General features: G+C 40.1%; 1 protein-coding gene and 2 long non-coding RNA genes across 3 annotated transcripts; 1 reads left to right on the top strand and 2 right to left on the bottom strand.

Annotated features, from left to right (window-relative positions):
* Positions 1-57,168: 57,168 nt before the first annotated feature.
* LOC136695674 (butyrophilin subfamily 1 member A1-like) lies at positions 57,169-91,384 on the bottom strand. The gene is made up of 8 exons (XM_066669896.1): positions 91,329-91,384; positions 76,382-76,453; positions 69,708-70,043; positions 69,444-69,485; positions 64,577-64,693; positions 62,975-63,049; positions 61,124-61,206; positions 57,169-57,279 (listed from the first exon to the last, which is right to left on the bottom strand). Exons 2-7 carry the CDS (start codon positions 76,428-76,430, stop codon positions 61,145-61,147), a joined length of 681 nt encoding a protein of 226 aa, XP_066525993.1. The 5' UTR covers positions 76,431-76,453; positions 91,329-91,384; the 3' UTR covers positions 57,169-57,279; positions 61,124-61,144.
* On the top strand, positions 78,234-96,907 carry LOC136695675 (uncharacterized). Its single transcript, XR_010802329.1, has 4 exons — positions 78,234-78,332; positions 92,755-92,923; positions 95,783-95,874; positions 96,041-96,907. It is a non-coding gene; the product is annotated as an uncharacterized lncRNA (long non-coding RNA).
* A 10,461-nt stretch (positions 96,908-107,368) lies between these two features.
* On the bottom strand, positions 107,369-113,810 carry LOC136695627 (uncharacterized). The gene is made up of 7 exons (XR_010802325.1): positions 113,751-113,810; positions 113,480-113,521; positions 111,997-112,122; positions 111,704-111,748; positions 110,152-110,199; positions 108,161-108,211; positions 107,369-107,943 (listed from the first exon to the last, which is right to left on the bottom strand). It is a non-coding gene; the product is annotated as an uncharacterized lncRNA (long non-coding RNA).
* Positions 113,811-144,179: the final 30,369 nt, after the last annotated feature.

A 144,179-nucleotide genomic window follows, 5' to 3' on the forward strand; every position in this document is an offset into this window, starting at 1 on the left:
CTGGCGGCAAAGTGCCCTCTGCTAGCCACGGACGAAGTGTGCTTATCTTAGCTAGCCGACTAACAGTCTTCTAAAAAAATACAACATGAAATAAAGCTTCCAAACATTTGGTGAACCCGTTTACAAACAATCAAAATAACAGAGGTAGCATATATATGCCCACAGTTCAAGTATAAGCTCATTCCATACCTGAAAAAGGGGGTTAAATCAATAAAGATGCTCGGACACAATACTTCACTCTCAACAGCTTCATTGAGAATGAGGCTTCGCGACCGAAGCGCCCCTTCCAGCAGCCGAAGGCATAACCTATCAATCATATCATAAAAAAAGGGGCTCAACAAGTCGCTCACAGATTGAAACATGACATATATTCTCATGAGTTCCACTGAGGCTTTTTTACATCATTTATGAACTTATTCTTTTTCAAATTAATTATTTAATATTTGACCATGGCTATTTTATTGCCGAATGAGCATTGATTATTAATCCAGACAATGATAACAATCAATTTATCACACTAGAAGTGCACATCCGGAGTTTATTATCATCAAGAGATAAACAGCGTAATGCAGTGTTAGCAACTCCGGGTGCCTTAGGGAGAGTTAACACCCTCTCGACTCCGGCGTTAGATCCCTCACAGCGGGCTGGATGTGTGACGTCTCTGCGTCATAGCTGGAAAGCTAAGGCAGATGCTAACGCTGAGGCCAAAGCTAGCCCACCGGGACACCGCGCTCCTCTGATTCGAGTGTCAAACAGGTTTGCCCCGCTCAGCGAAGCACCTGCTGAGAAGCCTGTTAAGAGTGCTCTGGTTATAGGAGACTCTATTGTTCGACATTAGCTACTCCTTTAGGGGCGCCAGCAGTAACAATTAGCTCTTTATCAGGAGCCAGAGTGCCAGACATTAGTGGAAACTTAGACTGTTAGCTAATAGGAGATATTCGAGGATAGTCATTCATGTAGGGGCCAATGATATTTGTTTGCGGCAGTCTGAGGTAACTAAGGGTAATATTAGAGAGATGATTAAACTGGCCCAGATGATGCCAGATGCCATAATCTGCTCTGGTCCCATCCCAATGCGGCACGCCGCTGAAGCTTACAGCAGACTTTCAGCCATAAACTGCTGGATGTCCAAGTGATGTTCCCACAAAAAAAGGCATTTACCTCAATCTTAGACTCTATTGGTATTACTCAAAATGTAACAGGTCATACTCACTACTGCAGTCACACTTTAGACTTAGTTTTGACACTAGGTCTTAACATTGACAAAATTAATATCTTACCGCAATCCTCAGCAATCTCCGACCATTACCTAATTTCATATGAGCTACATCTTAGCCATAATATATGTAAGTCCCCTCACTATTCTACAAAGCGTATAATAAAACCATCTACCGCCCTACAATTTATAGAAAACCTCCTAGAAATACCAATACCAGTTCCCACCCCATCAGGCCAAATGGAGCTAGATGTACTAACTGACTACTTAGAAAATACCTGTCGACCTACTTTAGAAAATGTGGCACCAAGCTCGCACCATGGTACAAAGATAAAACCCATACCTTAAAACAAACTTCATGGAAACAAGAGTGGAAATGGCGCGCATGAGACAGTCTGACACCTGAGAGGCGCCTGCAGAGAGCTGGAGAGCTCTAGAGAGAGCCGGGGCTCTCCCTTAACTGACTACCCTAGCTGAGAAGCATTGCCCACTGGATGCAAGAGGGAGGAGTTCTACATTTTCTTTCTCTCTTGTTCTAGTCATTTCGCACCACTGGGTTTTTAACAAGAATTTAGAAAACTCGCCTTGAATACCTGATTGGTCCTCAGGGATTGAGGATTGGAGCATCTCTTGCTTCTGATTGGCTGTTTCCTGTACCTTGGTAGTGACATCACATAAAATGTATGACCCTTGACAAGACAAAGACTTGAACACTATCCCTGTTGAATGAATATCCCAAAATTCTGAATCATACTTTTGCAATATAAGAGATTAGATGTTAACACAAAGTAATATCATTCAGACAAACCATGTTTTAAATCATTCTTAACAAAATAATACACAGTATGTGGCGACCTTGTTTCCTACATATGTTCATATAAAAAGGTGATTTAATACATATGTAAATTAATTCCACCCATTTCCACCCGATTGTCTAAATGGAATTCATTTCACACATTGGTACACATATGTAACTTCAAACCGTTTTAAACCAATGGGAATTAAGGTTTAATTCTATAGTTTGATAAGTTCTTAATTAAGCAGTTTTACACAGAGCATAAACTGATCCTCAGGAGAGTCTCCAAAAGATTCCTTTCTTTACCCTTGGACCTTGGGTCATAAACAATCCTTGAGTGAGGTTTTACGACTCTCCTCCGGGTGTTATCTGAAATTCCCATCTGGCTTGTGTGGCTTGGTGATGTCTCTGAAGACCAACTGAAAGTCTGAGTATTAAAGCCAAATCCCAAATAGTCAAATTTCTTATTAGAAATTAATAAAACAATCATGTCCACTACAACCATGACAATAACTTTCACTGTTACGCAGATGACAAGCAATTGTATATTTCAGCCAAGCCCGATGACAAACACAGATTAAAGAAAATAGAGGACTGTGTAAAAGACGTGAAAGGCTGGATGTTGCGTAACTTCCTCCTTCTAAACAGCAACAAAACAGAGGTCCTGCTTTTGGGTCCAAAAGTGGCAAGAAATAAATTATCAGATTTAATTTTAAATCTCGCTGACTTTCCAGTTAAACCTGGTTCAGCAGCAAAAAATCTTGGCGTCATAATTGACCCGGATTTATCATTTGATCAATACATAGGCAGTAATCACTAGGACAGCTTTTTTACATCTTCGCAATATCGCTAAGATTAGAAATGCCTTATCCCTTCAGGACGCAGAAACATTAGTACATGTCTTTATTACTTCAAGGCTTGACTACTGTAACGCACTACTGTCAGGATGCACCACCAGCAATTTAAGAAAACTTCATCTAGTTCAAAATGCTGCAGCCAGGGTCCTCACTAGAACTAGAAAATTTGCACATATTAGTCCAGTTCTATCATCACTTCATTTGCTGCCTATTCCGCATCAATTACAAAATCCTGTTACTAACGTATAAAGCCCTACATGGGCTCACTCCTGAATGCCTTCAAGACATTATTTCCTATTATGAACCTCCACGTTTCCTCAGATCACAGAATACTGGGTTTTTAATTGTTCCCAGAATTCAAAAGGCCTCAGCTGGGGGAAGAGCTTTTTCTTATAAAGCCCCCCAACTCTGGAATGATCTTCCAGAAAATGTTCAGGACTCAGACACAATCGCAATCTTCAGATCTAGGTTAAAAACTCATTTGTTTAGTTTATCATTTGGTAGTTAATGCTCCCCCATAGATAAAGGCGGAAGATCCGGGGGTTCCATGGACACAGGGAATTATAGTAAACTGCGACGCTGGTGTCGTCCGCCACTTCACGCGATCACTCAGGTTTGTTGACAGTGGAGTGGAGGGATGCCAGTGTTTCAGGATGGTCCTACATCTGTGTGTCCTTTTGATTCTTTCCTTTTAGTTAAAGCTGTCATAGTCAGATCTGCCGGAGTCATTGGCCACACTCTGTAGATGTTCACATTCTCTGCTTTACATTCTCCCACTCAAACAGATTAAAACTAATTCCATCCCTTGACCTTTTTCCGAGTAAACTAACGCCCACCTGTCCAGCTGGACACTGATGGATGACTGTCAAGCTCCTGCTTCACACTTCAGACCAGCTGCCCATGCTCCAGCCACCACCAAGTGCCTTGGACCTTCCAACCCTACACTGAATTTTTCACAGGCTCCTAACTATTATGACCAGTAGATTGACCAGAGGGGGATAGGTCCCTCCTTGTGAGCCTTGGTTCCTCCCAAGGTTTCTTCCTCAAATCTGAGGGAGTTTTTCCTTGTCACTGTCGCTCTTGGCCTCGCTCACCTGGGGATTTTTACATCTTTACATTCTTTACATTTTTACATTTCATGGCTAAACTTTGTCTTTACCGGAATTCTGTACCGGAAAGCTGCTTTGTGACATCATCAGTTGTAAAAAGCGCTGTACAAATAAATTTGATTTGATTTGATTTCTACTCCTAGAAATACTATCAGATTGAACCTCATCAGGCTCTTCTGCCTTTTTCTTAAGAAAGTTTTAATGTAGCCTAGTAACAACAGCCAGTCCATCCATATGGTAAAAATATATATATGCATTATCTCCACAAACAAATATCCTTGAACTTTCCTATAGTCACATTTACAGGCAAAATCTCATACTGCACCATTAACATTTTACTCTGTTTGTGATGTGGTATATGAGAAGTTACTTTAAACAGATCATCCTTAGCTTTATGTTCTTTAAAATTCATCAAATAATGATCACACTCTGATATTCCCATAAACATTCCAGGTCCATTATGAGTAATGTTGGTACTCATGAGTAATGTCTTCAGTCCTTACAGGTTCCATTGCATCCGGGATTGCTGTTATCACATCTTCATGCTGATCAAGGATATTCACATATGGCAGCTCCCTTAACCAAGAATGATATAGCATAGGTTTAAACAAATGCACTGACAAAGACATTATTCTATCTTTTGCTGATATAATAACCATGATAATGCATAAGACTGACATATAGCATGCAGTGATTGTAGTACTGTTTCTAAAATTGATGACTATATGCCTGGTGTTTGAACCTTTACCACACATGGGCCAGTCAATTTCCTAACTCTTTCTTACCGAATGAGTTATTTGCAGGAACCATATGTTCCTACCTGCCCATGGGTCTGTGATTTTTAACACTGAATAATGAAATCCATATGCCTTCCATTTTTTTCTCTTTTCTGCAATTTACAGTATTGATCAGTCACATCTTCAGGGGCTCATTTAAAATCAATAAACTCATGTTTCACTTCTAAATTATTGTACATAGTTGTCACTGGTTTGCTAGCTTCAAATGTCTCTTTACTCTTTATTATGTCTATTTTTAACATAGGCTTCTGGGTTGTCTTTACTGCCTCCTGAAATTGTAAAGCTATCACATCAGGTGTCTGGGTCATTTTGTCAGGAGCGAGGGGCGAATTGAGGGAGGCGGACGCATTCGCTAAAACACGGGATAATTTAATATAAACAAAACAACGATACTAAAACAGGACACAAACAAACAAGGAGCCAAACAAGCTAAATAAAACAAAGGAAACTGGACAGGGAAAACAGGACAGACGGACGAAAAGCGACACGACGAAAAAGGAGAAGAAACGGGGAAACTCTAGAGACAGACGGACAGACTAAATAACATGACCAACTAAACACAGGATAAAGGGGAAATGTACGACAAACGGATGAGAGACAAGAGGGCTTAAATACTCACACAAACGAGACGCACCTGAGACAGATAACGAGAAGGACGGGTTAACAGATGACACGGACGAGGAGGCGGAGACCAGGACATAAACAAAACAGAGCCATGTGCAAATAAAGCACATGGCGGGGACAACAGACTGACAGGACGAAGGCGTGACAGATGCCCCCCCCAAGAACGCGCAACTCCTGGGCGCGTACTCCTAAACCCCCCAGGAGCTGGCACAGGAGAGGGCACGAAAAACAAGACAACAAACCAACGGGTGACAGAACTCAGGACAGGACGGGAACAGACACAGGAGCTGGGGACACGACAGGACCGAATATACTAGACGGGACATGGGACATGACAGGAGACTGACAAAGGGGAGCCACAAGAGACGAGAACGGACTGGACAGGACAGGAGTGGACACATGGGAATTGACGGGAGACTGGACTGGAGACAAGACAGGGGACTGAACGTGGGACGGATACGGAGACTGGACACGTTTGGGGACAGAAGACTGGACATGGACAGGTGACAGGACAGGGGACTGGAATGGAGACGGGACTGATGACAGGACTGAGTGCTGAGACTGAACGGGAGCAGAGACTGGTGACAAGACACTGGACAGGATAGGAACATTAGACTGGACAGAAGACAGGACAGGTGACATTACACTAGACTGATACGGAGACTGGACATGACCAACTGGGGACTGGACATGAGACAGGACAGAGGGTTGGAACGGGGACTGAACAGGACTAACAGGGGACTTGACAGGAGACGGGACTTGAGACAGGACCGATGGTTGAAACGGTGACTGGAGAGGAGACGAGACTTGAGACTGCACAGGGGGTTGAAACAAGGACTGGACAGGAGACGGGACATAGGGTTGAAATGGGGCCTGGACAGGACTAACAGGAAACTGGACTGGACTAGGTAGGGGAACAGGGACCAAGACGTTTACGGGGACAGACATGAATACAGTAACAGGGACTGGGACAGACACAAAGGCAGACACGGATACAGGGACAAGGACAGAGACGGGAACCAGGACAGGGACAGACAAGGGAACCAAAATAACAGGGGGGTGCCCAGGACTGGCTAATGTCTGTGGGGCAGTCTGAGGAACCAGCCTGGGCACAGTTCTGGGGATCGGCCCTGAAGTCCTACGGGCCGACCTACGGACATGGACAGGAGCGGCGGGTGCCGCCATCGTCACGGGGACAGGAGCGGCGGGAGCCGCCATAGTCACGGGGACAGGAGCGGCGGGAGCCTCCATAGTCACGGGGACAGGAGCGGCGGGTGCCGCCATAGTCACGGGGACAGGAGCGGCGGGTGCCGCCATCACGGACACTGGAGCGGCGGGTGCCGCCATCACCGAGACAGGGGAACCTGCAGCGACGTCGTCCTCGGAGGCAGGGGAACCTGCAGCGACGTCGTCCTCGGAGGCAGGGGAACCTGCAGCGACGTCGTCCTCGGAGGCAGGGGAACCTGCAGCGACGTCGTCCTCGGAGGCAGGGGAACCTGCAGCGACGTCGTCCTCGGAGGCAGGGGAACCTGCAGCGACGTCGTCCTCGGAGGCAGGGGAACCTGCAGCGACGTCGTCCTCGGAGGCAGGGGAACCTGCAGCGACGTCGTCCTCGGAGGCAGGGGAACCTGCAGCGACGTCGTCCACGGAGGCAGGGGAACCTGCAGCGACGTCGTCCACGGAGGCAGGGGAACCTGCGACGTCGTCCACGGAGGCAGGGGAACCTGCGACGTCGTCCAAGGAGGCAGGTGGACCTGCGACGACGTCCAAGGAGGCAGGGGGACCTGCGACGACGTCCAAGGAGGCAGGAGAGGCGCGCGTCGCGCTCACGAAGACAGGAGAGCCGCGCGCCGCGCTCTCGAGGACAGGGGTTTGTGCTGCTCGCCGGGCTCGCGCTGGAGCTGTAAAGGGTTTAGGGGGTTTCACAGGCGCACCCATTAGATCACCTCGAGGTGCGCCCCTGTTAGCCTCAGGCCTCAGAGGTACGGAGGTGAGGCTAACAGCCCCTACCCTTAACGCCCCCCCAAAAATTTCCCCGGACCTGAGGGGGTAATCCTCCAGCGAGGGGGGAACTCCAGCACGGTTCTTCCGCCGACTCTTTCGACTCCCGCTGGCGCAACGACTCGATTCCCGAGTCGACTCCACCGCTATAGGATCCGGAACAGCGCCAGGCAGGAGCTGGAGCCGGCGACTCCATTCCGAGGCCGCTTTCAAAGCCTCCTCCACAGGATCTTTGTGGCCTGTGCGGAATGGAGTCCGGCGAACGGCACAACCTTTGATGTAATAGTCCGTGCTAGCTGCGTCCTGAGGGTCGTACATTCTGTCAGGAGCGAGGGGCGAATTGAGGGAGGCGGACGCATTCGCTAAAACACGGGATAATTTAATATAAACAAAACAACGATACTAAAACAGGACACAAACAAACAAGGAGCCAAACAAGCTAAATAAAACAAAGGAAACTGGACAGGGAAAACAGGACAGACGGACGAAAAGCGACACGACGAAAAAGGAGAAGAAACGGGGAAACTCTAGAGACAGACGGACAGACTAAATAACATGACCAACTAAACACAGGATAAAGGGGAAATGTACGACAAACGGATGAGAGACAAGAGGGCTTAAATACTCACACAAACGAGACGCACCTGAGACAGATAACGAGAAGGACGGGTTAACAGATGACACGGACGAGGAGGCGGAGACCAGGACATAAACAAAACAGAGCCATGTGCAAATAAAGCACATGGCGGGGACAACAGACTGACAGGACGAAGGCGTGACACATTTTTGCAAAGTCACCATTTTTTTTATTGACAAAGGTTGTCCTTATTTCATTCTTACTTATTATATTTTCAGAAGTGATATCAGTAGAATTTGTCATTGGCACTGCAGTGGCATACTTCCTCTTCAAAGTTATAACTAAGTAGTAGCCTGATTTTTTGCATTGTTTTCACTATTTTCAGAGCTGAAGTAATCTGCTTCATTCATGTCTCATTTACCCTTGCAACCTTTAGCAACTGTGAAAACTTCAATAGGACTCAAGTCTTTTATCATTACTATTACTTTACAAGTTATGTACCCTCCTCTCCACACATTTGAAATGGAACAAATTTAAACTCTGGCTCCAAATAAGTGCAGGTATTCCCCTTGGTCTTCCCATGTAACATTACATACAAGAACTGCACAATCATTTCTGACTTTAAGATAATCTACTAAGAGACTACTAAGATACTAAGAGAAATATTCTAAATAATTTATGCAGTTTTAAGTTTAGTAATTAGTATAAGTGTTGGCGACTGTCCAATAAACTTCAGAGTCATCGAGCAGCTGAATAGGGGAAACTAATGCCCGATGCATTCTGTTGTTCAAACAAGTCCAAGCTTCAGTTGACAATGCTTTATTTTGTATCAAATCTTCAAATACTCCAAACAATAAAAGAGTCAATGAATCGGTCCAAGTCGCTGAATTCAGCTTCATTTCACAGACAGTTAGGAGCGGGGGATCACTGGGGAGCAGTTTTAAATGTGCCCTAAATCTAACGATGTTAATGTTCAGCGGAACTTCCCTAATTTCCCTGCTGACTAGGGCTGTCAAATAAATTACGTTAAAATCATCCCATATTTGGACTAAAACCGTGTTGCTTATTATGGACTGGGGACTGATGTGTTTTGTAATTTAGAGATTCAGACGGAGGGAGGGGCAGATACCCCACGGCTCCGCAACAGAATATGTGCTTCTCATTGGTCATCACTTTTATTTAGCCAATCAGCAGCCAGAATTAGCTGTCTATCTTTACTGCGGCAGCCAATGGTGTCATAGTCCCGCCTACAGGGGGTTGTTTTGCTGTGGCACTGAGAGTAGCAGGTCATTCCTGAGACACTGAGGGAAACAACAGTGCTACCTAGTGGTAGGTTGTTCGCCTGCTGGCCTCATTTGTGGATCAGGCTGCATTTGTATCAGGTGAAATGTGAGAGGAAAGTCTCAAAATCCAAAAACAAGGAGGAAATGAACAAATGAACGTCATGGAAAACTCGTGAATGACTTGATCCACAAACGCAAATTCTACAGTTTACAAATAAATTTTAATTTCGAGACTTCGACTTTACAAATATTCATTCAATCATTCATTATCTGTAACCATCCAATTCAGGGTCGCGGTGGGTCCAGAGCCTACCTGGAATCATTGGGCGCAAGGCGGGAATACACCCTGGAGGGGGCGCCAGTCCTTCACAGGGCAACACACACACACATTCACTCACACCTACGGACACTTTTGAGTCGCCAATCCACCTACCAACGTGTGTTTTTGGACCGTGGGAGGAAACCGGAGCACCCAGAGGAAACCCACTCCTCACAGACAGTCACCCGGAGCGGGAATCGAACCCACAACCTCCAGGTCCCTGGAGCTGTGTGACTGCGACACTACCTGAGTGTAGTGTCCTCAAAGTATTCCTTCCACCACTATCCACTGTGCCGCCCTTTTTACAGATATATTCAATGTAAATTTAAACAAATGTATTTATTTTTGCATAAAATTTGATATATCTATGAAAACCAAAAACATGTATTTATGAATGTAACTGTATTTGTACAAACTGCAGTGTGAGACATAGATTGGGATGCATTCATTTGTGAACAGTGAAACATATTTGTGATTTGTGTTTAATTTGTGGCTTAACATTTACGCATTTGTAAAGTATTTTGAGACTAATCTCTGTCCATACTGCAGGGTTTTAGACAGTCAGCAAAAAGTAGGCTTCCCCCATCACTCACTTACTCCCTACCCCTCACCTAGCGAGTGAACAGGTGATATTACAAATCATTACCGCCACTAACACTACGTGACCCAGTTAGTGCACATCATCCCTTAGGTGCACAACCCCCACCCCCCACCCCCCCCCCCCACAAAAACCAACAATAAGGTTATATTAAGGTTATATGTTGTTGTAGTTAAGAAAAAATAATCCTTTAATTAAAGGCATTTCCAAAATACCTGAAAAATGGCATAAGAGAAGACCTGACATAGAGCAACCTTGGCCAGTAGAGGGGACTCTTAACCCAGATGTAATTAAAGTAATGTAGGTGCTTGTTTCTATGTACAAAGCTAGTCAGAAAATAGGGGGAAAAAGGTCAAAAGCGTAAGGAGAATAGATAAGACTCAGGTGATGAGACTTCTGACAAAACTGAGTGACTGAAAAAGCTACTAGTTCAGAAAACAAAAAAAAAAGCACTGAAGAAACAATTAAGAGTTGCAGATACAGAAAAAAATAATTCAGAGATGAAGGCTCACACAAATCAGACAGGAAATATGTATTGCACTCAAAAAAATGTAAGACACCTGAAAATATGTGTCCAGTTATCATCCAGGGACAGTTTGGAGTACCAGCTTTGACAATACAGATATGTCAGATATCCTTGAAAAGTTACCTACCCTGCAAGATGGAGCACATCCTTGGATTTCACAGTTGGAAGAGATTATGGTAGGAAGGCAGCCTGCTATAAGAGATATTAAGATACTTTATCAAATCTCCTGGGAGTTCCAGCCATGGAAGAAATTCTACAATCTGCTGTAAATGATCCAGAGCTGTTTTCTGCAAATAGAGGTTGAATGTGGAGAGCATTAAGAGACAGATTTCTGACAAATGTACATCTTGATAATATTCTGATTGAGCCTTTAGAAGAAGAAAACCCGAGAGCCTATGTGTCAAGAGCCCATCAAGTGTGGAGAAATGTCACAGGAAATGATCCAGATTTAAATCAAATGGAGCAGTCAATTTTGCGAGCCATATTACAGAAAGGGCTGCCCTTACCAGTGAGGCGTAAACTGGCAGAAGTATTGGGTCTTGGATGTATGGCGAAAAGTGTTTATATGGATCATATTTCCCAAGTGGAGCTATATTGGAAAAAAAGTAATATGATCAAAAGACACAGGACCAAGAGACCCTCAGGAAACTGAATCACTTACAACTAGTGGATAACAAGAAGAAGGAGAAGAAACAAGCCCTAGCACTACAGTCAGCCAATAACTCAGCCAATACCAGAACCACAGCCAAGCCAGGCTCAGCCTCAACATAGCTAAAAGCTACAAAGCTACACTCAACATAGAAATGCAGACTAACTTTTCTTCCATTTCAACACACAGTGAGTGAAACACATTTGTCTCTGTAGTGTGAGTAACTAAGAGAGTTTATATTTTTCCCTGAATGCATTTTTGTCCTCTAAATATGGGCTTGTGAATTTCATTTGTCTTTTAAATATGAGCAAATGAACATATTTTGTCTTCTGAGTTCGAGCTTTATTTTCCTGTCCTCTGAGTACGAGAGAAGGATATATCTGTATCTGAGCTAGTGTATCCTGGTGAGTTCCCATCATAGCATTTTTTTGAATATATATTGAATATATATTGAATATTGAAGGCTGTTTAGATCTAACTATTGCTTAAAACCATTCAGGATACTGTGATTAACTTTCTTGTTAATGATAGCTGACATTTAATGTGTGAATTGAAGTTATGTAATAACAAAATTTTGGGAGGAGGACCACGCCCAAACTCCTCCTCTCAGCCCTATATATACCTCGCAAATTTACATCATTTCCGCGTTGTACAAACTCGCTTCATTTTGTTCAGGAGACGGATCTCGATTCGACTGCTTCGCTACATCAGCTCGCTCCTCCGAGCTGGGTCATTCCTGCTGATTCCCATATTCGGAGCGGTGTTCGGCCATTATCAAACCCACCAAGCCTCCTATTTTAAAACTTGGTCCCACCTCCATCCCGTCTCCATCCTTTTCTCATATTCATTTATCCAACGGGGGGTTAAGTTAGTTAAGCTAAGTTAAACTAAGCATTGTACTGGAATGTATAAAGCTAATGACATACTAGTTTTGCTAACCATGTAGGCCATGTGGTCTACATGCCATGACTGCAAGTGAGACAAAGCTCTGGTTTTATATACAAATGTATGTATGTGCAGGCAGTTGTAGCCTTTGTTCATTGTTTGATCATTTGGTATTTTTTGATATAATGAATCATAGATTTTATTTTTTTAGTTTTTTTGTTGAGAGTTTAGATTGCTGAGAAAGTTAGTTGAAATATTTAATGTTGTAATAAGATAATAAAAAGAAATCTAATATGCTGTGGAGCTAAAGTGCATTTGTAAGGTTGGTAATTAACATTCATGTGAATTGAACTCACATTTGTGCAGATTTTTTTTTTTTTTTTTTTTTAAGGACCCTTTCCAACTGGGGAAACAATTCCTGCTCACACCTTCTGGATGGATCTGCTTCTTCAAATTGGCACAGTTATTTCCATGGACACTTATCATCAAGGAGTGGTAGGACTGAGTTCACTCAGTAGGAAAAAAAATAATAATTTGGGACATTGTTTTATCCCTTCCTGGATCAGGGCCTTGTCGTGATGGAAAGGCTTGTGTGGTCTCATGACCTCCAGGGCTATGTCGTCGAACAGGTCTGGAGTGAAGATCCAGACAAACATGATCCAAAAGCATTCCTATGAGTACACCCATTAAAATTCAGTGTACCCTGCCCAGGAAAGGGTTACCGGGACCTACCCCTGGAGCCAGGCCTGGGTTTACACACAAGTCCCCGGCTGGTGCCTGTCAACTTTGACTGTTGTGTGTGCGTACGGACCGAACAGCAGCTCAGAGTATTCGGCCTTCTTGGAGGCAGTGACTGGAGTTCTAGAGGGGATTCCATGCACTGACTCTGTTGTTTTACTGGGGGACTTCAGTGCTCATGTTGGCAATGACTGGGAAACCTGGAGAGGAGTGATTGGGAGGAACGGACTGCCTGATCTAAACCCGAGTGGTGTGATGTTGTTGGACTTCTGTGCTAGCCATGGTTTGTCCATAACGAACACCATGTTCGAACATAAGATTGCTCATAAGTGTACTTGGTACCAGAGCACTCTGGGTCAAAGGTCAATGATCGACTTTGTGGTTGTGTCTTCTGACCTGAGGCCGTATGTTTTGGACACTCGGGTAAAGAGAGGGGCTGAGCTGTCAACCGATCACCATCTGGTCGTGAGTTGGATCCGATGGCGGGGAAAGCTGCCGGACAGACCTGGTAAACCCAAACGTATAGTGAGAGTGTGCTGGGAAAAGCTGGCAGATGACTCTGTCCGGATGGATTTCAACTCTCACCTCCGAGAGAACTTCTCACATGTTCCGGGGAGGTAGGGGGAATGGAATCTGAATGGACACTGTTCCGGACCTCCATCGTGGAAGCGGCTGCATATAGCTGTGGTCAAAAGCTTGTCTGTGCCTGTTATGGCGGCAACCCAAGAACCCGTTGGTGGACACCGGGGGTGAGGGAAGCTGTCAAGCAGAAGAAGGAGGCTTTTCGAGATTGGCTAGCTCGGGAACTTCCGATAGTGCGAATGGGTACCGGCAGGCGAAAAAGGCTGCAGCTGTGGCAGTTGCTGAAGCAAAATCCAGAGCATGGGAGGAGTTTGGAGAGGCCATGGAGAAAGACTTCCGGGCGGCCTCAAAGAGGTTCTGGAAAACACTCCGACAGCTCAGGAGGGGGAGGGGGGACACTGTCCAAGCTGTGCTCAGCAAGGATGGTGAAACTCTGAACTCAACTGAGCGTATTGTTGGGCGTTGGAAGGAGCACTTTGAGGAACTCCTTAACCTGAGAGACATGCCTCCTGTACAGGAGGTAGGGCCAGAAATGTCTGGGGGGTCAGATTCCATTTCCTTGGCTGAAGTCACTGAGGTGGTGAATAAGCTTCGCAGTGGCAAAGCTCCAGGAGTGGATGAGATTCGCCCAGAGTTACTGAAGGCACTCGATACTGTGGGGCTGTCTTGGATGACACGCCTATACAATATAGCATGGACCTCGGGAACAGTGCCTTTGGATTGGCAAACCGGGGTGGTGGTTCCTATTAACAAAAAAGGGGACCGGAGAAAGTGTGCCAATTATCATGGCATTACACTTCTCAGCCTCCCGGGGAAAGTCTATGCCAAGGTGCTGGAAAGGAGAATCCGTCCGATAGTCGAACCTAGGATTTTGGAGGAACAATGCGGATTTTGTCCTGGCTGTGGAACTATGGACCAACTATTTACTTTTGCACAGATGATTGAGGGGGTGTGGGAATTTGCTACTCCACTCTACACATGCTTTGTGGATTTGGAGAAGTCATATGACCGTGTTCCCTGAGAGATTCTGTGGGAGGTGCTCCGGGAGTATGGGGTGCCAGGGTCGCTCCGGCGAGCCATACGGTCCTTGTACTCTCAGAGTTTGAGTTGTGTTTGCATCCTTGGTAGTAACTCAGGCTTGTTCAGTGTGGGCATTGGACTCCGTCAGGGCTGTGCCTTATCTCCACTCCTGTTCCTGATATTCATGGACAGGGTGGCGCGGCGTAGCCTGGGGCAGGAGGGCTTCTGTTGAGGAGCTAAGGAGGTGGGATCTCTGCTTTTTGCGGACGATGTTGTTCTTCTGGCTTCTAAGCACGGAGGCCTCCAGCGTTCACTTGAGCAGTTTGCAGCTGAGTGTGAAGCAGTTGGTATGCGGATCAGCACCTCCAAGTCTGAGGCCATGGTTATCTCCCGGAAACAGATGGCATGCTCCCTTCAGGTAAGGGGTGAGAACCTGCCCCAAGTGAAGGAGTATCTCGGGTTCTTTTTCACGAGTGATGGGAAGAGGGATGGTGAGATTGACCGTAGGATAGGTGCAGCGTCTGCAGTAATGCGGTCACTGTACCGCACCGTTGTGGTGAAAAGAGAGCTGAGCCATAAAGCAAAGCTCTCAATTTACCGGTCAGTCTACGTTCCCACTCTCACCTATGATCATGAGCTCTGGGTAATGACCGAAAGAACAAGATCGCGGCTACAAGCGGCCAAAATGAGCTTTCTCCGACGGGTCGCAGGGTGATGGGTCGCTGGGCTGACCCTGAAATGGAGAAGCGGAAAAGAAAATGATGATGATGATGATGACATTGTTTTATTTGGATCCACTCCTGTTAATGTTTTTGGAGATCTCCCATTTAATTTTTCTGGTGCCAGATTTCATTGTGTGTATGAGGTAAATGCACTGTAAAATTTCTTAATCACAAATTGGTGGGTTATAAATAATTTTTAGTTCAGATTTAGACCATAAAACTTTTAGTGTGAATCTTAATTTTGAAACTGTGAACCCTTTCTCATTCATCTAAAAGAAAGGAAGCGAAATTCATTGTTTTCTAAATACAACCAACAGTTTTTTGTTCTGTCTCATCATTTTCTGGGTTGGTGAGGTACATTCTGTAAATTAACATTTCTCTATTTCAAACCTAGCTTATGCAAAAATTAAGTACCACTGGGTGACATTTAAAGGATTCCCAACCCTAACAGCTTGGCGCTGTAAATATATATATATATATATATATATATATATATATATATATATATATATATATATATATTTTATTATTTTTTTTTTTTCCTTGTTCTTTAGAAAGGGTATCGAGCCAGAAGACTTTAGACCTAAACTTCCTTCACTGACTAGAATCCCCCCTACTAGCACATCCAGGCTTACACTATAGTTGTGGACAGTTTGGACATTTTGTGTGTGAGTGTAACAGACCATAAGGGCCTGATAGTAGCACCTTCAGACCTGTTAGGGTTAATTTTTCAGGAGGCACAAGGGTTAGCCCATGTTGCAAGGGGGGAGGTCAGGAGAAAAATTATAAAGGAGTAAGGATTTTGGGCACATATTTACTTGAACAGATTGATTGTGTCATTGGCAAGTACACAATTTGCCTGAAAAGTAATGTTCAAAGGTGTGTGATGATTCCTCCTGGTTGCATTCCAACTCCAAGGGGTCCTGTTCACGAGTTAGTTGTTGACTTTGTTGACATGATAAAACCAGTTGAAGGTAAAAGATACATGTAAGTTGTTGCGGATTTTCACAATGGCCTGAAGCTTGTCCAACTAATCCGTTGCTAAGTTTTTATGTAGAGAAGTCATAAGTATGTGGGGACTTCCAGATCAGATAATGGGAAAGAGTTTGTCGATAAAACTGTAAAACTGATTTTGCGAAAATTGGGAATTAAACAGCGTCTTGGTACAGTATAACATCTGCAAAGTCAAGGGATTTGTGAAAAAATGAAAGGAGTTCTGAAAATATTAATTATTAAAATCTGCCAACTCACTGGTTTAAATTGCATAGCAGCACTTTCATTAGCATTAATGGTGTGTCACGCAAGTGAACTGCCTGATTGGTAATGGGTGGACAAATGCCAATGCCTTGCTTACATGCAAGTGGAAATGGGTCAAAAAGATTGACCCTGTTCTGGATGTTATTGATGACTCACATTCCTGATGATGCCAGAAATGACACAACAGTTAATGAACAGGGAAAAAAAAATTGGAGACATTGGCATTCAGTATGTCATAGAAACAGCATGACCTATCCCAGGGGACTGCAAAGCATTAAAGGTTACAGAGGGCAGTGATTCCACTGCAGAACAGTTCAGAGACTTGGAAAGATGAAATCCAAGACCTGTTCTGAAAAAAGTTAGACCTAAACGGTACAAGGTCTAAGGAGGATGAGACTTTAAGGAAATCCAGTCTTCCAGTATTGAACATCAAGTCAGGCAGTTAACATTCCCTGTAAATGTGAAAGATGTAACACCGGGGGTAATAATCCTCCTTAGTCGAAAAATGGTTGTGGTTAAAAGATGTTGCTAACAGCACCAGAAATTGATATTGTGCCTCATGAAAAGAGGAAGTATCTTTTCTATAATGACTTAAGGTCTTTTAATAAATTAATTGCATTAGTTGATCTGTTGCCAAGTTTTCCTTTTAAAAAAGACTTTCATGTGTATATATACACAGGAAGCAATTAAATGAACCCTAAATTAGGTCTAGGGACAAACACTTTTTCACACAGGGCCATGTAGGGTTGTTTTTTTTCTCCCTTAAAAATAAAAACCTTCATTTAAAAACTGCATTTTGTGTTTACTTGTGTTGTGTTTGAGAAATGTTTAAATTTGTTTGATGATCTGAAACATTTAAGAGTCACAAACATGCAAAAAAATTAAAAAATCATTAAAATACATATTTTTATGAGTTCGTCCCCGACATGTAATGCATCTTGCATTACAAAGTGTATTTACAGCGTACATCAAAAATATTTATCAGCCCACGTTCTTACATGTACATCCCTGACACTTACTGCATCTTCTCAGCGTTTTAAAAGGGGATTTAACTGGTACTTATAGTGTACCTTCCCATAACAAACAGATCTGTAGTGGAGATGATGGTCTTTTATTAATTTCTAATAAGAAATTTGACTTTTTGGGACTTAATATGCTGAAAGTTATCTTACTATGCCGAAAGACCTCTTTTCACTCTCAGTCACTCTTCTCATCACACCAGCACAGATGGGAATTTGAGATAACACCCACAGAAGAGTCGTAAACCAAACTCCAGGGACCTTTTATGACACAAGGTCAAGGAATGGTCAAGCTCTATGGAATGCAAAGAAACACACAGACTCCACTTTGAGTAAATGTACTCCCACACATCTGTTAAAACTAAATTAAGAATCACACATTCCTTAATTCCTAAATTTACCTGGTGAACAAGGTACATGTGTGTACCACTGTGTGAACTGAATTCCATTTGGACAGTCAAAACGGGTGGAATAAATTTACATATGTTTAAAATCACCTTTTTATGTGAACTTATGTAGGAACCAAGGTCATTTGGTTAAGAATTATATAAAACATGGGTTATCTGAATGATATTACTTTGTATTAACATCTAATCTTTTATATTGCAAAACTATGATTCTTCGGATATTCATTCAACAGGATCCCTCCTTAAATCCTTTGTGTGGTCAAGTATCATAAAGAGATGCAAAACCAAATTTTGTATTAGATGTAGCTAATTAACTCAAAACACATGCAAAGGCCTTTAAATGATCTCTCAGTCTAGTTCTGTCAGCTACACAATCATGGGGAAGATTGCTGACTTGACAGTTGTCCAAAAGACGACCATTGACACCTTACACAAGCAGGGCAAGACACAAATGGTCATTGCTAAAAAGGCTGGCTGTTCACAGAGCTCTGTGTCGAAGCACATTAATAGAGTGTTGAAGGGAAGGAAAGGATGTGGTAGAAAAAAGTGTACAAGCAACAGGGATAACCACACCCTGGAGAGGATTGTGAAACAAAGCCCATTCAAAAATCTGGGGGAGATTCACAAAGACTGGACTGCAGCTGGAGTCAGTGCTTCAAGAACCACCACCACACAGACGTATGCAAGACATGGGTTTCAGCTGTCGCATTACTTGTGTCAAGCCACTCTTGAAAAACAGACATCGTCAGAAGCGTCTCGCTTTCAAAAAGGACTGGACTGCTGCTGAGTGTCTGATGAAAGTAAATTTTGCATTTCTTTTGGAAATCAAGGTCCCAGAGTCTGGAGGAAGAGAATAGAAGCATAGAATCCACGTTGCTTGAGGTCCAATGTAAAGTTTCCACAGTCAGTGATGGTTTGGGGTGCCATGTCATCTGCTGGTGTTGGTCCACTGTGTTTTCTGAGGTCCAAGGTCAAAGCCGCCATCTACCAGGAAGTTTTAGAGCACTTCATGCTTCCTGGTGCTGACCAGCTTTAAGGAGATGCAGATTTAATTTTCCAACAGGACATGGCACCTGCACACAGTGCCAAATCTAGGTTTTCATTAGTTGTCAGTTATAATCATCAAAAAAAAAAAAAAAAAATATATATATATATATATATATATATATATATATATATATATAACACAATAATAAAAAATGCAAAGCTTTATACATTTTTATTCAATAATTATAAAGAAACCACAAGTGTTCTCTGTTTCTTACACTATAATATGTAGTGGACAACTGTTATCCCAGTTTACTCTGTAAATACACAAACAGAACAAGGAGTGAGCTTTATTCTGTGTTGTGTTGTTCAACATATGATTGAAGACACCCACACATGACAGTAATATGGAGCATTTATTTTCCTTGTCTACACAAAGTGCACAAAAGATGGTTAAACAATGTCAACAAGATAATTATATTCAACAAAAAACAAACACACGTGGACAAAATTGTTGGTACCCCTCGGTTAATGAAAGAAAAACCCACAATGGTCACAGAAATACCTTGAATCGGACAAAAGTAATAATAAATAAAACTTCTATGAAAATGAACAAATGAAAATCAGACATTGAATTTGAACCATGGTTCAACAGAATTATTTTAAAAAGTAAACTCATTAAACAGGCCTGGACAAAAATGATGGTACCCCTGAAAATAATGTGACCAAAGGGATATGTTAAATCAAGATGTGTCCACTAATTAGCATCACAGGTGTCTACAATCTTGTAATCAGTAAGTGGGCCTATATATAGGGCTACAGGTAGTCACTGAGCTGTTTGGTGACACAGTGTGTACCACACTCAACATGGACCAGAGAAAGCGAAGGAAAGAGTTGTTTCAGAAGATTAGAAAGAAAATTATAGACAAGCATGTTAAAGGTAAAGGTTATAAGACCATCTCCAAGCAGCTTGATTTTCCTGTGACTACAGTTGCACATATTATTAAAAAATGCCAACCTCCCTGGACATGGCCACAGGAGGAAAATTGATGACAAATCAAAGAGACGGATAATACGAATGGTAACAAAAGAGCTCAGAAAAACTTCTAAAGAGATTAAAGGTGAACTTCAAGCTCAAGGAACATCAGTGTCAGATCACACCATCTGGCGTTTTTGAGCCAATGTTAACTTCATGGGAGACGACCAAGGAGGACACCAAATAATAAAAAAGCCAGACTGGAATTTGCCAAATTACATATTGACAAGCCACAAAGCTTCTGGGAGAATGCCCTGTGGACAGATGAGACAAAAATGGAACTTTTGGCCAAGGCACATCAGCTCTATGTTCACAGACTGAAAAATGAATCATATCAAGAAAAGAACACTGTCCCTACTGTGAAACATGGAGGAGGCTCTGTTATGTTCTGGGGCTGCTTTGCTGCATCTGGCACAGGGTAACTTGAATCTGTGCAGGGTACAATAGAATCTCAAAATTATCAAGGGATTCTAGAGCGAAATGTGCTGCCCAGTGTCAGAAAGCTTGGTCTTAGTCGCAGGTCATGGGTCTTGCAACAGGACAATGACCCAAAACACACAGCTAAAAACACCCAAGGATGGCTAAGAGGAAAACATCGGACTATTTTGAAGTGGCCTTCTATGAGCCCTGACCTAAATCCTATTGAGCATCTTTGGAAGGAGCTCAAACATGCCGTCTGAAAAAGGTACCCTTCAAACCCGAGACAACTGGAGCAGTTTGCTCATGAGGAGTGGGTCAAAAACCTGCTGAGAGGTGCAGAAGTCTCATTGATGGTTGCAGGAATCGTTTAATTTCAGTGATTGCCTCAAAAGTTTGTGCAACAAAATATTAAGTTAGGGGTACCATTATATCTGTCCAGGCCTGTTTCATTTTTTTAAAATAATTCTGTTGAAGCATGTTTCAAAAGCAATGTCTGACTTTCACTGGTTAATTTTCATATCATTTTTATATATTATTACTTTTGTATTTCATTAAAGAAAAGAGGGGTACCAAAAATTGTGTCCACGTGTGTAAAATAATGTTCTACGAACAATCAGTACCTGTAATCCATCCATCCATTATCTGTAACCGCTTATCCAATTTAGGGTCGCGGGGGGTCCAGAGCCTACCTGGAATCATCGGGCGCAAGGCGGGAATACACCCTGGAGGGGACGCCAGTCCTTCACAGGGCAACACAGACACACACACATTCACACCTACGGACACTTTCGAGTCGCCAATCCACCTGCAACGTGTGTTTTTGGACTGTGGGAGGAAACCGGAGCACCTGGAGGAAACCCACGCGGACACGGGGAGAACACACCAACTCCTCACAGACAGGCACCCGGAGCGGGAATCGAACCCACAACCTCCAGGCCCCTGGAGCTGTGTGACTGCGACACTACCTGCTGCGCCACCGTGCCGCCGTACCTGTAATCTCACTTCATAATTTACATTCTACCTTAAATGACGAGTGAGAGTAAACATATTTAAACATATAAAACAACTATTTAATTGTACACAGCATATTCAGTATATACCTAGATTTTGGAAATAATAGGGTTAAGGTGATTTATGTCGACAATTAGAATATATATTACATTTTCAGGCGTAAAATTAAGAAGCCGCGCCATACCTTCTGTCAACACTGTGTTATGAAAATGAGTGGGGAAACGGCCTACTTCAGACACGGAAAGTGAAACTCCACCCCTTTGGACAACTTTCTCTAACAAGCTTTTTATTTATTTATATATTTATTTATTTATTCACTGTGGTGAACTACAAGATATAATTAATGGAAAAATAACAAATCCCGGGAATGTGAATGAAGATTGCCCTCTGAATAAAAACATAACACAATGGCAGTCATGCATATAATGTACGCCATACATTTGGGGAAATGACATAGTAAAATATTGGAAATGACATGTACAATGCCCAATATTTAAGTACCAGAAAGAACCCGTAAGTATTTGATGTTTACCACTTCATATAAAGAATCTGTAAGTTATGTGAAGGTACATTATATACACTATAAGTATGAGGTAAATTTCCCTTAAAAGGCTTTAATGTACACCATAAAAAAGCGAGGAGATGCACTATAAGTGCCAGGGAAGTACACACTAAAATGTGGGCTGGTAAGTGTCTTAGATGTACTAACACATATAATTAAGTTATGGGAAGGTACACTGTACGTACCGGGTAAATACACTTTAAATCACGGGAAAATACACCATTAAACACATGTTAAGACGCGGGCTGTATCATAAAGTGTTACTGAAAATTCTATGCCAACACTGTCTTGAGATGTAAATAAGTTTTATTACACAAAAGAACAGATTCTAACAAGCTTCTGAGTAGCTTATGGAGGGCTTTAGCCAATTCTGATTTTTTTCTCTCTCCCCTCAGTCAAGAGACCTATCTCTAGTGAGTCCTGGACCTTTAGACCAGGGACCCCTAACGTAATCATTACAATCCATAAAGAAGAAACCATGTGGTGTTTTAGATACACTTGTACATGTGGCAAATTTCCATGTACAATACAATACACTGCAAACAAGACACATAACAAAACCGTGTACATTTTACAGTGCCCAAGTAAAGAAGCAATATAATGAAACTTATATGGTCTCCCAGTGGTTCCAGAATTTCAAGTTGCATTTCTCTGAAGAGTGGACTGATCACTACAGAGCCCAGACCCCAAGAACCTGGAGCTCTGTGGCAACAACAATACTTGCAGCACCACTGTGTTGCCTCATCAGATCCATTTGGTACATACATTATTCATATCATCAGGGTCTAAATAAAGAAATCATGTCTCTTCATTCTCTTGATTTTTATTTCCTGCACCATTAAACACATAGACTTTCCAACACAGGGCAACAACACTCAGGACCAGGTCTTCACCACACGGAGAGGAGCTTACAAAGCCCTGCCCCTCCCCCACCTTGGCGCCTCTGATCACCTTTGTTTAACCTCTGGTTAAAGTCACCAAACCAGTTATAAAGCAGATACATGTGTGGCCAGATGGTTCATCAGAGGCACTTCAGGACTGTTTTATTACCACAGACTGGAATGTGTTTAAAGTGGCTGCTACTTACAACAACTCCACAGATATTCAGGAGTACACAGAAACCGCACCTCCTCTCTGCTGAACGACCTGAATGGGTTATTCGCTCAGTTTGAGGCACTAATCCACACTCAAGCACATAAATCCCCCCCCCCCCCCCCCCCCTCCTGGAGACCCGGTGCTCACACTGTCCTCAGACAAGGTGAGGAGAGTATTCAGCAGGATCAACACTCGGAAAGCTCCTGGACCTGACAATATACCTGGTCGTGTGCTGAAGGACTGCATTGCCAAACTTGCAGAGGTGTATTCTGACATCTTCAACACCTCACTGAGTCAGGCTGTGGTCCCGATATGCTTCAAAGCCACCACTATAATCCCTGTCTCAAAGAAGTCATCACCCTCCTGTTTCAACAACTACTGCCCAGTTGCACTTACCTCCATCCTCATGAAGTGCTTTGAGTGGCTATTCATGCAACACATCAGGCCCCCCCCCCAAGGACCCCTACCAGTTTGCATATCGATCAAATCGTTCGACTGATGATGCTGTCTCCACTACTCCTGTACATATGTAGAATTGACAATAAAACTTGACTTGACCATTTGTACACAGCAGGTGCTGTTAATACTCAGAAGATTGAATGAAGAATGAACCAATAGAAACACTCCAAAAGAACTTCGATTAAACAACTGTTTCCTTACCTTGCATTAGAGCATATGGCACTGTTCTTGCAAAGCTGATATGTCAGATATGCACACCATAAGACCAAAAGTTTGTAAACATCACTCACTCAGCTTTTACTCTAGAATAAACCTCATTTGTTTATTCCCACGTGTTCTCCCCGTGTCCGCGTGGGTTTCCTCCGGGTGCTCCGGTTTCCTCCCACAGTCCAAAAAACACACGTTGCAGGTGGATTGGTGACTCGAAAGTGTCCGTAGGTGTGAGTGCGTGAGTGAATGTGTGTGTGTCTGTGTTGCCCTGTGAAGGACTGGCGTCCCCTCCAGGGTGTATTCCCGCCTTGCGCCCAATGATTCCAGGTAGGCTCTGGACCCCCCGCGACCCTTAATTGGATAAGCGGTTACAGATAATGGATGGATGGATGTTTATTCCCACTTTGCTACAGTAAGAACCTTTTGGACATACATATGTTTTAAACACCTCACACCCCTGATCGTCCCCGAGGCTGTGAGGTAATGCCTGAATATATAACATTATCCGTGGTGGACGCTGGGCTCCCTGCATTGAACACTCCTCTTCTTCTGTATTGGATGCTGGCGTACTGCAGCTCATCTTCCTGACAAAACAAACACAAACAGACACCTGTGTTATCACCCACCAGTCTGACACCTTACAATCACAAGCTTATCACCTGCAAACATATGACTGTAGACTGCTTACAGAAAACAGTCCTCACTGAAATGTCAGAGTACATGTTACACGTGCTCTACATCCTTGGTTAAATGATCCATGTTCTGTCCTCCTGAAACTATTTACCAGACTTTACCACAAAGGGAATATCTAAGATTATGGGGAAAAGCAGCTCTAAGCTAAGTTGTAATTCACAGTATGAATTGCCACAGAAACTCATTGGGTGAAATCACAACTCATGACAGATCTGACATCATGTGCACACCATCAGTACAGTTACAGAAAAAAGATGCCTGGATAATGATTTCTTGGCCAGTAACAAAATAAAAATATAATGATGACTACAGGCCTTCTTGGATGTTACAGACACATGAATACAGTCCTGTTATTATATTTAGGTTGTTTCTGGTACCTTTTCATTAGAGTTTCCAATGTTGGCTTTAGTGCAGCTCTTGCCTGAAAGAAAAGGATATTCTCTTCATTAAAAACATTCTCAGCAGAAAATTTTAACTTAAGCACTTAATTCATCTGAAGAACTTTTATCACCTCTGAATTGTTTTGAAAATGACAATGTCTTTTTATACATGAAAATATATTTTGTGTTGTGTGACGTGTTCTATAAAGATGAGTGAACTCATCCACTACAGGGAACACAATATTTAAAAACATAATTTCAAAAATGTATTTATCTTTAACAATTTCTGAATTCGTTTTCCCATTTTGTGAAGTTTATTACAATATGCACATCTTCTCTGTAGATAATGTGTTCACATATATTTACTCTGATATGACAGTTTCCTAATGTGAGCTTTATGAGGAGAGGAAGAGAAGTAAGAGAAATATAGTAAAGTGTGTTTCACAGATTTTTGAAGGAGGTACATTTTAACAGGTTCTCACCTCTAACGCTGCAAAGGAACAGCCCACAACAAACTGTGTTCATCAGGACAGAGACCACACAAACACATGATAGGAGTATGAGAATATTCCCATACAGCACAGGTCTTGCTGAGTCTGAAGAATTTAATGGATATGAAGAATTTGGAGGAAAAAAAGTGTCTGGAAAAATGGTAGGATGTGGAGGATCTGAAGAAAAAAGAAAATATGGAGGTGGCTCAGTGAATTCTGAAAATCATCTTCAATCTTTTGACTTCTGTTACTTAACAGACTACAGTCTTCTTTATGAAGTATTTTCACTAATATACTGTAGTGTAATCCATCATTCAGGGTTTATTTATTTATTTATTTTTACTGAAGTTGTGTTATATTTATTTTTCCTCTAGTCTAGACCAGGAAGGTAAACTTAGTTTTAAAACTGAACTGCTCAAGCTTAAAGCTATAGTCCTTAAGTTTTATAGTCCTTAAGTTTTAAGTCCTTTAAATTTAGAGACCTCTCTGGTGAGAATGTGTAATTACACCAATCATGCGGCCAAGTACTTTTACATCGTGATTCGTGATGTGGTCTGAATTCAGTGCAGACAAATCTTACAAGTGTTTACAATCAGTGCAGTGATGTGTGGAGTATTCACAAGAGAGAGAAAGAGCTCAGTCAAACTGCTCTTCTTTCATAACTGTGAGGTATATTATATTAATCAGTCACAGCAGAACCACAAGGTAACATTATAGTGTACAGTTTAAATTATTTGGCATGTGTCCAACAGCTATAAGAGATGTCCACTCTGTCACTTTATGTATATGGTTGCATGACTCTTGTATATGGATGTATTTGGAGGCATGACTCATGCATGAACAGCCTTTCAGACTGAGAGAAAAGTGATAAGGTTGCTATCTATTTACTGTTTGTTTGTACAAACAGTAGTGATACAATTTGCTGCACAGATGGCAAGTGTATGTTACAGGTCTTTACGTTACAGGTAACACAATCTACTGTAATTATAGTCTGTTCTGTCTGTTTAAGTTAGTCATAAAAATAAAATATCTTAGCTTGTTTAGCATGAAAAAATCCTTTCAGCTTTCAAAAGCCAGCCCTATGTTTATCCCTATTTTAGCGAGGAGACTGTCACATTCTCGTTTGGCCTTTAAGCTCTCTTCAGACCTAACACTGTGTTTCTTTGGCTTCTTTGGCAGAGGAAGACTGCTCAGATAGCTCCATGTTTGCTGCAGGTCTCTGTCTGGTTTGTGTACTTCAGTGTCCTTAGCATCCAAATATCTGTCAGGTCTTCTTTAAAGGCAGAGCATATGATTCCAGTCCGTAAAAGGCGTGTGACGTGGCCAAAAAAGCTCCCGCAAAAACCTACCAGTCCAATCAGTTTTTAGAATGAATATACTAGACTTTGTGCGAATGGTTGTACAATTAATTTGAATATAGTGTTACCACCTATATTATTAATACTACTACTTTCAAATAAAGTAGGAGCTACTACTGGAGCTTTATGTAAATGGAGCTGATTATCCATAATCTGTGAGCAGAGAAGCATGTTGTGTAGATTCACAGGAAGATGTTTAAGTCAGAGTGACCTACATGTTACGTATGTAGTAACATAATGTTAAATACCACGTATTTTCTACTACTTAGAAACTTCACAGAAAACAACACACATATAAAATGATGTTTTCAGGTCAGGTGTTAAGTAATTTTTCAAGATTTATGCTGTGATAATTTTGAAATAAAATTAGTTCATTTATAGAATATATTTAGGCCCCAAACACACAAGGAGGTGCAAAGCCCTATTGTTTCCATGTATTATTATTATTATTATTATTATTATTATTATTATGACACGAATTGAGTGCAAATTCAAATCAATAATTCAAAACATTATTTACAGGTATGGGCTGCACATGCTCTGACATCGTGTACACACAGCCACTGGGAAACTCAGAGACGACACACAGCTCGCCTTAAACACTGGATTATACTCCAGAACATGTGTTTGTGACTGAAAACAGGAATAACACATTAAACGAGTCACAGAAAGTTCTTTGGAAGTTTGCAGCACCTCTTATTTAGTGTTTTCTATAATGGATTGATTAATCACAGATCACTGGACATAGCAGAAAGCACAAGAGCAAACACATCTGAAGCCTTCATAAGAAACTGAACAAATTACACAAACCAAATCGTAAACCACTGCGGGAAACCCTGCCATATTCCTACAGAGTGCATATCACAGATAATTAAACTAATATTACAGACAGTAATTAGATGCTCATTTGACATGGAAATTTGAACCTTATAGCTAAAAATTATTTTCAACATAAATTGCACTGTGTGTGTGCTCAAACCATCATCTTATAATCGACTGTGTGTAGGGAGGCATTTGGGATTCTGCCTTGGCTTTGCTACAGCATGGAAACTTCTCTCACTGATAACTCACTCTTGCAGACAAGGAGAAAGAAAAAGTCAATCATCCATCCATCCATCCATTATGCACCACTTATCCGGGTCCAGGTCGCGGGGGAAGCAGTCGGAGCAAAGAAACCTAGACCTCCCTCTCCCCAGCCACCGCCTCCAGCTCCTCCAGGGGTATACCGAGGCGTTCCCAGGACAGTCGAGACATGTAGTCTCTCCAGCGTGTTCTTGGTCTGCCCCGGGGCCTCCTCCCCGTTGGACATGCCCGGAACACCTCACCAGGAAGGCGTCCAGGAGGCATCCGAACCAGATGCCCGAACCACCTCAACTGGCTCCTCTCGACGTGGAGGAGCAGCGGCTCCACTCCGAGTCTCTCCCGGATGTCAGAGCTCCTAACTCTGTCTCTTAGAGAGAGTCCAGACACCCTGTGGAGAAAACTCATTTCAGCCGCTTGTACCCGCGATTTCGTTCTTTCGGTCACTACCCAAAGCTCGTGACCATAGGTGAGGGTTGGGACATAGATTGAACGGTAAATCGAGAGCTTTGCTTTTCTGCTCAGCTCTCTCTTCACCACAACGGACCAGTACAGAGTCTGCATTACTGCTGACGCTGCACCAATCCGCCTGTCAATCTCACGCTCCATCTTTCCCCGAGGTATTTAAACTCCTCCACTTGAGGCAGGATCTCACTTCCAACCTGGAGAGAGCACTCCACCCTTTTCCGACTGAGTACCATGGACTCGGACTTGGAGGTGCTGATCCTCATCCCTAATGCTTCACACTCGGCTGCAAACTGGTCCAGCAAGAGCTGGAAGTCCTGGCTCGATGAAGCCAACAAGACCACATCATCCGCAAAAAGCAGACATGGAATCCTGAGACCACCAAACCGGAGACCCTCCGCCATTTGGCTACGCCGAGAAATTCTGTCCATAAAAATTATGAACAGAACCGGTGACAACGGGCAGCCCTGACGGAGTCCAACTCCGACTGGAAACCAGTTGGACTTACTGCCAGCCATACGAACCAGACTCCTGCTCTGTTTATACAGGGACTGGATGGCTCGTAGCAAAGAGCCCAGGACCCCATACTCCCTGAGCACCCCCCACAGAATACCCCGAGGGACACGGTCGAATGCCTTCTCCAGATCCACAAAACACATGTAGACTGGTTGAGTAAACTCCCATGCACCCTCCAGGATCCTAGCGAGGGTAAAGAGCTGGTGCTGTGTTCCACGACCGGGGCGGAATCCGCATTGTTCCTCCTGGATCCGAGGTTCAACTATCAGTCAGACTCTCTACTCCAGTACCCCCGCATAGACCTTACCGGGGAGGCTGAGGAGTGTGATCCCCCTATAGTTTGAACACACCCTTCGATCCCCCTTTTTAAAAAGGGGAACCACCACCCCAGTCTGCCAGTCCAGAGACACTGCCCCCGAAGTCCACGCGATGTTGCAAAGACGTGTCAGCCAGGACAGCCCCACACCATCCAGAGCCTTGAGGAACCCGGGGCGAACTTCATCCGCCCCCGGAGCCCTACCGCCAAGGAGTTTCCCTACCACCTCGGCCACCTCAGCCCCAGTGATAGACGAGCCCCCCCCAGGGTCCCCAAACTCTGCTTCCTCAGTGGAAGACGTGCTGGTGGGATTGAGAAGATCCTCGAAGTATTCCATCCACCACCTAATGACATCCCCAGTCGAGGTCAACAGTTCCCCACCCCCACCATATACAGTGTTGGTGGAAAACCGCTTTCCCCTCCTGAGTCGCCTGATGGTTTGCCAGAAACTTCTCGGAGCTGATCGAAAGTCGTTTTCCATGTTCTCACCAAACTCCTCCCACACCCGAGTTTTTGCCTCAGCGACAGCCGAAGCCGCGAGCCGCTTGGCTCCCCAGTACCTGTCGGCTGCCTCCGGAGTCCCCTGAGCCAACCAGGCTTGATAGGACTCTTTCTTCAGCTTGACAGCCCCCCTCACCCGGGGTGTCCACCACCGAGTGCGGGGATTGCCACCCCGACAGGCACCGACAACCTTGCAGCCACAGCTCCGTTCAGCCGCCTCAACAATGGAGGTCCGGAACATGGCCCACTCGGACTCAATGTCACCAGCCTCCCCCGGGATGCAGTCGAAGCTCTGCCGGATGTGGGAGTTGAAGATCTTTCTGACAGGTTCCTCTGCCAAATGTTCCCAGCAAACCCTCAGCACACGTTTGGGCCTGCCAGGTCTGTCCGGCATCCTCCCCCGCCATCTGATCCAACTCACCACAAGGTGGTGATCAGTTGACAGCTCAGCGCCTCTCTTCACTGTGAAAAGTGTCCATAGGTGTGAGTGAATGTGTGTGTGTGTCTGTGTTGCCCTGTGAAGGACTGGCGCCCCCTCCAGGGTGTATCCCTGCCTTGCGCCCAATGATTCCAGGTAGGCTCTGGACCCACCGCGACCCTGAATTGGATAAGCGGTTACAGATAATGAATGAATGAATATTTCCTAGTTTTTTTGGAAGGGGGATGAAAAGAGAGAGAGAGAGAGGTGGGGTAAGAGTGAGAAAGATTTATGAGATTCAATACACATTTCATGAGACTCTGTAAAACAAGTAAAATATGGGAGGAAGTTGTGGCCAAACTTGGTAAAATGATTAATTTGCCGCAACGGAGTTTTCAGGAAAAACTAAAGGTGGTGGAGTTTGCTTTTATATTAAGGTTGGGTTGGTGTTCAGATTTCACAGTTCTGTATAAATACTGCAGTCCAAACTTAAATCACTGTTCATAAACTGTAAGCATTTGTATTTACCTTGGGAACTGGACTAGAACAGAAACACCCAGACTCACTTTTTATAATACTTGGGGACTTCAACAGAACAAAATTAAACCACAAACTCAGAAAATGGCACATTAAATTTTCCTACCAGGTAAAAAAAAATAACATAGTGGACCACCGCTACACGACTCATATCGCTCTCTCTGCAGCTTTGGGGCATTCTGATCACTGCCTGGTCTATCTTATTCCTACCTACAGGCAGAAATTAAAATCTGCAAAGCCTGCTGTCAGAATCATGAAGAAATGGACCAGAGAGGCAAAGCAAGAACTGCAGGGCTCTTTTGACTGCAATGATTGGAGTGTCTTTGAAGCTGTTACTGGAAATCTGGATGAACTGACTGACACTGTGACATCTTACATCTGCTTTCATGAAGATTTGTGTGTGTGCCAACCAAGACCTTACACACATACAGTAACAATAAGCCATGGTTCACTGCTAAGTTAAGGCAGCCTCGACAGGCCAAAGACGATGCCTACAGAAGTGGTGACAGAGACCTGTACAAGCAGGCCAGGAACACACTGACAAAAGAGATCAGACGGGTGAAAAGATGATACACTAAAAAACTGAAAAGCAGGTTTTCAGCCAACTACCCTGCGTCAGTGTGGAAAGGCCTGCAAGACTTCACAATTTATAGGAGACCACCACCTCCTACCAAGGCAAAGACCTGGCAGATGATCTGAACACATACTACTGCAGGTTTGAAAGGGACCAATTCACACCTCTCACCCACCCCAGACAGACAAAAACCAGATGAATCCCCACTTAATCTCTCTCCCTGATAGTCACACTACTACACCAAGAAGTGTACTGTCAGTACCCAAAGAGGAGTTGAGATGGCTCTTCAAAAGACAGGACATCCAAAAGCATCAGGCCCAGACAGTGTCTCCACTTCCTGCCTTAAAGTCTGTGCTGACCAGTCGGCTCCAGTCTTCAAACAGATCTTCAACAACTCCCTAAAACTGTGTGAGATCCTCTCCTGCTAAAAGCAATCGACCATCATTCCAGTCCCCAAGAAACCCTCCATAACATAATTGGCTCACCTGAAGAATGTCACAGGACACCTGCTGGACCTCCTGTAGTTTGCCTACCAAGCAAACAGATGAGAGGATGATGCAGTCACCAAGGGACTACACTACAACCTTGACTGCCCAGGGACCTATGCTGGGATCCTGTTTGTTGACTTCAGCACGGCGTTCATCACCATAAAACCTGAAATATTCTCTACCAAAGTCTCTCAGCTCATTGTATCTCCTGCCATCTGTCAGTAGATCACCAGCTTTCTAACAGGCAGAACACGTCACATCAGATATACAGTCATTCATCACTGGAGCTCGACAAGCTTGTGTTCTGTCCCCACTGCTCTTCTCCCTCTTCACCAATGACTGCACATTGAATGACCTCACTGTTACACTCCTTAAATTACAGATGACACAACAGTCATCAGATTCATACAAGGCGGCGATAAGTCTGTATATCAGAAGGAGGTTGAACAGCTGGTGCACTGGTGCAGACAGAACAATCTGGAGCCGAACACACTCAAGACAGTGGAGATGACAGTGGACTTTAGGAGACACCCCTCACCACTGCTTCCCCTCACTATAACCGACAGCCTCGTAATGACCATGGAAACCTTCAAGGTCCTGCGAACTTCCATCTATCCTGAAATGGGAGCTCAACATCAGTTACATCCTCAAAAAGGCCCAACAGAGGATGTACATTCTGCGCCAACTATTGTCAGCCACAGGAGCTGTTGAAGCAGTTCTACTCTATGATCATTGAACCTGTGCACTTCCATCACAAACTGGTTTGGAGCAGCTAAAAAACAAGACAGGAACTGAAAAAATCATTGGTGCTCCTCTGCCAAACTTTCAGGATGTGTACACTATGTTCACACAGCAGGTAAAAGTGGCCCAAATGTGATTTTATAATATCACCTATATCTGATATTATACCTAGTCTTAACTGATTATGTTCCTAAACTGATCCACATGCGCAAAAGAGCAATGTGTCACATGACACGCTCATCCTGATGTAAACAATCAAAATGGAGTCAGGCATTATAGTTATGTCCTTGATGGTCATGTCCATGAGCCCGTCTGCAAATATTGAGGCAAGGGCGAGGAGGCAAGAGGGCAAACATATTAATGATGGGTCTCTGTGGGGTCATGACAGCTACTTCATTGGATAGAAATATCTGGATGCGAAATCTGAGCCAGGTGGTGGGAACAAGATGTGGATGTAATTTCTTCATAATATCAGATTGTTGAGGGCAACTTTCAACTATATTTATCAGCACCTGTCTGATAGATTGCATAAGCAAAACACTCACATAAGGAGAACCATATCTCTGAAAAGTCGCATAGCAGTTGGAGTGTACTGGCTGGGAACAGGGGTGGATTACTGCATGTTATCTTACTTGTTTGGCATCTGTAAAGCATCCATTTGCTTGACTGTGCATGGTTTTTGCAAGGCTGTACACTATGTTCTCATGCCTGACTACATCAAACAACCCCAAGGTGATGACCTCCAGGATGTCCTATGAGGCTTTCGAACAAGATGGAGATATGCTTTAATATCCTATTATTTCTTTTTTAATTTGCACATTTCTCTTGTGAACAAAAAATTCTTTCCACTTATAAATCCATCCCATCTAGTCAGAATATTAAAAAAATTAATGAAATCCACATTTTATACATTTAAAACTAAAACTCCAATATAGCAATGTACAATATAACTTTTAAAAAATAGGCATTGATTGGCAATGTGATCATAATTATTGGCTTGGACTTCCATATGAACTATTCTGCTCCTTCACAGCTTCACCAACATATATATTGAATGGCCATGATGCCAGGGTTCTTAAGAATTCAGGAATTTATGCAATGGCAGAAAGAGGAGAACTGTTCTCCCAAGTAGGTTTTTTTTTATATCCTTCTAACACATGCAACATTAATCCTCTTGGAGAGTTATAACATTTTGGGACATTACATGAATATACATGTAATAATTATATTCTTTTTACATTTCCCACATTTGAAGTACATGGTATCATCTACTTGGGAGACAGAACATGTCATGACCTTTTTAAAAATTTACATTTTTAGTCAGTTACAATAAGTAGAAAAACCTGGCTGCTCAAAGGTTACATAGACACAGGGTATCTGAGAGATCAGCAGATATACAGGGTGGGCCATTTATATGGATACACCTTAATAAAATGGGAATGGTTGGTGATATTAACTTCCTGTTTGTGGCACATTAGTATATGGGAGGGGGGAAACTTTTCAAGATAGGTGGTGACCATGGCGGCCTTTTTGAAGTCGGCTATTTTTTATCCCAATTTAGTTTTTTCAATGGGAAGAGGGTCATGTGACACATCAAGCTTATTGGGAATTTCACAAGAAAAACTATTTTCTGCTTTGTTTTAATGTAACTTTATTTGAGAAATGCTAGCACAGGCTTCCAGTATCCCTAGATTCAGGTGCTGCACATCTCGGATCTTCACAGCATAGACAATTGCCTTCAGATGACCCCAAAGATAAAAGTCTAAAGGGGTGAGATCGGGAGACCTTGGGGGCCATTCAACTGGCCCACGACGACCAATCCACTTTCCAGGAAACTGTTCATCTAGGAACCTGACCTGACACCCATAATGTGGTGGTGCACCATCTTGCTGGAAAATCTCAGGGAACGTGTCAGCTTCAGGGCATAAAGAGGGAAACACATCATCATTTTTGCAGCAATTTTGCATATCCATTGGCCTTGAGGTTTCCATTGATGAAGAATGGCCCCACTATCTTTGTAACCCATATACCACACCATACCATCAAGATGTGTAGCACCTGAAACTACAGATACTGGAAGCCTGGGCTAGCATTTCTCCTGTAGTGTTGCTATCAGTGTGAGAAGAGGGTTGCATTGACAATCCAACATGATGGGCAGCACTTTGAACACATTTTATAAGTGGTCAGGAACTTGTAAATAACTCATGAAAGAATAAAGTTACGTTAAAACCAAGCACAACATTGTTTGTCTTGTGAAATTCCCAATACGTCTGATGTGTCACATGACCCAAAATTCAATTCCCATTGAAAAAAAAAAGTTGGATCCAAAATGGCAGAATTCAAAATGGCCACCATGGTCACCACCCATCTTGAAAAGTTTCCCCCTTCCCATATACTAATGTGCCACAAACAGGAAGTTAATATCACCAACCATTCCTTGGGATACCTTGGGAAACGTTTGGATGTGGACATCTCTAAAGTCCCCACTATCCTAAGTGCATGCTGTACACTCCAAAACTTGTGTGAAAAACATGGTGAAGCCTATGAGGATCCTGGGCACACTGATTCTCTGTAGTACAGGGAAGCAGAAAGAAGGGAGGGGTACAAGATATTGTGAACCAACTAAGAGTCAGAGATGCACTGGAACTGCTTTTTTTATAGTGAACTTTAAGTGGATTCTTGCTGAGGTAAAACACTCTGAGGAAAAACAATTATAAATTAATTTGAAGTTACTTTCATAATTTCATACAGAAATATTGTGTTAAAGTAATTATCCTTTACTATAATTGTATACTGTATTTTTAAATTACAGATGAAATCAGCCACAATTCTCAAGCACGTTGCCCTATAAAAATGACAAGATTACTACAAGTGACAGCAATGTTTATTGCCTTGTTTTGAAGAACACTGTAAATATTACAACCTAAACACCGTAAAATGTATACAATCAAAATAAAATATCTCATTTAAAGGAATTGTTTGTTCCAGTAGATTTTTTCTAAATAAACAATGTCAATGTGAACAGTTTATGGCATCAGAATTTTGAAAAAAGACACCAGTGTTCTGTACACTGTACACCCGAATATGTCAGCAGAACTAAAAAAAAAATAATGCAATCTGTTGCAGTTCATAAACCCAAATGTCTGAAGTATACATACACAATTACTTTCTTTAAAGTAAGTGTCTACTACTTAATTTAATGCCTAATCCAACTCAAAAAATAAGCATTTCATGTACTCAATACACACTTCTTCACACAGGGCCATGTAGGTTTAGATTTTTGTTCTTCCTTAACAATAAAAACCTTCATTTAAAAACTGCATTTTTTGTTTACTTGTGTTGTCTTTGAATAATATTTATTTATTTACTTTTTGATGATATGAAACATTTAAGAGTGACAAACAATATATATATAGGGCTGGAACAGTGGCAAATCAGGTTGACGGCTAAAATGCAAAGAGCCAATGCTTTGGCCCAGTTCTGCACTGCCAACTCTCATCTGAAGCACAGAGAATAGATTGTTGCTCCTCAAACCATGTCCCACTTAGTGCTCCTACTTAGCAAAACAATAGGCATTAACTACTTCTCTACTTTAAAATAAAACATCCTTACTCTCTTCACACACGCGTGACTCTGTCTAATTCATTCTCAACAACCTCAACCAACACCTCAATGCAACAATTGGCAAGCCAGCCAGGAGACTTTACATCGAGAATAAAGAATCATCTTCTGAAAAACTCCAAAGTCAAGTTTGAGCCGCAAGTTGTGCCAACTTCAACACCTGCTGTGCTGTGTGAGACGAAGGGCCCATTAACAGAAAGATCTGTCCAAACCATGCAGTGGTGAGTTGAATGGTGCTATCCTTGCTGAGGGAAATAATCAATTAATGGTTAATTATTAAAACTTATTTGATGCTAAGTTAACTGCATTTTATGAAGCTAATGAGGTTATTGGAATAATATTGTAGACATGAGAGAGTGTTCCTAAGCTTTATCAACCCTTTGGAGGTTTGAAAAATATTGCTAAAGGGTTATCCCAAGGATTGATTAACAGCTTAGGGGTTGGCATGACTTTGAATTTCATATTAATTCTATATATTATTCTGATTCTGTTATATTTTGTTTTAGCTTACTATGAACTCTTTCAGAGTTGTTTGTCTCTTCTCTGCCTGTGTATCATTGGTTTATAACCTTGATGTTTGGGGGAAGACTGTTTATGGAACAACTGAGGGCGATAACATTTTCTGTAATATGTTTGTCCAGTGACTAGCTCAAAAAGCTCAATTTTTCACACAACAGACTAATAAGAAAAGTATGCATTTTTGACAGTATATGCAACTGCAAAGTTGTGAGACACTGTGCACAGTATACTGTAAACAAAATTGCTTGTCAAAATGCTTACTTTTCGCTAAGATATTTTATATTCCCTGTCAAAAAAGCCCCTAGTGGCTATCTTTACAAAACTTGGTAGATACTTAGGAAGTACTTTCATGGATATACCACAGAAGTTTCATGATGATTGGACCTTGTTAAGATTATCAAATAGCTGCTGATATCTGATTGGCCAAAGACCATATCAAATTTTCCTTCATTTTCTAAGTATAGCCTTGTTAACAGAGGCACCATGCCAGTTTCAGCTTGATCTGTCCTGTGGATGCCTAGATATAAATGTACAGCTATTATAGTACCCCCTATATTAATTTTTATGCCAACATTGACATGCTACGCCAAAATTGTATCCTGAAGTACAATCTCAAATTTTATCCAATTTAAGTAAAATATGAAGGAGTTACAGACTGAGAGGTTCATTTGCATATAGTGGCCATCATGAATCAAAATTTCAACATTTTACGATAATTCCTTAGTTTCAGACTCCTGTGAACACTTTGACACAAATTTCTTATTTGTCAGGACCTAAGGAACAAGGGAAAAAAGATCTCATCTGTACAACTCACTGCATGGAAAATCTTTTAATGAAAGCATTAATGCTGCCTGATATTTTGTGCCTGAGTAGTGGGAGGGTCGACTACCTGTCAAGCTTCAAGGCCTTACAGTTTGATCTGTGATATTAGTTTTAAGGCAGAAAAAGAATAATCGGGAATATTAAGGCTGGCAAACCTCCTGCTCATCTTCCCCCACAAGCAGACATGGCTGGGCATGATGCTCATGTGGCCACTCCCAAGCGTTACTCTGGGGACACAGATAAGTGTAGAGGGTTCCTGCTACAATGCAATCTGGTGTTTGAGCAGCAGCCCTCCTGGTTCCCAACTGAGCATTCCAAAGTGGCATTCATGGTGTCCTTGCTCACAAACCATGCTCTGGCATGGGCTATGGCCTTATGGAAGCAAGACTCCCCTGACTGCCTTACTGCTCAGGCATTCACTAGAGCTCTGCAGCAGACCTTCTACCAGCCTTTGAAGGGATGGGAAGCTGGGCCAAGGCTTTTGGAGCTTACCCAATTTGTGCACTCTGTGACTAAATACACCATTAAGTTCCACACCCTGGCGGCAGAGAGTGCATGGGGCAAGGAAGATTTAACAGCTATTTTTATGCGGGGCTTAAATTGTGGGAGGTGGTACCCTTCTGTAGCCCAACTTTTGTCAAGGGCAGGGTATAAGCCATTCCTCATTGAAAGCCTTTGTGGTCTCAGGGTCTGCAGAAAATTTAATTGATTCCTCAGGCTTGTAGTTTTAATATTGTGGCTGATCCGTGAAAATAATTTTTTGGTACAGGCAATACTGAATGCATTTATTACTGAATTTATTATTGTTTTCTTCTTTTGTGTTTTTTGTGTCAATTGATTAAAAAATAATAGAGTTAATCACAACAACATTCTGTGATTAATCATGATTAGTTGCAAGTTAAAATGCTAGTATTTGTTTGTTTATTTGGAAGGGAGATGAAACAAATAAATGTGTAGAGTGGTATGTATGACAAACTGGTTATAGGAAACTGTCATTTTTACTTTATTATTATAATATTTCAGATATTTGAATTAGAATCTCTTAATAGAGATCTGAGTAATAGTTTCAGAGAGAGAGTTAACATCAAACACAACAAAGCATGGGCACATTTTAAATGAGAAAACTGCAGCTCACAGCACAGACAAAATAACACCTCCTTATTCCAGCTTCAACATCTTTATAAGAGATAAATGTGTGGGTTAAGACAGGCACAAGATAAAAAATGTGCTGGACTTGAGCATGTGTGAGAAAGGGGAAGAGGTAGTTATGAGATTTCATTCAGCATAATAATAATAAAAAAATATATATATTTAATTAATAATAATAAAAAAATAATAAAAATAATAATCTCAGCACTAGCAATACAGTGTTTACATCACACAAAATGTGTGAATTATGGGAGGACGTTGCAGCAAAACTTGGTAAAGTTATTAATTTGTGTTAAAAAAAGACGCTTCAAAGTTTCCAGATTTAATGCATGCATTAACACGTTAATGTTGATTGCACTAATTTATATAGTTGCTATTGATAATAATTGTGATTACTGCATTTTTTATTATACCATTATTATACTAAGAGTTGTGCAAGTGATTGGGGATATTGTTTAATCTTTTATGATCAGATTTAAACTGTATTTATCTGTCTATCTATCTTTCTCACTATCTTCAGAAGTAAAAAAAATCACAGCTTGCCCTGTTACTTTCTGTTGGCTCACACTTACACAATCAGTAAATCTGCGGATTAATATAAACTATGTCCAGATGTTTTAGAGTATTTATTGGGACTCTTTTTTAGTGATGGAACATTTCTGTGACAGTTATGATGGTAGTTTAGATGTTAATGCTGTTATTTGTGTTACTGCTGTTACTGATAACTGAGGATTAATGATGAATCAAAAACACTACTTTGTATGGACTACATGGTGCTTCAGAACACATGTCCATTGCTCAGTAGCCTTATGCTCTAGGGCAGTGGTTCTCAAACTGTGGTCCGTGAAGCAGCAAGAGGTGGTACTAAATGACCTCAAAAAATGACTACTTAATTAAATAATTAATTAATAACTAAAATATGAAACATGTTCATGTGTAAACTAAATAATGTTCCATCATTTGAATAATTAAGCTTTAATAAAATATGTTTGTGTTAAAGAAAGTACAACATGGTTTACTAATAAACAGTAGTTCAGTAAGTGAAGGGCTGGTGCAGCGTTCCCCCGCTTCTTTTTTCCACGGAGGGAACGCGATCTTCCAGCATTTTGCGAAATCCATGTAAAAACAAGCCCAGTTTCAGCTTCTTACTGAACGTATGCAAAGGCAAGAGACATAGGTGAGAAACTGGGACTTTATTACAAAAAGATCAAAATGAACGAGAAAAACAAACCGAGACAAACCCAGGGACAAACTTCTAAGCCCAGGACTAAATCTAGAGGCATAAAATTAGAGAACACTGATGTAAATCAATGTGGCTAATCTTCACATTAGAGTCCTTGTACACTTCTGAACAGTGGCACGCCTGCCCTTCACGTATAATACAAGTGCTGGGAGCCTATGTGACATATGGTCACATATAGTCTATTAAATTGACCTTGCTTCTCATTTTTATTTCTCTCAAAATGCTTATTTGCTCAAAATTGTATGTGATCTCATAAATGTTTAAATGCAATTAGTTATTTGTATTCTCATAATTTTTAGTAATCATTTTAGAATAATTTTCTGTAATGCGTGTAAATTACAAATATTTAAGAGACATTCATAGGAGGTACTTGGAGGGTTTGGTTTGATAATTGGTGGCACTTGGTCTAAAGATGTGAGAACCACTGCTCTAGGGTTTTGATATTGTAGATGAGAACATAGTTGTCTTGATAAGTTACTAACGACATATTATTCCATACGTTACGGAGTATTAAAATAAACAAAAGAACAGAGTCACAGTTTTATGATATAAATCCATGTACAGAATATTAAAAAAACCCTGAATAAAGTGCTGTAACTAACCTCTGAAGCTCAGTCTGATGGCGTTTCCAAACTGCAGCCGTAAATCATGGTCTGGTCCTCCGCAGTGGTACAGCCCCAGATCAGTCTCAGTGACACCGTAAATAACTAAACTGACTAAACCACTGCTCTCATTACCATTAAAGTGACTTTGGTCCACATTAAATCTGAGAGTAAATGGTTTTTTAAGTTTTGTTCTTTCAGCAGACAGCAGCAGCTTCATCTTCATGTCCTCTGAGCTCTGGTGAAACCATGAGATCTGATTCTCCACAGTGATGTTACAGGGCAGAGTGATGTTTTCTCCAGGACGGACATATCTGAGGTCAGCTGAAGTGATCTGAAGGAGACACAGTCTAACACTTCCTGAAAGAATGAGAAAAAATATAGTTATTATTTTTTTAAAGGATAAAATTTAAACAGTTTTTTTATTCTTGGCTACAACTTCATTATCAGCATCATTCTAATATTCATAGCATTCTGTATTTTTATCTTTAATATTTAAAATTCTCCAAATAAGGAGTAAATGTGGATTGTGCTCTTACTTATTTTCTTACAGAAAACTAACTTAACATGTGGGTCTCTGTGGCCCCTGAAGTTTTTCACACTGCTGAAGCTGAATGCCTGTTAAATTATATATAAATAAAGCACATGTTCTAACATCCAGGTTCAGTCTGACAATAGTCAATAAATGTTTGTACAAAGTGCTGTTAGAATTAACACAGAAACAGACCACAGCTGGGGGATGAACATGTGAGGTGTATTTGACGTAGCTCCTCAGATGTTCCAGTATTCAGCAGAAACATTGCTCCAGAAACATACATTTATTTATTTTATTGATTCTTTATGTTCGTGAATCTGTGAATATTCTGTGAACTCACCGAACAGCAGCTGGATGATAAACACACACAGGAGCTTCTCCATTTCTCTCAGAGATTCTACACCGGACTCTCGTTCTCTCTTCAGGTGAAATGTAAAAATGTAGAAATACTAATGTACACCACAGTCCCCTCTAAACCTGCACTAATAAAGAAAGTGTCACTTCTAGATTTAAACATTGTACCCACATCCTGTTCTTTCAGGGGCCAGCAGCAAGCTACAAACAGAGCAACACTGATGAGGGGAGGTGTGTATCTGATGACCCCTGTGAAGGCCTAGTGATGCAGTGGCTGAGTTGCCCAGTGAGTAGGCTTCAGTGGTAGGTGAAGCTGGTTGGTGAACGAATCATAAGCGGCCACAGCAACACCATTGGTTTGGGATTTAAATGGCCAAAGTTTACCAGTGTATAGGGTATATTCTAAGACATTTCACCACTTTTTAATTGTTTTTAAGGATTAGAAATATTTAGTGATGTAAACATGCGGTGTACAAAGGGCCCACATTAACACACAGATAAAAAGCTCTTACATGTCACTTAAGGTCATGTAAGGGAAGATACACAGGCCAGACATCACTGTGGACCACTCTGTGGATCAATGAAGAAACGAGATAATAGTTAGTGTCTCTACCGAGCCAGCGCCAGTTTATTTCTGAACTGCATCAAAACACACAATATATTTTTATATTCACTTTTTATCTTTAGAACAATATGTATTCATTCTGACATGAGTTCCACATTCCACATTAATTCAATTATCACACATCAATATCTGCATTTGTTATTCAGTTCTTCTCAAGCACCTTGACAAACTACAGCTATTTCATGAACTTATACATTCCTTAATTCCCCAAAGTCTCAATCACTATGTAGTATATTAACAGTTTAAGAAACTCATAAACAATAAAATGAACAATAATATACTACTAGAAACATGTAGAGAATTTACTGCTATAACTCTCAGTTTCACTACTGGTAGATGATGTAGCAGCGAAGTGAAGATTGTTGTATTTTGTTCAGAGCATTTTGTTTTTGCTCATTTTCTTTTACAAGTGGAAAAAAACGATTGTGTTGTGTGCAGGACTGCAGTAATAAATCCCATGATGAAAAGATGTTATCTCTAGGGAAGATTTTAAATCTTCTTAAATCATTTTTCTGCTTCATTCTTAGGGTTGTAAAGAGCTACTATACAAAACAATACCATAAACAATCTGGAATATTTTCTGGTTTACTTTAATACTCTGAAACATTGAGTTCTTTCATTAAGATGGCACAATGTTATTTTTTAAGTTGAATGATCGTTTTGGTATTTGTCAAGTAATATACAATTTAACATGACTTAAGGGCGGCACAGTGGCACAGCAGGTAGTGTCGCAATCACACAGCACCAGGGTTCTGGAGATTGTGGATTCGAGTTCGAGTGACTGTCTGTGAGGAGTGGGGTGTGTTCTCCCTGTGTCCGTGTGTGTTTCCTCCGGGTGACTGTCTGTGAGGAGTGTGGTGTGTTCTCCCTGTGTCCGTGTGGGTTTCCTCCGGGTGACTGTCTGTGAGGAGTGTGGTGCGTTCTCCCTGTGTCTGTGTGGGTTTACTCCGGGTGACTGTCTGTGTGGTGTGTTCTCCCAGTGTCTGTGTGTGTTTCCTCTGGGTGACTGTCTGTGAGGAGTGTGGTGTGTTCTCCCTGTGTCTGCGTGGGTTTCCTCCGGGTGACTGTCTGTGAGGAGTGTGGTGTGTTCTCCCTGTATCTGCGTGGGTTTCCTCCGGGTGACTGTCTGTGAGGAGTGTGGTGTGTTCTCCCTGTGTCTGCGTGGGTTTCCTCCGGGTGACTGTCTGTGAGGAGTGTGGTGTGTTCTCCCTGTGTCTGCGTGGGTTTCCTCTGGGTGCTCCAGTTTCCTCCCATGCTCCAAAAACACACGTCTCAAAAGTGTCCGTAGGTATGTGTGTGTGTGTGTGTGTGTGTGTGTGAGAGAGATACCCTGTGAAGGACTGGCGCCCCCTCCAGGGTGTGTTCCTGCCTTGTCTCCAATGATTCCAGGTAGGCTCTGGACCCACCTTGACCCTGAACTGGATAAGGGTTACAGATAAAAAATGAATGACATGACTTAACTAACGTCATCACCACAGCCTAAATTTGTAATATATTTGTAAGATTTGACTTTTGTTTTTTTGGGATTTTTCCAGTCAGGTCTTTTTCTTCTGGACTCTTCATGTGGGCGCCTGCGCAGTCTCTCACGTTTCCCGTATTCATTACAGAAAACGATGAGGATGTGACACGATTGACCACAGGTTTCCCCTTTGAAAACAGTGGGATCACTGGGTCCAGTTTATATACACTGCCAATGATTAAAACACGTAGTAATATTAAATAGAGTTTTTAAGTATCTATTTATCAATGAAAAAACAAGACAAAAGTTAGATGTTACAAACGTCTCCAGTGTATTTCTGAACTGCGCATGCTCAGAGATGAAAGGTATGGTTTCTCCAGCCGGTCCACCTCGAGGCAATAGTGCCACCCTCTGGTTGAATGTGGGAACTGATAGAAATTTTATAGAAAAAACTAAGTAATTCTGAAAATATTATTAAAAAGAAAATATTTTTTTTAATCGTGGGGGGTTGTCTGGTTTGATACTAACTTTTAAGTAAAGTAAATTCCTATTTTAACTTTTTGTTTGAGACAATTTCTTTACCACAGGACACTGTACTGGACGAGTGTTTACAGACAATGAATGAATGAATGAATGAACACTCACTATACACCAATCCCTGCTTTTAGCGTCTGCTCCTGACATCTAGAAATGAACAAGTGCTGTATATTTCTATGGTCTAGCCATGAAAGAAAGTGAACCATCAAGTGTGCCTGTTATCTAGTCATTCAGTCATACAATACGTCTGAATGCCCATAACATTGGTGGAATGGGGGTAAGTCATCATAAGGTTAGGAACACATGGAAACATTACATTTACATCTTTTCTGGTAGTGGTAGATTGGCCACTTTCATAACCATAAAAAGGAGGACATCACACCACAAAAGGAGCCCATGACACTGGAATATCGGAGGAAAAAGCCTTATCCTAAAGACTGCATTTATCAATTTCAATTAAACTTAAAGTATGGTATGGTGTTTGTTAACTGAAATGCTTTCATGAGTGTATACAATATATATAACATTAAGTAACATAAAAACTTATAAATATATATATGAGTTAACAAATCTTTAATATAAATAAGAATTTTTCTCAACAAACCTGTGATAAGACCTTTCCTTGCTGCTTCCAGAAGTTTGTTATTGGCCAGGAATTTGTGGTACAACCAGCTTAACAAGCTTGAGCTGGCAAGGATGATTTATTTAGCATGGCCATAATTTCTGCTCCATTTAATGTTGATTTGCTGCGGTTTTTTTAGGTAGAAAAGATAATAAAGAAGAGCAGATGCAATTTGAGAAAATGAAAATAATGAGAAATTTGGGTTGTTTGCATGCTATGAAAATCAACTCTGGTTTCCAATACACCACCCTGAGACCCTCTTGGTGCTGTGTGCAGTGGGATGTTTACCAAATGAGGTGTGTCTGTCTCAACCGCTGGTCTCTGCTGTGCAGAGTCTGGTTTCAAATTTGCCTTAATTTTTGTAAAATGAAAGGGAATGAAGGAACGGTGTCTATGTTTTCTACAGTGACTGATTTTAAGAGGGAGAATCATTGAGAAATCCACAGATTGCATCTTTAAATTTAAACCAGTTCAAACTTCCATATAAATAATCCAAACTCTCATAAAGCTACAGCTCAGTGTTATTATAATCTATATGCTTAAAAATGAAGGTGTTTTTGACCTAGCCAGTTTTTTTTTTTTTTATAATTTAGAAACCCTGTGTAAGTGGAGGGTCACTATAGAGCAGTATAAAACATACTGAGGTTTCATTTGCATTAATTAAGACCAAAGCTAACTATGCTAACTAAACTATAACTAATGAGTTTAGTCAACCCCGTCTCACACTTACTCGTGATAAAGTCACATATATAGGAGACTGCAATTCGTGACATAGTCACATATTTCCAACATTTTATGCGATAATATCACGATCATAAGTGAATGGGTAATTATCATACAAACACTATGCGACAGTAACACGAAAACTCTTCTTCATTACAGGCGTCATTACTCATAACATAGAAAAAGGCATAATGTGAATTACATAACAAAGGTTCTTATTCCAACAAAGGCATAAAGTATTTTATTATAATATTTCTCCTAGGCAATGCTCGTTATTGGTTTCCTACTTTAGCTTTAACTCTAACGAGAACATTTCTTTCACTTAACGTTATTTTGACTAATTTTCAAAAGGTTAATACTGAAAAGGACATTTCACTAGCCATTATTTGCTTCGATATTTTAGCAAATAATGAATTCTAAAAAATAAAATAAAAATAAGACCGTGGTGGTAATGACACCTTAATGAGGAGGAGTTGTCGTGTTACTGTCGCATGGCACGGATATGACAGTTTCTATGGTAATTACCCATTCACTTATGATCGTGATATTGTCACATAAAACTTCGAAAATATGCGACTATATTACGAGTAGGTGTGAGACCGCGTTGGTTTAGTGTGTCAGTTGTTTCAGAGTAAAGCTTGTTCTGTAATGAAGGGCTTTTATTTCCATGCAGTTCTGAAGTGATGGGGTTTAATAGAGAGTTAATAAAGTATCACACTCATTGAAACTAATAACAAAGCTACTAAAGATCTGAGATCAGAGTTCCTGGTTTATATTTACTGTGTTAACTCTATCTCTTTTCACTCTAATACAAAGATGTACTTATTATATACAGAATTATTATTTAGGAATGAATAACAAAAACAGCTTGTTTTGATTAAATGTGTATTGCCCAAAGTGTTAATTTAAGTTTACTTTAATTATTGTTGTATAATTGTGCTATGAATGTGTAGTGTGGGATGAATGAGGTTTCATTTCTCTCATAAGAAATTAGAGTTTTGTGACATTAATCTCTAGAATCTTTACCTGATCACTCTCAGTGACCTCTCTGGTCCCTCCCTTCCCCCAAAATCAGAAGAGTATGTGTCATAAATACCAGTCTTACAAAGTGGTTAGGAGTCAGTTGCAGGTTTATTTAAGAGACAAAGGGATTAAGGGAATAAACCGAGTCCAAAGCCAAGATTAGAAAAAACAGGAAAAGCTATACATAAACTTACGCTCAGAATTGCAAATCTACAGGGGTTGGACAATGAAACTGAAACACCTGTCATTGTAGTGTGGGAGGTTTCAGCCTGGTATAGTGTGGGAGGTTTCAGCCTGGTGGCCAATCTTCATTAAATGCACATTGCACCAGTAAGAGCAGGGTGTGAAGGTTCAAAAGGTTCAAGGAGCACAGTTTTGCTCAAAATATTGCAATGCACACAACATTATGGGTGACATACCAGAGTTCAAAATTGTTGGTGCACATCTTGCTGGTGTATCTGTGACCAAGACAGCAAGTCTTTGTGATGTATCAAGAGCCACGGTATCCAGGGTACTGTCGGCATACCACCAAGAAGGATGAAACACATCCAACAGGATTAACTGTGGATGCAAGAGGAAGCTGTCTGAAAGGGATGTTCGGGTGCTGACCTGGATTGTGTCCAAAAAACAAAACCACGGCTGCCCAAATCACAGCAGCTCTCAACTCTCTATAGACCTCAACTCTCCTGTTTCCACCAGAGCTGTCCGTCGGGAGCTCCACAGGGTCAATATACACGGCCGGGCTGCTATAGCCAAACTTTTGGTCACTCATGCCAACGCCAAACGTCGGTTTCAGTGGTGCAAGGAGCGCAAATCTTGGGCTGTGGACAATGTGAAACATATATTGTTCTCTGATGAGTCCACCTTTACTGTTTTGTCCACATCCGGGAGAGTTACGGTGTGGAGAAGCCCCAAAGAAGCGTACCACCAGACTGTTGCATGCCCAGAGTGAAGCATGGGGGTGGATCAGTGATGGTTTGGGCTGCCATATCATGGCATTCCCTTGGCCCTATACTTGTGCTAGATGGGTGCATCACTGCCAAGGACTACTGAACCATTCTGGAGGACCGTGTGCATCCAATGGTTCAAACATTGTGTCCTGAAGGCGGTGCCGTGTATCAGGACGACAATGCACCAATACACACAGCGAGACTGGTGAAAGATTGGTTTGATGAACATGAAAGTGAAGTTGAACATCTCCCATGTCCTGCACAGTCACCAGATCTAAATATTATTGAGCCACTTTGGGGTGTTTTGGAGGAAACGTTTTCCTCCACCAGCATCACGTAGTGACCTGGCCACTATCCTGCAAGAAGAATGGCTTCAAATCCCTCTGACCACTGTGCAGGACTTGTATATGTCATTCCTAAGACGAATTGATGCTGTATTGTCCGCAAAAGGAGGCCCTACACCATACTAATAAATTATTGTGGTCTAAAACCAGGTGTTTCAGTTTCATTGTCCAACCCCTGTAGATCGAACAATTCTTCACAACCTGTAGAACAAAACAGTGAGCTTAAATGTTCTACATATGATTTGACTAATCAGAGACAGATGAGGAATCCAAGCTAGAATTCAGGTGAGTGCAACCTCTGGTGGTTTGGAGGAGAAACAGCTTGGGCTGATGTGACAGAATTAAGAAGGGATAAAAAAAAACACTTCATACTTATTTATGGCAAGGCCTGCTCATACAACGGTATTTGAAGAAAACAGTCAACCTTTATCTTCTCTGAGACTGTTTACTCAGAAACACTTAAAATTAAAAGGGTTAAACCTTCCTTAATTCCACTGGTTTATAAAAGCATTCTCTCAAGTTTCACATGGAATGCATGTTGTAAATATATTTCTACTTGGTTATAATTATGTTTTTATAATTAAGTTAAAATTATGTGTTTAAAATGAAATTTTAATCATAAATCACGGGGTGCATTGGTCTCGTGGTCGCTTCAGTTTTCGCCATGTTATATGAATCGGCGTTTTCATTAACATCGGGTATCCGTTCAGCGTGTGGCCATTTGTTTTCATAATGCCGTTTTCTGTATGGTGATAGGTGGACGTGTGGCTAGTGAGGTACCCACTAGCACATGCTCCATTTAAACGATGGTCATGTTTTAAAATATCGCTGTTAAAACTTGCACCCACACTGATGCAGGCGTTTCCCACTTCCACATCCATTATTAGGGACCGGGTTGGAACACGCGCGCTGCTCTTAATGGCCCTTTATTGGAGGTTCTGGGGTGGAAGATGTCTGTTTTAGAACGAGGGGTGTAATTTATCTCTAACATGACGGTGGTATTTACATTGTGCATGTTTTAATTTCTCAGTTCAATAATATGAATAATGTGTTGTATTTGGGTGCTTGGTGTTATTTTAAAGTGATAAAAAGTGATTTTTGTTTCTTTAGGAACTGCATGTTCCTGGCTTACCATACCTTCATGGATGGTATATCCCAGGTAGGGTTAATGAGGGGAAGGTATTTAAGCATGGGGTGTGAGGAGGAAAGTAGAGTTGGAGTGGGCCAGCTTGATGAGAGGCTGCACCCAAGATAGCTCAAGAAATTTGTGTTTTCCTTTGATGTTTTTTTTTTTCTTTTCCTTTTTTCCCTCTTTGTTTTGGTAATCTCACCAAATAAAACAAAAAGATAAACTTACTCTGCAGTGACTGTACCTCTGCCAGTTATTGATACGCGCAACATCTTCACATTTGGTGGCAGTGGTGGGATTTGTGTGCAACCAAAGAGACTGGAGGACAGGAGTGCTAGGAGATACCTCACCCGGCAGGAGATGGCTTACAGGAGATTGGCAAAGGGGGACGAGGATCAACCCTCTGAGCCTGCAGAGGTGCTACCGGAGATGGAGACAGTAGCGGAGGAGCGGATCCCAGAGGAGGGAGCCCTGGCCTCACTCTATCAGCTGCTGGAAAAGACTGTCAAGTCTCAGGAAAGGGAGGCTTTCAAGCAGGAGCAGCGATGGAGGAGTGTGCAGGTCCAGCTGAACCAGCTACGGGATGATCTGGAGGCAGATCGAGGTGAGGGAGCAAGGACAGAACGACAGGCACAGGAAGGGCAACCACCAACAGAGGAGGACAGCGCTACCGGGCCCACCATGCCCCACCATCCAAGTCCAGATACCAGCCGATCGGTGGCCAGTGCAGAACCTCTAGCATGGACCAGGGCGATGGTGCCAAAGCTGGAGGAAGGAGATGACATAGAGCAGTACCTGGCAACATTTGAGAGACTGGCATCAGCGTACCGGTGGCCAAAGGAAGACTGGGCGATCTACTTAGTCCCATATTTGAGTGGGAAAGCACGTGGGGCGTATGTGGCTATGGACATGGGGGAGTCAATGGACTATGCCAAGGTAAAAGATGCCATCCTTCGGAAATATGAAATTAATGAAGAGGTTTACAGGCAGAGGTTTCGGAATCCAGACATACGACCTGGTGAGACCCCCCGTGAGTTATACCAACGCCTGAAAGATTTATTCTGGAAGTGGATTCGACTTGCTGAGAAGACAGTGGAACAGGTGGGAGAGATCCTGATTCTGGAACAGTTCCTTCGTATCCTGGGCCCTGAGGTCAGAGTATGGGTCAAGGAGCATGACCCTCCAACTGGACAGAGGGCCGCACAACTGGTGGAGTTGTTCATGGCGGCGCGTCAAGGCACCAGGAGCTTCCGTTATGAATCAACCCTAAAGATGACGACCAGGGGTAAGTCTGAAGGGTTCAAAGGGGGAAGTGGTCCTGGGATTAGAGAGTTGTGTAAGGCACCGTATATGTTGCCCTCAGTACACTCACACACAAAGTCTAGCCACTCATTTGGAGAAAGAGCAGAGGTGGTGTGTTATGTGTGTGGTCAGAAAGGACATATTAAGCCTGATTGCCCAGTAAGAAAAGCAAAAGCAGCCAGTCGATGTTGTCTTCCAAGACCTGAGGGGGAGGAGTCTGAGTTTATGGGGAGGTTGCAGACAGTGAGTGTGAGAGTCAATGGCAAGACAACCCAAGCCCTGTTAGATACGGGTAGCACCCAAACCCTAGTGCAGCCAGCTTTGGTCGATGGGAGAGATCAGGTAGGAGATAAAAGGCTTAAAGTACTGTGTGTTAATGGGGATGAGCACGAGTACCCTACAGCAGAGGTTTACCTGGAGGTGGGAGGACACATGTTTCTGCTCACAGTGGGGGTGGTCAACAGCTTGAGTCATCCAGTGATATTAGGGCAGGATGTTTTAGTTTTACCAGAGTTGGTACAAACAACCAAGCCCGTCCAGGTGGCATTCACCCGTTCCCAGGCTAAAGTGCAGGAAAAGCAAAAGGGTGAGGGAGATAGTTCTGAGGTCTGGCAGCTATTACCTTTTAGAGGGGTTGAACTGGATAGAGAAGGCCAAGGGAAACAAAGGAAGTCTCGCAGCCAAAGAAAGAGGGAGAAGCTTGTTGGTTCCTTATTAAAAATACAGCAGGTGGAGGGTGCCCCGAGGTCGGGGGTGGCAGTAGAAGAAGTAGGTCCCTCTCAGATAGAGCAGCTGCAGAAACAAGACCCGTCATTACAGGCGGCTTTCGCTAAAGTCGTTCAGGTAGACGGAGTCCCAACCGGGGTGGCAGCGGCACTGTCGGGGGAGTATTATTTAATAAAAAGGGGCCTGCTTTATCACCAACCTGAGGGAGACTGTCAGGAGCAATTGGTTGTACCTAGGGAGATGAGAGAGCAGGTGTTATCATTAAGCCACAGCATCCCTTGGGCAGGTCATTTGGGAAGTGTCAAGACCTGGGAGAGGATCAGTCATAGATTCTTTTGGCCAGGAGCGTACAGTGATGTACAGAGATATTGTAAATCCTGTGGGATATGCCAGCTAACTAGTAAAAGGAAGGGGGGTTTGTTCCCTTTACAACCACTCCCAGTGATTGAAGTACCTTTTACCAGAATAGGGATGGACATTGTGTGTGATTATGCTACCCGCTATCCAGAGGCTTTTCCATTGCGTAAGATCACAGCACAGGCAGTAGCGAGAGCCTTGTTACAGTTGTTTGCAAGGGTAGGAATTCCCCAAGAGATAGTTACAGACCAGGGGACGGCCTTTTTATCAAATACTCTTAGACAGGCTTATCGGTTTCTAGGGATAAAGGGTATAAGGACCACTCCCTACCACCCTCAGACTGATGGCTTAGTGGAGCGGTACAACCAGACTTTGAAGGGTATGCTCCGAAAATTTGTGGCTACCAATGGCAAGGACTGGGATTGCTGGCTGCCATACTTACTGTTCGCCTACCGGGAGGTACCCCAAGCCTCAACAGGATCTTTTCCTTTTGGACAACCTCCAGTCTCCAAACTTCAGATCATCCTTTTAATAGACTGAAATCACTCAGCTGTATTCATACATGATCCTGTGTATGTGTAATTAAAACATTAATATTGCTTCCTAGTTAATCTCTCTCAATCTCTCCAGATTGTATAAGAATATTTTTTGGTCGTAACTGTAAAGGCATGATTCAGAGATGTAACAATTTTGCCCATATAGCCCTAAGGAAGACTTTCTTTGTCTTGTCAATACGTCATAAATTAAATGTGACTTCAGGGAGGTCTTAGTCTGAAAAGACCTCTGAGGGCCTCCTCCCTCAATCCCTCAGGACCAGTCAGACTTCCAAGGCATTAGTCATTATACTTGGTTTAAACAGGTGGTGCTCAAGGATTTTTAGTTCAACGAGTGTAGTGAAGCAGTTTGGTTTGATTCAGTTACTCAGAGAACCCAGAACAGAAGAAAAATATAGAGTTCAATAGAGTACAGTGCAGACAGGTTCAGTCCAGAAAAGAAGAGAACAGAAAGAACTGAGAGGCTCACACAGAAGTTTCCCAGATGAAGTGAGAGGAAAATTATTTCAAATAAGTTTACAACCATTACCTCAAGGCAATAGAAATTCCAGTCAAAGATTTATTTCTATGTTTATATTAGCAAATTAGGAAACTGTAGTTTAGTCCTATGATGCTTGACACCATGCCCTGGGCATGAAAAAAACCTCTGACCTCTTAGCCTGGGAAGTTTGCAGTCCAGGACAGATGTGCCCACGGTCTCCAACGGACACAGATCCAGTGATGTAGATGGCCACAGGCTATTGCAGAATGGTCACCAGAATATGGCTGTTTGAGGAAGGGCTAATGACTGCTGCTGCATTGCAACCAGGCCTATTGCTACAAGACGCTCCTGAAAGCTCTGCCATTTGGGGACTCTGCTCACTGCCCCAACACTACTTCAGGGAGATTGTAAGGTCACATGGTTAATTTCATAACTCAGTGATGAGAAGGTTGGTGCTGAGTGTATTTTTTGGGGATAAACTATAGCTCCAATTTAGAATTGGAGTAGTGGTCATAGAGTAATAGCCATATAATCTCCCTCCTTCCTCATGTATAATAATATGAATTTGTAATCAATATTCAATATTAAATTTTATACAATAATTTGTTCCAGTCACACACTCTGATGTAAGAAGAGTTCTAAAGCATACTTTATTCTGCGATAACAGCAAAACCAATGTATCAGACCGTTAAATGCTGTTACTAACAACTCTCTACGCTGCAGCTGTCGTTATCACATTATCACCCACTAAATTAACTTCAGGGTCTAATGCTGACCCGGTTCACCACCTCCCCTAACCGTTCCTTGATGACGCATGGCCCTTCCCATGACAACTGCAGTTTGGGGAAACGACCCTTCTTGCGTCGTGGGTTGAACAACCACACCTGTGTCCCAGGTGCTAGAGGCTCTCCTTGGCAGCGAGAGTCGTACGCCCAGTTGGGTGGTCAGTGTGTGGTTGAAACGCGCCACCAAGCCATCGCTTTGGGGATGGAGTGGAGTGGTCCTTGTTTTCCAGATATCCAACGACTTGAAGACCTTGGCCATGGCCACCGACTCAAAGTCAGTGTCCACAACAAATTCACAGCCCAGCTTGGAGTACGCCAGGACGGGTGTGTCACAGAGCTGGACACGAAGTGTGGCAAATGCATGCTCAGCTTTCTCTTACCATTGGAACTTCACCCCCTTTTCAATGAGCTGGTGCAATGGTGCACCAATGTCTGCAAATCCCCGCACAAAACACTGGTAATAAGAGGCTAATCCCAAGAAGCTTCAGAGCTCTCCAATATCCTGAGGAATGGGCCACTTCCACATGGTGTCCGTTGTGGCTGGATCTGTTTCTACTCCAGCCCTACTCACAATGTGGCCCAGAAGACTTTAACTGCCATTGGAGGAGGTGACACTTCTTGGGATGCAGCTTGAGGTTAGCTGCTCTGATGGCTTGGAAGATGAGTTCCAGTTTCACCAGTGCACTGTTGAAATCTAGTGTATGGACCAGCACATCATCCAAGAAGATGAGCAATGCTTCTGGGAGGTGCCAACAACCACCCGCTCCATCAGCCACTCTAAGGTAGCAGAAGCATTACAGTGTAAGAAGTGCAACACAGTAAAATTCCGTAACTCCATGCCCAGCATGAAGGCTGTTCTTTTGTCTCTGGTGCGAGAGGCACTTGCCAATATCCACTCTGCAGGTCCAGAGAACTGAACCAGGCAGATCCATAGAGTCAATCCAGGGCATCATTGATTTCATAAGTGTCAAGCTTGGTCACCGCATTGAGTTGCTGGTAATCCACGAAGAACCACCAAATACCAACTCTCTTTTTGCCGAGAACCACTGGTGCTGCCCAGGGTCTACCAGAAGGCTCAATCACACCTGCAGCTGTCATCTCCTTCTCTTTCTGCTCCACTGCCTACCTCTTAGTCCAAGGCAGTCTATAGGGATGGAGCTGGATGGGCGAGGCATTTCCCGTGTTGATGCTGTGCTGAGTCAAGTGAGTTCTGATGCAGTCCTTCTCTGTCAATGCAAAAATGCCAGTGTAATGCTGCCGTAGACCACACAGTCATTCTTTCTGAGTGTTGGCGAGTCCCTCTCTATGCCGTTGCCAAAGCTTGTACACTGCATGAAGCTTTGTGTCATCTTTTGGCTCTCCAGGGCCACTGCCTTCAGCCCCCTGGAGTCATTCCTCAGCCGGAATGGTTGCGACCTGCTCGGCCCTTATGATGGTGCTTTCTCCAGGTGGCAAAGCCCATATTACCCATGAACAACTCTCCACCTCAGCTTCATCACCTGCCACCATGGACACCCTGTCACGGGGGACGTGAAGAGTGGAATTACGGGAGGCGGACACACTCGCTACAACACAAATAGTTTAATATATATCAAACAGACAAACGAACTTGACGAGGGACACGAAATAACATTACTTATAAACATAGGAAACAGGTAGGAGACCGAATGAGGAACGAGAAACGAGTTAGAGAAACGAACACTACAATAACCATGACAACGTCCACACAACACAAACGAACTAGAGGGTAAACACGAATGGGGCATGAAAGGAGCAAGAGAGACTTAAATATACGAACTAATAAGAAAGACCTGACACAGATAAAGACAAAGAGGCGGAACAAAAGGTGGAGCTAGAGTGAAACGAGGGCGGAGATAGGAATAACAACAAACAGACAGAGCCACATGGAAGGAGAAAACAAACAAGAAAGTGCCAAGATGTGACACACCCTGACGTGCCTCCCCTTTAGACTCGGCGTCTATTTCCCCATGTCAAGTATTGCCCTGGTAGCCACCAGGAAGTCAGTGCCCAGTATGCATAGATCTCGGGTAGGCGCCAGCCAGAACTCATGCACCTGCTCCAGTCTTCCCGCTTCCTGCCCACCCCTCACTGGGGCAGGCTTGCTTCCATTTCCTGCTAGCTCAGGAGCTCAACACTGGCTGGCTCAGTGTCTTCCTTTCCTGCACCACCAGCAAATTATCCGTTCGGCGGGGCCTCGTTTTGGCACCACTTGGCATTGCTCCACCAGAGGTTCCATTGAGTAGCACTGTGCCGCTAGCTGCCGTGGTTTCTGAGCAAGGATGAATTCCGCTCTCATTGCCTCAGCAACAGATGCGCATAGGATAGAGCAGCTAACTGAACGTGCCATTTCAACTCATCCGGCGACAAGGCATTCAGAAAATTTTCCAGTGCTAGTTCTTCCTGTACAGCTCCCGGGAACCCTGGAAATGCCTGACAGACCAGCAGAGCTATTTCAATCGCTATCATGTTGATATGTTCACCTTTTAGTCTTTGTCCCTCCTTCAGCGCCCCCCTTGCTGCTGTCATTGCTGGGCTTTGTCCAAAACAGCGTTGTAGAGCCCCAGCAAGTTCAGTGAAATCCCCATGAAGCGCCATTGACGGCTCCACCAGCACTCTAAGAGCTTTCTCTTTAAGCACCACAGAGGTGGGCAGAAGTGTTAGCAGCAGTTCAGGTGTAATGCCTCACAATCATCTGAAACTGCGCCTCATAAGGTTTCAAGCCACTCAGTACCCAAGCGGCCAGCTGTGTTTCCAATCGCTGCTGCACAGCGCGCTTGGTGACGCCTTCGGCTGGTCCCATCATGACATGGGGCGGGTGGCACGCACCTCTCCTCCTCTTCCTGGATTTCCAGTCTTTTTCTTCATGCCCCAATGAGCTCATGGATGCACCGCTCGATTTCTTCCATCTCGGCTGTAATACCAGAATCATCCCACTTCTAACACCTAATGTGGTAGCATAGAAGACACACTGGCTCTGTCATATTGCTGAGGAGAGCTCTTTATTTTCTCTGAAAAGAACAAGTAGATAGCAACCACCAAACTCAAAATTCCACCTTCACAATGCAGGGCTATATACCACAGCGTAGGTGACACGGTAATGGTGAGTTCCCTACGCAAACAAATAAACAAGCAGAAGATAGGATATGATAACACTTTATTAATCCTGAAGGAAATTGTAGTGTCACAGTACTGTACATAGTGCACAAGAGAAGACATACAGAAAGAAATAACAATAGTGCAGTGATATAGAAATGGGTTACAGGGGTTAGAAAAAGGTGTGATATTGTATGCTATGAACCTTAATGAAATAACAGCATGGCTGAGATGGACTATAGCACTCGCCTTCGGTTTGTGCTTGCACTGCATCACAGCTGTGCTGTTATTTCATGATTAATAATGATTCATTATAGCTAATCTACCAGTACACTTCAAATTGTTTTGATTAATTTAAAAAATATGGCCCAATGAAGTATGTCCCAAAGTATGTCCAAAAAGCATCCCCATGAATACAACAATTAAAACAAAGTGGACCCTGCTGGGGAGAGGGTTACCGGGACCTACCCCTGGAGCAAGGCCTGGGGGTAGTGTCCAATGGCGAGCGCCTGGTGGCTGGGCAGCCCACATGACCCAGCTGGGCTTAGCCTGAAAAGGCAATGGGGGAAGATCTTGTGGGTCCACCACCCCAAAGACCCAGAGTACAGGTGGCGGTGCAATACCCATTGGGCACAGAGCAGGGGCGAAGGAGCCCTAGGCATCATGGAGCTTGGCAGCAGAAACTGGCACATGGAACCTAACCTCATTGGGGGGAAGGAGCCGGAGCATGAGGTTGAGAGATACCAGCTAGATATAGTTGGGCTCACCTCTACACACAGTGTGGGCTCTGGAACCAAACTCCTCGATAGGGGTTGGTCTCTCTCCTACTCAGGAGTTGTTTAGGGTGAGAGGAACTGGGCGGGTGTGGGGATACTCACAAGTCCCTGGCTGGCGGCTGCACAGTTGGGGTTTGTCCCAGTAAACGAGAGGGTCACCCCAATGCAGATTAGACTAGCAGAGAGTGACTTTGTGTGTGTGTGTGTGTGTGTGTGTATGCATCGAACAGCAGCTCAGAATATTCTGCCTTCTTGGAGGCAGTGAGTGGAGTTTTAGAGAGGATTCCGTGCACTGACTCTATTGTTTTGCTGGGAGACTTCAATGCTCACACTGGCAATGACTGGGAAACCTGGAGAAGAATGATTGGGAGGAACGGCCTGCCTGATCTGAACCCAAGTGGTGTGATGTTGTTGGACTTCTGTGCTAGTCATGGTTTGTCCATAACGAACACCATGTTCAAACACAAGGTGGCTCATAAGTGTACTTGGTACCAGAGCACCCTGGGCTAAAGGTCAATGATCGACTTTGTGGTCATGTCTTCTGATCTGAAGCCATATATTTTGGACACTCAGGTAAAGAGGGTCTGAGCTGTCAACTCATCACCACCTGGACAAAGAAGGACAAAAGCAAAGAAGTGTTTAGGGTTTCAGTCAGCATGCTATAGCTTATGTTTAATAAAAAAAACCTGGACAAACAATGAGACAAAAAAAAACCCTAAATATTAAAATGAGTAAAATTTAGTAAAAATAACAATCTAACAAGTAACAAAATTAATTAATTAACCATAATCTCAAGAATGACAAAATAGCAGCTTCGGGTGAGTGTTCAGAAAGTATATTTATTTTACATGTTTTAGTGTTTTGGGCTGTTTATATTTTGTATTTTGTTGCTGTCGAGTATAATACAGAATCAACCCAAGCCTGTGTCAATGCCCCGGGTGCAGAGTAAATTAATATATATAAGCATATGCACAGACATGGCCGAAAAATGTGGCATTGATAAGGGTCCACCGAAAGCAGAAGAGACATTGTACATGGGCTTGCAGAAGAACTTTGCCGCTGTTTCCTACTGGAAAAGGCCATGAAGAAAAAGCAACATCCCCCATCTGCAACAGACACACTGCATCAGGAACCACAGCACAGAGTGCTGTGAAGTGTGACAAAAGGAGGGAAGCTAGGTGTGTTCCAACTGTTAGTTTTGACTGTAAACTCTTTGTGATTATTTTTTTTTTTTTTTTTTAAATAAAAATAACTTGGAGAAATAACTTCTTAGACTTGGTACAATATAGCAATACATTTATGAGGTAAACAATTTGAATTCAACATGCTCCAGCTCTGCTTTCTTTCTTTCTTTTTTTTTTTTTTTGTAGTGTTTGGGCACTGTTTGTATTTTAGTCGTCATGAGAGTTTATGTTTAATATTAATATATGACATGTTTAAACGTTTGGGAGCTATTTGTATTTTTTGTATTAAAATACTGGGTAAGCAATAGGACAAAAAATTAATAAATACAATACCAATATTTATTGCAAAAATAAGGACTTTAGACCTTTTGGCCAACGCTTTAGACCAATTCAGCATGGCTTGTCGCTCCCTACCCCCCAACCCCCCCCCCCCCATTTAGTGCTCCTAATTAGCATAAACAATAGGCAGTATCTTCTTCACAGCAGGGGTGTGTGGGATCTGTCCCTTACGAAAAAATCGTGTTTAAGTGTTAAACGGTAGGGAGTTTGGATGAAAAAACTAAATTATGTCACTTGACTAAACTGCAGTTTTGTATGAAGTACAATAAATTTAAAGCATTTAAAAATTATATTATGTTGAAGTGAGAGGGTATTCTCTCTGTGTCTGCGTGGGTTTCCTCCCACAGTCCAAAAATACACGTTGGTAGGTGGACGGGTGACTCAAAACCTGTACCACGTCTTTTCAATCTATGAATCCTGTCACAGACCCCTGCAGTTATTTATAACTCAATCATCCTTCTAGGATCTACAGGAGCTTGAGCTTATTACCACAAGCACCGAAGGTGACTACTGATTAGTTCGGGAGCTTATTTTAACACAGAACTTTCATCTGTTTGTAACTGTCTGAATTGTCATTGACATAAGAGGCGCATTAGCTGAAAAGCTCAAAACATGCTTCAACAGATTAAAATATATATATGTATATATATATATAAAGTTCAGCACTCTTCTCCTCCTGGACCATGCATTATCAGTCCTGAAAAACACACTTCACTTCCAGTTGATTTCAATTCCATGAATTCTCTGTGAATCAGTGATTAGATCATTGTTATTTACAGACACTGTCAATTTTATTAGAAACCCCTTCCTTTTCTCCCCACAGTGTCAGGGTGTATAAAAGGCCCTTGAAATTAGAAAAGCCCTCTCTGCATTGGTCAGCATATATGCCAACGGCAGCCTATCAGGAGCCTCGGCCGCAAGCAGCAGCGCCATTTTGCAACAGTATGCAGGGAATAAAGGCAAGTATGTCTCGCTGCAGCCTGTAGGAAGGCGGAGTTGGACATCCAACTCCTCCCACATCCTACTCCGCCCACATCCAGCCACGCCTTCTAATACTGACGTGTTCAAGAAGCACTGTGTGGCACTTGAACGCAGACATGTTTAGCGACACTGAGTAGCACATTAAATACGAGTTTCAGCGAGTTTTTTCTGTGTGTAATTAAGTAACTCTGTTAATTATTTGGCTAAATCAACCACATACAACACGCGTGCCGCAGCTGAATATTCGTGTATTTATCTACGAACCTACTAGTATATACTGAAATAACGAATTTATAACGTGTTCGTGTATCTAGCAAAAACACTGACAACAACGAGCTTTGTAATTATACTTACAAACTAAATGTTTTTACTCACCGACATAACGTGCGCTGTTACTTTTTACGTTAAAAAATTCTGTTTGAGAGTTTTTTGGGCACGAGCGTGAGCTGTGTTTGAATTTACGAGGGTAGGGAACGATTTCGGACACTACCTTAAAATAGTGTACTATATAGTGACTAGAGCACTATTTGGGACACAGAGAAGACACTGGGCACGGGCGTGGCTTCTGACGTGGTGAGAGGGCGGGGTTGGATGTGGGCGGGGTTGGATGTCCAACTCCGCCTTCCTACAGGCTGCAGCGAGAGGCTTCTCAATAAAGGGGCTGTGTAGACGTTTTTGATTTGGTTCCTAAAAGTTTGAACTTTCAGAAGGATTGCTCTTGCTGGTTCAGTGTGGGTTTATTTTCTTCATTTGAGTCTGTGACACAAAGTAAGCTATTATGTTCATTCTTTGAGAATAGCTTAATTCTAATTGTAGGCTAGGTCTGTAGAAATGTAGCTTCAGAATCGATTTGTATTTCCTTTAATATTCATAGGTTTGGTAATATTTTCTGATATGTTTTACAACATTGAGCTGTTCTATGTTAGTATTGATGGTGCAATATGGTGGAAATGCGCTAAATCTGTGTTCTTTATCGATTTCATTGGTGTATAATTAGTTACTGCTCAGAGACTGTCGCTACTCTTTTTCCGTCCACATGGGAGCGCTAAAATCCCATTGTTTAAGCTGTTTAACCATTCATGTGATGATATAGCTTGTGCTCTGGTATGATATTAATGAGTTTTGCGTGTATTAGCCTTGTTTATCCCACCATTTATGTGTATATATATACACACTTCTACTACTAGTTAATACTGTACCTGTCTGTTGTTCATTTCAGACTCAATTACTTTTCATCATTCTTCTGTACCTGTATCCTCCAAGTCTACTGCTTAATATTCTCTGATTCAACTACAATGTCAAACCAATCCACTTAATACAACAACATCCAGAATATCATCTCATGTCTCCGTGTCTTTGATGTCTTGACCGACACACAGGAGTGTTTGCTGCTAAAATCTTAGTCTCAGCGCATTCAATAATAAAGCTTCACTACACAGGGACTCGCGGAGGGCGGACTGACGGAGGCGGACGCATACGCTAAAACACAAACTTAATTCACAAAAAAGGAATAACGAAACAGAGACTGGGGCAAAAACAAAACGAGGCAAAGTAGAAACAGACAGACGTGAGACTCAATGACGACAGGGAAACAAAACAATGACAGGAAAGGAAGCGAGGCATGGACGAGACAAAATGAGGAACAGACAAACTGACGGGAGCGATACGACTTAAAAATAAAACAACTGGATACGAGACACAACCAAGGTGAAATGTCCGACAAGAGGAAGTGAGGGAAGGGGACTTAAATACAAAACACAGACGAGACGCACCTGAGACAGATAACGAGGGGGCAGGGTAACAAATGAGACACAGACGAGGAGGCGGAACTAGGGCAACAACAAACAGAGTCATGTGCTGAGAGAGACAGAAACAGACATGACAGGACGAGGGCGTGACACACAGACTGACGGCTTTATTAGCAATAGGTTGTTTACAGTCAGTTACCATAATTTCTCCTGCAGTAGATTAAGATGTAGTAGTCAGAAATGACTGCTTTTCTTTTAGTAACTGACCACTGCTGACCCCATCTGAAAAACAACACAGTTCCTGTTAGTTCTGTTTAAAAAGTACAGAAAAGTTTATTTCAAAATTAAATTCAAGAGAGGACATTAATGTAATGGCTTACACCCTATAACAAACTAAAGCACAGCAAACCAAATCTAATAAAGAATCCCCTGCCACACAGAGGAAGGAAAAACTGGACACAAAATCATGTGGAGATGAGGAAAATGCAGGACCCAATGTCATGCCCAGCTTATGGCATAAAACACATGTGGCAAATATAATCACTTTATAAAATGTGCAGGGCACGCAGTAGAGACTGTGCAGGTTGTTGATTCATTATTTGTGGGCACTCAACAAATTAATGATGAAGCAACACTCAGAGGAGGAACAGCAGGTAACTTTAAGATTGATGCTGGTGCTGATGGAAATGTTTTACCTCTAGATTGGGTCAAAATATTTCCTGATAATGTGTACCAGGCACTTACACAAAACCTGGTCAAACACTAGCACAACAAGCAGAGGAGTCCAAGGATGGACACAGTGTGTGTTTGATTCAGGAGCATCACCCAGTTGTTTAAGCATCTCAAGCTCCAACTAAAGGCCTTTTCACACTGGAAACAAATATGATTTTTAACACGATAGAACCTTCAGACCACGTACGACATGTATTTTGTCTCAGTGCTCTGGAATCGGGAAAACGCTAGAAAAGGAAGAATAAATGGATTTATTGAGTAAGAACAATGATGAAATGATCATTTTTCTTTAAACACCGCAAATAAACCCCACACTGAATTCCCCCCAGTCTCTAGAACAACATGGGAGTCCAGTAGTGTTTCTGAAGCTCACTGGGGGAATTTGAGTCTCTACTTCTGAAATCAAAATAGTTTTTCCAACCACTCATTGGTGTCCAGTTTTTTCATTATCTGTCTACCATCAGTGAACAAATCACAAGCACATTCTCAAACTACCCTGTTCTCAAAGCAGACCAACTTTAGAACCTTACCATCTTAAGAGCGTTAAACCAGAGCCATCTCCTCCTACTAAAGAGAGACAGTGTTTCTGTGGGTAATTCTGGAGTGACACACTCTCTCTCCTCCATCAAAATATTCATCCTGATCGAGAGGGACTTGGTGTGAAGGACACCGGTAATATACATGTGTTTGTTTTTAAAACTTGACGTGTGTCCGACGGACTCTGTGAGAAAAGGCCTTAAAGCTGAATGTAACTGTGTGCTGGCTGCTGAGTGTACTGCTTGAAAGTTCCACCAGTGGATATTCCAGTTTAGTACAGCCTTGGAAAGGAGCCCACATGGCTCCAGAGATTGCTGTTGTAGCTACAATGCTAAAACCCTCACACTAAATACACAGAATATCACTATTGACTGTAATAAAGTGTTTGTTTTTATTCTAATATTAGGAAGTTTTAAGCAAAAAAAAAAAACAAAAGCAAAAAACAAACAAGCTCAGATAAATAGCTTCTTAAATCTCATTACCTCAAAGCAAAACTACTTCTCAGTAGGCCTTCCCAGTTTGTGAACATTTGGTATTCAGTAACATTCGTTCTAGTAAATAAATCTAATGTTTACACAGTGTTCATGAATCTGGTGGAAAGAACTAATGTCCATGTCCTCGTAAATTATGCGCAGTTTTCTCAGGGTTTTACAAAGGTTTAATGAGTGAAGTCCAGTGAGTGCAGACACAAGGTCGGTGTTTCCTAATCCAGTGATGGTTCAGTGTATTTATCTTTTTCATGACACACAGCACAGAGTGAGAAACAACCACAGACACTCACCTGGTTCATTAACATTCTCCTGATCACCTGGTTGATTATCATCTGCATTATCTCTCACATCATGTCCTCCACGGCCTGGACCACCATGAAAGAAAAACAAAATATATAACTCACAGAACACCACACCGCAAAACATTGCACACAGAGTTACACTGTTGTTTGCACTTCACAGAACCACACTATAATTCACTCACTAATTCACACACACACACTGTGAATGATGTTTTAAGGCTGAAGAGCTCATGGGTGAAGCCTGAGAAAACCCCTTTTCTTTGGCTCTAGTTAATAATAATAATAATAAATGGAATTTTTAAAGCGCTTTTCAGTAACCCAAAGTTGAGTTTGGATTTAAATAGTGATAGAGATGTTGACTGTTGAATTTCTGGAGGAAGGGAGTTCCAGAGGCGGGGGGCATGTCTGGAGAAGGCTCGATCTCCAAGACTACGCAGCTTAGAAGGGGGAATGGTGAGTAATCCAGCTGAGGAAGATCTGAGAATGCAATTAGGTGTGTATGGTTGAAGAAGGTCCGATAAGTAAGAGGGAGCTTGGTTATTGAGAGCTTTGTAGGTGAGAAGGAGGATTTTGAACTGAATACGATATTTAACAGGAAGCCAGTGGAGGTTGTGGAGAACTGGGGTGATGTGGTGGTGGGACCGGGTGTGGGTGAGGAGACGGGCAGCAGAGTTCTGGACCATTTGGAGTTTATGTAGTAGTGAGGAGGTAATGCCAGAAAGAAGAGAGTTACAATAGTCAAGACGGCTGGAGATGAATGCATGGATGAGGCGTTCAGAGGCAGACTGGGAAATAGAAGGACGGATTTTAGCAATGTTGCGAAGGTGGAAGAATGAGGTTTTTATGACGGAACTAACATGGGAATGAAACGTGAGCGTAGAGTCGAGGGTGACACCAAGATTTCGGACTACAGTGGAGGGGGACAGGGTGACATCATCAATTGAGAGTGTGAGGGAGCCAGTTGTATTGAGGGTAGATTTGGAGCCAATGAGGATTAGGTCAGTTTTATTACTATTAAGCATCAGTGAATTTTGTGTCATCCAGTGCCTGATTTTTGAGAGACAAAGTTCCAATTTGGAGAGTGGTGGGTTGTTGAAAGAATTGGTCCGGAGGTAAATCTGTGTGTCATCAGCGTAACAGTGAAAATCAAGATTGAAATGACGGATAATATGGCCGAGGGGAAGTACATAGACAATAAACAGTAATGGGCCAAGGACAGAGCCTTGTGGGACCCCTTGTGAGATGGATGAAATGGTTGAACTATGTCCAGAAAGTGTGACAAATTGTTTTCGATCTGTTAGGTAAGATCTAAACCAGTCAAGGGCAGAACCAGTGACACCCAGCTCACGCAGTCTTGAGAGGAGGATGGCATGATTTACTGTGTCAAAGGCAGAACTTAAGTCAAGGAGGTAATTGTAGGTAAATATTTCTGCTCTAGTCACATGTTTATTTATTTTTGTTTTCTTACTTTACTTTAAAAGTCAGTCAACAAAACATTTAATTTCTCCAGAAACTGCTGCATGTTTTAGTAGATTTTCAGTGTTTACTGTGTGTCTTTGAGCAGAGTCTGTGGATGTGGTCTGTACTCACCAAACATCTTTTTCATCCTAAAGAGAATAAAGACAGCTGCAACCAGTAAAACCAGTAAAACCAGTAAGATCACTCCTGCAATCAAAATTGCAATCTCTCTTGGACTCAATCTTTTATCTGTAAACAGAGCAGTGGTGAGAATCAGTCCCATCCCAGCACTAAATGTTTCCTGCACTATGAGTCTGTCTACAGGAGCTGACGACTCTTACTGAGTCACTGACTGACTGACCCCTGATCAGTGTTTAAATGAGCTTGAGTGAGAACATCATGGATCTTACAATAACGTCCTAATAAAGGCTCCAATAACTCAGTGTAGAGAAAACGGATCTGAGTGTCTAATTTCTAATAGAAAAAAAATACTTTTTGGGACTTAGAAATCTAGGTCAACTTCAGAGACATCTCCACTCTTGCCAACTCAGACTGGAATCTCAGATAACACAGAGAGAGTGTCATAAACCACACCCCAGGCCCTGTTTATGACCCAAGGTCTCAGAGAGAGGAATTTTTGGAGATGGCAGAGACACTCCAAGGATCAACTTATTCATTCATTCATTGTCTGTAACCCTTATCCAGTTCAGAGTCGCGGTGGGTCCAGAGCCTACCTGGAATCATTGGGCACAAGGCAGGAATACACCCTGGAGGGGGCGCCAGTCCTTCACAGGGCAACACAGGCACACACACACATTCACTCACACCTACGGACACTTTTGAATCGCCAATCTACTTACGAACATGTGTTTTGGGACTGTGGGAGGAAACCGGAGCACCCGGAGGAAACCAACGCAGACACAGGGAGAACACACCACACTCCTCACAGACAGTCACCCGGAGGAAACCCACGCAGACACAGGGAGAACACACCACACTCCTCACAGACAGTCACCCAGAGGAAACCCAGGCAGACACAGAGAGAATACAGCACACTCCTCACAGTCACCCACCCGGAGTGGGAATCGAATCCTCAACCTCCAGGTCCATGGAGCTGTGTGACTGAGACACTCCCTGCTGCACCACCATGACACACGATCAACTTTTGCTCTCTGTAAAACTGCTTAATCAAGAAATTCTCAAACCATGGAATTAAACCTTAATTCCCGTTGGTTTTAAACAGTTTGAAGTTACATATGGAATATGACTGTGTGCAATTAATTACAGTGAGACAATCAAACCAGATGGAATTAATTTACATGTGTTTAAAATTGATTTTTTATGAACTTATGCAGGAACCAAGGTCATCACATAGTGTGTGTTATTTGGCTAAGAATGATGTAAAACATGGTTTTGTCTGAAGGATATTACTTTGTTTTAACATCTAATTCTTTATACTGCAAAAGCATTATTCAGAAATCTTGGATACTCAGTCAACAAGAGTCTTTGTCTTGTCAAGTGTCGTAAATTGTATGTGATGTCACTGCTAAGAAACGTTCTAGTCTAAAAGAACATCCAATCAGAGGCAAGAGATGCTCCAATCCTTGATCCCTGAGGACCAATCAGGCCTTCAAAGTGGGATTCCTAAAAACTCTGTGAAAAACTTGATGCTCTTAAAAGTTCACTTCTTCAAGGCTGCTAGAGGCTTCTCAAGCTCTCATCCGGTCTCTCTGACAGACTCTCTTATGGCTCTCTCTTAAAACAGGCTTAGGCTCTTCCAGCAGGTTCCAGGCAGAACAAACCCAGAACATGGAAAGAAAATGTAGAGAGAGAAGGAAAAGAGGAGGGTTGGAATGAAGGAGAAATTTAGATTCACACAAGGGTGAATCTGCTTCCAGCTCAGCAAAAACAGCCTAGGTTTTATCAGTATTTCTAGTATTAATATTAGAAAACTACAGTTTAAATCCAGCAAAGCCCAATGCCACATCCAGAGGATGAAAGAGACCTCAGACCTCATACCCTCTGTCATGCCCTCGTCCCGTCATGTGTTTTCCCCGCCCTGTGCTCTCTCAGCACATGGCTCTGTTTTAGTGTCCATGTCTCCGCCCATGTCCCGCCTTTGTTCTGCCTCCTTGTCCGTCGTCCTCGTTATCTGTTTCAGGTGTGTCTTGTCTGTGAGATGTATTTAAGTCCCTTTGTCTCGCTTCCTCGTATCGGTCATTTGTTTGAATTCCTAGTCATGTTGCTTCTCGTTCCTATTCCTAGTCATGTTCACGTTCTAATTCCTAGTCAGTTGTTCCTTGTTTTCGTTTCCACGTTTCATGTTGTTGTTTCAAGTCCTTTCATTTATCAGTCATTGTATTGCCTGTTCTAGTCTGCCTCATCTGTTCCTCGCTTCGCGTTTGCCCTCAAGTCTGTTTGTGTTTTTTTTTTGTTATTTTGTTGTAAATAAAGGTCTGTGTTGTAGCGTGTGCGTCCCCCTCCGTCTGTCCAACTTTGCGTTCTTGACACCTTCAATGTGGTGGAACAAGAGCTTCAGCATCAGCGATGAAGGAGAAGGCCACATGCTCCCTCAGAATGATCACATTCTGAGGTGGGATTTCTGAGCAAAGACCCAGGAGAGACCTGCATGGACGTGTCTCTCACAAGGAGGAAGATCAGCGATGAAGGAGAATCCCCAAATGCCTGTCAGAGTGCCACCAGCTCAGACAGAGTGGTTGCCGTGTCCAAGGCTGTGTCTTTCACCAAAAGCCCAATGGAAGAAAAGGTGCAGTTCATCTGTGCTTCTACAAGCCACCTCCTCTCCTCTCCAGGGACACGTAAGGTCACCAGTTAATTTCTTTCATAGCTCAGGATATTGGTGCTGAATGCTTTGCTGGATAAACCATAGCCTTTTTAGGATTTAGGATAATTATCATAGAGTAATTCCCTCATATATTAATCTCCCTGCTCCCTCATGTATCTCTGTAATTCATTTCATTATATGAATGTCTAATCAATATTCATTATTTGATATTATCTTTAATAAACCAGTTGTGTAATAAAACCAATCCTTGGTTATTTCTTTGTGTGTGAACCTTTCCTGTACAGAATTATTACTTTTGGGCCAGATTCAATTTCGGAGCCAAGAACCTACAGCGGGTCAATGACCATAATTCATTAAAAATAATTAATTCTAGCTAATTCTGCTATAATATGTGTAATGTCCACTCAGCATTTATGACCTACAGTCCAAGCTGAGACTGGACAGGTAAAGACACTACATATTACTTAATGGCTCCCAACTGTGGGGCTTAGCAACATGAATTAAATAATTAATTATTAATCAACTAATAATTAATTATCACTGACTCCGCTACAGTGAATCACTCCTGAATTACCCATAGAAACTCTGTCTCTCTTTATTATGAGGGACATAGCTCTGGTTTAAGGCTCTTAATGCGGTAAGGTTCTGGTCTACTTTGAGAACAGGGCAGTTATCATATGATTGTGCTCAGTGTTCACTGATGGTAAACAGATGATGACAAACTGTACACTAATGAGTGGTGGGGAAAACTCTATTTTGATTTCAGACATTGCTTATTGTCTAACAACCTGCAAACATTGAAGATTTCTATTAGACGTACTGAGAGACACTGATGGATGTTGGATAGCAGTGGATACCTGGCTGTTTACACACACATTCAGTGTTTTCTGAAGCTCTGATGTTAGCCTCATGACAACATGGCTTCATTACATCCCTGATATACAGACAACACTCACATTTACATTAGAATTGAATCCATTAATAACACTTCCCTCACTCACATGGAAAACTGCTGAAATGAAATTGAAAACTAGATGAAGCGCTACTTCTTCATATTACACCAGAAATCTTCAAATGACTGTTACAAAATTTAGCTGTAGTTCTGTATCTGTATAAATGGTGTTTATTGTGATTTCTTGCTCTTTCTTTTTAGTTTGGCCTTCACCCCACCGTTGAAAATCTTTAAAGACTGTATATTGAACTTGGGAGTTAGAGCAACATGCGACATAAAAACCTAAAGGACTGAAATAGAATTTAGACTACTTATGGAATGTATTTGGAGTGAAATAATTGCATTGTTCTGTGCTAAATAGTGAAGAAAATATGTGCTGCTTTTTATTTCATTTATTATTGTTATATATAAAAGTCCTGGACAAATGGAATGATTTGTTATTTTTATATAGACCCTGTAGTAGTCTGAATATTGACACAGACATGTTTTAGTTGAGGGGGTCCCCAAGTTTTCAAAAGAGGGCCAAGGGGGAGGGGGGGGGCTCTGGAGGAAAAAGTTTGAATACCTCTGTGTTAAACAGTGAAAAAACCAAACTCATTCTTACAGGATCAAAATCAACCCTCGTCTTAACTCCCTCTCTGTCCTCCCTGTCCCCCCTTTTGATCTGGTACAAATCTGGACGTCCTCCTTCACTCCACACTTTCATTTTGTTCTCACATAAACTCTCTACTAAAAACACCTTTCACCTCCATAACACTCCACAACAAATAATCAACATTATGTCCCTCAGTCTGCTGCAGAAACCCTTATTCATGCTCTCATTTGTAGCCTCCTGGACTCCTGCAGATCATTTCTCATTGGTACCTGCTCCTCTCACTTACACCAGCTCCAGACGGTACAGAACTCTGCTGCTCACCTCCTCAACTGCACACACTCCATCATCATCATCATCATCATCATCATCTTACAGCTGTCCTTCAAAACCTCCACTGGCTCCCTCTACAATAGTCATAACATCACAAATCCTTCTCCTCATTTACAAAGCTCTACAGAACCTTGCCCCTTGACATTTGTCTGACCTCTTTATCCCCTGCAAACCACTCACACTCTCAGACCTTCCTCTGGTGTGTTACTCACTGTCTAAGAGTCCGAGAGTCACAGGGAACCAAACAGAACATTTATCACCACAGCCCTTCAAATTAAACTAGAAATTTAGTAACAGATAAAATGAAATAAATCACCTGATGAGTCACTTGTTTGATTGACATTAGTTTCTGTGGTTTCTGTGGAAATAAAAGCAGAAAGAGGAATAATGAGTCTTAGTTAGAACCTCACAAATAACACTAATAACTCTCTACTGATAAACACACTGTTTAAGTACATATTCATTCACGGTCTCCTTTTTCATGCTCAGATGGATTTTAAGTTTTTTACAATTTCTACAATCAAACTCCATGAAATCAGGAATGAATAACTCTATAAGACCTCAGGCCTGATCTCCTCACCTTCAACTGATAGTTCCACACTCTGGATCAATTGGAGATTGATCACCTGCAAGGAGCATTTATAGACTCCTTCATCCTCAGCTCTAACCTCCTTTAACTCCAGAGAACAGTTCCCCTTCAGCAGTTGATCTTCAGGAACGTCCACACGGCCTTTATACTTCTCGCCCTGATACAGCTCCACTGCACTTCTCTCAAACACTGTGTCAGAAAAGGTGCGCCACTGCACATGAGGACTCTGACTGGGCGACTGTTCTTTGATCACATTTCTACAGTCACAAGGAAGGACTGCTGTTGAACCCACTCTGGCAGTGATGGAGGTTTGTGAGGAGAGAGCCCCTGGGTAACACATTAAATACAAGACATTTAAACCTGCAATGTATAAAACATATTGTCACTGACCAATGAAAAACATGTATCTCCAAAATAGCAACTTTACAGGAGAAGGAAAACCCTTTTTACCTTTCAATGCAAATCAATATAAAAAGCTTTAATTATGTTAATTAATTAGTGTTACTATGGTATCCTATGTTGCTGTTGTTGTGACAACTGCAGGGTACCTGCAGGCATGGGGAAATTGAATTTTAAACTTTTTTAAATATGTTTTAATACCATTTAGAGACAAAATTAAGGCCATTTGCACAACAGAACATGGCAAAAAGCACATGAAACCAATGCTGTGTTTACAGACTTTACTGTAAGTAGGTGATTCCTGTATTTTATAATGTACCAATATTTCAAACAGGGCAATTCTAGGATCAGGGTTTTAGGGGCGCTGAGCCCCAATGACACCAACCTGTTTTTTCCTCAGCAGTTAAATTAAACTCTTGGGTGCAAAAAATGTTTTTGATATATTTATCACTGTCCTCCCACAGTAGCAGCTACATTCTGTTGTAAATAATGTTTCTTACCTGCTTCTTTTGGTATTCCATTCTTGTGTTTTATTGTATAATATTCTATTGATTAACTATTGATGTCACCCCCTTTTGTATTAATTTCCTTATCTCCCTTTCATTGTTGACTTTAGTTACAGAGAACCTTTTGATTGTCTCCCCCCTCATTTGTATTGAAAAGACCCTTTATGGCCCTTAGAAGAGTTTGATGTTTTGGCGGTCCTGTATTTTCCTAAGTCCTTTAATGATAAAACCAACTTCTGGTTTGGGGGGCTATCTGCTTCTCACATGACCACCTGTGGTGAGCAAAGGACCAATGGTGTTGAACCTCAGTATTTAAGGTTCTTACCTAAATCTGGGACCTTAGACATGTTGAGGAAGAGACCCATGAGCACCCAATAAACTTAATTTCATCTCTACTTTGAGTCTCCTCTCTTATTTTCAAGAAACAACTTGTCATTTTGACCTCATGCTTTCATCTGAACTGGGCTATATTCACACACATGTCTGGATATGTCTCATTATCATTATCATTCTATAACAACATAAAAGTGTTCAGTGCAGTAAATGGGGACTGATGGTGATTACTGTAATGTGCTGGTGCTGAATGATAAAGCAAAGAAATCCTCAACTGTGATACTTACTGGAGCCGCCACCACACACACAAAACTCAAAACTGTATCTTGTGCCCTCGGCACTGCTACGAGCGGGGTGAAGAAGAGGGAAAGTGGATCATACTATGTACAAGGCAAGAGGGGACTGCTGTATGTTCACTGTTAATATATTTAACCATATCATATTTATATTTTCAACACTTGCAACTTATCAAAGACAACCCTTACAATAACATTATAACAAATAGAACATTATTTGATTGTATTGCTCCATCATTTGAGGAAGGGGCTGGGACTGATGGTAAAGGGGTGTTCTTTTTTTAACAAAAAGCAAAAAGAACAACTTCTAGCTGCACAGTACATTTCTTTTACACATCATAAATTGCATGTAGTTTTTTATTATTTCCACTATGGCACTTTAGTTCTCTTCTTTTATTGTATCATTTTAAATTGTTTTAATCATTTTTAATCATTTAATCATTTTACTCTTTTTATGTAATTGTTTTATTGGACTTTTATGATTTTTATTCTGGCTTTTAATATAACTGTTTTTTTCTATAAAGCACTTTGTATGAAAGGTGCTCTATAAATAAACTTGCCTTGCCTTGCCTATGAATGATGCTTTGAGGTTGGTTACAGGGCATGTTTAGGGTCTTGGCAGTGCTGCAAAATGTAAAAAATCTTAATGATTGGACTACTTTAAGAAACTCATCTTACTGTTACTGAACATGCAAAATTTAAGCGTGACTGGGTCGGTCAAATGTAATTTTCTTCTTATAGATTTAACAAATGGGGTGTAGCTGTTCTTATGAATAAAAATATTCAGTCATTCTTGATTTTGAAATGTGTGATCCAGATGGTCATTTTATTCTATTTGTTGGACAGTTCTTGGACAGTCTATTACCATAATAAATGTTAATGCTCCCAGTGAAGACTGCCCCCCTTTTATGTCTAATATTGTCTTATTGTTCAATCAACACGGCAATGGTTTTGATCTCTTGTCTGGGTATTTTAATTGCGTTCTTGATTATACATTAGATAGATCATCATCTGCTCCACCAACAAATCTCAATACGTTTCCCAATAAATTTTCCCTCAAAATAGAATTTGATAAGTATTAATCTGTAGTGGACAAAGTTCACAAACCATGTACTTGAGTTAAAGTACAGATGCTCAGGGTAAAATATTACTCCAGTAAAAGTAAAGTCCTCATTGTAGATCTCTTTACCTTCAAATGTACTTAAGTATTAAAATAAAAGTACAGTGACGTATTAATGCTGTAACGTCCTGTTATCATTTTTGTAACAAGACTCATGTTTAACACACTGTAGTTGAAAAGACTCTAGTGTCACTCTTGGTTCCTCAGTCTTTTAACAGAATATCATTAATGAGTCTGACACTGAACACAGCAGAAATGTCCAAAGATTAAATACAGTCAATGAGGTTATATCATCTATTACATAAACCCAAAGTGCTGCCCTCCAAACCAACAGAGGTCGCTGTCTCCTGAGCATTAAGCCCAATTAATGCCTCTGTGTTGAACCTATGCTGTAGGCAGCACTGCCTGATGTGCACCTCTTCAGAAATGTAACTTGTCACGTCTACGCAGACCACAGCGACTGTGACTGGTCTACAGTCGGACAAACATGGTTCCATATTAACTCCTCTACACTACACTCCCTAAATAGTGCACTTTAAAGATTCGTAAAACTATTACCACTACACTGTGCACTACATAAGACTGAAGATGTTTGAAATTCAGCCCTAGTGGTTTGGTGGTGTAACTGCAGAGCGACCAGATACTAACGCAGAAGTATAAACTTACACAATGGCATAGGACACTTGGACATAACATTTGGGTTTTTTCTGCTCCTGGGACTCCCTCTAGAGCAATTATCTTTCACAGCACTGTACTGAAATTGGTAGGGAGGGGAAGGAAAGGGGTGTTTCCTACCCTCCTCCAAAAGGTATATAGTACATTGTCTGCTGTGCCGAGCCACGAGTAGCAAAGACAGAGGCTCTATTCTCCCCATTACAGGTCAGTGAAGCATCACAGTGATTTTGAAGCTGTCATTTTAGTGTATAAATAATACAGAGTGTTTCGTAAAGCTCTCTGTTTTGAATATATAGTTGCAGAGTATAATTTCATTTCAGTTATTTCTGCAATATGGTTTTGTTTTTCGGATTTTTGCCTGATACTTGTTTTTGTCTTTTGGACTTGTTTATCCCTCTGTACTGACTTTTTGGGTTTTGGAATATTTCTTCTGGTTTTGGCCTCCCTTCACGTATTGTGTTAAATAAACCTCCAACTGACTCTCGCTCTCGGTGGGTGATTTGTGACATCTACAGATCCGTAGTGTTTATGAATGAATAGTAGTTACTGATCACATTTCTTTACAAGTCATTACAGAGGCCGAAAAAAAAAGCCTTCAATGCACAGTTCACTGGGGAAGAGGTTTGGGAGGCGAGGCCCCGCTTGCGGCAAGGGCCCAGGATTGGACAGATATCCTGTGGAGTTTTATAAGAAATTTTGGCCTGTGTTATCACCCATTCCAGACTCATGGACAACTGCCTCTGTCTGTTTGCTTTAAAAAAAAAGAACAATCCACTGGAGTGTGCTTCTTACAGATAAATTTAAGGAATGTGGATTTTAAAATTATAATGTATGCTTGCTCATAGACTTGATGGTTTTCTACCACAGAAGATACATCCAGTTCTTTTGACAGGGTCCATTGTGCTGTGTTGGAGAAGGCCAACCTGAGATCAGTTTTGATAATCTCATCAAACCACTTCTTTCTCTTTGGTAACTGAACCCTTAGTCCAGTAAATCAGACGTAATAAACTCCTTTCTGGTGCCTAGAGGAGATCATATTTCTCTTCATGCAGATGATGTCCTTTTACATCTTTCTAATCCAGAAGTTTCTGTTAATGATGTTATTAATTTGATATCTGAATATAGTATGGGTTCTGGTTATAAAATCTATATTACCCCTAAGCTTGATGATTTATTCACTGCCAATTATCCATCACTTTTGGACAAAATTGAACAAGTGTCTAGTCTTCACTCCCAAACTCATTCATCAGCCGTAATATCACAGGAAAACAGTTATATTCTAAAAGACAAATACATTATTTATAACACACTTCTGTCTTGGAAGGATATTAGACGATATCTGAAAATCCCAAACTATATTTCATTGTACTCTTCAATTTCCTTCAACCCTCAGCTAAAGACCATAGGATTACACAACTGGTTTATGTCTGGAATAACAGATTTGTTGAGTATATACAACAAAGGCTTAAGGAGCTTTGAAGATAAGAGCACAGTTTAAAGTCCCAAACTCAAATTTTTATAAATATCGGTACTTGCTCCATTTTGTGGATTTGTGGAAATTAATTCTGCATGGAGTTGACAGATGTGGAGACATTTCTTATCAAACCAGATGGCTTCTGGTGTATAATCTCTTTTATATACTCTACCCTGTCTAATGCCATTAAATCAAGCTACAATTTCCTAAGGTATGTCTGGGATAGGGCCTTTCTATTAAATATGACAATGATGCATGAACAATATAAGAAAATATTTCCTAACATACCTCTACTAAGATTCAAGAGCAGAATGTCACATTTTTCTGCAGGTCTTACCTAACTCCGATACTTCATTGATGTTTAAAAATGCATCTCCACTTTGTCTTAAATGCAATACTGCTGAAGGTACACTCAGGCACATGTTTTGGAAATGTACAAAAATTCTAACATTTTGGAGAGAAGTTCAATCAGACCGTTACAGAAATACTGGATAAAAGCTTTAATATGTCACTATGTTTATATCTTTTGAATTATAGACTTTATCTGGTTTTAAAAGACAAAAAAGTCATATTTGTTAGGGACTTTAACATACCTAGCAAAAAATGCATCTTGCTGTTGTGGATATCTCCAAATGTTCCCTCTCTCCAAACACAACACAAATCTCAGACCTCTTTCCAAGAGAGAAGCTCAACTTTGAAATTCATAACTGACATCAAAATGTTGTGAAATCTGGTCGACGGTCTGGAAGATATTAGGTGATAAATGATCTTTCCTTATATCATGTCTGTTATTCTCTCCTGTGTGTTATTTTGCTCTACTAATATTATTTATTATATTTATTATTGTTCTTATTATTTATCTTGTGCTTGTATCATTCACATTGTATATTAACCACCATCTGTCATTGTTTCTGTATCTGGAAACTGTTAAATGCAATGTGTGAAAATCAGATGAAAAACTAAAATGTTAATTTACTGTCCATGGCATTTTTAGGCCTTATATTTAGATACATATATGTAAGACTTCTTAATGCTTTTTAAGGATCCACAGACACCCCGATCTTAAGTGAAGAGTACAAACAATTTATTGGGGGTGGGGGAATTAATTCTAATACCCCCCCACCAGGAAATGAATGGGCATCCATCCATCCATCCATTATCTGTAACCGCTTATCCAATTTAGGGTCGCGGGGGGTCCAGAGCCTACCTGGAATCATTGGGCGCAAGGCGGGAATACACCCTGGAGGGGACGCCAGTCCTTCACAGGGCAACACAGACACACACACACACACACACATTCACTCACACCTACGGACACTTTTGAGTCACCAATCCACCTGCAACGTGTGTTTTTGCACTGTGGGAGGAAACCGGAGCACCCGGAGGAAACCCACGCGGACACGGGGAGAACACACCAACTCCTCACAGACAGTCACCCGGAGCGGGAATCGAACCCACAACCTCCAGGCCCCTGGAGCTGTGTGACTGCGACACTACCTGCTGCGCCACCGTGCCGCCCATGAATGGGCATATTGTTCAAAATTAAAATCTAAATGGCACTCCAATATGCTCAAAATATATACTCCTTGCTGAGGCTGATGTAAAAACCTGGCATAAGCCAGCCATCCTCCAGCAATGTCCCCACATCCTCCAGAAAACTACAGCAACCACATATTAACACCTTAGTAATTGACCTTCCGGTTCTTACCAACCACTTAACAACTACCAGGCAAATCCTGAACATCCAAATGGAACAAATGGGCACCACACTGCAACACCATAGCAACCACCTGGAACAGCATAGCAACCATCTAGCAACACCCCATGTATAAACCATTACCAAGGGCAGCTAGTTGACTCACCTGCGCAGGTGATGAAGGGCAGGACAAAAACCCAAAAGGAACAGCCCATGTTTAATTCTAGAAGATGTTTCACTGAAAAAGAAAAACAAAATCAATTGAGATACTAAGTCAGTTGAAGAAAACATGTTCACACTTCAGAGTCAAAACTTGAAAAGGGACATCATTTTGCGACGCTAAAGGTCAGTTTTTGCTTCTGTGGACTCTACACCATGAGCAGTGCATAGGTAGTGTGTAGCTGTGTTCCCTACACTGTGGCCTCCTCAGAAATGTAAATATATGTTTAAATGACGCGGTTAAACACATTTGTTGTATTTGCTTCTTTCTCGGCATGACGTAAACTACGCTCTGTCCCTAATACAGCCCTTCTCTCTACATAGTGCAGTTCACATATGAAACTAATACTACTGCACAAACTGTTAAACTGGGCAGTGGTGGTTCTAGATTGGGAACTCATCCCCATTTTGTTTCTGAAAGCTCAGCCTCTGAGACACTTTTTAAACCCAGTGAAGTGCTGCAAATGAACCTCATCCATTTGTGTGTAGCTCTACAAAACTTTTTACTTGTATTTGTTCCCAATTCCAATTATTTGGAGCATGTTACTTACATCATATTCAACATGTGCAAATATTTTTTGATAAAAAATACATTTCTGTTTCAACATTTAAATACTGTCTTTGTTCTATTCATTTATTCATTCATTCTTTGTCTGTAAGCACTTATCCAGTTCAGTTTGTGGTGGGTCCAGACTCCAGAGCTTACCCAGAATCACTGGGAGCAAGGCCTGCACACCCTGGACGGGGGGCAGTGCATTACAGGGCACAACATACACTCACACACACACCCATGGACACATTTGAATATCCAATCCACCTACTGACTTATGTTTGGACTGTGTGAGGAAAGCAGAGCACTCAGAAGAAAACCCACACAGACACAGAGAGAACACACTACACTCTTCACAGACAGACACCCGAAGCAGGGCTCGAACCCACAACCCACAGTAGGACCCTGGAGCTGTGTGTCAACAGCGCTACCTGTCGCATCAAGTTATTAATATGAGGTTTAAAGGATTTACACATCATTAGATCCAGTCTATATTTACATTTAGCTCAGGGTCCCAGATTTTCTGGAATTGGGTTGTACAATCCCCCGCACAATCCCGTGTGTGTGTGTGTGTGTGTGTGTGTGTGTGTGTGTGTTTCATTGTGAGACACCTCTCTGCTCTCCTCCGCTGCAGAGACATACCACACCCAGATTAGTCTCAGGGGGTTTTCATCAAAGTTCTTAATGGTGGTCTCATTCCACTACAGATGCACATTGTTTACGTTGCCATGGTGGCAGCACTGTCAATCACTCTGCTATTGGACACGTCCTTGTAGCTCAGAGCAGACAGAGATAGTAATGAACTCTAAACCCCCAGTCAGCTGGAGATCACAGGTTTTATACCCAGTGATGCCTCACCCATCTGAGACTGGGAGCCCTACAGGAGCACAGATCAGACTCACCATCTCTGAGTGAGTGGGTCAGGCCCTTCCCTCCTTATACTTGGTTACTTGGATTTAACCAGATGAACAATGTATTATTCTCCTAATATAACATATATCCATATTGAACCACAGCTTCGTGAATTAAACACTTTGTGCTCGGTTTTAAACTCAAAGTCATGATGTACATGTGATGTTAGAGCACTATGAGGGGAATGGGGAGTGATGTGAGACATGGACAGCTAAAAGGTCCTCCTGGACGCTAAAGAAAGGAACTGTGGGGCTCCCCTAAACGAGGAGTGAGTTACGTCACTCTTGACATGCGACTAGAAAGCGGAACGCCAAAGTAAAAACACATTTTCAGTCGGACCCTTTTAGGCGGTGGACTGAGTTTCCCTCGTTGATGGAAAGTTCTTCCCTGCTGTGGTCTAAGATTATATAAAGACACAAGCACAGAGAAAATAAAGGTGAGTGCAGTGTTTTGTCAAAGCTGTCTGTCTAAACATGCTACATTAATTCGGATGTGTATAACGTTAGTTTGCCAACGGAAAGATCCCATCAGTCTGGTATTCCGGTAAAGTTGGTTTCATATTCAGAATTCTTTCTTCAATAGCTCTCAAACGGGGTGTGGAATTGAGTTAATATTTGCAGAGTATTGTTTTTGGGAACCGAGACAAGCAGCTACAACTCTGTTCATGTCAGAAATGTTTGCCTTTTGAAAGCCACAAAATATATTGTTTTCTATGGGCTGCCGCCATCTCCGCGAGAGCTAAGGGACCGTCTACAAACTACACTACACAGTGAAAACGAAGGTGACGAACCACGTGTAGCAGATATGAAATTATATTTTTGTTTATTTATTTTATATAAATCTGCATCAGGTAAAATTGTTTATGATTTACGACATTTGGTTCGTATTTTATTTTGTGTGTGTTTTGAAGTGGAAAAAAAATCTGCGCTGTCTCTAAGAAAAAGGTACATGATTCAGACTTGCGCTCTCTCCTTCAGTCTGCAATAAGAGCTGAAGGGAGAGGTGTGTAGAGCGAAGTTGAGTAGTATAAAAAGTATGAAGCATGTGGTAAATATTCATAGAAAGCTAATAACCTTGGTTAGTTTGTTAAAAGTATAATGCACAATTCAGAAGTATCTCTGTGGTTGTAAAAGTGTGTTTTGTCGAGTGTTTTGAGCTCGTTTGCGTGTTATGTGTAGATTCAGCACCGTGTATTCATTGAGACACTGAGAATGTTTCCTGTGTTCTCTCAGGAGTTTCTAGTGCCTTCTCACAGACAACAATGAACTGTTTCCTTTAACAACACGGGTGTGCTATTTTATTGTCTGTTTTTCGTTTTTGTACCGCAAGGGATAGTGTCGGAGACAAAATGTCGCCTCTCCATGTAGTTTTGGTTGTAGAAAATGGCAGATGCCTTCCTGGCATAATTATTCTGTAGTTCTGAAGAGTATTTAATACTTTCTCAGTTTAGCTCATTAACACTTGTGTACTGTTTAGAATTGGTGTTGTGTTTTGATTTTCAATTTAAAGGTCTTAAAATTGAAGATATGTGAATAATACTACTGCCCATTGTCATTATATTCAAAGCTTTATAATTTGGTAATTGGTATTTTAAATACATTATGTATTGTCATTTATTGTTTAATTAAACTTCTCTTGAAAGCAATTCATTATGTTACAATGTATCTTCAGTCTGCAATAAGAGCTGAAAGGAGAGGAGTTTCTAGTGCCTTCCCACAGACAACAATGAACTGTTTTCTTTTACAACACAGAAATAAATGAAGGAGGCGACTGGTCCGGCTCCTGACTGATTTGATATTATACACAACGCAGAGGTGGTTCTGTGGGGCTAGCAGATTGACACCGGTTACACACGCATATGACACAACGTATCGCTTACGTTAGTCAATTTAACCATTACTTACTTAACCATTGCTGGCCCATGGCGATGCGTGTTTTAGAATAAATTTCAGCTGAATTTGAATGTTTAATGAAATTACTTCAGAACGACATGTAGATGTAGTGGGCTGTTTGAATGAAGTAATGAAGGGTAGGCAATAATTTGAGTAGCTTTTTTAAACAGTCCTTTTAAATGTTTTTATTGACCAACTGTCAATATTTGGCAGAATATTTCTGTAATTATATACACACAAATCAACATCGATAGTTTCAGTCCAAAAAAATTACTTTCAATGTAAAAATTAAGTAAATTGTCTGACTTCACTCGAGAGGGATATAACGTGTGCCAGGTGTGTACTTGCAGTAGGTGTATGTGAAAGGTTGGTGTATCCACAGGATACATTTAAAGAAAACCGGAGCAGAGGCTACCTTATTTAATGCATAAGATCAGATGTGTTGCTACTTGTTTTGGACAATGTCCTAGATCCACAATGGCCCTTAACAGACACACTTGCTTTATGCTCACAGTTTGTTATTTTGAAATCCAAAAAAAGACGAGTATGTCAGAGTACTCCTGCAGTCTCAGCCTTGTTTATCACACAGCACACAAAACCAATGGACATCTTTTGCAGGGACAATAATATTAAGGCAATCCAAATGAAACCAGCGCTGATATCTTTCACATTGTATCTAAGAAACAAACACAGCAAATGCTCTAAACAAGGAAGAAAACAAACAGATTAAAGAAAATCTGGACTACATTAAAACAATAGGTGAAGTGTTGCTACTGACAGCCACACAGATACGGAGCTATATTAGGGTCAAAAGTTTTGTTCATTTGTATTCAAAATTAAAATACGTGTAGGATAATCAAGGATCCGAAACTGAAAAAAAAAGATCTGAAAGTGTAAATAAGATCTGTGACTGAAAAAAAGATATGAAACTTAAAAAAAAAAATAAGATTTGAATCTGAAAACATAAAATCTGCAGTTGAAAAAATAAGACTTCAAATATCAAAATATATAGGAAAGTGAAAATATAAAATAAATAATTTATTTAAAAAAATAAATAAAATAAAAATTCTATTTAAATTGGAAAAAAGATCATCCTACACTTTTATACATTTTGGATGCACTGTTGTTTTTTCAAAGTTCAATCTCAAGGTTTGAACTTTCAGTTTCAGATTTGTTTTTCAAATGAATAAACTTTTGACCCTAATGTAGCTCCATACACAGAACATTGCACAAGGGGGACACAATGAGTCGACAGATTCAGATAATACAGAGACTTATGGCAATTCTAGAAATAATAACTAAGCATGACAAAACTGTGAAAAAAAGGTTGACTTGTATTCATAATGTGAAATATATAAGCAAAACAACTCAGAATGAGGTATTGAGTTGTTTGACAGATGTGGTTCGAACAAAAATTGTAGAAGAAGTGATATATATATATATATATGAACAGATATCTTTAGTGCTCGGGTACTATTTCAAAGGAGCTGTCCATAAGAGTTTCCTCCAATTTGAATCTGCTGATCGATTAGATGCAGCAGGGATTACTGACAAAATTATACACATTTTAGAAAGATATGATCTGCAATACAGAGACAACCTAGTAGGCCAACCATACGATGGTGCTTCCGTCATGAGTGGGAAGTACTCGGGTGTCCAGGCATGAATTAAAGAGCAAACAAAGCATGCCTTTTACGTACACTGCACTGCACACTGTCTTAATTTAGTTTTAGTGGACACGGTCAAAACTGTTCCTGAGGTAGAGCAGTTTTGTATGTCTTCACATCTGGGTCACATGTGCATCAAAAATGGCTCAGTGTAAAAAAACGAAGTGTATGGAGGTGTGGCCAGGGAGCTCCAGAGATTAACTGATACTCGTTGGGCATGTCGGTATAAGGCTTTACATGACATTATTGATAGACTGCCTGCCATTAAGCGAGTCCTTCATGAGATAGCCCAAGATCACAGTGGTGACAGATCTGTTGAGTCACGAGGTCTGTTTCCACACAACAATGATTTACAATTCATAGTTTATCTTGTTACATTCTACAAAGTGGTTGGAGAAACAAAACTGTCAAATTTGCTACAGTCTCCATCACTTCCCAAAAGGCTGTTGATTTAGTCGAAGCCTTAGTTCAGACTTTGAATGACTACAGAGATAAATCCTTTTTTGTTAATATGTGGAATGAAGTGCTGAGTACTGCTGAGCAATGTGATACTGCAATACAGCCAACTACAAAACGACAAATAAATCTAAGCTCCCCACTTGCTGGACACTGTGTGCTCACTACTGTAGGTCAGAAAAGATCAGATTCAGAACTAGATAAAGAGAGTTTTCGTACAGCCTTTTTCTACCCTGTTCTAGATCAGATGCTCACTGAGGTTAACAGGCGGTTCTCCAGCAGAAACTGTGACATAATGAATGGCGTCCAAACCCTAATCACCCAAAATGATGCATTTCTCAGAGAGGACGCTTTGTTGTCATTTGCTAAAATCTATGAGTCAAACATTGGAGACTTAAGCCATGAATTACATCAGTTCAGGAGAATTTTACAAAGGAGTGGTTTGCCAAGACCCTCTAGTGTTGTAGAGTTGGCATAATTCATTGAACTTTATAAAGAAGTTTTTTTGAGCTGTTTAAACTGTGCAAAGTAGCTGTTTCAATCCCAGTTCGCACAGCTTCTTGTCAGCAAAGCTTTTCTGCACTAAAGCTGGTAAAAACCTACCCTAGGTCACCTATGGCTGATGAGAGACTGCTCTCCTGGACTCAACACTCAGTACACCCAAATTGTTCAAAGGCCTTAAATTTGGATGAATGTATGGATCTGTGAAAGAAAGTATTAAAAATGTAGAATTCTACATTTTCTCATGTTTCATACGAACATATCAACAAATTCACAGTTCAAGACTGCAACAATGTTATTTATTCATTTCAGTCTTTTCAACATTTTCAAATTCTTAAATCAACTGATTCTAGAATGCATTTCTACTGAAAACTACATAAATAAAATTCTGAATTACATCAGTACGTCGACTTTTTTCCTTTTAATTCCTGCAATGAAGACTGTTATAGGCCCCTCTAACATTGCCACTGGCCCCAGCCTTGCCCCTCTACTTTTAATGATCTGGAACTGCCACTGAATTGTTTCCTCTCGTCATTGTTCTTATGGTTATTTTGTATTTGACATAATTTTAAGTCATTTAGATTAGTTTTAGTTTGTTACTTCATAGTTTACTGTTCCATGCTCTTTCTGATTAAGGATAAATACTTTGTTCATTATATTTTTTTCACTTAAAACTGATTAATGCCTTTTGTGTTTGTGTTGAATTAAACTTTCTTTAGAGCCAGTCACTGCCCTCCATTTCTTACAAGATATTTTTAGTAGTTAAAAATATAATAAGGACAGCTGCAGCGTAAAGAGAGTTTGCAGCACAGCGCAGTGATACAGTGGTTGTAAATAAAAACATGCTGCTATCATGAATTATCAGAACGATTAGAACACTCCTCAACCAATCAGAGTGCGTGACCAGAACTATTATAATATAATATGACTAATATAATACATAATGTGCTGTGAAACATCTTTATTTGATTGCAGGTGAAATTAGTCTTCCACCTTAAATAATGCTGTTGTTAAACTCCTATTAAGGTGGAATGAAAAGTTATAGGAGGCTTTTTTTTTTTTGTTAAAGACAAATTACAGCAATTTGTGTAAAGGTTTAAATAAACCCTGAATTTTTCTGTCAGTAAACACCAGCTTTAATGTTCGTGTTGCTCACAGAGCTTTCACTGAAAACACAACTTCAATGTTGGGCTCTATGTTAACTAATGTACTGTGAGAAATTATATACAGCTGTGTTTAATTGCACAAAATCTGTAAATTAATTTACACAAAGATTACACAGTTCAAACACAAATGCAGTTAAAGGAACATTATGTAGTATGTCTTTATTAAAATGAGTTTCTAAATGATTGAGTAGAATGAGCTGAAACAGACTTGAGGACACAAGTAACTTACTGCACTGTAACTTCCTTCATGTGATGCTGTGTTTGTTAGTGATAAGTTTTGTTGATGAAAGGGTTATAACCAGGTTTTTGACAGTTACTGAGCAGTGAACCAGAGTTGCTGTGTGGATGAAATGGCTAGAATTACACTTTTGGAGTTTGAGTGTTGGAGTTTTTCTGTTGAGTGCTGTGGTTATAACGGCTAGAGTACCTCCAAAGGTCCAGTGAGTACTATGAGAGATTTCTGGGTTTTATCATGTAGTCAACATCATTTTATTCGATTACACACATTCCAGTTCATTTTTCAAAAGTGGCTGGATAGCATCTGTTTTTAGTGACTGTGGTAAAGTGCCTCACAGAGGCAAACTATTTATTATTTGCTACAAAGTTAAAATTTGTCTTAAATGCAGATGGGGGTGTGTCAATGTGATAGTCTCACGTTGCCAGAGTGTCTATGGAGAGTCTGGTACCATTTGCTAGTTACCATGACATATAGAAGGAGGCAGAGAGCCAATCAGAATATTAGTGTAATTAAAGTATCAGACTCTCCATCCAAATGTGGGAGGAGCGTCTGTGACTGAGACTAACATATTGATGACTTATTGATGCCAAACTCTTTTCTCTAGACCATTTTGGACAACTGTACATAACTGTGACATTGAACATTTGTTATTTCTAGGTGGTTTTGGTATGAACATATTTTCATAGCTTGACTGTGTGATGTTTAAAGTCAGTCTAATGTTTTTGATTTTTACTAAAAGCATGAGCCAATTCATAACATTTCTCTGGGTTTGGGGGGAGTTTGTCAGTTCCTGTAAAGTGTGAGTATTGTTGATGTTCCTGTTAATAATTTTGGTCAAGTACATCTATCTAGTGCTGCAAAACTGCAGAGGTCATAATGGATTTGAAGCTTAGCTTCTGTCCATTTCCATTCAGCTCACCTACATTTTTTTTCTCCACTGTGCTTTTACCAACACCCATGATTTTCAGGTTAAACTTATCCAAGAGTTCATCAACTGACTCTACAGTCATTACTCTGAAAGGCAGCTCTCTCATTCGGCAGCGTTTTAACCAACAAATAACCACATTAGTGCATTCAAGACAATCTTCAGAGTCAACGCACATCATAACACAATAAACCACATATAAAACACTGGATTCACACACTCACAAATAAAAATACTGACACAATAAACCCCTATAAAATATTAGTTTCACACAATTAAGCCCTAATAAATACTGCCTGTCTTTATAATTAAATCATACAGATGTACTGAAGATGACAGAGTACTTTCACATACAATTAAATAATCCATTTTAAGATTAATTTCACATTAGGCAAATACTCCACATCCTTCACAAATCAGAATTATTTGCAAATTAATGTGTGAAATATTTGCCAATACACAGAAGTTCTGATGTGATACTGCAATACGTACAGTGACAGCAAACAGACAGTTAAAGTGAACTATTTGCCACTTTGTTTCAAAAATATTAAATTAAATAGATGCAATTCTGATGCAAGTCGCTTAGAAATATAATCGTAACTAGAGCCGCTGGCGGCTATCTGCGGATTCAAGCACTAACTGGCTTAATATGGCAGTCAAGTCAAATCTGACAACTCCTGTACTATGAATTGATCGGGAGAGGATGTATTGACATTTGTGGCTATGACAAAATTGTTAAGACATTGAGCCAAGTAGGTATGTGCAGTGTCAGATTATTTGTAATAGGTGCTTGTGTTTGTGACGTGTGTTCTACAGTGTTACACTGCGCTGTGTGTGTTTTCTCTCTCTCTCTCTCCCTATCTCTGTAAAATTATAGGTTCTGCAATCTGTTCCTGTCCGTGTGTTTGTTCACCCGTCTAGAGTTCATTCCTGATTCCAGTTCGTGTATTTGTTCGTCGTCCTGAGTCCTGTCCACCATCCAGTCCATGTCTTGTCTGTCACCGTTTCGTCTACGTCATCTCGGCGGGAATCATAAATACGTCTGTGTGTATGCCGTTAGTCAGCTTTTTGTGCTCTGTGATTTGTGTTGTGTATATTAAATTCTGTCTGTTTGCCTGGTTTTGACTTTGTTACATTCCTACTTCGACTACGAGTTTGTTTTTGCCCCTTTCTTGAATACTGACGTTAGATCTGTTGTAAAATATTGTAACACTGTGTATATATTTCACCAGAGTAGGGTTGGCTGCCGTTTGTTCTGGGAGTGGGTTTTGTGTGTGTGTTTTGTGTATAGATGGGGAGTACGGCAAGGTATTTTCTTTTGTTTCCTTTTGTTTCACTTAGAGAAGTTAGAGCTGTTTGTGGGTCAGTTAGGAGGGGTGTTTGTTTGTTATTTTTGTCGGCATAAGGCCATCCTGAAGTTCACTGGTGTTTGGGTCATTGTAAATATCACATCTACAATATATATATATATTATATTCATTATCCATTCTGTGGTTCTGTTTGTGTCCTTTTGTTTCACCATTTACATCTCTGTTACAGTTATTCCCTTCTCATACATTAATTCCAACACACACCTCATTCTGTTACGGCTCAACCCTAGACTGGGTAGTAACAACCGTCTCTGAGGTGTGTTTGTTTGTGTGTGATGTCAGAGGGCCTTAGTGTAATGTATGTAATTTGTGAGCAGTGATTTTAAAATCGGACAGACTCCTTCAGAATAGTAATATTGTATATTACTATATACATTATATACTATAAACTTGTATATTACAGGTGCTGATCATAAAATTAGAATATCGTGAAAAAGTTGATTTCAGTAATTCCATTCAAAGAGTTAAACTTGTATATTATACTCATTTATTACACACAGACTGATATGTCTCAAGTGTTTATTTCTTTTAATTTGATGATTATAACTAATCAGGAAATACCTTTTTCTTATGTTTTGTTTTATTCTGATGTACTGAGTGAAGGTAAATGGCCACTTGAAGAGGTATAGGTGACTTTATAATTTTTAATTATGATAAATATTCATATTCATATGTTATGACCATTGACGTGTGCAGGTGAAAAGGATCTTAACCTCCATATAGATCAACAAAACAATATTTAGTTTTGTAGTTCTATCTGGTGGTGAAAGAATTTACTACTGTAGCATAGTGTTGCTAAGCAGTTATAGTCTTTCAGGTTAGAAATGCACATACAGAACTATTTAAGGGAGTACTACTCTATGGATATTTTCCTAACACGGACATCAATCAATAAAATGTTGAACTTTCATCACTGTGGCTTACAGGCCCCTGCCATTAATAGAGACCCAGCATGAATTCTAGAAATCACAAATGCACCTATAATTCAAAAACGCTTTCCCCAAAAATTCCAAAACTGCACATGCTTGATCAGTATGAGGATCAGATGACATGATTAAATTGTGGTGCCACTGCAATCCTAGATTGTGCTATAACACAAAGCCCATTTAATCGGTTATTGTCCAATTGTAGCGCCCCCTTTTGGTGGATTGGAGTCATATTGTATATGCTTCTTCATAATAAGGTCATACAAAGGTTTTTCAAATTTGGTCTTGATTGGGCTTAATTTGTTTGATTACAACTGAAAGAATGTTTAAAGCGCCACACACTTCGATTAATTGATATATTACAAAAGTTTGTCCAAATGTTGAACTTTTTTTTGATAATTATTGACCTACAGACTGCAGATTCTAACAAGGTTAATTGTTTGGGAATAGAGCGAAATTCCACAGACTAGTTAGAAAAGATTCAATTTTAAACAACTGGCGATTGAGAAAACACAATGCATTTTTTTGACAACACTTGCAACTACAAAGTTGAGGCCCTCTGCAGAGTATACAGAGAAGTAAACTGTGTGATGATACGCTTAATTTTCTCTGAGATATATCATATTTTCTTGATATAGCGCCCCCTAGTGGCTATCATTATGAAACTTTTTATGCACTTAGGGAGTGCCACCAAGGACATATCATTCAAATACCATGATGATTGGACCTTGTTAAGGTTGTCAAACAGCTGCTGACATCTGATAGGCCGATGACGATCACAATTTTGCCCGAATCGAATTGTCCTTAATTTTCCACTTATAGCTTTGCCCACAGAAGCAGCATGCCAAACGGCGGTCCGATCTGCCATGCGGATACTGAGATATACAATTGTAGCTTTTACAGCGCCCCTTATATGAATATTGGCTCCTCCTTTGACATGCTACCTCGGAATCATATCTGGAAGTAGAATATGAAATTTGAACACATTTGAGTAAAGTATGAAACTGTTATAAATGTGTATGTAAAACATACAAAGCCAAAGAGGTTCATTTGCATATGGCAGCCATATTGAATCGAAATTTCAACTTTTTTTTGATAAGTATTAACAATCAGACTCCTGCGATCATTTTGACACCAAATTCAAGAGAATTGGACAAAAAACCCTGGACTAGTTCGCAAAAGTAGGTTTTGCAAGTTAGCGCGAAAATAATGTGGGAAAATTGAAATTTTGACTAACCCGTTTTTGATTTGTCAGGACCCAAGGAATCAGGGGGGAAAAGATTTTGTCTCTATGCCTCACGGTGTAGGAGATATGAACCTAAACGTGTTTCACTTCACTATAGCGCCTCCATTAGGCCAATCAGTATAATTTTTGTTGTCCTCAGAGATGCACACAAACTACATCTACCCTCCAAGTGGGGAGTCTGTACGACCTACGGTCTCTTCCGCACAATGACTTTTACAAGAGAAAAAGAATAATAAGAAAAACCGTAACAAAAACAATAGGGTTCTACGCACTGAGTGCTTGAACCCTAGTAATAATAATAATAATAATAATAATAAGAAGAAAAAACCAGACAATCACTATAGGGTCCCCACACTACGCTAGGACCCTACCTTAACAAATACAATAGGGTTCTACGTACTGCGTGTTTGAACCCTAATAAAAACTGATCATAATAACACTAGCCGATGCTAGTGTTAATCAATGGGAAATATTCATGAGTTTATTTACATGTCAGGGACTGGGGGAAAAATCTACAACGCTGAAGTTGGCTTCTTATTCGGATTTTCTGTTCCACCTTAAATGGTGCAGTAATTGCATTCTCTCACCAATAGATGTCAACATACGAACATACCATACCCTGGAAATACTACACGTTTGGCTTATTTTTGTTGACGTTCTCTCTATAGATGAAGCAAGCCCAAAAAGTCAATTACACGTTAGAAACAACTCAAAAACTTAATCCATGACTACCAATAATTGTAAGTAACTTTACTGAAAATTTAAAACCAAAATCCCCTATAATTCACAGACCTGGCAACTTGTACATGGTGTGAAGATGTGCTGTGTAACTCAACTACGTTTTGACTAGTCAGAATAATGAAAATTATCTACCATCACATTCTGCTTACTCAGAATTATTATTTAAGATATCAGAAGTACAAAATGTGAATAGGTTCAAGACATCTGTAATTTATTTGAAGATATTTTAAAAGGAACTTTGCGGGGTAAAAAGCACAGCTTATATTCACAGCTTTATAACTCATGAATGCCCAAAGGCATCTGTTTGCTCCACAGTTAGAAACCGCAGATCCTATTGTTTCTAAAAATAGCGCTCTGATCACGGTGCTGTGAAGCCTCTGGAAGGTGCACCTTCCAAATCTATGTTTAATTCTCCTCTCATAACTGATTCTTCTGCTTAAAGACATTAACGACGGTGTTTACATTCAGTTTCGTTTTGAGTCATATGATGTCACAGCAAGGAGACGGTGGACCACTGTAGTTCCACTGAGGGCAAAGTTGGAGGTCCACTAGTGTTTTACACAGCGTTTTCTGGGCGGACCGCTGCTGATTAAACAGAATTTTAGACAAAAAGCCACATTTTAGCACTTTTCCATTCACAGTCCAGTTTACATTTTTCTCCTTCATTAGGTTCTTTTTGTTATTCTTTATTAATAAGATTAGTAAATAATTTAAACCCAGCACAGTGTCAACATTTTTATCATTTAATCATTTTATATCAGTCTTATACTCATTATTATATCTCTCACAGTTGTTGGTAATATTTGTATTAGTGTGTTTTCCAGAATAAAAGTCTCTGTGAATGTAAAATCTGTTGGAGGAGATTATAAATGAGTTATACCCTGTACAGGACAGTAATCTGAGTGGTCCGATGGTGGACCAGCAGTGGTCTACAGTCAGTGGTGTGCCAGCCTTTTTATACCAGTGGACCGATATATGCTCGCTGTCTTGGTTAAAGCAAAAACATACTCCCATTATTTATTTATAGTGTTTCAAAGTTTTTGTAGGTCTCACATCAAATAATATTGCATTAGATCACCAAATATAAACTAAAAAGATTAAATAATTCTTCATTGTGTGTATTCTAATTTAACAAGTATTCCCAGTAAACAATTAGCCGTTGATTCAACGTTGAAATAACGTAATGACTGCCGTCTAATCGACGTTCTCTTAAGGTTGAAAATGAAAGTTGAAAAGACGTCCAAACACAGACGCTGAAAAGACGACTATTAGACGTATTTTGGACGTCCATTGACGTTATTAATTGGTCCCGAAATACATTACTTGTATAAAACGCGTTTTGGACGTCCATTGACGTTATCGATTGGTCACCACTTAACTAACTTATTAAGATGGATTTTGGATGTCCGTTGACGTTTAAAATATGTCCTTGACGAACAGACTACTTTTAGACCTATTTTGAACGTCCAGGGACGATCCTTGTTTACTGGGTTATTTCATCATATTTTTAAAAGATGATTATAATAATTGTTACTATTATAAGCATCTGAGTAAATATCCAGTGTACCAAAGCAGTTTTTATTTGTTGTGATGTCCATATTGACCCTGAACTAACTTCCTGAAAGTCTGGGCCTGCTGTGACTGTCAGAGCTTCATCAGTCAAACATCCCAGAGCTTAGAATATCAAGAAAAATAGGTCCGTCTGACGTCACTCGTTTATTTAGTCACAGTAATATGCCACGTAATAAATTATCATTAAAAATGCTTACGTTTTTAACTAACCCGTTAGTATACACCCCAGATTAGCAACGTGTGCAGAATCTGAGGTGGGAATATGTTTTGAAGGCTGTACATTGAGAAATATGTAAAAAAAAAACTGCAGGCGCTTGGTAAAATTTTGGTCAAAACATGAGCAAAATTCAACAGCAAACTCGACTTGCCATAATCCATGGTCCGCCATTGCTGTAAATATGGGACGGAGTGAACGGAGTTGACGCAGCTTGTTTTCTATCTATCTCTCTCTCTGTGTACGAACAAATATGTTGTTGAGATACCTCTGAGCAGAATTTTGTTCCCCTCTTCCTCTTCCTCGGAGTCTTTAGAATAGGTCTCTATACTCTCTTCAGTCCCAGGGTCAAAATAATCAGAATTTGTAACAGCGCTTAATGACGTACACAATCATAAGTCGACAAACTATTAACATCATATCACTAACGGCTGGCTACGTTATAAACTACAGCGACTTAAACTAGTAGTCTACAGTAACTTATGTAACAATGATAACAATAAACAACATAAAACTACCTAGATTTGTGTACACCGCCCTTGGTGGAGCTCACAATTCGAGAAGTCTTTCGTTGAAGCCTGAGAAAGCGATAACAGTGGGACACCCACACCCCGATCCGCTCCGCCCCGCCCTGTCCGAGAAGCCTCTCGCTGCAGCCTGTAGGAAGGTGGAGTTGAACATCCAACCCCGTCCACATCCAACCCCGTCCTCTCACCACGTCAGAAGCCACGCCCGTGCCCAGTGACTTTACTGTGTCCCAAATGGTGCTCTAGTCACTGTATAGTACACTATTTTAAGGCTGTGTCCGAAATCGTTCTCTACCCTCGTGAATTCGAACACAGATCACGCTCGCGCCCAAAAAACTCTCAAACAGAATTTTTAACGGAAAAAGTAACAGCGCACGTTATGTCGGTGAGTGTTACGTGCAGGTATAGCACGTATTTTTTTTTCTTTCTTCACTATAGGTGCTGGCTGTACCAATCAGGAGGTGCCGTAATCTGCACTGCACCAATCCGGAGTGACTGCTGTGTATGAGGAGGCGGGTCTTGGAACATAAAAAGGCCAATTGGGAAGGAGCTCGGTGTGGAGGAGCACTATAGTTTGATCGAGACTTTGTATGACGGTTGTGATTAATAGGATCTGTGTTTTCATATGTTTTTTTTTTTCCTGTGATGTTTTCTCGGTGTGCTCCCCACCACTCTCTCTCTCTCTCTCTCTCTCTCTCTCTCTCTGTGTATGTTACAGCCATGTGAAGAGTGGACAGGCAAGCTCTGGGGATATGTGTATATATATATATAATGTTTAGGTTCAGTAGGTAAGGGCTGGGTGCCACCTGTGTGTTTCTGTTAGGTTTAGTTTTGGGCCAGGTAGATTACTTGTTTTGTTATTTTCTTTTCTTTGGCACCATCCAATGTCCACCTTTTGCTGTTAACGTTTTCCACAACTGTGTTTAACAATATAAGCTGTTCACATGTATCCAATGCTATTATATTGTTTTGTCATTTACTTCTATCTATATGTATTTGGATCATACTTCACTATCTTCCCGTAACTAAGTAAACCGGTGTTTTCCTTATACTCATTTATTGCTGCTGTGTTTTTCCTTGTGCTCGTCATACACGGGTTACAATATAAGTGTTGCCTCCTCATTATCCCTAGCTATTTCACCTTAAGGAGTGTAACATATTTGGGGGCTTGTCCGGGATATTCAGTTATCCAGGATTGCCTTGTGACTTTGTATATGGTCATTGTTGTCTTTGTTTAGTAGGTTTGCCAGAGTGTTGTGTTCCACTGTGGGGTACTGTGTTGTAGTTTAGGAGTATAGGTAGGAGGCTACTTCTAGATTTCACTTGGACCATTTTGTAGCCAGGCCGAGTTTGGATGTGTTGCGGTTGTGCAAAAAGGATGAGTTGATTAAAGTTGCTGCCCACTTCAATCTGTCAGGCCTAGGGGCAGACACCACTGCTGAGCCAGCCTTGCTTCCTGAGGAGGATACGTCAACTGTCCAGGACACTGAGGAGACTGGGCATCATGAGGAGGAGGTGGAGGGACAGGAGCCGGGTGTTTTGGGGAACTACACACGCCGGCTAGGACAACAGTTGCTGAGTCTGAGGTAAGAGCTACTCTGCCTCGCTATGAGCCGTTCTCTCCCACCTCTTCTCACACTCTTCTCTCTCCCTGAGTACAGTGGACAGTTGTGTGGAAGTACGTTTAGCACGTCTCCAATTAGAAGCAAAAGAGAAGGCTGAAGCTCGCAGGTCTGAGTATGATTTTAAACTGGCTGTGTGTAAAATGGAGTTAGAGTGTGAGAGGGAAATTAAGTTGCGTGAACTAGAACTGAGAAGAAAGGAGTTTGTCTCAGTTCAGAGATCCCAACAACCAGATTCTCTTCCACACCCTGCTTAGTGTCACTGCTGGACTGCGAATGGTCCACCAACCAAAAGCATCCTTGTACCAGTGTAACGCACACTAACACACCACCACCACATCGTTGTCACTGCAGCGCTGAGAATGATCCACCACCACATCACACCTACCCTGTGGGGGTAATATGTGAGTCCTGACCATGGACAAACAAGGTGAATGGGAGATAAAGTATGCAGAGAAACAGATGGACCATTGTCTGTAACTGTATAACTACAATGTGATATAATGTAGAAGTACCTAATGAAGTGGTCAGTGAGTACATTGAAGACAGTATATATTCCTTTTTAAATTCAAATACTTACAAGAATGACTTAAAATTTTAAATTTACAACTAAAGCACCCAAACTTACTAAACACTGAAACTTGTGATTTGTCCATACAATCCTAATAATATCTGTGGGGGGGGAAACCTGCAGGACTTACATTACATATGACACAGAAATACAGAAAAAACCTGAACTACACTGGATGATATACTAAAGTTTGCAAAATATTGAATCTTATTTCACATTCAATAAACATGTTCAACTGTGAGAAGCTCAAGTAAATATCTGAAAAACAAATGTAAAGTCTACTCACAGAGAGAATTGAATACTCGCTTCAGCGTAATTGGAAGGAATCATTCCTCCTTCATTTTAAATACAAATGCTTCAAGGAATGTAAGAGTTTTTTTAAGTCCTTTAGGGTACTCCACCCCAAACACAAAGTAAGTGCTGAAGAGTACACCAAGGGCAAGCGAGACATCTGTACAGTCTTTCACCATGATCACCTTGTCCATGGTGGGTTTCACCAAACTGTACTGCAAGGGAACTCCCTCTTTACAGCCACTTAAAATAATCTGTGGTGTGACGATCTCTAATGTGTCTGACTATTGACAGAAACAGAAAATGACCTGGTCACATTAAATAAATATATCCAAATGTTACATTTGACTTTTTAAAAGAATCTTACTTCCTCAGCTGTGAAGAGAAGTGAGGAATCCTCACTGAACAGAGACGGAAGGCACAGGATGGCTGCCTCTAACTGCAGACCTATAATCAATTAAAAATGTTTTAAATCAAGGAGTGCCACTCCCAAGTCATTTTCAAGACACAAACTGAACCACACGATACTAATAAATTATTGTGGTCTAAAACCAGGTGTTTGTTTCATTGTCCAACCTCTGTATTTATATATTCACAAAATATAAGGAAAGCAAACTCTATTATTTTTTTAGTTTTTGTGGAAAAACAAGACTCATTCAATCAAAAGGTCCCAGTTGGTGGAGAAATGTGATGAAGGTGGTGTTAATGCATTAGACTTTGAAGCCATGGTCGGTACATTTAGGGTTAATTGGCTAAAAACAGTTATTATGCAGCAAAATTCAGTGTGGTTTCATATTCCTGGGTCCATTTTTAAGAAACTGGGAGGATCTGAGTTCTTTATGAAGTGTGACTATGAAATTAGTGAGATTCCAGTTAAACTCACACTTCCATAAACACATTCTTCTTTTCTGGAAAATGATATTCAAACATCACTTCTCTCCTCGTGAAGACACTTTATGGAATAATAGGGTGATCACAGTCAGTAAGAAGTCGTTATTTAAAAAAGAGTGGGATGATAAAGGTCTCATTTCTGTAAAGGATCTTTTAGATTGTGATGGAGATGTTTTAAATGTTTCATCCTTTGTGAAAGAATGTGATATAAACTGTAGTTATAAAGGTTTTAAAAAGGTGTGTAAAGCGATCCCTTTAGCATTGATTCAGTTCATTAAAAATATCATTGTACATTCAAAGGTGACTGTTTCACTGCCCACATTAAAAGTGAATAAATATAATTGAGTTGACTCCAAGTGAAATAATGAGATCATCAGTGATGGTGTGAGACACAAGGTTTATTCTGAATTCAATAGAGAATTTTTAAAGAAACGTCCTAACACAGTTTACAAAGCCACAGTGACTTTTCCTCAATCAACATCTATTAAACGGCCCATATCTCCTGAGGTAAAGGAGACCCATTTCACAATAATAAATATATGATATGATCCTGGAGCTGTGTTTCTTGAAAACAGATTTAATGGCAGAAAAGGAACCTCTGGAACATTTGCTTGTTTCATTAGAAATTGGATTAATCTCAAACCTAATATTCCTTCCTTTGATGTTGATGCTATTTTATTTTTTTTATGGAAAACTTGAGTTCAGTGTTCTCTGACTCTATAAATGTAATCATACTCTTAGGAAAATACCTAAAAAAGTAAATAAATGAATAAATCTCTGCTGCTCTGCAGATGTCTGTGGATTAGACCAAAGTGAGCTGAAGTCCTCTGAGCAGCTTCTCTGTGATATGATTGTTTCAGCTAAAGACATTTTTGCAAATAATCTCACTCCCAGCAGCTCTGAATTCACTTGGATTCAATGCTTTATTCTCTTCAAAACAACTAAGGACCATGTACAGAAAATGCCACATTTACCTCTGTTCCCTGTAGAGGGCGAATTTACCCAGTTTCTCACTGAACATCAACAATGTTTATCAATTTTGAAATAAACCTTTCTGTATTTTTAAACAGATCTAACAGGAACCGTGTTGTGTTTCAGTTGAGGTCAGCAGTGGTCAGTCACCAGAGGAACAGCAGCTAAAACTGCTGCAGGAGAAATGATGGTGAGTAAAGTCTAAATTCAAGTGTTGAGTAGAACTTTAAACATTCAACTCTGAAACAAAGTACTGTCTAGAACAGGCCGGATGTTTAAACTGTAATGAGGAAAATGGGGTTGGGTTCTAATTAAATGAACTGTCTGTAAATAATTTTTTAATCGCTGTTTCACAGGAAATTCCTTTAACTGAATTCATCTAGAAGAGAACTTTGTTCTGGACGGAGACACAGTGGTCCAGGAGGAGGAGAGAATGATGGACTTATTCACTGCTGGGGGAAAAAAACAAGATTATTCTCTGTAAATAAAAGGTTAGATTTTGTTGCTGCTGCTCATCAAAACTGGTCTTCAAAAGTCAGTGATTGTTGAGGTGCATGAGGGGATTATTGTTTTTCCCTTCCTTTAGCAGTGGAAAATGCTCTAATAAGTAAAAGCTTGAATGAAAGTAGACCTCTCATCGTGGACAGGGCATTGGACAGAGGGGTCATTGATGATGATAGAAGGCTATTTTCACCACAGAGATCTGGAGTATTTATTTTAAAAACCCTCTCTACAGATCGCCTCCGTCCTGAGACTAAAGTGATCCTAAGTTCAAGATGGTTGTGGATGTAGCACTAAGTTTTAAGATGAAGATGAATCAGTGTCACTTTTAAAGTGACTACACCTCCTCTATCTGAGCTGCAGAGTAGTTCTGCTTCCTGTGGAATTCCAAAAGAAGATATCAGTGAACATTTTGTGAATTCTTTGTGCTGACCCCAGGTTAAAGGTCATATTCTCTTATTATTATGTGGCACATATTCAACAGAGAACACATTTTAAAAAGCAGTCCATCATCTTTCTTCAGGTTAAAAAATGGTGGTTACATTAACACCAGAGCAATTTGACTCTTCATCTCCTGTCATACAGTAAATTAACTGTAGAAAATGAGAATGCTGCTTTGTGTTAAGTTTGTACAGTTTATCTGAGAATATTTTTAATAGCAAATGAACCAAATGTTTTCCATATTTTATAAAGCTGGAGTATTATGGGGAATATTATATTTATTAAGGACCTTTTTTGTATATTTATGGACAATGTTATTTTTAATAAATAAATTTAAATAAATACAATGTGAAAACTATCATCTGTCCTTATCCACTCTTCTTTCCTTCCTGATTTACTGCACTGTAGATGGTTAGAGGTTCATGTCGATGAATTTATTCCAACAATCTCCTTTATAACTACAGTGACCAATGATTGTAGACACTGATTAACGGCCTTCATTTCAGAAAAAATACTGGACAAATCAGTCTCCTGCAATAAATCTCAACATTTGGATGAAGATTTGATGGCGTTCAGCCACAAACCCTTGAGAACTGAGGTTGTGATTAGTTCTTCCACTGCATCTCATCACTAACGTACAGTACTTTGTAGAAACTTGTAGTAAACACTGACTCAAAGGAACATCAGCGTTCATTAAAGTCCATCTGCAGCTGTCTCTGAGCGTAAAGCTGTTGTTAACACCAGCTACATAAAGTACACTTTCAAAAGGGTTTATGGACTAAGTGCAGCTTTGAGAGGACAGGTAGTCCTGTGTTTAATTACTGCTGTGTTTTCTGAATATGAAACGCTGACTCAAATCTATCATAAGAAAGAGTTTGTACTTGAAGCCAAACAACCATAGCCCAGTCGAGGGCTTTACCAGTCAAACGAGATACAACCATATTCAGAGCATGGAAGGGAGTTATTAAAATATAAAGAGCATTGTAACAGAAACCCCCTGCATTTATCCATAGATCCATAGTATTTCTCCGGTTTACTGACGCTAGAAGGAGATGATGGACGAGAGGAAGGAAGAACATCAGCGGAGGCTGATGATGGTTCGAGTAAAGGAGTGGGCTGTAGCTGATTCTCAGAAATCACCGCCACTTGCTCTTCTTCTTGCCTCAGTAGAGTCACAGACTGCGGCAACTCCTGCAATATAGAGTTATGTTGTCCTAACAACTGTCCTTGGCTACTAATAGCAGTTGTTAAATCACCAGAACCTGCCGTCTGCATTTTAATGGAGAAGAATTCTGTCAGGATATGCAAACAGAATAGACGCTCACAGGTTTTCAGCAGGAACAGGTTTACTTTACGGAAGTACAATTATGTCCAAAACACACTGTAAGAAGAATGCAGTCAAAAACAAAGGGGAAGTCTAGAGAATACTAAATGAAAAGGTAGAGGTCAGCGGTCCGAATCCAAAAGACAGGGTCAGGAGAAGAATGGGTCATACACAGGATAGCTTTTACAAACAAGATAACGCTCAGCATGCAACAGAATGGTTAACAATACTTCACAAACTGGAGATGTGAAAGTCTGGGTAAATACACTAAGTAATAATGTATAAATATAAAACAGCTGTGATTCAAAACTCAGGTGACCCAGAGCGCACAAAAGAGGTCCCATTGGTAGATGGAGTCATGTGACTGCCCGCTGCACCATGGGAATTGAAGTCCTCAGAGCGAGTCACAGACTCAGGTGGTAATGTGGCGTGAAGTGAGGGAGGAAGCGAGGCCTCCACAGAGACAGGTGTGACAGTAAGAGGTGGTTTGAATCATCCAATTGTAAACATGAGATATAAACATCTGCTTTTCATCCTGTTACTTGCCACCTGCTCAGGTAAGTCAGCTCGTTTCAGTTCATAATGTTCTGTTAATGGGGTGTTGCCTGGTGGTTTCTGGTCCATTCCACACTTAAAAATAACTACAAAGGGTTCCTTGAGTGATGCCATAGAATAACTTTTTTTTCATTCCATAAAGAACCATTTTTGATAAGAACTATTAAATGTGTAAAGAAACGTTAACATGGAGTGATGGATTTTTAAACCTTTAAATGTTTCTTCACACTCACAAATGTCCCATATTTTCTATTTGTGGACTAGAAAAGATGGGTGTCACCATTAAATCACATGACCCACAGCCCCTGTTTCAGGCCTATGATGAAGCACACACAAGGACCAACATATTTCATGCTCATTTAATTTACATTGGCGTGTATGTAGTTACTGTGCAGTTGCTTGTTGGTTTAGTGTTTGCTAATGTATCCAATGTCACTGCTATGTTGATACTATGTGGTTGCTATAGTGTTTCTGGGGAGACATTGCTGGGTGATGCCAGGATTACGTCAGATGTTGAAAAAGGTGTTGGTAGGAAGAATCTTTGGTAGTAGCCAGGGTCTTGCTAAGTGGTTTATATACTGAACTAAAATATAATTATGTTTAGTGTTATTCCAGGTGGTTGCTAGGGTTATGATTTCTGTGGTCTCTCTCATTGATGCTTGGTGTTTACTGTGGAGAACTGTGGTGTTGTCAGTGGCTGTATTAGGGCAGTGATGGTATGAATACTTTCTTACCGCTCTGAAAAAAGCAACATAGCAGAGTGGAGTGATACTGCAAATGTCCGCTAAACCCCAAATGGTAAATATATCTCAACATTATGAAAATATATGATATGTATTGTAATATTATAAATATATTATTTTTTTACCATATTATTATTATATATTAAAACATGTTTGTGAGTGTTATGTATTAATCATTTCTGCTGCATGACTCTGATGTCCAGTTAGACTGTCACGCCTTGGTCCTGTCATCTGTCTGTTTTCCCTACCATGTGCTCTTTATTATGGTTCCTGTTTCCGCCCTAGTCCTGCCTTAGCTCCACCTCCTCAGCAGTGTGTCTCCTTTGTAATCCTGCCCCCTCGTTATCTGTCTCAGGGGTCCTTGTGTGTATTTAAGTTCCTTTATTTCAGAACTTCTTTGTTAGACATTCCACTTTCGCTCGTCTGATACTAAGTAACAAAGGCTTGTACTAATGTTTCTGTGTCCTGCAGGGGTAAGGCATTTCTGATCTTGGTGATGTTGTGAAGATGTAAAAAAGCTGTCCTAGTGATATTGCCTATGTGCTGATATACCAGTTTAAAAGTCCTTGCTGGAACCCACAGTGTCTTCCACCACTGTGTTACCCCTGTTGGACAACATGGGCCGCAGGTGACATATTACATTCCAAAAGTGAGGCACTCATGTGGCTAGTGACAGTAGGCTAGCAAGACAGTAGACTGGAAGATAGTGCTGTTGAGGGATGGATATTTTTGGTGGAAGTTTGGTTCTCAGAATAGCAGTGACAGTCTAAAAACTCCACACTCTGTGATGGCAATGTGTAAAACGAGTAGCCACTCAAATCTGTTATTTCCTCCAAGGAGATGTGAAGTATCTGTCAGGAAAAGGACATGTGTCTATACTGACCCCACACACCATGAAGAGGACGATTAGAGTGTCCAGAGAATCTAGGGGATCACAGATAGATCTGGGTTTTGGATTAAATATTTACAGTGGTGTGAAAGTGTTTACCCCCTTCATTATTTCTTTTTTTATTTTTTTGCATGTTTGTGATTCTTAAATGTTTCAGATCATCAAACAAATTTAAATATTAGTCAAAGACAACAAAAGTAAACACACAATGCAGTTTTTAAATGAAGGTTTTTATGATTAATGGAGAAAAACAAATCCAAACCTACATGACCCTGTGTCAAAAAGTGTTTGCCCCCCAGTTAAAACATAACTTAACTGTGGTTTATCACCTGAGTTCAGTTTCTCTAGTCACACCCAGGCCTGATTACTGCCACACCTGTTCTCAATCAAGAAATCACTTAAATGGGACCTGCCTGACAAAGACAAGTAGACCAAAAGATCCTCAAAAGCTAGACATCATGCCAAGATCCAAAGAAATCCAGGAAGATGACAAAGAAATTAATGGAGATCTATCAGTCTGGAAAACATTATAAAACAATTTCTAAAGATTTGGGACTCCAGTGAACCACAGTGAAAGCCATTATCCACAAATGGTGAAAATGTGGAACAGTGGTCAACCTTCCCAGGAGCACAGCGACGACTCATCCAAGAGGTCACAAAAGACCCCACAACATCCAAAGAACTGCAGGCCTCACTTGCCTCAGTTAAGGTCATGACTCCACCTTAAGAAAGAGACTGGGCAAAAATGCCAAGTGCCAAGATGAAAACCACTGCTGAGCAAAAATAACATTGTAAGGCTTGTCTCAATTTTGTCAGAAAACATCTTTATGATCCCCAAGACCTTTGGGAAAATAAACTGTGGACTGACGAGACAACCATATGGTGTTCTCAGAAAGAACACCATACCTACAGTAAAACATGGTGGTGGTAGTGTGATGGTCTGTGGCTGTTTTGCTGCTTCAGGACCTGGAAGACTTGCTGTGACAAATGGAGCCATGAATTCCGCTGTCTACCAAAGAATCCTGCAGGAGAATGTCTGGCCGTCTGTTTGTGACCTCGGGCTGAAACGAACTTCTGCAGCAGGACAATGATCCAAAACACACCAGCAAGTCCACCACTGAACGACTGAAGAAAAACAAAGTGAGTACTTTGGAGTGGCCGAGTCATAATCCTGACCTGAACCCTATTGAAATGCTGTGGCATGACCTTAAAAAGGCAGTTCATGCTCGAAAACCCTCCAATGTGGCTGAACTACAACAATTCTGCAAAGAGGAGTTGGCCACAATTCCTCCACAGCGCTGTGAATGACTCACTGCAAGTTTCCACAAACACTTGATTGCAGTTGTTGCTGATAAAGGTCGCCCAACCAGTTTTTAGGTTTGGGGTAAACACTTTTTCACACAGAGACATGTAGGTTTGGATTTTTTTTCTCCCTTAATAATAAGAAATGTAAAAACTGCTTTGTGTGTTTACTTGTGTTGTCTTTGACTAATATTTCAATTTGTTTGATCTGAAACAGTTAAGAGTCACAAACATGCAAAAAAATAAGAAATCATCAAACACTTTTTCACACCACTGTATATGAAGTAACAACCAGAGATGAGGCCCAGTGTAACTCTATTGTCTGCTCGTTGCCTTGAGATGTCACCTAGGTATAATTTTATTGAGACTGTGCCTGCTCCCCACATTAAACTTATAACTCTATTATTCTAAAAATACACAGTGACCAAAGCTTTGTGGAGATGTGCTGCTACAATATTTCTTCTGAAATGAAGGGCATTAATCAGGATTTTGTCCCTCATTTCTGTATTGTCTCTGTTCTTACAGTAAAAAATTACACTAGAAGTAAGAACATCAGAAAGTAAACCAGATGACATTACACCATATAAAACATAGAGGTGTCTGGTGCTGACGTGCATCACAGGGAATATCAGACACTGAGGCCTCATGAGTGATTAGTTGGTGAGGTAAGCTTATAAATGAAAAAAACTATGGATTTCTTAAATCCATTTGAGACATTTCCTTCTTGAATGCAGCTTTATTTGTTCACCTGTTTGTGTTGTACAGTTTTCTCTGTTTAACTTTTCTCTCATTTATAGGCAATAGAGAGCTATTTCAGAACCATTCTGAATTCTGCAGATACTGCTGGCATGTTGTTCCAGCTCAGCCATTACACAACTGGTGTAGAGCTGGAAGCAGGGCCTAGGGAGAGAGAGGTGTGGGTTTCTTTACTTGGACTGCTTCCCCCATGACCCAGACCTGGATAAGCAGTGGATAATGGATGGATGGATTGTTTAATATTTTTTATCAATAAAAACTTGACAGTTGAAACCTTGTATGTCATTTTGACACCATTTATTTAAAATTAATTTGTCACTTAAACATTAAGAGTTGTTGGTTGTTAATGTAAATGAAAATAAACAAGACCACAAATATAATTAGCTTAGCAAAAGGTGGCAGTGCAATCAGAAACAGCCTCGCAAAACAGTCTGAACCCCAACAAAACAGTGTCTAGTGTTCTCTAGTTTTAACTCCCACTAAAGCAACTTCCCTCTCCCAAATTATAGGCAGTACTTCAAAATGAGGCCCAATCAGCATGGGAAAGAGGATTGGGTGGATATCAGCTGGACACCTTCCACAAATCAACACACATTTCAAAGGGATTGAGTGAGCTGTGGTGTCTTTGTGATGCAGGTAAAATGCTAAAATTATGCAAGTGTTAAATTTGTCAAAGTACTGGGACACTTCTTGGGCCAAAACTGCTGTGTTTGTATCTGTATTACAAAATGTAATCTGTCATTTAATGAGCATATGTCATTTCATACTTAAGAGTTCAATATGCTTTTTTAAATATTTCCTCTCACTGATACATGCATACAAAACATCTCGCATTGCGCCCAATGATTCCAGGTAGGCTCTGGACCCACCACGACCCTGACCTGGATAAGGGTTACAGACAATGAATGAATGAATGAATAAAATTGTTTGCAGGCCATAAAAACTCTGGTTTCCAGTACATCGCCCTGGGGCTCATTCTGTGCTGTGATCAGTGTTGTTCACCCAAATGAGGTGGTGTGTCTATCTCAGCCTCAGGTTTCTACTGCACAGTCTGCAAATGTGCAGAGGTGGAAAGTAATGGATTACATTTACTCGTGTTACTGTAATTGAGTAGTTTTGTTGTGTGCTTGTACTTTAAGTAGTTTTTAAAATCTGTAACTTTTACTTAACTACATTTTGCTTGAATTATTGTACTTCACTCTATTTTAAATCTCATCCGTTACTGAGTAAAAATGTAAATAAAAATAAAAAAACAGTTCAAACTCCAAAAAAATACTCCAAACTCTCACAAAGCTACAGCTCGGTGTTTATAACATTTAATAGAGATTTAAACATATAGTTTTGATTAATTAAATAAATACAGTATAATAATATAATACGTACTAAAAGATGTAATCAGTAAAAATGCCCTGTGTACAGTGTTTTTACCAAATGCAGTGTCCTTTCACAAACACTTCCTCTGTGCCACACTCCGACTGTGAGGATCCTCTCCAGAGTCAGCGTTTCATTCAGAAAACACAACAGTAATTAAACACAGGACTAACTGTCCTCTCAAAGCTGCACTTAGTCCATAAACCCTTTTGAAAGTGTACTTTATGTAGCTGGTGTTAACAGCAGCTTTACGCTCAGAGACAGCTGCAGATGGACTTTAATGAACGCTGATGTTCCTTTGAGTCAGTGTTTACTACAAGTTTCTACAAAGTACTGTACGTTAGTGATGAGATGCAGTGGAAGATGTAATTCAGAACTAACCACAACCTCAGCTCTCAAGGGTTTGTGGCTGAACGCCATTAAATCTTCATCCAAATGTTCCTACGTCTAGTGTAAAGTCTTCACAGAGGAAATGAGAGTTATTGCAGGAGAGGAGACTGATTAATGACCTTCATTTCAGAAGAAATACTGGACATTGTCCACAAACATTGGTCACTGTGTAGTTACAGAGGAGACTGTTGGAATAAATTAATCAACATCAACTTCTCCTAACCATCTACAGAGCAGTAAAGGACAGAGGATGGTTTTCACTTTATTTTTATTTATATTTTTATTTATTCATCAAGTGACACCAGTTTAACGCCAGCTGAACATTCTTGAAAAATAAAAAAAAACTTTGGCATAAAAAATACAAACATGGTCCTGAACAAGATAATATTCCACACAATACTGCAGTTTTATTATAAAAAACACAATGTGCAAATGTTAATGCGTCCCTTGTTACAGTATAAATGTTTTGTTGATCATTTAAGTGTAAACATGAGACATGGCCTCCAGAGGGTACTCTTCCACATGGCACTCTTTTATAAACTTTTATAAATAACTTTTAGAAAGTTCTACCAGAGCAAAATTTTGGTTGATTTTCTATATTTTAAAAATGTATCCCATATAAAATATATTCAAATGTGCCTTTGGAACAAAGTTCTTTTAATTTCTAAATTTTACACAATAAAAAAGCACTCATTTTCAAACATTCAATATTTTACTGTACGGCAGGAGCTGGAGAATCACGTTTCTTTGTTGTCCCTGAATGAACCTCATTCTCCATGGAGCTGGTCCTCCACTGGGGGTGGGGTCAGTACAAAGAATTCACAAACACTGTTCACTGATATCTTTCAGAACACCACAGAGAGCACAGCTGACCTCTAAATGAGGTTTAGTCACATTAAAGGGTCCCTCACTCACATTTATTTATAAACCTAGGCAAGGCAAGTTTATTTATAGAGCACCTTTTGTACACAAAGGAAACTCAATAAAAAAAAGGCTATTGAAGTAGAATGAAAACATTAAAATATAAAGGACAAATTAAAGTGCAATAAAAGAAAAGGCATTTATTTAAATAGTACGAACATAAAAGAAATAGAATAAATTAGAGACGTATAAAGTAAAGATGTAGATGAAAGTGCAGCGCGACTGAAAGGCACAGTAGAACAGGAAGGTCTTTGGTGTAGATTTGTAGGTCTTACTAGAGGTAAGGCAGGTTCAGGGGTCATAGAGACTGAGAGCTGCCTCCCCCTGTGGGGTTCTGACCCGGGGCACTATGAGCTGACCAGTCCCCAGTGATCTAAAGAGGCAAATGGGCTGATAAACTTCTAACAAATATATTTTGGTTTGAGGCGGTTTACTGATTCATAAACAATAAATACCACTTTAAAATCAATCTTGTGTTTAATCGGGGGTCAGTGCAGTGACTCTTGTAGATCAGATTTCATGAGCCACCGGAGAAAATTGAAACTCTTTACAAATAAATGAGGAACTGGGTTCAGGTCCTAATAAAAATCTAGTAATGCTTCTTGTAAATTGGAATGAGTAAAAAAGAGCCTCCACATGCAGAGTCCTCCACAAACAGGTAAACAATTTATAAAATGAGTGTAGGTTTGTGAGCTTATTATAGAGGAGGAGTGTGTGAACAAATGGAATGTACGAATGCTATATTTTCGATGCAATTAAGGCCACAGAGGTTTGGGGAAGGGAAGCATAAACATCTTAAGAAAGCATCAATTGAAGAATATCTCTAGTGAAAGCTGCTGGAAACACATTGCACAGAACATCAGAGGAAACAGATCCAGCTCTGCATCCTCATTGGTCAATCTCAACTACCATCACGGTCAGTGAAAGTGACTCCAGTGATTCTACAGAAACTACAGCACACCAAAGAATCCAGTGCAGAAAAGAGAGAGAGTGCAGGTGTCTGTATTGACCTGGGGTCTCTGCTCAGACTGAACAAATGATGGAGAACTGCTCTGGTGTCAGAAACATCCACCAAGAAACCAGACAGAGCCCTTACACTCTCACAGGCTCCAGAGCTGCCCTGGTCTAAGCTGGGTGTTGATATTGAGCTTGAAGGGCAGTGTCTCCTGCTGATGGAGGGAGACCAGTTCAAGTATCCAGAGGTACAGCAGCTCTCTGATAAACAGTTCATACAGTGATGGTGAAGATGAGGTCTGTGTTGTTCCAGCACGGCCTCCTTAGAGGAGCACTGACTGATCACGTTCCATTGGTCAGTGCTGGGGTGTGTCAGTTTGTAAATGGATTGAGCATCACTTGGACGTTTTTAAACCCAGGCGATCCATGTTCAAAAGGCACAGCAGACAGAATGATCCCATCTCATCCCGTCTTGACCCGTTTGCTCTCAGGAACACTCCGGTGACCGGTCTGGGTCTGTCACCAGCTGAGGTGGAGTAAGTCACTGTATAAGTCACTAATGCCCTAACACAGTAGTTTCCACAGTTAAAAGACAGTGGTCATAAAGAGTCGTTCATATTCTTTACATTAACACCCTGTATTTATTACAACTTAAAATGTCTAGAACATCAGCTGCAGATGATTAGAGCTGATTTTGGAGCAGTCAGTCTTTATTTAAATCTCAGACATTTCGTTTGCTCTGGATTGATGAGGTCAGTGGTATCACCACGGTGAGATTCAAAGTGCTCTCTGGGGCCTTCACAACGAAGGCTGAAGGTAGATGCTGTACTTTAACATCAACCGTGGAGAGAACTACTTACTGCCATGACTCACCTGCATCTACAGCCTTCTTTCTGAAGGCCTCAGAGAGCTCTTGTTCGTCGTACAGCAGAAACACTACCGGTAAGTCTATACCGTAACGTACCAAGAATTAAAGAGTTAAACATGGAGTCTATTATTTCTCATCCCTACACTTTTCGACCTGTACAGGGCATGCTCTTACGAGAGATTTCTCTCTCACTGAAACGTAAACAATCGCTGGTGTTTTCACCCGATTACGAGAAGAATTCATTTATTAATTAATAACTTCTGAGTGTGGTGATTTAGTAAAAGTTAAACTACACTTAATAATGGAAATACCAATGGGAAAATGGAGTCCTACTTTGGTCAGATGCAGTTTGAGAATCAAATTAAACATTTATCCTGGACCTGCAGAAAATAACGCTACCTCACTAGGACTCAGTTATAGAATCGTTCCATAGCGTTAAGGTTAACATCACACCACAGGCCCCAAGTCATTAGATTTTACCAGTTTACTCAAGTCAAATGTTGTTGATACTGCTTTCTCTTCTCTACAAATACACAATCGATTCAAAGCCAAATCTAAAATTTCAAATTAATTAATATCTGTTTGCTAATGTTCGACTAGCCAATGATTACCATTTAAAAATTATTATTTTTATTTATTATTTTAAATTATATATATATTCCCTCTGCATGTACAAATACAAACATTTAATTTAAAGAATTAATTTCGAGTCCCAAGTCTAAGTCAAGTCTCAAGTCATGAACACCAAGTCTCCCACCTCTGCTCAGCAGCTGAGAAACTGAAGGGAGGAGTTCTCAGAAGAAATGATCTCAGTCCCTAGTGCTGTGTTGAAATCAAAGCAGCTCACATTAGTCCAGGAAAGTCTAGTGCAGTTGTTCTGCTAGCTGCATTCTGACTGGCATCAGTACATCCGCATGAACGTACTTCTGTGTATTGTTTTTGTATCTGTACTGGACCGAAGTGAATCAAAGATGCCTCCAAAACATTAGACTTGTGATTGGTCCTTTTGGGTGTCAGTCATTTCTTCTCCTCCTGTAAGAGGTTCTTGGAAATGTTTAGATGTAAAATAGGTACCAGACTCCCCACCTTCTAAGAATGAGAGACGTCGTAAATAAACAAAATCCTTTATATTAGACTCTCTCTGTTCCAGCTTCATCACTATACACCAGTATTAACTGAGGAGAGACCAACATCAGCAGAGTTGGTTCTGACATCATCTTTGCTTTCTTCATTTGATCCATTTCCTAAAACAAAACCAACCCACATTAGTGTTCATTCATTAATACTCCGCAGTTATTCATTAATTTATTTACAACAATTATTCATTAATTAATTGATATTTAATGAACTGTCAATATTTCTAACATAATTCTATTGTGTTATGAAAATCAGTGTATAACTATTTTAATGATATGACTGTATTAAAACAGAAATGCCAGATGAAACTGGAGTAAATCTCACCCTCTGGATCTGGTGGTAGATTTATTAGTGGTAGAATAACATCCTGATGATCTAAAGTGAAAAATGTTACATTTTATTTACAAAAATATATAAAAAACATAAAATTATATACACACCTAAAGATCACTTGTATCTACACTCATTGTCCTCTCTCTCAGCTCTGACCACACAGGAACACTACGTAGTTCTACAATTACAGACTGTAGTCAACCTATTGTTCTGCATACTTTATCTCCATTTCACCCTGTTCTTCAAAAGGTCAGGACCCCCACAGAGCAGGTGTGATGTAGTGGTGGATCATTCTCAGCGCTGCAGTGACACTGACGTGGTGGTGGTGTGTTAGTGTGTGTTGTGCTGGTGTAGAGTGGATCAGACACAGCAGTGCTGCTGGAGTTTTATTAAATGAACTAATGACATAAATATATAATAATCAGACACAGCAGTGCTGCAAACTACATAAATATTAAATTAATTAATAATCAATCCAAATTTCAAACACAGTCCTCTTCCTAATGCAGCCTTTTATTCAGAGCAACTTCCAAAAGATGAACAGTGATTGTTTGCTAAACTTTGTTCCTCATGTGACCATCACTCACTCACTGTGGCTTATTCCACTATAAAAGTTAAGGTGTGAGACACCCTCCTGTGTAAATGACTGATGCTGCGCTGCTACTGGGTTTAACAGACAGAGCTCTACAGATAACTTTACTGTCTTTGGAGACCACACAGGTTTATTAGCTGAGTTTATTAGCTGTTCACTATCCATTCTTCAGAGCATCATCCCAGGAGTTTTAAGCTGTTTTCCTTGACGCACTGCAACAGGTGCAAGGTTGTGTCTCCAAACTGAGACAATCACAGTCTGATCCTCGTTCTTTACCTGTGCCCTGACGTCACTGTGTGTGGTTGTGTTCCTGAAACATGACGAACGCAGGTGAAGCAGCTCTAGCCTCTAGTAAAGTAGGTACAAATCCACAGGTATTTATCTCTCTGTGAAAGACTAGAGAGAGTCTTTAGTATCTTTGTAGACCATACAGGTCTCCTGCAGCTTTAGCAGAATCAGACGAGACAAACTGTAGTGAACCTGCAGTACTCTCAGTGTCTTAGACCCTACAGTTATCTTTATTAAAGTCATTTATCTCCTACATAACTGTGGTGCTTCTATAAAATCATATATAATTATAATTACTGTAAACACAAACACAGTAAAGGGACTTTCTTTTCTAAACGTAGATGTGTTGAGAGTTTGAGGGAGTCTCCAGGTGTTCAACAGCTCACTTGATTTAACATAATGAAGTATTTATTAAACGAGGGATATGATGATAACCTCAAATAAAACTGCACTGACACAAGGAGAGGTGTTAAAGCAATACATTCCCCACAGAATCTCTCTGTTTACTGTAATAAAGTATTTGATTTTATTCTAATATCAGGGAGTTTTGAAGAAATAAACTCTTACTGCTCAGAGAAATTTCTTCTTAAATCTCATTTCCTCAGGTGCTGAAAACATTTAGACGCCACAATCTAACGTCTCACTGTGAGTTCCAGTGACGGAGTAAAAATGACACAGAATGAAAATAAACAGGTGCCAGTTTGAACTCAAATAAAATACTGAATTCTGCACAGAACATTTATTTTCTTTTTCTTTTCTGTAGATGTTAAAGGTTTCTGCTGTGATTCCTCAGTCTGAGATCTTACTGATGATGATGATGAACACTCTCACCATTTACAACACATTATGTTTTCACTAACATTCACACGTTCTACTAAATACATCTAGTGTTTACACAGCGTTCATGAATCTGGAGGAAAGAAGGAATGTCCATTTACTTGTAAATTACCCACAGTTTTCTCAGGGTTTTTACAAAGGTTTAATGAATGAGGCCCAGTGAGTGCAGACACAAGGTTGGTGTTTCCTAATCCAGTGATGGTTCAGTGTATTTATCTTTTTCATGACACACAGCACAGAGTAAGAAACAACCACAGACACTCACCTGGTTGATTATCATCTGCATTATCTCTCACATCATGTCCTCCACGGCCTGGACCACCACGAATGAAATAAACAAAACATATAACTCACAGAACACCACACACAAATACACTGCACACAGAGTAACACTGTTGTCTGCACTTCACAGAACCACACTATAACACACACACACACACACACATGGGGTGAAGCCTGAGAAAGCAGAAACTTTCTGCTCTGGTCAATTGTTTTGTTGTTGTTTTCTTTTTTTTTACTTTAAAGTCAGTTTCATAAAACATTTTATGTTTTAGTAGATTTTCAAATGGTCAGGACCCCCACAGAGCAGGTGTGATGTGGTGGTGGATGGGGATGTAACGACACCAGAAATGTATAAGTTGGTACCAATACCACTCCACCTCTTTACATGCCAGACGTGTTGGGAGGTGGGCGCTTCACCCTGATTGGCTGTAGAGCCAAACCACCTCCCTCAGACCCCTCCTGTATTTAAATGTCCTCAGAGGGGAACAAATGTAGTGTCTTTGAGTTACTGAACCTCAACGCACCCACGGACGACACGGTTCACACTGAAAAACCAACTCTTCTTTGGCTCCAGCTGGAAACAAACTTTTCTGGTTCATGAATCAGTTTATTACGGTGGAAACGCACAGAACGGTACCTAGTTTAGTTCTTGAACTGGAACTGTTCTGGTTCCTTGTTGGTGGAAAAGCTCAGAGATCAGAGATACAGAGATACAGTGGAGAGTCAGGTGAGTAACAATGTTAGTGCAAAAAGAAACATGAACTAACATTGTTTCTTACCCGACTCTATCTTACCGACTGTATCTCTGGCTGGAAGCGCCATGACGGAGAATTGGAGGCGTTTACAACAGCGCGGCAAAGTTGAGTGATAGCAACAAATCAGTGTTCTGATTGATTAAATAAACCTCGCGATCTGATTGGTCCAGCTAAAGCTTTCCTATTGGTCCATCAATTGTCTGTCAAAACAGGGTCAAAAATCCACAACTTCAAAAAGAGATTCACACGCAGCAGAGGAGACAAATGTATGGATTTTTTCCTCCTCGTTTTCTATTTACTGTCTCACTTAACGTCTCACTGTAAGTTCCAGTGACGGAGTAAAAATGACACAGAATGAAAATAAACAGGTGCCAGTTTGAACTCAAATAAAATACTGAATTCTGCACAGAACATTTATTTTCTTTTTCTTTTCTGTAGATGTTAAAGGTTTCTGCTGTGATTCCTCAGTCTGAGATCTTACTGATGATGATGATGATGAACGCTCTCACCATTTACAACACATTATGTTTTCACTAACATTCACACGTTCTACTAAATACATCTAGTGTTTACACAGCGTTCATGAATCTGGAGGAAAGAAGGAATGTCCATTTACTTGTAAATTACCCACAGTTTTCTCAGGGTTTTTACAAAGGTTTAATGAATGAGGCCCAGTGAGTGCAGACACAAGGTTGGCGTTTCCTAATCCAGTGATGGTTCAGTGTATTTATCTTTTTCATGACACACAGCACAGAGTGAGAAACAACCACAGACACTCACCTGGTTCATTAACGTTCTCCTCATCTCTCACACGTCTTCTACAGACTGGACCAAGATAAATAAAATAAACAAAATATATAACTCACAGAACACCACACACAAATACACTGCACACAGTAACACTGTTGTCTGCACTTCACAGAACTAGACTAAAATTCACACACACACATTTTTTGCTGTTGTTTTCTTGTTTTTACTTTAAAAGTCAGTCAACACAACATTTATGTTTCAGTAGATTTTCAGTGTTTACTGTGTGTCTTTGAGCAGAGTCTGTGGATGTGGTCTGTACTCACCATTCCTCCCTCTTCTCTTAAAGAGAATAAAGACGACTGCACCCAGTAAAACCAGTGAGATCACAGCTACAATCACTCCTCCAATCACTCCTGGACTCAGATTATTCCTGGACTCAGTTTTCTCATCTGTAAACAGAGCAGTGGTGAGAATCAGTCCCATCCCAGCACTAAATGTTTCCTGCACTATGAGTCTGTCTACAGGAGCTGACGATTCTTACTGAGTCACTGACTGACTGACCCCTGATCAGTGTTTAAATGAGCTGGAGTGAGAACATCATGGATCTTACAATAACGTCCTAATAAAGGCTCCAATAACTCAGTGTAGAGAAAATGGATCTGAGCTCAGACTCTAGAACTTCACTTGTGTTCTGTACCAGAGTTTAAAAGGAACACAGCTGGTCACCGCTGGACTGTCCGGAGCTGATCTGTAGCTGGTGATTCCTTTCTATTGGGGATTTGTCTGATTCCTCCATGAGCCCCAAAGCTGTACTTTCACTTTAAAGATGTGTTAACGACCGAATCAGAGGAAGATAAACTCCTCAGCTGAACACCGGGAGGGAATCAGTGTACGTTCATGTTGTTTTGTGTAGTTCCTCTCTCTGAGCTCCAGAGAGGGATATTTACACAGACTAAATGTTAAAACTTACAGGTTTATAGCTTCCACCTGCTGTTTCTGAGCCTCTACTTTTGACAGTGACGTGCTGCCACAGGGTAGAGCTGAATAAATCATCAGCTTGTCAGGACAGAGCCATGAACATCATCCCCAAAGTACGTCCCACGCTCTGTGTTTCCTCAGAGACACTGGAGGAGTCCGAGTGAACGGAGGATGAATGTTTTGATGGAGGAGAGAGAGAGTGGATCTCCCTCTTAACTCCCTCTCTGTCAGTTTCTACTGAAAATGTAACTGTCCCCCCTTTTGATCTGGTACAAATCTGGACGTCCTCCTTCACTCCACTCTTTCATTTTGTTCTCTCATAAACTCTCTACTAAAAACACCTTTCACCTCCATAACACTCCACAACAAATCATCAACATTATGTCCCTCAGTCTGCTGCAGAAACCCTTATTCATGCTCTCATTTGTAGCCTCCTGGACTCCTGCAGATCATTTCTCATTGGTACCTGCTCCTCTCACTTACACCAGCTCCAGACGGTACAGAACTCTGCTGCTCACCTCCTCAACCGCACACACTCCATCATCATCATATTACAGCTGTCCTTCAAAACCTCCACGGTCTCCCTCTACAACAGGCATAACATCACAAACCCTTCTCCTCATTTACAAAGCTCTACAGAACCTTGCCCCTTGACATTTGTCTGACCTCTTTATCCCCTACAAACCACTCACACTCTCAGACCTTCCTCTGGTGTGTTACTCACTGTCTAAGAGTCCGAGAGTCACAGGGAACCAAACAGAACATTTATCACCACAGCCCTTCAAATTAAACTAGAAATTTAGTAACAGATAAAATGAAATAAATCACCTGATGAGTCCCTCCTTTGATTGTCATTAGTTTCTGTGATTTCTGTGGAAACAAAAGCAGAAAGAGGAATAATGAGTGTTAGTTGGAGTCTCAGAAATAACACTAATAACTCTCTACTGATAAACACACTGTTTAAGAACATATTCAATCACTGTCTCCTTTTTCATGCTCAGATGGATTTTAAGAAATATGTTTTTTACAATTTCTAACATCAAACTCTATGAAATCAGGAATGAATAACTCTATAAGACCTCAGGCCTGATCTCCTCACCTTCAACTGAGAGCTCCACACTCTGGAGGAAGATACATTTAGACTGGTTATCACTGTTCCTTTGTTCCACCACCAGGTAGCATTTATAGACTCCTTCATCCTCAGCTCTAACGTTCTTCAACACCAGAGAACAGTCCCCCTCCAGCAGTTGATCTTTAGGAACGTCCACACGGCGTTTATACCCCTCGCCCTGATACAGCTCCTCTCCACTTCTCTCAAACACTGTCCCAGAAGAGGTGCGCCACTCCACATAATGACTCTGACTGGGCGACAGTTCTTTGGTCACATTACTACAGTCACAAGGAAGGACTGCTGTTGAACCCACTCTGGCAGTGACGGAGGTTTGTGCAGAGAGAGCCCCTGGGAAACACATAAAATACAAGACATTTAAACCTCAAATATATAAAAACATATTGACACTGACCAATGAAAAACACGCATCTCCAAAAATCTCCAAGTTTTACAGAAAAAGAAAAAACCCCCTTAACTTTCAATGAAAAACAATATAAAAAGCTTTAATTATGTTAATTAATTAGTGTTACTATGGTATCCTATATTGCTGATGTTGTGACAACAGCAGGGTATCTGCAGGCATGGGGAAATTAAATTCATGATTTTTTAAAAATATGTTTTAATAACATTTAGAGACAAAATTAAGGCCATTTGCACATTAGAACATGGCAAAAAGCACACAACACCAATGCTGGGTTTACAGACTTTACTGTAAGTAGGTGATTCCTGTATTTTATAATGAACCAATATTTCAAACAGGGCAATTCTTAATTCTTAATCTCAATTGTAGATCAGGGTTTCAGGGGCACCTATTACACCAGCCTTGTTTTCCTCAGCAGTTAAGTTAAACTACTGGGTGCAGAAAAAGTTTTTTGATATATTTATCACTGTCCTCCCACAGTAGCAGCTACATTCTGTTGTAAATAAGTTTTCTTACCTGCTTCTTTTGGTATTCCATTCTTGTGTTTTATTGTATAATATTCTATTGATTAACTATTGATGTCACCCCCTTTTGTATTAATTTCCTTATCTCCCTCTCATTACTGACTTTAGTTACAGAGAAAATTTTGATCGTCTCCCCCTCATTTGTATTGAAAAGACCCTTTATGCCCCTTAGGAGTGTATGATGTTTTGGCGGTCCTGTATTTTCCCTTTAAGTCTTTTGATAAGACCACACCATCTTCTGGTTTGAGGGGCTATCTGCTTCTCACATGAACACCTGTGGTGAGCAAAGGACCAGCAGTGTTGAACCTCAGTACTTAAGGTTCTCACCTAAATCTGGGACCTTAGACTTGTTTAGGAAGAGACCTGTGAGCACCCAATAAAAACTTCATTTCATCTCTACTTTGAGTCTCCTCTCTTATTTTCAAGAAACAACTTGTCATTTTGACCTCACGCTTTCACCTGAACCTGGCTATATTCACACACAGATCTGGAGATGTCTCATTATCATTATATAACAACATAAGACTGTGGTATGTTCATTATTAATATATTTAACTATATCATATTTATATTTTAAACACATTCAGTTTATCAAAGACACCCCTTACAATAACAAATACAAATTTATTTGATTATATTGCTCATCATTTGAGGAACGGTCTTGGCAGTGCTGTAAAAATGAAAAAATCTTAATGATTGGACTACTTTAAGAAACTCATCTTAGTGTTACTGAACATTCAAAACTTAAGCGTGACTGGGTTGATCAAATGTAATTTTCTTCTTTTAGATCTAACAAATGGGGTGTAGCTGTTCTTATGAATAAAAATATTCAGTCATTCTTGATTTTGAAATGTGTGATCCAGATGGTCATTTTATCCTATTTGTTGGACAGTTCTTGGACAGTCTATTACCATAATAAATGCTCCCAATGAAGACTGCCCCCCTTTTATGTCTAATATTGTCTTATTGTTCAATCAACACGGCAATGGTTTTGATCTCTTGTCTGGGTATTTTAATTGCGTTCTTAATTATGTATTAGATAGATCATCATCTGCTCCACAAACAAATCTCAATATGTTTCCCAATAAATTTTACCTCAAAATAGAATTTGATAAGTATTAGTCAGTAGTGGACAAAGTTCACAAACAATGTACTCGAGTTAAAGTACAGATACTCTGTGTAAAATATAACTCAGTAAAAGTAAAGTCAAGGTTGTAGATCTCCACTTGAGAAAAAGTACTAAAGTATTTACCCTGAAATGTACTTAAGTATTTAAGTAAAAGTACAGTGACGTATTATGGCTCTAACGTCCTGTTATCATTTCTGTAACAAGACTCATGTTTAACACACTGTAGTTGAAAAGACTCTAGTGTCACTCTTGGTTCCTCAGTCTTTTAACAGAATATCATTAATGAGTCTGACACTGAACACAGCAGAAATGTCCAAAGAGTCAATGATGTTATATCAGTTATTACATAAACCCAAAGTGCTGCCCTCCAAACCAACAGAGGTCACTGTCTCCTGAGCATTAAGCCCAATTAATGCCTCTGTGTTGAACCTATGCTGTAGGCAGCGGCCTGATGTGCACCTCTTCAGAAATGTAACTTGTCACGTCTACGCAGACCACAGCGACTGTGATTGGTCTGCAGTTGGACAAACATGGTTCAGTATTAACTCCTCTACACTACACTCCTTAAATAGTGCACTTTAAAGATTCGTAAAACTATTACCACTACACTGTGCACCACATAAGACTGAAGATGTTTGAAATTCAGCCCTAGTGGTTTGGTGTTGTAACTGCAGAGTGACCAGATGCTAACGCAGAAGTATAAACTTACACAATGGCATAGGACACTTGGACATAAAATTTGGGGTTTTTGCTGCTCCTGGAACTGCCTCTAGAGCAATTATCTTTTACAGCACTGTACTGAAATTGGTAGGGAGGGGAAGGAAAGGGGTGTATAATACATTGTGTGTAGTACATTGTCTGCTGTGCCGAGCCAAGTGTAGCAAAGACAGATGTTCTATTCTCCCCATTACAGGTCAGTGAATAATCACAATGATTCTGAAGCTGTCATTTTAGTGTATAAATACTACAGAGTGTTCCTTTAAGCTCTCTGTGTTGTCTACGTAGTTGAGGAGTATAGTTTGAGTTATTTCTGCAATTCTGAGATATCTGTTTCTTAAACCAGCTATGGTTTTGTTTTTCAGATTTTTGCCCGATACTTGTTTTTGTTTTTTGGGCTTGTTTGTATCGCTGTACTGATTTTTGGGTTTTGGAATATTTCTTCTGGTTTTGACCTCGCTTCAGCTATTGTGTTTAATAAACCACCAACTGACTCTCACCCTCAGTGAGTGATTTGTGACATATACAGATCCGTAAACCATGTCTATGAGTGAATAGTAGTTACTGATCATATTTCTTTACAAGTCATTACAGAGACCGAAAGAAAAGACCTCAATGCACACGTCACTGAGGAAGAGGTTTGGGAGGCGAGGCCCCCCTTTTGGCAAGGGCCAAGGATTGGACAGGTATCCTGTGGAGTTTTATAAGGAATTTTGGCCTGTGTTATCACCCATCCTTATGCCTGTACTTCAACATTTCTATAAACATAATACTGCACTTACTCCATTTTGGGGATTTCCTATCTAGGGAAAATTAATTCAGTAGGGAGTTGACAAATGTGGAGAAATTTCTTATCAAACCAGATGGCTCATTCATCCATTATCTGTAACCCTTATCCAGTTCAGGGTCGCGGTGGGTCCAGAGCCTACCTGGAATCATTGGGGCAAGGCGGGAATACACCCTGGAGGGGGCGCCAGTCCTTCACAGGGCAACACACACACACACCCCTACGGACATTTTTGAGTCGCCAATCCACCTACCGACGTGTTTTTGGACTGTGGGAGGAAACTGGAGCACCCGGAGGAAACCCACGCGGACACAGGGAGAACACACCAACTCCTCACAGACCCGGAGCGGGAATCGAACCCACAACCTCCAGGCCCCTGGAGCTGTGTGACTGCGACACTACCTGCTGCGTCACCGTGCCACCCGAAACCAGATGGCTTCTGGTGTATAATCTGTTTTATATACTCTACCCTGTCTAATGCCACTAAAAATGTTTTAAGGTATGTCTGGGATAAGGACCTTTCTATTAAATAAGATGGATGCATGGAACATTAAAAGAAAATATTTCCTAATGTACCTCTGCTAATATTCAAGAGCAGAATTTCACATTTTTCTATAGATCTTACATAACATCAATACTTAAGATGTTTACAAATGCGTCTCCACTATGTCCTAAATGCAATACTGCTGAAGGTACACTCAGGCACGTTTTGTAAATGTACAAAAATTCAAACATTTTGGAGAGAAGTTCATCAGGCCGTTACAGAAATACTGGATAAAAGCTTCAGTATGTCACTATGTTTATATCTTTTGAAGTATAGACTCTATCTTGTTTTAAAAGACAAAAAAAGTATATATGTCAGGGACTTTAACATACCTAGCAAAAAATGCATCTTGCTGTTGTGGATATCGCCAAATGTTCCCTCACTCCAAATGCAACACAAATCTCAGATCTCTTTCCAAGAGAGAAGCTCACCTTTGAAATTCATAACTGACTTCAAAATGTTGTGAAATCTGGTCGACGGTCTGGAAGACATTAGGTGATAAATGATCTTTCCTTGTATCATGTCTGTTATACTCTCCTGTAGGTTATTTTGCCCTGTAACTATTATTTATTTTATTTCTTATTTTATTTTACATTGTATATGAACCACCTTCTGTTACTGTTTCTGTATCTGGAAACTGTTAAATGCAATATGTGAAAACCACATGAAAAACGAAAAGTTTAATTCATTGTCCATGATATTTTTACTTTCTAAAATTAACGAAGGCCTTATATTTAGATAAACAACTTTAAGATTTCTTGATGCTTTCTGAGGATCAATAGACACCAGATCTTGGTGATAAGTGAAGAGTACAAACAATTTATTGCAATGCAAAAACCTGCCATAAGTCAGCCATCCCCTAGCAATATCAACACAACCTACAGAAAACTACAGCAACACATAATACCTTAGTAATGACCTTCCAGATCTTACCAACCACTTAACGACCACCAGACAAATCTTGAACATTCAGGTGGAACAAATGGGCACCACACAGTAACACCATAGCAACCACCTGGAACAGCATAGAAACCATCTGACAACACCTCATGAACAAACCATTACAAAGGGCAGCAAGTTGACTCACCTGCGCAGGTGGCGAAGATCAGGATGAAAACCCAAAATGAACAGCCCATGTTTAGATCTAGATGTTGTTTTTTTCTGAAAAAGAAAAACAAAGTCAATTAGTCAGTTTAAGAAAACATGTTAACACTTCAGAGTCAAAACGTGGAAGAGACATTATTTTGCGACACTAACAATTTTTCCTTCTGTGGACTCTACACCATGAGCAGTGCATTGGTAGTTTGTAGCTATGTACCCTACACTGTAGCTTCCTCAGAAATGTAAATACTTGTCGAAATGCAGCAGTTAAATACATTTGGCATGGCATATAAACTACGCTCTTTCCCAAATTGAGCCCTTCTCCCTAAATAGTGCAGTTCACATATGAAACTAATCTAGGCAGTGGTTTCTAGCTTGGGAACACCTGCTTTTTTTGTTCTGAAAGCTCAGCCTCTCTGACACACTTTTTAAACCCAATTAATCTACACCAAATTAACCTCATCCATTTGTGTGTAGCCCTACAAAACTTTTTACTTGTATTTGTTCGCAACCCCAATTTTTTGGAGCATGTTACTTGAATCATATTCAATTTGTGCAAACATTTTTCAAAAAACAATAAAATTCTCAGGTTCAACATTTAAATATTGTCTTTGTTCTATTCATTCATTCTTTGTCTGTAATCCAGTTCAGTCTTGATTTAAACATTTGAATTAAACATTTTGTTCTCAGTTTTAAACCCACAGTCATGACTTACATGTGATGTTAGAGCACTATGTAGGTGTGGTGGAGACCACTGTAAAACTTAGGAGGCTACCATTGATGCGTAGTTTGGCCTGTGTTCAATCCGGTGTGTCGGCCAGAACACCACTCGAGGCCAGAGTTAATTAAAAAATGTATTAATCCACAGACATGAGGAATGAGAGCTATGTGTGTGGTCTGCAGAAAACAAATACATATAAGACTGCAAATATTACAGGACATAAGGAAATAACAATATGAACTAGAGCCGCTAGCGGCTATCTGCAGGTTCAAGCACTAACTGGCTTAATATGACAGTCAAGTCAAATCTGACAACTCCTGTAGTATGAATTCATCGGGAGAGGATGTATTGACATTTGTGGCTATGGCAAAATTGTTAGATATTGAGCCAAGTAGGTATGTGCAGTGTCAGATTATTTGTAATAGGTGCTTGTGTTTGTGACGTGTGTTCTACAGTCTCTGAGGTGTGTTTGTTTCTGAGTGATGTGTGTGATGTAAGAGGGTCTTTGTGTGAGGTATATAATGTGTGAGCAGTGCTTACTATAAACTTGAATATTACAGGTGTTGGTCATAAAATTAGAAAATCATGAAAAAGTTTATTTATTTCAGTAATTCCATTCAAAGAGTTAAACTTGTGTATTATACTCATTCATTACTCACAGTCTGATATATATCAAGTGTTTATTTCTTTTAATTTGATGATTATAACTGACAACTAATGAAAACCCCAAATTCAGTGTCTCAGAAAATTAGAATATTGTGAGACACCTGGTGCGACACTCTAATCAGGTAATTAGCTCAAAAGGCCTTTAAATGATCTCTCAGTCTAGTTCTGTAGGCTACACAATCATGGGGAAGACTGCTGACTTGACAGTTGTCCAAAAGACGACCATTGACACCTTACACAAGCAAAGCAAGACACAAATGGTCATTGCTAAAAATGCTGGCTGTTCACAGAGCTCTGTGTCCAAACACATTAATAGAGAGGAGAAGGGAAGGAAAAGATGTGGTAGTAAAAAGTGTACAAGCGATAACCGCACCCTGGAGAGGATTGTTAAATAAAACCCATTCAAAAATGTCAGGGAGAATCTCAAAGACTGGACTGCAGCTGGAGTCAGCGCTTCAATAACCACCACGCACAGACGTATGCAAGACATGGGTTTCAGCGTCGCATTCCTTGTGTGAACCCACTCTTGAACAAGAGACAGCATCAGAAGCGTGTGGCTTGGGCCAGTGTAAAGTTTCCACAGTTAGTGATGGTTTGGGTTGCCATGTCATCTGCTGGAGTTGGTCCACTGTGCTTACTGAGGGCCAAGATCAATGCAGCCGTCTACCAGGATGTTTTAGGGTATTTCATGCTTCCTGCTCTGACCAACTTTATGGAGATGCAGGTTTCATTTTCCAACAGGACTTGGCACTTGCACACAGTGCCAAAGCTACCAGTACCTGGTTTAAGGACCATGGTCTCACTTTCCTTAATTGGCCAACAAATACGACTGACCTTAACCCCATTGAAAATCTACAGGGTATTGTGAAGAGTAAGATGCAATACGCCAGACCCAACAATGCAGAAGAGCTGAAGGCCACTATCAGAACAACCTGTGCTCTGGACAGGCCACTATAGAGTAGTTATATGTAAATATAAAATATATAAATGCAGGTGGACATTTAAATGCAGGAGGCGGTGTGGGGGAGGAGGTTGCCTCGCACTACAGCCAATCAGAGTGCAGCTCTTGCCTTTTAACATGTCAGCCATTAAATGGGACACTGTACTCTGTGAGAAACAAGTGAACATCAGAAACTCAGTACATCAGAATAAAACACACAATAACAAAGGGTATTTCCTGATTGGTGAGGGTAAATGGCCACTTGAAGAGGTATAGGAGACTAATATTCATATTCATATGTTATGACCATTGACGTGTGCAGGTGAATATGATCTTAACCTCCATATAGATCAACAAATCAATATTTAGTTTTATAGTTCTATCTGGTGGTGAAAGAATTTACTACTGTAGCATAGTGTTGCTAAGCAGTTATAGTCTTTCGTGTTAGAACTATTTAAGGGAGTACTACTCTATGGATATTTTCCTAACATGGACATATGTGGTATCAGTGGAAACAATAAAATGTTGAACTTTCTCAAATGTTTTTCTCAAAAACTCAAAATGCTTTCCACATAAATTTCAAAACTGCACATGCTTGATCAGTATGAGGATCAGATGACATGATTAAATTGTGGTGCCACTGCAATCCTAGATGGCGCTATAACACAAAAAAGCTAATTTTAATCAGTTATTGTCCAATTGTAGCGCCCCCTTTTGGTGGATTTGAGTCACATTGTATACGCTTTTTCATAGTAAGGCCCTATATAGGATTGTCAATTTTGGTCTTGATTGGGCTTAATTTGTTTGAGTTACAGCTGAAATAATGTTTAAAGCTCAACACACTTCAATCAATTGATTTATTACAACAAAAGTTTGTCCAAATGTTGAACTTATTTTGATAATTATTGACCTACAGACTCTGCAGATTCTAACAAGGTCAATTATTTGGGAATAGGTTGAAATTCCACGGACTAGTTCGAAAAGATTCAATTTTAAACAACTGGTGATTGAGAAAATACGATGCATTTTTTGACAACACTTGCAACTACAAAGATGTGAGGCCCTCTGCAGAGTATACAGTGAAGTAAACTGTGTGTCGATATGCCTAATATTCTCTGAGATATATCATAATTTTTGATATAGCGCCCCCTAGTGGCTATTGTTACGTAACTTTTTATGCACTTAGGAAGTGCCACAAAGGACATACCATTCAAATCCCATGATGATTGGACCTTGTTAAGGTTGTCAAACGGCTGCTGACATCTGATTGGCCAATGACAAGCACAATTTTGCCTGAATCAAATTGTCAATAATTTTCCACATATAGCCTTACCCACAGAAGCAGCATGCCAAACGGCGGTCTGATCTGCCTTGCGGATGCTGAGATATAAACTTGTAGCATTTACAGTGCCCCCTATATGAATATTGGTTCCTCCTTTGACATAATACCTCAGAATCATATCCAGAAGTAGAATATGAAATTTGAACACATTTGAGTAAAATATGAAATTGTTATAAATTTGTAAGTAAAACATATGATAAGCCGAAGAGGTTCATTTGCATATGGCGGCCATATTGAATCGAAATTTAAACTTTTATTTGATAATTATTAACCATCAGACTGCGAACATTTTGGCACCAAGCTCAAGAGAATTGGAAAAAATCCCCGGACTATTTCGCAAAAGTAGGTTTTGAAAATTATGCAAATTAGCGTTAAAATAACATGGGAATAATGAAATTTTGACTAACCCGTTTTTAATTTGTCAGGACCCAACCCAGTAAACAAGGAACGTCCCTGGACGTTCAAAAAAGGTCTAAAAGTAATCGGTCCGTCAAGGACATATTTTAAACGTCAGTGGACGTCTAAAATTAATTGAAAACAAGTCAGTTATTTCGGGACCAATTGACAACGTCAATGGACGTCCGAAAGGCGTTTAAATTAAGTCAGTTATATTGGGACGAACTGATAACATCAGTGGACGTCTAAAATGCGTTTAAACAAGTCAGTTACTTCAAGACCAGTTAACGTCAGTGGACGTCCAAAATGTGTCTCTTATTTTGGGACAAATTAATATTTTCAGTGGACGTCCGGAATGCGTTTTAAATCAGTTAAAAGAGAGAAAGAGAGAGAGAGAGAGAGAGAGAGAGAGAGAGAGAGAGAGAGAGAGAATGTGTGTGTTTGAGAGAGAGAGCCCCTCCCCTTCAGATAACGGTTACTCTGAGTTTGAATACGGCGCCAAAATAAGTTTCAGTGGATGATTTTTCAACGGTTTGTGGAAGCAGGCATTACTAAAACAGCGGAGGAGGCTCGTATATTCAGAGGTAAGTGATATTTAATCTTAATAAAACTTTAGTTTCACACATTCTGGTAAAGTATAATATTTAAAGAGCTCTAGCAAAGCAACAGCTATGCTAGGTTAGCATCTCAGCGAGGACAAGTGAAGGAGTAGAGGAGGATAATAGTTAACCCATTCTGTAAAAAAAAATCAAAGTAATATTACATTATTAACAGTAATGTTTTTGACATTTATTTCAGCAGGTCTGGGTTGCAGTTACATGAAAGCCACTTTGCTAACAATGCGAATGTTAACCAAATATCAAAAGAAGTGCTGGGCTGGAAAGTAAAATCATACAATAACATTTGCGCAGGCCACATTTGTGCTTTTCCAAATATGTGAAAATCATCAGATGAACGGTACTTTTATCTGAAGTTGTGTGTAAAATATGGATGTATTGTACTCTGTTATTACTTTTACTTAGAAAATCAATACATATAATTTTATCAGGTGCACCAAAACATTTACATATGATACAATATTTTGTTAGACTCACGATTTTTTTCCCACTCAGGTATCCAACTAACTTGGAGTATGTTCATGTTCCCAAAGGTTTAACTGTGAAATATAAATGTTGTGGGGAACACTAATGCAAGTATGTATTTTATTATATTGTAGAAATAGTAATAATATTTTAAAACTTATAAGCTGTGATCTGATTATTAATGAAAGCATACATGTTTTGAGTCAATACTGTCCATCCTCCAGCACACCTTGCATATGTCACTCAAGCAAAAGCTAGAAAATGTGCCACTTTTCAATGTTGCAGAGATCAGAAGGTTTCAGTAATTTTATCAGGCAAGGAAGTCAACAGATGCATCAACAGCATTGTCACCAAATGCCCAGTGCTGGTGACAAGTGAACCAACATCATATAAGTATTATTGTGTCTTTTATAATTCTGAAAATATTATATATAATTTGTATAATATTATTATAATATTTATAATATAATACTATAATATACTACTAGATTTATATTAGTTTTTTACTGTAAGACCATTATTAATATTCTATTATATTAATATTTGTCTAATATCGTTTCCTTATTCTATCTTTTTTGCGCTACACTATTGTCTTTATTGATATAATTTATTGGATTATTATAATAAAGCTTTCATCTATTGTGTTCTTTGTTTTTACAGTTGTCTGATGAGGTTGATGGGATCCATATTCTAACAAAATTCACCAGTTCAGCAATGGATTTACAGCTGTACTCCCTAAAATACACATCGCCACACTGACGTTGAGATTTGAGAGGATTTCAAAACTTACAGGTTTAATTTAAACATTTGACCTAAATAATAATTTAACAATTATTGCATCAATGTGGCTTCTGTGCTTTCATTCATTGTCTGCTTGTCCAGTTCAAGGTTGTGGTGGGTACAAAATATTTACATACTACCTGGAGTCACTCTGCGCAAGGTGGGAACACACCCTAGACAGGGCACTAGTCCTTCACAGGGCACCACACACCCACATTTTCACTCACGCACTCACACAATGGACACTTTTGAGTAGCCAATCCACCTGCCAACGTGTGTTTGGATCATGGGAGGAAACCAGGAGCACACAAAGGAAACCCATACAGACACAGTAAGAACACACCAATATAGATTAATTGTTAATAGGTATGGGATCATTATTAAAGCATTTTTCTTCATGATGTATATACATTGACTTCAAGAATAAACTTGTTTTTCTTGACTTACAACTCTGACCCCCTCATTAAGTCTGATAAAATAAACTGTTGCCACACCAACTGAAATAGTCACAGTCAATGGAAAGTCAGTGTTATGTCTTAGTGTGTCATGCTAAGTCTATTTCTGTTTTTCTGTAGGGTGAACCTACAACATTATATCTGATAATTCAGCTGAAAGATCGGGACTGGGAAACTGGTGTTTCCAGAGGAAGCCAGAGTGTGGTGAAAGCTGAGTTGAGGTTTGCTGTCATAATGCAGTAGATGATGCCTTCTTCACAGACACCTGTATGTATCACGACTTCAAAATTGAATAACCTGCACACCTGAAAACATCATGACATTTCTCCAGAGATGCATTTTAAACATGGAGTTGCAGAGTGTGACTCGAGTGATCAACCTCCTGTACTAAACCTTTCATGCCTCCACTGAACCAATGCACACAATTTCTGCATAGAAAGTTTACCTTTGCCAAACTCAAACAACACATTGGCCTGTGCGTGGACATGTACAGTATAACCTGTGGTATATGACTGCCAGTACACTATTTTCAAGTTTCATTCTAACAGAAGATGTGTACTGAAAACACAAGCAATAATTTTCCTTCCACTGTCATATTTTTATTAATTAAATGTATTGGGTTAAACAGATAAAAAATGTATATATTAAAATGTCAGTTTTGCGTATTTCCTCTTCAGGTGGATTTTTATTAATTTAAAAATTTCTATATTTTTGATTTTGCCTTTTTACATAAGTAATTGTTTCGTACACTGTTGATTATGGAAGGTCGCCAATCCACCTACCAACATGTGATTTTGGACTGTGGGAGGAAACCGGAGCACCCTGAGGAAACCCACGTGGACACGGGGAGAACACACCAACTCCTCACAGACAGTCACCCGGAGCGGGAATCGAATCCACAACCTCCAGGTCTCTGGAGCTGTGTGACTGTGACACTACCTGCTGCGCCACCGTGCCGCCCATTATGAATATTTGTGTTAATAATTCTGGTACACTTTAGTCACCACAGGGTACAAAGTGGTTTGTCACTGGGGTGGTATATATAAAGCTAATGTTAATGATACATTTTAGCCCCTTATGGTTCCAACCATTAACTAATACAAAAACATGACTACATAAAAGAATACTGAAAGGTTCTTTCTGAAACTGTATTGTACCTAAAAGAGGTACAGCCCCAGTGACAAGCTTTTGTACACTCTATACTTTGTTCAAATCTGTACTTCATTTTCTTAGTATGCAAATGTTCAATTTACATATGTAATTGAATACAGAATATTATTATTTTTTTATATTTTCATTTATATATATTGGACGTCTTTTCAACTTTCATTTTCAACCTTAAGAAAACGTTGATTAGACGACAGTCGAGTACGTTATTTCAACGTTGAATCAACGGCTAAATGTTTACTGGGAAGGAATCGGGGAAAAAAAAGATTTTGTCTCTATGCCTCACGGTGTAGGAGATATAAACCTAAACGCGTTTCACTTCGCTATAGCGCCACCATTAGGCCAATCAGTGTAATTTTTGTTGTCCTCCGAGATGCACACAAACTACATCTACCCTCCAAGTGGGGAGTCTGTACGACCTACAATGACTTTTAGAGGAGAAAAAGAATAATAAGAAAAACCGTAACAAAAACAACAGGGTTCTACGCACTGAGTGCTTGAACCCTAATAAAATAGAAATACAACATATGTCAGAATGCGATAAACGAGTGGGGTTCTAAACTCAGGATTCAGTACAGCAACATCAGAGCATTAATCATTATAAATAGTACTGAGACACCACCTAGCGGTCAGTTCCTGTAACTAACCCAATGACACTCAGGACGACAACGTTACTACAGTTCCTCCACCCAACAATTCAATGTTCACGACACAAATTAAGAATATTACATACATATGAACATATAACGTAAATAATGAATAAATCTACACTTAAAGTAGGGCACTATCGATAAGAGATAAATTCACAGTACACAACCGAGAAAAGGGAAACTGAAAGTACAAAAGGAGCACGTGGACTGAACACACTCGCCTAATTAAGCAGTAATTCTCATAAACATGAACTCGCGGCGTTTCCTTCGCACCAAGGTACTAACATGAATGATTAAAACTTGACTCACGTTTCGTCAATGACGCACAACGGCTAGTTTTGAGTCACACAAAGCAGACTGAGAAGAAACTATGGTGGCTGCTAGTGATGTGTCGGTCGCGAACGAACCGGTTCAAAGAGCCGGCTCTTGTAAGTGAACGATGAGAGCCGGTTCTCGTCTAAGACCGAGCCATTTTTTTCTAAGGCTTGTCATTCAACCAATTAGAGAACAACAAGCAAGCCACAGAGGACACTGCAAGAAGATTTCCCTCAGAGGATGCAATGCTGGAAGTACGGATTTATCTTATTGCAGCGACATCAGTACCCTCTGAAAAAATCTTTTCAAAAACTGGGCAGATATTAACAGAGAGAAGAAACCGGATCAACTCCTCCGAGCTGAGACACTTGGTTTTCCTGAATGACAATCTACCTTCCAAAAAATAGTTGAAGAAAACGTTAAATCAGTTAAATGTTTGTTGACAGTTGTGGTTGTTTTAATCACTACCGTTGAATGCTGCTGTTTTGCACTTTGCAGAGTATTTGTTTATTTTATTTCCCAGAAATGGATGATTATTTAATTTAATAAGCTATTTTGTAATACCTACCTTTTGGGTTCCATTGGCTGTATTTCAGAGTTTACAAGTGATTTTTTATTAAGGTGTTTAAATAGAAATCCAGTTATTTATACAATTGAATGTGTGAGTGCATTCAATCAATCAAATTTTATTTATATAGCGCTTTTCACAACAGAAAGTCGTCACAAAGCAGCTTTACAGAGATCCGGGTCCAAGCCTCCTATGAGCGAGCCAGGGGCAACAGTGCCAAGGAAAAACTCCCTCAGCACACGAGGAAGAAACCTTGGAAGGAACCAAGACTCATACGGGGAACCCATCCTCCTCGGATCGACACAGGAGACAGGACAGAGAACAGAAGTAAAAGTGAAATGATGACAGATGAAGGGGTTATAGTAATATAAATGTAGTATATTAGTGATGATGGAGAAGCAGAAATGAAAATGGTGAGGATGATATTAGTGATGTATGAGTCTGATGAAGGAGGAGGTGAGTGCAATCAGTGAGTTATTACAAGACAGCCATAAAAACAATTGGACATTGCAATATTTTTAATATTGAACAATAATATTTTGTCCATATAGTCATGTAAAATGTAGGTAATATTCTTCTGTATCAGTGGAAATAAGGGGTAAAACAAAGAGCCATTTAGGAGCCGAAAGAGCCGGCTATTTATGAAGAGCCGAGGCAAAAGAGCCGGTTCCCCAAAAAGAGCCGAAATTCCCATCATTAGTGGCTGCACTTAACAACTGCTCCCCTAGTAGACGATGCTGGAAACTCACGCGAGTCATGTGACAAAGCTTCAACCAATGAGAAATAACCATGGCTACATGCATATTTATAAAGAAAACAAAATATTAACATACACATTTAAGCTGCTATGTACTGAACGACTGTTATGAACACTGGGCCTTTTGAACAGTAGGGGATTGGGAGTGATTTGAGACATGCCCTGGATGTACTAAAAGGTCTTCATCAACGCTAAAGAAAGAACTGTTCCAGCAACTGAATCTCTGATGTGCTCTCTCTCCACTGGTATCCGTTTCCTCTTGTCGTTGTTCTTATGGTTATTTTGTATTTTAAATCTGGCTTCGCTCCTCAGTCATTTAGTTTAGTTTTAGTTTGTTACTTCATAGTTATTGTTTCATGCTCTTTCTGATTAAGGATAAATGTTTGGTTCATTATATTGTTTTCACTTAAAACTACACTGATTAATGCCTTTTGTATTTGTGTTGGATTAAACATTCTTTAGTGCCAATCACTGCCCTCCATTTCTTACAAGAAATTTTTAGCAGTTAAAAATATAAAAAAAAGGAGAGGTGCAGCGTAAAGAGAGTTATTTGCAGCAGCACAGCGGAGTGATACAGTGGTTGTGAATAAAAAACATGCTGCTATCATGAAATATCAGCACGATTAGAACACTCCTCAACCAATCAGAGTGCGTGACCGATTTGACAGCAATTTGCGTAAAGGTTTAAATAAACCCTGAATTTTTCTGTCAGTAAACACCAGCTTTAATGTTAGTGTTGTTCACAGAGCTTTCACTGAAAACACAACTTCAATATTTGGCTCTATGTAAACTAATGTACTGTGAGAAATTATATACAGATGTGTTTAATTGCACAAAATCTGTAAATTAATTTACACAAAGATTACACCGTTCAAACCAAATGCAGTTAAAGGAACATTACGTAGTATTTCTACCTTAAAATTACAGCTTCTAAATAATTGTAATGTTCCACTGAGCTGTTAAAGGGAAAAGAGAGCCTCTGTTGCAGCTATGCCAAGTCCTCTTCTGGTTTACTGCACTAAGCAGGGCATTTCATGTCACAAATCTCCTACCTACAAGGAGAAAATTCTATCTCAGTACTCCTGGTACGGACATAATGGCAGAGAGAGAGAGAGAAAGATGGGTTTGAGACTTGATTTCATGACAGTACTGTAAACGTAAATTACAATCAGCAGCAGGTAGGGGGACCCAAGAGTGGCTGGATAGCATCTGTTTTTAGTGCCTGTGGCAAAGTACCTGACAGTACTGAACCATTTATTAGTTTCTGCAAAACACTGGCTACAGAGTTACCTTTTAAAAAGTTAAAAATTGTCTTAAATTCAGATGGCAGTGTTTCAAGAAACATATTGATAGTCTGGAATTGCCAGACTGTTGGAAGAATTTGTATCATTGTTTACTTAACATGGCCACCTGCTACTGCAGGAAAAGGGATTTGACTGACACACAAAGGGCCAATCACAAGTCTTCTATTCTGCTATGACTTGTAGAAGGAGGCAGAGAGCCAATCAGAACGCAGCTGGCAGTGAAGCGCCTCTGTGGCATCTGAGACTAAAACATTGATGACTTAATCGGTGCCAAACTATTTTCTCTAGACCATTTTGGACAAGTGTATTAAATGATAAAACATTAAGTTATTTCTAGGTGAGAAAGTTTGTTAACCATAACAAACAGAGTGTGGGTATTGTTGATGTTCCTGTTAATATTTTTGGGGAAGTCCATTTGTCTAGTGCTTCAAAGCACAGTGTTAAAACTGCAGAAGTTTAACACTGGTTTTGAAATTTAGTTTTTCTCCATTTCCTTTCAGCGCACCTACAGTTTTTTTTATCTGAGTTATTACCATTATTTTTGTTTCACCACAGTTTTTTTACCAACATACAACATACAGACTTTTAAAAATTTCAGGTTAAACTTATCCAAGAGTTCATCAACTGACTCTACACTTATGGTTTGTTCAAGCTGTGGCCTCTTTAAACTGAACACTAGTATTCTCATTTTCTTCACAGTTACAGTAAATATTTCAGCATCTGGAATAATCCGTATGTAAAAACTATGATAACAGATTGGAGAGAAGGTGGAGCCTAAGTGTATTGCACACATAAGATATTTTATGCACTAATTACCACAATTCTGTAGAGTGAAGCACTGTTACTAAAGATTACAACAATAAAATATGAAGTAATGTTCAAACACCTGCATATTTCACGCAAAGGACACACCATTGGGAAGATTAATGTTTTAGGTGTTGAAACTCGAGGTGCTGGACGAAGGTGTTCTTTCTTTACTGTTTAAAAGTCTCACAAACGGTGTTAATGTTTACTAATAAAACTGGTGAAAGGACTGACTTCTGCCGCCAGAAGACTCGATAATTCCATTCACCAGTCCCCACGAGGAGATCCAACACCAACTGGACTCTATGGCGCAGCTGCGTCTGTAAATAACTTCCGGGAACTATTCCGAATAGCCCATGATCCGATATCACAGTTGTTCATTAGAGTGAACTCTCTCTCTCTCTCTCGCACTCTTTCTCTCTTTAGGAAAACATGAGATACCTAAAATGAGATACCTCTGAGCAGAATTTGTTTGTTTTCTTAAAGAGCCTCTTCCTCGACCCGAGTCTTTAGAAAAGTAACAGCGCTTAATGACGCACACAATCATAAGTTCACAGTTATAACAAACTATTAACATTATATTACTAACAGCTGGTTACGTTTTAAAGGACAGTGATTTAAATGTAGTTTACAGTAAGTTAGGTAACAACGATAGCATAAAACAACATATAACTAACTACAATTGTGTACACAGTCCGCGGTGGAGCCAGGAATTCTGGTACCGACAGCGCCGACCCTCATCAGAAGACTGCAGAGCTGAGGAGACAATCAAACTGCAGAACTTCTATAGCCAGTCACACGCGTCATTTAGAGAGAGAGAGAGAGTGAGAGAGAGTGTTAGTTTAGTCTATGGAAAGGACATAATGAGTCTGGTTGACCACATCAAGGATTCCATTATATAGTTGTTTGACTCTATTTACCACTAAGAATGTGTGTTTGGTGGATCACTGAAATTTGTTGGTTGGGTGTGAAAGTCTCTGTGAAACTTAGAGTTATTTCTAAGCAACGGTGATAGAAAAAAGAATTTTTTTTTCCTAAAATATGTTACCACCTTCAGCATTATTAGCAGATTTTAAGCACATGAGAAAATAACATTAAAACTATATCTGAGCAGAATGTATTTGCTCAAAAAAAAAAACCAAAAAAACAACCCTAATTTGACAAAGCTTTTCTTTACACCAGCTCTTCACACATTTAATTTTTAGAAAAAATACAAGAATCCTTTTACACAAGCACCATGCTTATTGGGAAGATAAATTATTTAAAATAGCAATAATAATATCAGATGCCTAATACATTTGCAGAGAACTGTATGAATCAAAGACAATTTGTCAAAATCAATTTGACAGTACATGTTTAAACCTCTGGTTACTAGCTCCAATCGTTTATGTGTGAAGTTCTTCCTTCCTGGGTTCTGCAATTTTATTTACCACTGATTTCTTTTCCAATCCGATACTGAATAAAATTCAGGCAGGTATCTGCAATACCGATCCGATAACTTTGTGCAAATACATCTAATGTGTCTGGTAAATCTAAAAATAAAATAGTGTATTTCAAATCTTCAAACTTGTTCGCCTGCTGGCCTCATTTGTGGATCAGGCTGCATTTGTATTTGGAGCAGGTGAAATGTGAAAGGAAAGTCTCAAAATCCAAAAACCTGCGAGAGGAAATGAACAAATGCACGTCACGGAAGACACGTGAGTGACTTGATTCACAAATGCAGATTCTACATTTTACAAATAAGTTTGAAATTCGAGACTTCAAATTTACAAATGTAAATTTAAACAAATGTATTTATTTTCACATAAAATTGTGATATATCTATGAAAACCAAACACATGTGTTTATGAATGTGACTGTATTTATACAAACAGTAGACTGTGAGACACAGATTGGGATATACAAACTGGATTCCAAAAAAGTTGGGACACTAAATAAATTGTGCATAAAAAACTGAATGCAATGATGTGGAGATGGCAAATGTCAATATTTTATTCGTAATAGAACATAGATGACAGATCAAAAGTTTAATCTGAGTAAATGTAACATTTTAAAGGAAAAATATGTTGATTCAAAATTTCACAGTGTCAACAAATCCCAAAAAAGTTGGGACAAGTAGCAATAAGTGGCTGGAAAAAGGAAACTGAGCATATAACGAACAGCTGGAAGACTATTTAACACTAATTAGGTCAATTGACAACATGATTGGGTACAAAAAGAGCTTCTCAGAGTGTCAGTGTCTCTCTGAAGTCAAGATGGTAGGAGGATCACCAATTCCACCATTGTTGCACAGAAAGATAGTGCAGCGATACCAGAATGGTGTTACCCAGCGTAAAATAGTAAAGACTTTTAAGTTATCATCATCAACCGTGCATAACATCATCAAAAGATTCAGAGAATCTGGAACAATTGCTGTGCGTAAGGGTCAAGGCCGTAAAACTCTACTGGATGCTCGTGATCTCCGGGCCCTTAAACGTCACTGCACCTCAAACAGGAATGCCACTGTCAATGAAATAACAGAATGGGCTCAGGAACACTTCCAGAAAGCATTTCACCTTTCACCTATAGAGAACATCATAAAGAGGAAGGTGCGACAAAGAAGGCCCAAGACGATTGAACATTTAGAGGCCTGTATTAGACATGAATGGGAGAGCATTCCTATTTCTAAACTTGAGAAACTGGTCTCCTCTGTCCCCAGACGTCTGTTGAGTGTTGTAAGAAGAAGGGGGGATGCCACACAGTGGTTAAAAAATGGCCTTGTCCCAACTTTTTGTTGATGCCATGAAATTTTGAAAGAACATATTTTTTTTCCTTAAAATGATACATTGTCTCAGTTTAAACTTTTGATCTGTGATTTGTGTTCTATTCTGAATAAAATATTAGATGTTGGCACCTCCACATCATTGCATTCAGTTTTTATTCACAATTTGTTTAGCATCCCAACTTTTTTGGAATCCGGTTTGTATTCATTTGTGAAAAGTGAAACATATTTGTGACTTGTGTTTAATATGTGTATTAACATTTACACATTTGTAAAGTATTTTGAGACTAATCTCTCTCAACACTCACAAGGTTTGTTGTGTTGCCACAACTCCATACCATTTTACTGCATCTTGGCTGTTTGTGGATCCGAAATAACTCCACACACGACACGGTTTACGCTTTGCCATCGTGTCTGTGGGTACAGACTGAGTGACTGACTTACGCACTTATCCAGGCAGAAGAAAAATTAGATCTGGCTCATTACTGGTTGTAATAGTTTTTCTATACATCGCACCACCTCCCCAACACACACACACACACACCACCCTCCCTTCCCGCAAAAAAGGGTACAATCGGATTCATGGTGAAATTACTGCTTTATTAAATAACTTACACTCTCAGAAAAAAAGTACATTATTGGTCACTAAAGGTACATGTGTTTAAAAGTCCATTTCTGTTCCTTGAAGGTACAGTGCATTCTCTTTTCTTCTTCATGTTTGTAGTATTTCATTATAGAAACATAATAAAAGTCCTGGAGATGAAACAGGGTGTATGAAATCAACACATTTTAAAATCTACAATTATAATATAATCATGTTCCCTAATTAAATGTACAAATATGTACAATTGAGGGTACCACCACAATGACAACATATCTGACAATGTAATATCAGTGTGTGCTTTTCATACATCCTTGAAACAATGTAAACATACAGCAATTGCAATGTATACAAACAGTACATAAAATCAATAAATAGAAAATACATTTGGAACTGGTATTGAAATATGAAATTGGCAGTGTCATGATTTCCTAAATCCAATTAACATTCAGATACTGTTTTTCCAAAAAAACAATTGGTTTTACATCCTAAGAACTGCCATTTAAATTCAGACTTCTCTTTAAAAATATACTATGCTAAGGCCATATAACAAATCCCTTAAAATGGAAGTACACATTTGACACATGTTTTTTATTCATGGCACACATTAGTTCAATCAACAGTTTGCAAGCCTCTGCTGTGTTGTCACACTTTGTCAATACCTCACTGTCGTCAACAATGATGGAAATATCAGCTGTATTCTTATCTCTGGCAGCCTGGAAAACAAAGATCTTCAGAACGTGCAGTGTAGTGAAAGAACGCTCAAGTGTAGTCACCTCAGTTGTACTCCTTGTTGAATTCCAGCTCTATAATTAAACATATAGTGATTATGTACATGTTCTGTTTTCTTCAATATATTTTCTTTAAAAATATTTAATGAAAAACTGTAAACTGCTTATGCATGCAGATTCATAAACTACAGAACTTCAAATGTAAATGATTATCAGGTTATAGTACAAATGTACAATACCTCCTTCAACCCATTAATCACAAGCCCAAAATCACTGCTACTCCCGAACAAAGAATTAGCGTAATTACCTCAAGTTCCGGCCACTTTAATTACAATATTGGAAATCTTAGCTAACTGTAAATAAATAGAAGTACTTTACTCACTTAAATCAACATTTTTCAGGAGTCAAATACGTGTAGATAATGTCCAACACTTGCTTGACTTTGAAAGAAAATATGTTTTTAGATAAAAACACTTTTGTTTAAGTAGGTGCCAATACTGCTTAGATTATTGGCGCCCCCTAACTTCGGCCACCTCCGCTGCTTGTGACAGTCAAATGAGACAGTTGCTACCACATTCAGTGGTTTTGAAAAGTTCACAATTAGATTTCGTTTGTCCTGTGTTGGTATCCGTACTCTACGTGTAAGGATTACAATCCTTTCTCTGATTTTCACCTCAGAGAAAAGGAAGCTAACCGCTAAGTTAACTTTTACACTGAGAGAAATATCTGTTGCGAAATTGAAATGTGTTGTGTTCCACATGCAGTTTTGCACACAAAGAATTACAACACTGTTAGAGATACTTAAATATTGTTTAGATATGTGATTTCTTGCAAGGCTGATGTTTAAATGCCCTACTAGGGCTTGATCTTATGTTTTACCCAATGCGATTGGCGAAGAGAGAGAGCGGAATTGCACCATTTACGGCAGTGGTCGGAATTAGGGGATGGTTAGTGTATGTGAAATTATACACAGTGGAACCTCTACTAATGAACGCCTATACTAACAAACTTTCCAAGATACGAACCGGGCATTTGAATATTTTTTGCCTCCACCAATGAACCATGACTCTAGAAACGAACCCGAGCCTCCGCCGAGCCGGCGGCTAGAAATGGTCACTGGCCCCAATTGGCGAGTCTCCCATCGCGCCCAGACTTGAGTGAGCTTTTAAGATTAGCAAATTGTAGCTTTAGCATTAGTGTAAATAGCAGACATCGAAATTCGTGCCTGTGTTACTCCTCCAGCCAGTCGTCACGTCTTCAAGGTAGCGATATATAACCACATAAAACTTTTTTATTTCTTTTATTTGACTGTTACCACTGTATTTCTTTTTTATTTTTAATAATGAAATAATGTATTTTTTTACTAATTTGAGATTGTTGTAAACATATATCAGTGCAAAAAGGTGACTTTTGGGGTGGGGGCTGGAACGCATTAATTGCTTTTCCATTATTTTAAATGGGGAAAATTGACTCGAGAAACAAACTTTTCTACGTACTTTATCTACTTAGGTACCCAGTAAACAAGGAACGTCCCTGGACGTTCAAAATAGGTCTAAAAGTAGTCTGTCCGTCAAGGACATATTTTAAATGTCAATGGACGTCCAAAATCCATCTTAATAAGTTAGTTAAGTGGTGACCAATCGATACGTCTAATAGTCGTCTTTTCAAAGTCTGTGTTTGGACATCTATTAAACTTTCATTTTCAACCTTAAGAGAACGTTGATTAGACGGCAGTCATTACATTATTTCAACGTTGAATCAACGGCTAATTGTTTACTGGGTAGAGGTTCCACTGTATTTAATACATTACATTACACCAAAAATCAGCACTAATATTGGGAATGTTTTTTAACCTACTTAGCTAGTACCTTATGTCTTCTTAATGTGTTTAAGCAGTTTTATTTCTTATTTTATTTCTTATACTGAGGTATGTGGTTGTGTGACATAAAAACCCACAAAAATGTTTGTGGGTAAAATTGTAAAATACGCCATCAAACCACATAAAAGAGCAGTCACAGAAAAGAGCGCGAATCTTCATCTTCTTCTTCTGTGTTTTTACAGCAGTTCGCTTCTGCCACTTTCCGGTTTCTCATTCAGAATTTCCTCCCTTCAGCACAGCACCGTCTCCTTATTAACCCTATTTATCATAATCATTTCTGTTGTTTGTGTCCCAGTCATTACATCGATAAATATTACATTGCAGCCGGAACTGGGCCACATGCAGGGTGCCGCATTCACGCCAAGACAGCAGCCAGCCTACTGTGCCAACGTGCAGCCGGAACTGGGCCACATGCAGGATGCTGCATTCACGCCAAGACAGCAGCCAGCTGACAGTGCCAATGTGCAGCCAGAACTGGGCCAGATACAGGATGTCGCATTCATGCCAAGACAACAGCCAGCCGACAGTGCCAACGTGCAGCTGGAACTGGGCCACATGCAGGGTGCTGCATTTACACCGAGTCACAGCCAGCCGACAGTGCCAACGTACAGCCGGAACTGCGCCAGATACAGGATGCCACATTCACGCCAAGATGGCAGCCAGCCAACAGTGCCAACGTGCAGCCAGAATTGGGCAAGACGCGAGGTGCTGCATTCACGCCGAGATGGCAGCCAGCCAACAGTGCCGAGCCTGAGCCAGAATTGGCCCAGATCTACCCTGCTAGCTAGGTGGATTCGTAAACAATTAGACCAGCTTTATACATACAAACAGACTTGAGAGCTACAGAATGGTGAGGAAACATCTTCTGAATTTTCTAAAGTGTTTTTTATTATTATTTTTGCTCTAGAGAGGCAGCAATGTCGTTTAATGGCTTCAGCATCTTACGTTTACGTATCTTACGTACAATGTAACTGTGTACATGGACCACTGAACTACAAGCTGTTTCGCTGCTAATATCAGGATAAATGTCTGTGTCAGCACAAAAAGATGAGAACTGAAAGTCATTTATAGGTGCCTCTACCTACTGGTAATCATATTGGCACAAATTACATCTCTGCATGTCAGGTTCTTGAAAGCTGACATTTCAGCAAAGACAATTATGACGTCCAGAATTAGGCTCATAACATATCACATTCTAATGATACATAATCCAGATTTCACTTAAATATTGTTATTTGTCAGTTTTATGCAGAGTTTGGACAACCCTGAATAAGTTAAATGTCTATTGTCTTTCTAAGTGACAATAAATTAATAGATTTTTTTTGCTTGATTTTTTTGAACTTGCTGAAAAAAGTCAAACATGGCCTGGCACTTTAAATATTTATTTATTCTAAAAATAAATAAATAAAAATATATGATAAATAAATAAGCAGATAATCAACTATTAAACACATTTAAATGTTTTCTTTGTATAAGTGTTGTTTAGAGTCGTCTTTTTAAATTACATTTGGAATTAAAATTACAGAATATTTGTTAACACAAAGTGCTTTCGTTTAAAATTGACATACAAGAATGCCTTGATATTACATGACTGACACATTCAGGTGGTGTCACATCATTTTTATGGTTGAAATAGGTGAAGCATTCCTTTTTAATACATTTAGTATAAAATCGATAGAAATGTCATCATTTAAAAGCATTTAATTTGAAATGACACAATGTCTGAAATTCATCTTAAAATGGATTAGCTAATTGCATTTGAAAGTAGTCTTTTAGCAGTTGTGACACTTCAGAACATCTGTATGATTTTTATAGGGCTTAATTGTGTGAAACTAACGTTTTATAAGGGTTTATTGTGTAAGTATTATTATCTGTAAGTGTGTGAATCCAATATTTTATATGTGGTTTATTGTGTTATGATGTGTGTTGACTATGAAGACGGTCTCAAATGCACTGTTTAATGTGGTTCTTTGTTGGTTAAAACACTGCTGAGTGAGAGCGCTTCACTTCAAGACAATCACAGGCTAAGAAGCTGCCTTCAGAATGGAACACAAAATATGTTGTTATTAGATTAGTGTAGATTAGATGTAGATTAGAATCTAGTTTTGTTTACAGAGGTAAGACACTGTGGACCTGTTTACACATGATATTTGTGGTTACACAATTTGCGTTACCTGCCTGAATTGAAGTGTGTGTGTGCACATAACTTCACATATGTAGCTCATAGTGGCATAGAGAGAGAGACCTGTTTTCCACAGCAGAGCTTAAGAGTGAGTAAATTTAAATGTACAAACAAAAATGATTTAGTCTTTGTTGTTAACCTTTGCTGTGTTGTGAAGGCAGGTGATGGAAAAGAATCTCCGCAGACATGGTTAAAAGTGTAAATACATCTTTATTTACCAAAACAGTGTCTTACGGGTTCTTAAGGATCCCGTGAGAGGAGTGTTCAATTCAGAGCTCAAATTCTCTCTTCCATGTCTAAATTCTCTCTCCCCCATCTCGCTAGGACCCCAATCTATATAGTCCTCTCCTTTCCAAATAAGGTAAACATGAAGGATAATTTACAATGCATGTTCTTAAGGGAGGGGTAAAATTTATGGCCTCCTGCCCTCACTGACAGCTTATCCTAAACATTCCTCTCTGTGGAGCACAGACACAGAGCATATGGCTGAACATGAAAAACACAGTGAACATTCCTTAATACTGCCTTATGAGGCCTTCTGATTAAATATACCTCATAATTTCCTCCCTTCGAGACTGTTAAAGTCTCGTAAAATTAGCAACCCATACATGTCATAACAAATAAGTGATACCTTCCTACACACAATTTTAACATCACTTGCATTATGATGTAACAAAATTTTATGGAGTGTGAGGGCGAAAAAACCTGCCAGGCAGCCATCTTTCTTGAAAATCCTTCAAACATTTTAGACAGGAAAAATCCCCCCATAATCCCTTCTGCCTAGGCGATCACAAAACTGAACTCCAGTCCAATTACATTTACTCTGTATGTGTAGGAAGTTGACTTAAGTAAATGTGTACGAAAATCTCAGAAAAAAAAACCAAACCAATGTCCAAATTCAGGCTGGTCGACCCATCGGACCTTCCAATGGACCTGTCCCTACCTGACACACCCCTTGGCCCTAACATCGATAAAAACAAAAAACTCTGAGATTTCAATACACTTACACAGATTACATTTCATCAGTCTATAAATCTTCATAATAAACAGTTGTTACAATTTTTAATATCAGTCATATAATGGTTTATCAATATCAAAGATTACTAATAATACACAATTCAATAGGAACATATGACATAATATTGTCTTTTCAGCAATTTTGTCTTCTGATGTGATGTTGATGACATATTGAGCTTCAGCAAGTCTTCACCATTCTGTTTCAAAGTCCTTCAGTTTTATTGTCCTCTTTTGAGTTTTTGGATCCCTGTAGCATTTCAGGAATCTCGAACAACCATCCACCCTTACAGTGATCTTCCCCCCTTTTTCTTTCTGGAAGAAAGAAACAACAGCCAGTATCTTTTGCAAAAATGACAGATGCAAATAAACATCAAATAAAACTTTAATAATAGTAATACTAATGGATTAATACGTTTTATAAGCTACAGTGTATACTTCATCCTACAATCTTTATAATTGATTACTAAATAATAAACCTAACAAAATAAAAGAACAATGACATAATTGAATAGAAAAATATATAACAGTGGATATTCACAATGGATATCTTTCCACCAGGCTGTTTTCCAAAATTTCCTCCTCATATTTGTCTGAGTCGGTTCTACTTAATAATGGCATCTGTACTTGATTTCCAGGCATTACAACTCCAACCCATTTCAAAATCATAGCTTTTGCACAAGTTAACAACAGTGTACAAAAACAAATCCTTATACACACTGCTAAAAGAGCTGCTCCAAAAACTTGAGCCAACATTGCTCCTAGTGGTCCTAATTTCTCCAATAACCAAGCATTCACAGACCATCCAGCTCCTTTTGATGGACCAAACGCCTCCCTTATATGCTTCTATAACACTAGTCATATTATCAGAATTATCCGGAATCAAAGTATAACAGGCATCCCCTGTTAGATTCAAAGCCACACATAAACCCCCTTGCTTAGCTAAAATGTAATCCAGAGCCATGTTATGTTTTAACAAAGTTAATCTGTGACTTTTTTGTGTATTTGACAAATACTGAAACCCTCTTATTGTTTCATTAGCAAACCCTTGTAAAGTGTATGTAATATTACCTATATGATCCGCTAAAAATGTCACACCATACCATGGGAATAATCCTATACCCCATTTTTCTCCTATACTGATTCTCCAATGGTAGGCTTCCAAACTATGAAACTGAGCCATTTCCCTTTTCTTTCTTCTCAGAGAATTACCTTCAGAATTCCCTTCATCAGTTGCTTCAACTTTTTGGAGAGTATAAACCTCATAAGGAAGCTTTAATGTTGCCATATAACAACAGCCTGTCCACCCATATGGTAGAAATATGTATGCTTTATCTCCACAAACCCACCAAATATCCTTAAAATTTCCTATAGTCACATTTACAGGCAAAATGTCATCCTGCACCATTAATGTTCTACTCTCTTTGCTATCTGGTGTATGAAAATTCACCTTAAACAAAACATCCTTAGGTTTAAGCTCTTTAAAATTGATCTTATAACGAGCACAATTAGATATTCCCATAAATATCCCCTGTCCATTGTGAGTATCATTGGAACAAAAACAGTCTTTAGTCTCTACAGGTTTCCATCGCATCAGGCCGTGCTGTCAGTAGATTTTCATGCTGATCAAGGAAATTCACATATGGCAATTCCATCAACCAAGTACATTTTAATCTAGGTCTAAACAAATGCACTGACATAGCCATTATTTTATCTACTTCAGAGTTTTGCTGATATATTAACCACGATAAAGCATAAGATTGACACATAGCATTCAGTGGTTCTGGTATTGTCTCTAAAATTGATGGCCATGTGCTTGGTGATGGAACTTTCACCACACATGGACCAGTCAACATCTTACTCATTCTTACGGAATGGGTTATTTGTTGAAACAATACATTTCTAGCTGCCCATGGGTCTGTGATTTGTAACACTGAAGAATCAAATCTATATGCTTTCCATTTTGCTTCTCTTTTCTGTAATGCATAGTAATGGTCAATCATTTCTTCAGATGTCCAGTCAAAATAAAAAAACTCTCTCTGCTCTTCTAAAGTGATTTTCTGAGTGGTTACTAAACCATTTGAATCCATGTCTTCCATTGGGTTTCTAGCTTCAAAAGTCACTTGACTAATATTCACTTCATGCTCCATATTTAACTCTGGTCCCTGTGTTATGTTTATTTCCTTCTGCAATGGAAAGGACATTACTTCTGGAGTCTGGGTTACTTTTACAACATTATTTGATCTTGTTATTTTTCCATTTTCAGCAGTTGTGATAGATTCAGATGTACCCGAAGCAGAAGTTATCATTGGCAATGTAGTACTATTCATCTCCTTTAATGGCATATCTAAAGTAGTAACCTGATTTGTTACATTATTTCCTTTACTTATTTCTGGAGCTAAATTAAATGTCTTAATTTGTACTTTAGTAACCTTCAGAGTCATTGCTATAGTGGTTTGGTCCTGAACTCTTTTAGTAGATGTAAAAACTTCAATAGGACTCTGGTCCTTTATCATCACTATCACTGTACGAGTTATGTACCCTTCTCTCCGCACATTTTGAAATGGCACAAACTTAAGCTCTGGCTCCAAATAAGTACAAGTGTATTCCCCTTGATCTTCCCATGTAACATTACGTAAAAGGATTGAACAGTCATCTCTGAACCACCTAAAAGCATTAAACAAAAGATACTTTCTCTGGTCACGAGGCAAATGATCAACTTCAGGTCCTGTTAACACCACTTCTTCACCACGACTATTTTTCCACTCAGGAGGACTATTACTCCCTGTATTAAATCTTCCACATTAACAGGGAAGATGAACTGCTTTACCTAATTTAGCTTTAACTACCGTCTTGAAAGGTGTTGACGTTGTTGAAATTATTAAAGGCATTAGTGTAGTTAGATGTGATCCATTTACCTCCTCACTAACTTTCGACACAGGAAAAGTAAAATTGTTTAAAGTTTCATTCTCTTTAATTCTCATACCGTTTAGGTCTAAACTTTTTCCGAACTGGTCTTGGACTCTTTTCTTGATCCAAGTCTCTGAACTGTTTTGAAATGGAATTACTGCTTTCTGGAATGAGACCTGCTGTTCCTGGGACATATTGAAATTCAATTTCTCCAAACTTTTTGTCTTGTTTACAATCTGCTGTGTCATGTCTGGCATCGTCAGAAATATACACAGAGTCATCAGCATCATCCAAACCAGGGACAATCTCCTCTTCAGGAGATCTACTCTGGTTGGTTTCTTGCATGTTATTTTCAACCTGTTCTCCCCCATGTTCTTTTGGTTCTCCTGAACCTGCAACCTCTCCTCCCTTTGAGAAAGGATTCTCTTCACTTGGTGCTTTAACACAGTGAGATAAATAATACCACGTTGGAGACCCCTTAATTTGGACTGCCGTTCCAGTACTGTGAACAACTTCAAAAGGTCCTTCTCTGCGATCGTTATACCATTTTTTTCTAAATACCTTTACAAACACCTTGTCTCCCGGCTGCACTGTATTCTTCCTTTGCTCATCCAGCCTCTCCTGCTCCTCCTCTTTTCTTTGCTTTTCTGAAACGTATGTGGATATTCTTTTATGTAAATTAGCTAAGTATGAAACATATGCTCTCATGTCATCTTCTAAAAGAGCTAAACTTGGACCTTTCCCACTTGTACGCAAACATGGCGTTGGCATTCGTCTGCCTGTCATCAACTCATGAGGAGTCATGTGTAAATCACGCAGCTCACTTGAGCGACACACCATTAATGCTAATGGAAGTGCTGCTATCCAATTTAACCCTGTGTGCTGAAAGATTTTAACAATCCAATTTTTCAAGACACCATTCATTTTTTCAAAAATCCCTTGACTTTGCGGATGGTACACAGATCCCAGACGCTGTTTAATTCCCAATTTTTGCAAAATTAATTTCACCGTTTTATCCACAAACTCTTTCCCACCTGCTTATGACTTCTCTACACAAAAACTTGGCAACCGATTGAGCATCCTTATGCTTAGTTGGACATGCCTCAGGCCATCGTGAAAACCTGTCCACAACAACCAGCATATACCTTTTACCTTCAACTGGTTTTATC

Source organism: Hoplias malabaricus, chromosome 4 (assembly GCF_029633855.1).
Source record: "Hoplias malabaricus isolate fHopMal1 chromosome 4, fHopMal1.hap1, whole genome shotgun sequence".
In the NCBI taxonomy this organism is placed as follows: Eukaryota; Metazoa; Chordata; class Actinopteri; order Characiformes; family Erythrinidae; genus Hoplias; species Hoplias malabaricus.

Coding starts and splice junctions, on each gene's coding strand:
- LOC136695674 (XM_066669896.1), bottom strand. CDS start 76,430: ATGGGCTGTTCCTTTTGGGTTTTTGTCCTGCCCTTCATCACCTGCGCA. Junction 70,044..76,381: donor GCCCTTCATCACCTGCGCAG/GTGAGTCAACTA, acceptor TGTGTTACCCAG/GGGCTCTCTCCTCACAAACC. Junction 69,486..69,707: donor TGTGGAACTATCAGTTGAAG/GTGAGGAGATCA, acceptor TTATTTCCACAG/AAACCACAGAAACTAATGTC.